The sequence below is a fragment of the Eumetopias jubatus genome, unplaced genomic scaffold, assembly GCF_037043125.1.
Source record: "Eumetopias jubatus isolate StellerSeaLion01/CBP00866 unplaced genomic scaffold, mEumJub1_p1.0 scaffold_3, whole genome shotgun sequence".
NCBI lineage: Eukaryota > Metazoa > Chordata > Mammalia > Carnivora > Otariidae > Eumetopias > Eumetopias jubatus.
The window spans coordinates 142546424-142690602 of record NW_028274809.1 but is presented as its reverse complement, the minus strand read 5'-3'; the positions used below and the strand labels follow the sequence as shown (position 1 = coordinate 142690602).

The following is a 144179-nucleotide window of genomic DNA, read 5'->3' as shown; positions in this document are numbered from 1 at the left end:
TGCCAAAATATTTTCCAAAGTGGTGGCTATACAGTTTCTGCATTCCCACCAGCAATTAATGCACATTCCTGTTGTTCCACATTCTTCCTAGCATTTGGTGTTGTCAGTGTTTTGAATTTTTGACCTTACAGATTTTAAACTTGCCTCTGGAAAAATTCTGAAGTATATGATAGTATTTTAAACATTCAGCAGTGTCGGCAGGGCTGTTAAATTTCAATCTCAAAGAGCAGTATATATGGATTATGTCAAATTATGTAAATCAGGAATATAAATAGATGCTTTGGTGGTCTCACAAAGTCATTATTTCATGTTCAGAAAGCAGTGAAGTATTTCCATTAACCCCTTAATGTAAATGCTTATAACTAGTCCAATATACCTCCTTACACTTCCACCCCCAAATCAATAGAAGCATATGGAATTCTACTTATTGAGGATAATTTTAAATAAAAATATTTCAACAGAGACCTTGTTCTACCCAGGATCCTTAGAGCTCAGCATCACACATACTCAAACATCCCTTGAATTAATCTAGTCTATGCTTTATCAAAAATGTTATATATTTGTATTTATCAACATTGTTTCAATATACAACCCTCAAATTGTGCTCAAGTCACTTTTTAACTTCTTCATATATGCCCTTAACAGCATTATTTGCTTTCAGTTGCATTTCACAAAATGCTAAGTATTAGACACTATGCTCTCAGGCCTACAGTAGTATTGTTCAAATAGAATTTTCTGTGATGATGAAAATGTTCTGTATCTACAAGCCAAAGAGAGAAGCCTAGAACAGATCCTTCCCTCACAGCCTTCAGAAGGAACTAACCCTGCTGACATCTTGATCTTGGACTTAGAAAGTAGGAGATGATAAATTTCTTTTGTTTAAGCCACCCAGTCTCAGCTACATAACAAAGTACCATGTCATCCCTAGAAAACTAACACAAACATCTTTTATTTTCCCACTAACCTCCTTTGGAGTGCATAAACCACCAGTGCAGTGGGACTAGATAATCTACCACATTACTTGCCTTTGTCTACATCTTCTCCACCGCACTAATACCTCTCACTATACAGCATGGCTTAGTGCTTTGTTCCACTGGCCCACTCATCTTTCTGGGAATAGATTTACTTCCCAATAGGAATATCAGAACATTTTGCCCCCCCCTCAAATGCCTCACCCTTGAAGCCCCTGACTCTGTTCCTATGTACCTTTGCATTTTTATGACTCATGGATCACCAGATTTTTTTTTCTCCTATAAAAACCCCCAAATATTTAAGTACAAACTGTTAACTATAATACCTGACTCCCTTTGGGCGGCTCACTCATCTGACATAGGCCAAGTCTGGGAGGCCAAACCTCTGGAAGCAGAAATCCTTTCATGCCACTCCTAAGATTACCAGGACATACTTAAAACTAGAAACTCTCCAAAATTTTCACCCTATGATTCAAGGCTTTGTTGACACATCTTGTAATAATTCAATTCCCTCAGTAAAGAATCCTAATGGTAAGGGATACTGACTAGTTTAACACTTGTGAGCAATAAACTAGCTAAACCCAGGTTCCTCTAGTTCCTAAACCCTAACCTGCCTTCTGGCCTATATGCAATCCAACACTACTTGCTTCACAGTTATCAACTTATGTTCTGCTTTTTTCCCCCTCCCCACTGCACCCCTTCACCCGGATTCAAATATCTTTTTGGCCATCACATGGAAAAAAAATCAACAATACACATGGACTGCCATGCCTCGGGGGTTTCTTGAAGCCAGTAATTATTTCTCTAGGACTCTCTGCAAACCTGAGAAATTTAACCTTTCCCTGTAATTCTCTCCTTATCCATCATGCAGATGACTGTCTTCTCTGCTCACCTGATTTTAACAACCTGTTTATTACAAGCTTTTGTCCACAACAGACATAAGGTTTCTAAAAACACAATGCAATTATTCAGCCCCCTCAAGAGCATTAGCTAGGACATGCTACCTCCCGTGAAGGGACGACTCTGTTCCCTGAATTTATTAACACCATCATTAATTCCCCTTTCCCTGAGACCAAAAGGCAACTCTGAGGATTTCTGGGATTAGTTGGTTAATCGCTGGAAATAGACCCCTAGCTTTTTTGCTTTTGCCTCTCCCTTGCATGCCATGACTAAGAAAACAACACCATTCTCCCTAATTGGGACTCTCCTTCCACGTCTGCATTTCAAAACCTGAATACCTCCCTATCTGTTTCTCCCACTTTTAGACTCTCCCATTGCTCATTACCCTTTTCCCTTCTTTTACAACAAAAGAAGGACATTCATATCCTTGTTTTCAGGATGGTGAGAAGCTTTCCTTTGCAAACAGGCTACTGCCACAACTGTAGCTAAGCTGCTACCAGAAAGAATTTTCCCCACTCTGGAATCCCTTTGTTCCTCTCTAGTGATAGAGAAATTCACTTCAATGGTAAGGTTATTCGGGATATTGGACAAGAACCCACACTGTTACAAAAATTTCACTATTCTCTATCTCCCTCAATCCTCTGGGAAAAACAAGACAAAGCAAAACAAATACAGTAATACTCCTAAATTCAAACAAATTTGTTTTTTTATTAATTCATTTGTTTGAAGGCGCCCTTAATTTGACCAATCCAATACCTATCCTTAAATACTGCTAACGTCTTATTAAATACACTCATTTATCATCAACAGGTCAGGTTTCCTTTCTCACCACAGTCCTTACATGATCTGCAAATTGGAGATTTCATCTTCTGCAAAGACACCACCAAAAGCCCAATTTTGATTCCAAGTGGAAGGGATCTAACACGGCGTCTTACACGCCAATACTGTGACAAAACTACAAGGGGTGGAACACGTCCTTTATATCTCACAATTAAAAAATGCAAAACAAGTCTGGTTTCACATATAAGGAGCTTGGAATTCACCACTCTGCCTAACAACAAGTAAAAAGCTTAACAGGCTGAAAATCAACACCTCTTCTTGGATTCATAAGCGAGAGGAAAACATAGGGCAAAGAGCCGCTCACGACTGAAGGGACAGGCAAATACAGGGAGTCGTGGCTCCCGGAGCCGACCCCCAGGAGCTGAAACTACAGCCGGAACCAGTGCCAAGGTGGACAAACCTGAAATATGACTGAGGAATTGCCGAGGGTTCAGTGTGGGTAACTCTAGAGTCAACAACTCCAGAGGACCCAGTCATGGGTGGGGGTTGGGCAGTGGGCACAATATTGTGAGATTTACCTCCAGGACCTTGACTAATCTTCACAGCAAACGGAGAGAAAAAGCCCCTCGTACTTCTGAAGGGAGAGAGGAAAGGCAACCATTTTTAAACACATCAGAGCCCTCTGTTCTTAACAAGGATTGTTTTCAGGAGAAACTAGTTAGTCAGAGCCTCACCTGCTGGGGTCTTATCAGAGCCTCACTGACCTAAATGAAGAGAAATACCCAAAGCCTGCTCATTCTATCCAAATCCTGTCTGACCCGAGGGGAAGGGAACCAACGTAAACATAAGAACTTTTAAAGCTCACAGTTCAGAGATATAAGCTCACTAAAAGACTGAAACCTAATCATAGATTGATTAATAGAACCCATTCCCTCCACCCACACCTCACCACCACATTACTACAGGTCTACTTACAACAGTTCCTTTTCCCAGGCACATCGTGTCTGGCTATGAAGAAAGAAAGGTAAAAATTTGAAGAGACAGACAAGTGTATTTTTTTTTTTAAGATTTTATTTGTTTATTTGAGAGAGAGAGAGTGTACAAGCAGGGGAGAGGGGCAGAGGGAGAAGCAGACTCCAGGCTGAGCAGGGACCCCGATGTGGGGCTCGATCCTAGGACCCTGGGATCATGACCTGAGCTGAATACAGAGGCTTAACCGACTGAGCCACCCGGGTGCTCAAAAGTATTTTTTTTTTTTATGTTGAATACTTTTTTTTTTTTTTTGCATTTGAGTGTAGTTTACACACAGGGTTACATTACTGTATTTTTTTAAATTGAAGTACTGTTGGCCCATAATGTTAGTTTCAGGTGTCTAGAGCAAGTGTATTTAATAAGATAATTTGAAAAGACAAGAGCAAGCACTGGAACCAGACATGGCAGGGATGTTGGAATCATCAGACTAAAGATTGAAAACAACTATGCTAAGTGCTCTAAGGATAGACAGCATCCCAAAGCTGGGCAATGTCAGCAGAGAAATGGAAATCCTAAGGAAAAAACAAAAAGAAATGATAGAAATTCCAGTTCAAGATGGTGATATTGGAAGATTCTGAACTCACCTTCTTCCCTGGACAGACTGAACATAGAGCTATATATGGAACAATTTCTTCTGGAAAATAACTGAAAACTGATGGACCGACCCCTCTATACTGGGCAAATGAGAGGGAAACCACATGGAACTGGGTAAGAAAGGCTGAGAACACTCTTGCCATAAACCCCTAGTGGGAGAACACACAACCACAAGGGAGCTCAGGAACCCAGAGCTTCTCCGTGGGGAGTGAAGTGTTCATACCCCACATTGGGCACCCCACCTTTTAAGACTACCAACTGAGAGATGAGCCCCCAAAACATCTGGCTTTGAAGACCATCAGGACTGCCATCCACAAGACCCAAAGGGCTGCAGCAACTGAGGGGTTTTTTTGTTTTGTTTTGTTTTAAAGATTGATTGATTGATTGATTGATTTAAGAGAGAGCGCAAGCACAAGCTTGCGCTTGAGGAGGGGGAGAAGCAGACTCCCCGCTGAGTAGGGAGCCTGGTCTGGGGTTCCATCCTAGGACCCTGAGATCATGACCTGAGCCGAAGGCAGACGCTTAAATGAGTGAGTCACCCAGGCGCCCAGAGGAATGGTTCTCAAAGAGCTCACATGCCATTCACTCCTCCCCGGGCCCAGGGCAGAAGCAGCCTTTTGGAAAGCACCTGGACTTTATAGGAAAGAGGGTCATTTGCTGATTTGAAAGCATTGGTCAGAGGGGCAGGGGCCTGATGGGATACTCTCCAGGGATGGAGGCTAGTGGGTGCTATCTTCCTGCTCTCCCTCTGCCTTGCTGGAGCCAGCAGGCACCATTTTCTCCCCCTTTCCAGCAGGTGCCATCTTTATGCTCCATTAGGTGGGCACTGTGAAAATTAATAAAAGGAAAACTCATTTAGAATGGAGTCAGGAGGCCAGCAGAAGAGGGATCAGCCCTACCACTCCTAGTCAATCCCAGAGGACACTACTTTATTTACTCTCCCAGCAGGAAGAAGGAAGGTTTCTTGGGGGGAAGAGAGGGGCGCTTCAACAGTCCCGGCAGTGAGAGACAGTCACAACTTAGCCAACGAAAATCCACTATACTTTCAGCTCTCAGTTTACACCAATGGACTTTTTGTTTATAACAGCCCCTCCCAACTCCTCCCTTTCCTCTATAGAAGAGCTTCCTCTCCCTTTGTTCTCCAGATTCGCCTATAGTTTTAAACTAGCCTGCTTGCCCTAGATTGCACTTCTCTGCCATTCCTGAAAACAAAACAAAACAAAGCAAAAAAACCCCGCTATCTTTAGCTGTTAATATAACTGGCAGTTTTATTTTCAAGGTTAATAGCACCATCTTCTGTGTTCTCACTCCGCCTTGCTAAAGCCAGCAGACGCCATCTTTTTCCCCCCACCTTTTCATTTTTTCCCTCTTCTTTTTTGTTTATTTGCTCGATGCCCTTGATCACCTGGCTGTGGAGGCCAGAGGGGCTTGCATTTCTGGGTCGCAGTCGCAAGGGACTGTAACAACCAGAAAGACAGTGGTTGGCCGCCTCTCTCTCCCAGGGCACTGCACAAAGAGCAGACTGAAACACACACCCAGGCTTTCTGAGAGAGAGACCCATTGACTTTGTCTAGGAGCTGTGGCCTAAGGACACAAGCAGGCTTCTGGTCTGGCACACTTAGAGGGACCTATGGAGCTACCCCCAGGGAACAGAGACTCGGGGATGCAGTGTTTGTGCTCTCCTGCCCCCCATCCAGCTCACTGGTATCTTCCAGAAAGAACTTTAAACACTTGTCTGGTGCCCTGATTTTTGCAGCTGCAGTCAGGGAACCCCCCCTACATTGCCTGGCTGTAGGGGCCAGCAGGGTTAAGACTGTGGATCCCACAGGACTGTAATCAACCAAGAAAGTTCTTAAACAGCTGTGATCCCCAGCAAGAGACAACAGACGGGGGAGCTCAAGTCTTTTTAGTGACAGAAGCCTTATCATAGCTGCAGCCTGAGGGCCAGGCTTCTAATTAAATGTACATCCAAGAGCTGACTATAAACCTTTCCTGAGACCGCAGAGAGCCGGCACTGTCTTTGCACACACACACACACACACACACACACACACACACACACACACACCCCGTCACACTCCAGAATGCCAGCATCTCAGAGAGGAGCTCTTACACGTTTCTGGTGTCCGGCTTTTACTTCAGGTACCTGGCTCTGGAGGCCAGGAGGGCTTGCGGTCCTGGTTTCCATGGGACTGTAAAAACTGGAGAGATGGTTTTTAGCAGACTACTACCTTCAGGGCACTGCACAGACAACAGTCTGAAACACTGAAAAAAAAATAGAAGTAAAATTGAGGGGGCACCTGGATGGCTCAGGCGGTAGAGCATGCAACTCTGGATCTCAGGGTCGTGTGTTCAAGCCCCACATTGGGTGTAGAGCCTACTTAAAAAAAAAAAAGAAGAAGAAGAAGTAAAATTGATATGCCAAGAGAGAAGAGAATATAAATTATATAAAATTCACCTCAATACCTATTAGTAATTGATAGGTCCAGCAGGCAGAAAATCAGTAAGGATATATATAGTAGTACTCCCTTATGCATGGGTTTGTTTTCCATGGTTTCTTTTTTTTTTTTTGACAGAGAGAGAGCACACGTAGGCAGAGCAACCGGCAGAGGGAGAGGGAGAAGCAGGCTCCCCGCCGAGCAGGGAGCCAGATGTGGGTCTCGATCCCAGGACCCCGGGATCGTGACCTGAGCTGAAGGCCGACGCTTAACCAACGGAGGCACCCAGGCGCCCCTTTCCATGGTTTCGGTTACCTGCAGTTAACTGTGGTCTGGAAGCACATGAGCCTCCTTCTGACTTACTGTCAGAAGCTCAGGAGTAACCTAGAGTGACACCATGGTGCCTATGTTACTCATCTCCCGTCTCATCACATACACGTTTTATCATCTCACATCCCAAGAGGAAGGATGAGCACACTACAGTAAGATATTTTGAAAGATCACATTCATATAGCTATCATTACAGTATGTTATAATTGTTCCAGTTTATTATTATTGCTATTACTCTCTTACTGTGCCTAATTTATGAGTTAAACTTTATCACTGGTATGTATGTATAGGAAAAAACAGAGTCACCATAGGGTTTGGTAGTATCTGCTTGTTCAGGCATCCACCAGGGATCTTGGAACATAGCCACCATGGATAAGGGAGGACTATTTTAGTTGAACTGAACGGCACCATCAATCGGCTGGATCTAAATTGACATTTGACATTTGAAGAATGCTTCATCTGCAACAGCAAAATATACATTCCTTTAAATTCACATGGAACATTCACCAAGATAGACCACATTCCAGGCCATAAAACACACCTTAACACATTTCAAAGAATAGAAATCATGTAAAGTATACTCTCAGACCACATGGAATTAAACTAGAAATCAGTAACAGAAAAATAACTGGAGAACCCCAAGGTGTGTCAGTAAGGGTTAAACAACATACATCTCTCCTCCCACCCCTCAGCTTTACTAAAGTATGATTCACAAATAAAAATTACATATATTAAGGTTATATAATATGATTTTTAAGGTGTATAACACAATGATTTAAGATATTTTGTGTAATGATCACCACAATTAAGTTAGTTAATACATCCATCACTTTACATTGTTACCCTTAAAAATTTTTTTGTCATGAGGACATTTAAGATCCACTCTTAGCAGATTTCAAGTATACAATATAGTATTATTAACTATAGTCACCATGCTATACATTAGACACCTGGGACTTATTCATCTTACAGCTGGGAAATTTCATACCCTTTGACCAACCTCTCCATATTTCCTCACCCCTAGTCACTTACAACCTCCATATATTCTCTGGTTTTATGAGTTTGAGATTTTTACATTCCACTATGTAATCCTGACTCTCTGTGCCTGGCTTATTTCACTTAGTATAATATCCTCCAGGTTCGTCCATGTTGTTGCAAATGGTAGAATTTCTGTCTTTTAATGGCTGAAAAATATTCCATTATACATGTATACCACATTTTCTTTATTCATCCATCAATGGATACTTAGGCTGTAACCATATCTTGGCTCTTGTGAATAATGCTGTACTGAACATGGGAGTGTGGATATCTCTTCAAGACATTTATTTCCTTTTCTTTTGATATATACCCAGAAGTGGGATTGCTGGATTATACAGTAGTTTCTATTTTTAATTTCTTGAGGAATCTCCATATAGTTTTACATATGGTGGCACCAACTTAAATTCCCACCAATAGTGCTGAAAGTTTCTCGTTTCTCCACATTCTTGTTATTACCAACACTTGTTGTCTCTTATTTGTGTGTGTGTGTGTGTGTGTGTGTTTGTGTGTGATTTATTTATTTATTTGAGAGGGAGAGAGCACAAGCAGGGGGAGCGGCAGGCAGAGGGAGAAGCAGGCTCCCCGCGGAGCAGGGAGCCCGATGTGGGGCTCAATCCCAGGACTCTGGGATCATGACCTGGGCCAAAGACAGATGCTTAACTGACTGAGCCACCCAGGTGCCCTGAGGAGGAGCATTTGTTCTATACTAAATTTGTGGAAAGCTTTTATCGTGAAAGGATCTTCAATTCTGTCAAATGTTTTTTAGCATCAAGATGGTCATGTGATTTTAATTCTTCATTTTGTTAATGTGATATATCACATTTATTGATTTGCTTATGTTAAGCCACCCTTGCCTCACAGGGATAAATCCCTCCTGATTATGGGGTGTTTTTCTAGTCTCTATTTATTTCTGCTGCAATTTTTCTTACTTCTTTTCTTCTATCACTGGATTTAGTTTATTCTTTTTTTTTTTAGTTCCTTGAGATGTAAAGTTTGGTTGTTTATTTGAGACTTTTTTTCTTAACTTAGACATTTATTGTTCTAAACTTCCCTGTTAGAAAGGCTTTTGCTGCATCTCACAAGTTTTGGTATGTTGTTTCTATTCTCGATTGTTTCAAAATATTTTGGGTTTTCCTTTGCTTTCTTCTTCAGAAGTATGTTGTTTAATTTTCACATATTTGTGGATTTTCCAAACTAACCTCCCATTATTGATTTCTAGTTTCATACTATTGTGGGAAGGATAAATAACTTGATAGCATTTCAATATTTTTGATTTTTAAGAGTTGCTTTGTGGCCTAATATATGCTCTGTCCTGGAGAATGTTGTATGTGCACTTGAAAAGAATGTATATTTTGCTGGTATTAGATGGAATATTTTTTGTCTGGTAGGTCCATTTGGTATAATATTGTTTACACTTGTTATTTTACTTATTTTCTGTCTGGGTGATCTATCCATTGTTGATAGTGGAGTATTAAAATCCTGTATAGTTATTTTATTGCTGTTCATTCTCCTTTTTGCTGTTAGTATTTGCTTGATATATTTAGGTGCTCCTATATTGGGTGTATATTTATAATTATTACACCCCCTTGATGAATTGACCCTTTTATCATTGTATAGTGACCTTATTTGTCTCTTGTTACCCTCTCTTACAGTGAGTCTATTTTGTCTGATATAAGTATAGTTATCTCTGCTCATGTTTGTCTGCCACTTTCTTGGAATATCTTTCTCCATACCATCAGTTTTCCACTATATGTGTCCGTGAAGCTAAAGTGAGTCTCTTGTAGGTAGCATATCATTGGAATTTATGTTTTACCCACTCAATCTTTCTATATTATTTGTTTGGAGCATTTATTTATGTTTAAGTAATTTTTAAAAAAGATTTATTTATTTACTTGAGAGAGAGAGTGGGTGTGTGTGAGCAGGGAGGGGGCAGACGGAGAGGGAGAATCTCAAGCAGACTCCCCGCCGAACGCAGAGCCCAATGTGGGGCTCGATCATGACCTGAGCCAAATCAAGAGTCTGACACTTAACCGACTGAGCCACCCAGGCACCCCTGTTTAAGTAGTTTTTGGTATGTAAGGACTTACTATTACTGTCTTATTGTTTTCTGACTTTTGTATTTCCTTTATTCTTCACTTCCTCTCTTGCTGTTTTTCTTTGTGATGTATGACTTTTTCTTAATCTTTTGTACTATCTACTACATGTTTTTCCTTTGTGGTTACCTATGAGCTTACATAAAATATTTTATAGTTATAACATCCTATTTTAAGCTGATAAAAGCTTCAACTGTATACAAAACTCTGTACATTTACCCATACCCCCTCATTTTAGGTTATTAATATTACAATATACATTTTTAAAATATTGTGTATCCACTATCAAATTATTATATACTTAACTTTAATACATTAATTTTTAAAACTTTTAAACTAGAGTTGAAAGTAATTTATGCACCACTATTACAACATTAGAAAATTCTGACTTGGACTATTTATCTTTACCATTGAGTTTTATATATTTAGATGCTTTTCATTGTTTTTCATTGTCAATTTCATTTCCATTTCACTATGAAGAACTCCCTTTACCATTTCTTGTAAGGCAGTTCAGGTGGTGATAAAATCCCTCAGCTTTTGTTTGTTTGGGAGTTCTGTGTTTCTCAGGACAGTTTTCTGGGTAGAGTATTCTTGTTTAGCAGGTTTTTTGCTTCCATATTTTGAATATATCATCAGACACTCTCATGGCCTGCAAGGTTTCCACTGAGAAATCTGCTAATTTTTATGGGACTTCTTGTATATAATGAATCAGTTGCTGCTTTCAAAATTCTCTCTTTATTTTTGACTTTTGACAATTTAATGTGTCTTGGTGACCTTTTCAGGGTCATACTATTTAAGGACATTTGGGACTCATGAATGCAGTCGTGCTGTGGCACTCCACATGCTGTGGACGCTGGATTCACCCTGAATTTGGGAAGTTTTCAGCCAATATTTTTTGAACCTTTTTATTAATATATTTTTATTAAATTTCTTTGTTATGTTTTCCTAGAAGACTTGGTGTTGGTGGCACTGTTGTAGTTTAACTTCAATCCCAAATTCCATGAAATAGAAATCAGCAGTAAAGGTTTAGAGGGGAGGGAGAAAGGCAGGCCAAGCAGTAAACAGAGTTTGACTAGAAAAAAAGAAGAGGGTATGTGTAGGGGCATTTCCCAGGCAAGGCCATTCCTTGAAAGATGGGGTTGGCAGGCCACTTGCCTTGTGAAGGGGAGGGAGGAAAGATCCCCTGTAGGGTCCCCCTCTTCCTAAAGCTTCCTGTCCCTAGGAGAAAGCTATTAGCAGGGATCAGCCACAACTTCAAACAGGGTTCTCCACCCACCTCTCACCCTGGTTTGACTCCCACCTCTACCCTGCCTGGAAAGTGTGTGAGAGATTGGCTTCCTTTGATTCCTCTTTCTGTTGAAGATTCTGATGTGATGGGGGAAGGGATATGACCCACTTAGAGACTACTAAACTTGTCACAGCTCCTGCTGCTCTGTGAGTTCCTGTTATCTAGGCTCAGTGTGTTTCCCAGAAATGCCTCCCCCCATCCCCATGCTCCAACTGCCAGAGTTTTGGAGAGCAGGGGTCCTGGCTCAAGTGCCTCTAACCCTCTGCAGTAGAAGTGTCTTCTTTAGGCCCCTTAGAAAGCCAATCAAAGGCTGTAAGTGAGTCCAGACCAACCAAATAAACTTTAGGAGGAGAGAGGAGGATGGGAGAGGTCAGTGGGTGGACAGGACTGCATTGGACTTTTTCTTTCCTTTACGCATTGCTGTTGACACCAGCCATTATTTTTTTAAATAGACTTTCTGTCCTTTGTCTCTCTCTCCATTTCTAGGATCCTCGTACTGAGGAATGCAGTGCCACAGCACGATCATTGCACTGGTTGCTGTGAGTTCTTCCCCTCTTCTTTGTTTCTAGTTGACCTCCTTTTGTGTAGCCCTGCCAATTCGCCCAGTGTTCCATGGGAGGTGGGATAGAAGTAAGCCTCTGGGAAGCATGACGGGTTGCTGGAGAAGCTGGTTATCAACCTCGGGCTCTCTTTTCTCCACTGGAGAAACCATGGGCCCAGGGGAACCCTGTCAGCATGGCACTGTGCCAGCCTGAGGGAAGGGCAAATTGGTCAAAGTGAAACTACCCCTCTTAGCCTTCTAATATGGCTTCTCTCAGTTTTTGTTATTCAAGGGGTGCTTCCTCCATACCCCTGGATTCTAGGATTTTCACATTGAGGTTATTTTCTGTGAATTGTTCTTGTTGGTCTCTTTGTAAGGGGGACTAAAACCCAGGCCTTCCTTTTCTGCCATCTTATTTCCACAGTGGAAGTACTGGCATTGGTTCAAATGCGATTTAATTATCTTTCAACTGAGGAAAAAAGGAGGAAAAATAAATGAATACTTTCTTTATGGAAGAATATCAGCTAATAAGCATAGGAAAAAAGATGGAGTTGGAAAGTCCCCATTTACAATGTCAATGTAAGAGTTGAGTCAGGCAATAATTGTTAGCAGATGCTAAAATCATAAGATAAAAGTTTGGGGTAATTATTGTTGGAAAACAAGTTACATTTAAATTCAGCATCTTAAAATAAGCAACATTTATTATCCTGCAGTTGCTGCAGATCAGAAACCCAGGAGGGATTTAGCTGGGTTGTTCTGGCTCAACTTTACTCATGACCTGTTGGCCAGGACTGCATTCATCTCAAAACTCTACTTGTGCTGTAAGGTCTGCTTCATTATCAGTCTTCAGTTCCTTAAGAATTGCTGGAATGAGGGCTTCAGATTCTCCCCATGCCACACTACCCCAGCATGAGTGATGAGACAGAGAGATAAGGAGAGAGGTGGAAGATACTTCAGTTTTTGTTTATAACCCAGTCATGGAGGAGACATCGCACCATTACTGTCATATCTTGTTGTTAGCGGAGAGGCTCTAAGTTCAGTCCACACTCAAGGGGAGGAGTTTACACAAGTACATAGCATGAGAAGAGATCATGCCCTGGGGTAGTCTCAGAAGCTGCTGATCACATCAAGGAACCAAATGTTTATACGATGCCACAGATTGCATACTAATTATTAATGGGAAAATGAACAATTACAATAAAGAGACGTGACACTTATCTTAGTGATTAAACTTAGTGTCACGAAGAGTGAGACTTCCTGGATTATGTTCTTACAGACATGATACAATAGGAACTTCACAACGTTATCTATGAAAATCTTGTAAAATGCTTTTAACCTGAATCTAATCATTAGGCCTAATTTAATTTATAATACACCAAGGGGATGGATGAAATTTACTGGATTATTTGGGATATACTAGAGAAATAAAACCAATAGGATATATATATTTATGAAGGAATTTATTAATAAGGAACTGGCTCATGCAAATGTGGGGGCTAGTAATTCTCAGGATCTGCTCTCTACAAGCCTGAAACCCAGGAAATCTGGTGGTGTAGTCCCAGCTGGACTCAAGGTATGAGAACAACCAGGAGCACCAAGGGGGCAAGTTCCATTAAGGGGACAGAAGACCAGTGTCCCAGTTTAGTCAGGGCAGAGTGAATTGTCCCTTCCTCTGCCTTTTTATTATATTCAGGCCCTCGATGGATTGGATAATTCCCACCCACAGTGAAAAAGGCAATCTGCTTTATTCAGTCTACCCACTCAAATGCTGATCTCCTCTGGAAACACCCTCACAGACACACGCAGAAATAATGTTTAACCAAATATCCATGTACCTTGTGACCCACTCAAGTTGACACATAAAATTAAACATCACAATTACCAACACCTAAGGAAGCAGCCAGACAAATCCAGAATGTAGACAATTCTATAAAACATTTTGCTGGATTGTTAAAAAAGTCAATGTCATGTGGAAAGAAAGGTAAAGGAACTAATCTAGAAAACACAAGCATGCAACCAAATGTAATGTATGAGTCCTAATTAGATTCTGGACTGGACAAAACGAATATATGTGTGTGTGTGTGTGTATATATATTATATATATGTATATAATATATATAGTAGACCCTTGAACAATGCAGGGCTTAGGGGTGCTGACTGCCCACACAGTAGAAAATCCACATTTAACTTTTGACTCCCCCCGCAAAAACATAAGTACTAATAGCCTACATTGTTTGGAAGCCTTATCAATAACATGGACAATCAATTAACACATATATTGTATGTTATATGTATTATATGCTGTATTATTACAATAAAGTAAGCTAGAGAAAAGAAAATGTTATTAAGAAAATCATAAGGAAAATATATTTACAGTAGTGTACTGTAAAAAATCCAGGCAGAAGTGGACCTGTGCTGTTCAAACCCGTGTTGTTCAAAGGTCAACTGTGTTTACACACACACATATGAAGAGGGAGGGAAAAAGGGAGGGAGTATAGGGAAAGAAGAAAAGTAAATGTGAGAAAAAAAATTTAATAGTCATTAAATCTATGTGTGGCATGTATAATGTTCATCAAGGTATTCTTTAAACTTTTCTGTATGCTTGAAATTTTTCAAAATAAAAATTTGGGGAAAACATCTCTCATCCAAATAATTCCACTGTGCTTAAAATAGTTTCAGCTAGTCTTTTCTGGCATTTACTTCCTCTCTGGGAAATGCCTAAAATAATAGTTTCTCTTACTTGCTCAGAATCATTCCTCAGAACAATTACTACATACATCATGCCACATTGTTGTGCAGTTATTTTTATAAGAACTGAATTGGAAGCTCCTGAACGAAAGGACTGTGTTTTATTTTCACTGCCATTTCTATAAACCTACATAGTAGACTACTCTTATTAGACCATCTGTTGCTGCTCATTCAATTAAGCCAAAGAAAAACAAGAGTTAGAAGCTAAGCACAGAAGTAGAGATAAACCAACACTTTAAATATGGTTTATTCGTTGCAGAACTCATTCAACTCTCAAAGAACCTTATAATCTGTATCCTTGTTATTACTGAGTGACTCAGATTCTTCATAATTTGTAATTTCCTCTTTTAAAATAAAAGTGGCACTTTCTTCCCAACTTGATCTATAGATTCAAGCGATTCCATCCAATTAGCCAGCAAGTTATTTTGTGAATAATGACAAACATTATACGGGGAGTGACATGAGCATCATGCCAGTGTAAGACATCCATCTTTTTGTCTCCCTTTTAAACAACAAAAGAGACATCCGTCCATAAACAAAAATGCCTCTGTGGGAGGCACTGTGGGATCCAGCACCATATGCCAAGGGATCTTGGAGTACTCTCGCCCACCTGTGCATGCAGTAATATCCAGACAGCCCTCCGAATGCGTTGCAGAAACAGTAAAAGCCAGCAAACCTGCCTCAGTGTCTCCAGGCTGCAGTTGGGGAAAAACCTGGAGAGCCCCGACTTGGGCAGAAACCCACAGATAATAGAGACTTTGTAGAAGTCCAGCCTTCCCAAGGGGAGATTTGAACACTCTGTTGCAGTATTAATTAATTAATTAGTTAATTAACTAATTAAATTATGAGTTTGGACACACTGGAGAGAATAAGAACATTTCCAGTGCCACCAGTCCCCCAAGGTAACACTGCATGGGATGGGACAAGTTGTCAGAGACCACCCCCGTGGGAAAAAAGAGAACAGTGAATAAATACCAGGCTTCTTTTGCTGTGAGGTATGCTGCCCAAGAAACCGGTTTCTCTCTAGCAGCACCCAGAGTATTGAGGGCAGGACCTCCATGACTCCGGGAAGGGAGATTGGGAAAGATGCAGATAAGAATATCTAAGGGCACTAAAGGAACACAATTCTTGTTGACTGCACTCAGGATTTCAGCAGGAATTCTACCCTCAAGCCTCTGGAAGAACCTCACCTAGGATCCCCTACTGGGCCCACAGGCACCACCAATGCCCTGTGTGCTAAACCCATACTTACCCCAAATCTGCAGCTGTCTCTTTACGTGTGCTCCTGAGTGTGATGGTGAGAGTGAGCTCTCCAGTAAACTGAATGTCTCAGACAAAATAGACCAAGGTCTGTGGGCAAGGGGAAAACACAATCTTGAGCTGTATGTTCACCCTCTGGAAGAAAAAAGAAAGATTTCTAGAAACTAGCCTGGTGAGTTTTAAGAACCAGAAAAGATGTAAAAGCTTAAGCCATATGTCGTAAGAGGGAGCAAGAAGTGTGGAGCAGTGGTACCCATACAAGGTCTGAGAAAAACCCAGATAGAACAGGACCAACAAATAGCATATCCCACCTGAAGGTAAGTCGTAAAGATTTGAGAATTTTCTGCTGCTTTGAATATGAAAGCAGCAATGCACAACTACAAGGAATATAAAGAATCAAGGAAACACATCATCAAAGTCAATCAAACAAACAAACAAACAAAAAAAACAGGCCTCTAATAACCGAACTCAAAGGCACAGAACTTCATGATCTAACTGTTAAAAGAATTCAAAATAGCCGTTCTGAGGAAACTTCAATGAGCTACAAGAAAACACAGAAACACAATTCAATAAAAGGAGTAAAATAATACATGAACAAAATGAGATATTTAACAGAGGTAAAAATACTTTTAGAAAGAACCAGACATTTTGGAGCTGAAAAAAAAATCAATGAATAAAATAAAAAATGCAATAGAGAGTATCTATAGCATAGCAGACCAAATGGGAGAGGGAAAAAATGATGTAGAAGATAAGAACTTTGAAGTAAGCTCATCAATGGAAAACAAAGAATAAACAACAAAAGAAATGAAGAAAGCTTCTGTGGTAAACAGGACACCATCAAACGTAGAACAATTAGAATAATCAAGAGTTCCAGAAGGAGAATAGTAGGGGACAGGGTGGAAAGAGGACTTCACTACCTCCAGTTGTTCTCAGTCTGTACTTTCTAATTGATTAAGTTCTTCTTTCCAGCTTATCTTTTAACTCAGGCAAAAGACCTGGCAGCCAAAGCATCCTGTGACAAGTAACAAAACTACCGCCTCAAGGATAATCCCCACGTGACTGACCCCAGGACAATGATCAACCTGACCTTTACTGCCCAGCTGCACGTCCCCACCAAACTTTATCCCACATTTTTCTTATATAAACCTGGAGGTATTTCCAGCATTCTGGAGACAGACTTTAAGATGCTAGTCTGCTATTTTCCCAGGGTTGGCCTCATCAAAGTAAATTCCTTTCTTTTTTCACCACCACTTGTCTTTCTGCCTTTGGATTTGTCAGTGGTGAATGGCTGAATGTAGTCTGTTGGGACCCCCAGAGCCAGGTGCTCTTGCACTCTTGGGCCCTGGTTACAGGGACAGAAAGTTTACTTAAAGAAATAACAGCTGAGAACTTTCCAATTCTGGGGAGAGAATGAGACATCCAAGTACATGATGATAATAGACCACCCTATTATCTTAATGCAAAACAAACTGTCCAAGACACACTATAATAAAGCTGTCAAAAATGAAAGATAGGAGGAGCCTGGGAAGATGACAGAGTAGGAGAGTCCTAAGCTCACCTTGTCCCACAGATACACCTAGGTAATAGTCACTTCAGTGCAACTAACCCAGACAACACCCCAAAGACTGGCAGAACAGACTCTCCGCAGTTAATTGTGAAGAGGCCACGTCAAAAAGAGTAGGAGTGGTGGAAGTAGAGATTAACCAAATTCTCCTGTGAGATCAACCACAAATAGGAGGGACACCACAAGCATGGAGCAGGGAGAGGAATAGACCCTACATCAGGCACCCCAGTAACAGGGGACCTGCACTGGGAAGATGAGTCCCAATAACATTTGGCTTTGAAATTCGGTAGGGCTTAACTTCAAGAGTTTGTACAATCAGTGAGGCTTAACTCTGGGTACTTTAGATATGAACAGGCTCAGCTCTGGGAGAGCCAGAAGGTAATAAGAAACTGAGTTCCTGCCCTTAAAGAGGCAACATAAAAAACAACCCCTCCTAGATACAACATAGAAACAGCAGTTTGAAAAGGGCCTGGGTTATACAGGAAGGAGATTTATTTACTAATCTTGGAGCATGTGCAGGACAGTCAGGGATCTTTAGGAGACTTCTCCCAGAACAAAAGAGCTGATGAGTGCCATCTCTTCCCCACTCCCACCACCTAGCCCAGATAGGCAGACACCTGCAGGAATCAGCTTGAACACTCTCCACCTAGCTTGCTAACCCCACGTGCCCCAACTCTCATGTTCTCTTGTAGATCTTCCCACTCCAACCTGCCCACTCAGCAGGAGTTCCTCTAAAGTGCTCCTGATATGCAAGCAGCCCTGATAGCAAACAGCACCACTCCAAAGGTGGGAAGATAGCCACACACACCAGGTCAACTGCAGCTCTAGCGGTGGGCTGGGGCAGACATCTGATCTTACTGCCAGCACTGCCCACCACCAAAACCTCCCAGGAGGCAGCACAAGGAGAGAGCCCTGTAGTGCGGGGTCATTGCAAGCCCGACAGATGGGACTGGGGGCAGACATCTGGTCTGACTACAGCCTCCACCCACCAACAAATGCCTCTCAGGGGACAACCCAGTGAGAGTGCCTGGTAGTTCAGTGCAGCTGCGGCCCTGGCACATGCACTGAGGGCAGACGCCAGTCTGATCCAACTACAAATACAAGTTAGCCCCAGCCTGGCCTCCGAACAGCATAGGGAATGAATTTTGCTCCCAACAGGCAAAGTGGGCCACTGCAGCCAACTGTACTGAAGGCAAACCTGACTTAGCCACAATAGTAGGACACACAAAACACACATAGGAAACACCCCTGAAGTGCCTGGTTCTGCTGAGCAGGGGACATTGCACCAAGGGCTCTATAGGACCTCTTCTTCATAAGGCCACTACTTTCAAGAGCAGGAGATATAGCTGACTTGCTGATACATAGAAATAAACAAAGAGAATTAAATAAAATGAGACAGAGAAATATGCCCTAAATTAAAGAGCAGGACAACATCACAGCAAAAGAACTAAATGAAACATAGATAAACAATATGCCTGATAGATAATTTAAAGTAATGGTCATGAAGGTACTCACTGGACTTGACAAAGGAGTGGAAGACCTCAGTGAGACCTTCAACAGCGAAAATATCAAAAAGAACCAGAGATGAAGAACCCAGTAGCTGAAATTAAAAATACACTGGAGGGAATCAGTAGTAGATTACAGGAAGAAGAAGACCAAATCAGCAAGCTGGAAAACAGAGTAATAGAAAAAGCAAATGAAGAGCAAAAAGAAAAAAGAGTAATAAAAATGAAAATAGGTTAAGGGAACTCAGCGACACCATCAAGTTTAATAACATTCACATTATAAGGATCCCAGAAGAAGAGAGAATAAAGGGGGCATACAATTTATCTGACAAAGTAATAGCTGAGGATTTGCCAAATCTGGAGAAGGAAACAGACATCCAGATCCAGGAGGCATAGAGATCCCCCAACAAAATCAACCCAAGGAGGTCCACACCAAGACACATGATAATTAAAATAGCAAAAATTAGTGATAAAAAGAGAATTTTATTTATTTTTTTAAAAGATATTATTTATTTATTTATTTGAGAGAAAGAGAGTGAGAGAGAGAGCATGAGCTGGGGGGAGGGGCAGTGGGAAAGGGAGAAGCAGACTCCCCACTGAGCAGAGCCCAACGTGGGACTCAATCCCAGGACCCTGGGATCATGACCTGATCCAAAGGCAGACACTTAACCGACTGAGCCGCCCAGGTGCCCCTAAAAAGAGAATTTTAAAAGCAAGAGAAAAGAAAACAGTTACATACAGGGAAATCTCATAAGGCTATCAGCTGATTTTACAACAGAACTTTTGCAGGCCAGAAAGGAGTGGCATGATATATTCGAAGTGCTAAAAGGAAAAAACCTATAACCAAGAATACTCTATCCATCAAAGCTATATCATTCAGAATAGAAGAGTTTCCCCCCACAAAGGTTAAAGGAGTTCATCACCACTAAACCAGCCTCAAAAGAAATGTTAAAGGGGATTCTCTGAATGTAAAGAAAAGGCCATAATCAGGAGTAAGGTAATTAGGAAAGGAAAAAATTTCACAGGCAAATACAAACATAACAAAAGTAGTAGATTAATCACTTATAAAACCATTATGGGGGTTAAAGCACACAAGCAGTAAAATCAATTACATCTATAAAAATCTGTCAGGGTAGGGGTGCCTGGGTGACTCAGTCGGTTAAATATCTGACTCTTGATCTCAGCTCAGGTCTTGATCTCAGGGTCATGAGTTCAAGCCCCACACTGGGCTCCACCCTGGGCATGGAGCACACTTAAAAAAAAAAATCTGTCAAAGGCAAGAAATAACCAATGTTGGAGAAGTTGTGGAGAAAGGGGAACCCTCTTACACTCTTGGTGGGAATGCAAGTTGGTACAGCCACTTTGGAAAACAGTGTGGAAGTTCCTCAAAAAATTAAAAATAGAGCTACCCTATGACCCAGCAATTACACTACTGGGTATTTACCCCAAAGACACAGATGTAGAGAAAAGAAGGGCCATATGCATCCCAATGTTCGTAGCAGCAATGTCTGCAATAGCCAAACTGTGGAAAAAGCCGAGATGCCCTTCAACAGACGAGTGGATAAAGATGTGGTCCACATATACAATGGAATATTACTCAGCCATCAGAAAGGATGAGTACTCAACTTTTATATCAACATGGATGGGACTGGAGGAGATTATGCTAAGTGAAATAAGTCAAGCAGAGAAAGTCAATTAGCATATGGTTTCACTTATTTGTGGAACATAAGGAATACCATGGAGGACATTAGGAGAAGGAAGGGAAAAATGAACGGGGGGGAGGGAATTGGAGGGGGAGATGAGCCATGAGAGACTATGGACTCTGAGAAACAAACTGAGAGTTTTAGAGGGGAGGGGGGTGAGGGGATGGGTTAGCCCAGTGATGGGTATTAAGGAGGGCACGTATTGCATGGAGCCCTGGGTGTTATACGAAAACAATGAATCATGGAATACTACATCAAAAACTAATGATGTATTGTATGGTGACTAACATAATATAATAAAATAAAATAAAGAGTCAAGGAATGAGGGGAAAAAAATCTGTCAGGTATTCACAAAATAAAACGGTGTAACATATGACATCACATATATAAAATATGGGGGGAGGAGTAGCAATTTAGTGCTTTTAGAATGGGTTCAAACTTAAGTAGCCATTAACTTAATATAGACTGCTATATACATAAGATGTTGTATATAAACCTAATGGTAATGACAAGTGAAAAACCTGTGATATATATGCAAAAAATAAAGAAAAAGGAATCTAAGCGAATCACTAAAGAGAGCTATCAAACAACAAGGGGAGAGAGCAAGAGAAAAAAGGAACAGAGAAGAATTACAAAAAACAACAACAACAACAAAAACCATGAAACAAGTAACAAAATGCCAGTAAGTACATAGTTATCAATAATTACTTTGAATGCAAATGGACTAAATGCTCCAATCAAAAGACACAGGGTGACTGAATGGATAAAAAAGCAAGACCCTGGATGCCTAGGAGGTTCAGTGGGTTAAGCATCTGCCTTCAGCTCAGATCATGAGCCCAAGTCCTGGGATCAAGGGTTCCAGGCTTGGCGGGAGCCTGCTTCTCCCTGACCCTTCGCCCTTCCCACCCCCCACCCTGCCCCAATTCGTGCTCTCTCTCTTTCATGCGTTCTCTGTCTCTCTCTCAAATAAAATCTTTAAAAAAAAAAGCAAGACCTATCCATATGCTGCCTTCAAGAGACTCATTTCAGACCTAAAGACACATCCAGATTGAAAGTAAAAGGATGGGAAAATATTTATCATGCAAATGGAAGTGAAAAGAAAGGTGGGGTAGCATTACTCTTAACTATAAGAAACAAACTGAGGGTTGCTGGAGGGGAGGTCGGTGGAGGGATGGGGTAACTGGATGATGGCCATTAAGGAAGGCACTTGATGTAGTGAGCACTGGGTGTTATATGCAACCGATGAATCACTAAATTTTACCTCTGAAACTAATAATACACTACAGTAGTTAATTAAATTGAATTTAAATAAAAAAATTTTAAAAAGTAATGGAAGCAGAAAAAAGAAAAAAATAGACTTTCAAACAAAGACTGTAACAAGAGATAAAGAATGGACACTACCTAGTGATAAAGGGAATGATTCAACCAGAAGATTTAACAACTATAGATATTTACCACCCAAATTGGGAGCACCCGGGCACATAAAGCAACTAATAACAAACATAAAGGTAGTAACTGATAGCAGTACAATAATAGCAGGGAACTTTAACATCCCACTTACATCAATGAATAGATCATCCAAATGGAAAATCAACAAGGAAGTAGTGGCTTTAAATGACACATTGGACCAGATAGTTCTAACAGACATATTCAGAACACTCCATCTAAACCAGTGGAATACACATTCTTCTCGAGAGCACATGGAATGTTCTCCAGAATAGATCACATGTTAGGACACAAAACAAGTCTCAACAAATTAAAAAATGTTGAAATCATATCATGCATTTTTCCAACCACAATGGTATGAAACTTGAAATCAATCACAAGAAAAAATCTGGAAAGAACACAGATACATGCAGGTTAAATAACATGATACTCAACAATGAATGGGTCAACCATGAAGTCAAACAGAAACAAAAAATACATGGAGATAAATGAAAATAAAAACACAACAGTCCCAAATCACTGGGATACAGCAAAAGCTTATAGCAATACAGTTGACCCCAAGATGCAAGAAAAATAAATAACCTAATCTTACTTCTAAAGGAGCTGGAAAAGGAGAAACAAAGCCCAACACCAGTAGAAGGAAGGAAATAATAAAGATTAGAGTAGAAATAAATGAAATAGAGACTAAAGAAACAATAGAACAGATCAATGAAACCAGGAGCTGGTTCTTTGAAAAGATCAACAAAATAGATAAATCTTTAGCTAGATCATCAAAATATACAGGGGGTAAAGAGGAAGGGATAGAGAGAGAGAGAGAGAGAGAGAGAACTCAAATAAAATCAGAAATGAAGGAGGACCGGGCCACCTCAGTGGTGCAGTCTCTTAAGCGTCTGACTCTCGGTTTCAGTTCAGGTCATGATCCCAGGGTCGTGAGATCCAGCCCTGCCTGGGGCTCTGCACTCAGGGTGGAGTCTGCTTCAGATTCTCTCTCCCTCTGCCCCTCCCACTCGTGTTCTCTCTCTTTCCCTCTAAAATAAACAAATAAATCTTTTTAAAAAAAGAAATGAAGGAGAAGTAACAACCAAGACTACAGAAATACAAAGAATTATAAGAGAATGTTATGAAAAATTTTATGTTAACAAATTGGACAACCTAGAAGAAATGGATAAAGTCCTGGAAATATATAACCTTTCAAAACTGACTCAGGAAGAAATAGAAAATTTGAACAGACTGATTACTAGCAATGAAACTGAATCACTAGGGGCGCCTGGGTGGCTCAGTCCTTAAGCGTCTGCCTTCGGCTCAGGTCATGATCCCAGGGTCCTGGGATCGAGCCCTGCATCGGTCTCCCTGCTCTGCGGGAAGTCTGCTTCTCCCTCTCCTACTCCCCCTGCTTGTGTTCCCTCTCTCACTGTCTCTCTCTCTGTCAAAATATAAATAAAAAAACTTAAAAAAAAAAAGAAATTGAATCACTAATCAAAAAACTCCCAACAAACAAAAGTCCAGGACTGGATGACTTCACAGGTGAATTCTACCAAACATTTATTTTTTTTTTTAAGATTTTATTTATTTATTTGACAGGGCGCCTGGGTGGCTCAGTCGTTAAGCGTCTGCCTTCGGCTCAGGTCATGATCCCAGGGTCCTGGGATTGAGCCCCACATCGGGCTCCCTGCTCAGCGGGAAGCCTGCTTCTCCCTCTCCCACTCCCCCTGCTAGTGTTCCTGCTCTCACTGTCTCTCTCTGTCAAATAAATAAATAAAATCTTTAAAAAAAAAGATTTTATTTATTTATTTGACAGAGAGAGACACAGCGAGAGAGGGAACACAAGCAGGGGGAGTGAGAGAGGGAGAAGCAGGCCTCCCACCGAGCAGGGAGCCCGATGCGGGGCTTGATCCCAGGACCCTGGGATCATGACCTGAGCCAAAGGCAGACAATTAACGACTGAGCCACCCAGGTGCCCCGCTACCAAACATTTAAAGAGGAGTTAGTATCTATTCTTACTCTTCTCAAACTATTCCCAATAATAGAAGAGAAAGGAAAGATTCCAAATTCATTCTATGAGATAAGTATTATCCTGATACCAAAACGAGATAAAGACACTACAAAAAAGGGGTGGGGCACTTGGGTGGCTCAGTTGGTTAAGTGTCCGACTCTTGATTTTGGCTCAGGTCATGATCTGAGGGTCTGGGATCAAGCTGGCATCAGGCTCTGTACTCAACAGGGAGTCTGCTTGAGGTTCTCTCCCTCCCTCTCCCTCTGCCCCTCACCACACTCGTGCACTCTCTCTCAAATAAATAAATAAATCTTTAGAAAAAAAAGACACAACAAAAAAAAAAAGAAGGAAAGCTACAGGTCAATATCTCTGATGAACGTAGATGCACAAATCTTCATCAAAATATTAACAAAAAGAATCCAATAGTACATTAAAAAATCATTCACCACGATCAAGTGGGATTTATTCCAGTGTTGCAAGGTAGTTCAATATTCACAAATCAATCGACGTGATACATCACATTAACAAGAGAAAGAATAAAAACCATGTGATCATTTTACTAGTTGCAGAGTTGCAGAAAAGCATTTGAAAAAGTACAACATTTATTCATGATGAAAACTCAGCAAAGTAGATTTAGAGGGAACATACCTCAACATAATAAAGGACATACATGAAAACCCACAGCTAAAATTAAGATCAATGGTAAAAAACCGAGAGCCTCTCTTCTAAGGTCAGAAATATGACAAGGATGTCCACTCTTACTACTTTTATTCAACATAGTACTGGAAGTCCGAGCCACAGCAATCAGACAACAATAAGAAATAAAAGGCATCCAAATTTATGAGGAAGAAGTAAAACTGCCACTATTTGCAGATGACATGATACTATATATAGAAATCCCTTAAGACTCCACCAAAACACTACTTAGAACTGGTAAATAAATTCACTAACGTTTCACGATACAAAATTAATATGCAGAAGTGTGTTGCATTTCTATACACTAAAAATAAAGTAGCAGAAAGAGAAATTAAGAGAACAATCCCATTTATAATTGTACCCAAAACAATAAAATACCTAGGAATAAACTTAACCAAGTGTGTGAAAGACCTGTACTCCAAAAACTATAAAACATTGACGAAAGAAATTGAAGATGACACAAAAAAATATGAAAATATTCCAGTGGTCATGGACTGGGAGAACCAATATTGTTAAAATGTCCATACTACCCAAAGCAATCTACAGATTTAATGCAACCCCTATCAAAATACCAACAGCATTTTTCACAGAACTAGAATAAATAATCTTAAAATTTGTACGGAACCACAAAAAGACCCTGAATAGCCAAAGCAATCTGAAAAAAGAGGAACAAAACTGAAGGTATCACAATCCCAGATTTCAAGGAATACTACAAATCTGTAGTAATCAAAACAGTATGGTACTGGCACAAAAATAGACACATAGATCAACAGAAAACTGAGTAAAGAATCCAGAAATAAACCCATACTTTTATGATCAATTAATCTGTGACAAAAGAAACAAGAATATACAATGGGAAAAATATAGTCTCTTCAACAAATGTTGTTGAGAAAACTGAACAGCTACATGCAGAAAGATGAAACTGGACACCATACACCATATTCCATTCTTACACCATACAAAAAAATAAACTCTCTCTCTCCCTCTCTCTCTCTCTCTCTCTATATATATATATATATATATATACATATATATATATTTAAGATTTTATTTATTTATTTGACAGAGAGAGACACAGCAAGAGAGGAAATACAAGCAGGGGGAGTGGAAGAGGGAGAAGCAGCCTTCCCACTTGAGCAGGGAGCCCGATGCCAGGCTCAATCCCCAGGACCCTGAGATCATGACCTGAGCTGAAGGCAGACATTTAATGACTAAGCCACTCAGGTGCCCCAAAAAACTCAAGATAGATTAAAGACCTAAATGTGAGACCTGAAACCATAAAATTCCTAGAAGAATGCATAGGCAGTAATTTCTTTGATATTAGCTGTAGAAAGATTTTTCTACATGTGTCTCTACTGCCAAGGGAAACAAAAAGGAAAATTAAACTTATTGGGACTACATCAAAAAGAAAAAAAAAAAGCTTTTGCACAGCAAAGGAAACCATCAAGAAAACAAAAAGGCAACCTACTGAATGGGAGAAGATAATTGCAAATGACATATCTGTTAAGGGGTTAATATCCAAAATACATAAAGAACTTATACAACTCAACACCAAAAAACCCAAACAATCCAATTGAAAAATGGGGAGAGGACCTGAATAGATATTTTCCCAAAGAAGACAGATGACCAACAGACGCATGAAAAGATGCTCAATATTATTAATATTAGGAAAATGCAAATCAAACAATAATGAGATATTACCTTACACCTGTCAGAATGGCTAAAATCAAAACACAAGAAACAACAAGTGTTGGTGAGGATGTGGAGCAAAAGGATCCCTCATGCATTGTTGGTGGGAATGCAAACTGGTACAGCCACTCTGGAGAACAGTATGGAGGTTCCTCAAATGTTAAAAATAGAGGGGCGCCAGGGTGGCTCAGTCGTTGAGCGTCTGGCTTCGGCTCAGATCCTGATCCCAGGGTCCTGGGATCAAGCCCCGTATCGGGCTCCCTGCTCCGTGGGAAGCCTGTTTCTCCCTCTCCCACACCCCCTGCTTGTGTTCCCTCTCTCACTGTGTCTCTCTCTGTCAAATAAATAAATAAAATCTTTTTTAAAAAAGTTAAAAATAGAAATACCATATGATCCAGTAATGCCAGTACTGGGTATTTACCCAAAGAAAACAAAAACACTAATTTAATCCCTATGTTTATTGCAGCATTATTTACAGTAGCCAAGATAGGGGAGCAATTCAAGTGTCCACCAATAGTTGAATGTATAAAGAAGAGGTGGTATCTATATATACAATGGAAGATTAGCCATATCAGCCATAAAAAGAATGAAATCTTGCCATATGCAAAAATGTGAATGGATCTAGATGGCATAATGCTAAGAAATGAAAAGATGCTAATTAGTGTCATGAAAACATATGAAAGTATCCAACACGGTGGTAAAGGTAAATATACAGTCAGATTTAAAAAACTAATTTTGTAATAGGATGGTGGGCTAACCAGTTAACTATAGTATAAAGGTTGAAGCAATAGAGTAAAATAAATAACTGTAGATACTACAATTTGTTAATAAGTACACATTTTATTTATTTATTTTTAAGATTTATTTATTTGAGAGAGCGAGAATGAGAGAGAGTACATGAGAGGGGAGAGGGTCAGAGGGAGAAGCAGACTCCCTGCCGAGCAGGGAGCCTGATGCGGGACTCGATCCTAGGACTCCGGGATCATGACCTGAGCCGAAGGCAGTCGCTTAACCAACTGAGCCACCCAGGTGTCCAATAAGTACACATTTTAAAGAGAGGTAAATTATAACGTCACAAATATAAAGGGAAGACAAATGGGTGGAGGTTTTTTTTGTGATCAAAGTTAACGTTGCAATCAGCTTAAAATGAACTATTTTACCTATAAGATGTTTTAGGTAAGCCTTATGGTAACCAGAAAACAAAAACTTAGAGCAGATGCACAGAAGATAAAGAGGAAACAGAGCATCCAACTATGGAAAACTACGATTTTACAAAACTAGGCAAAACAGAGAGAGAAACAATGAAGCAATAAAATCATCAGAAAGCAATTAATAAGATGGTATTAGTAAGTCCCTCCATACCAATAATTAAATATAAATGGACTGTTCACCAATCAAAAGACACAGAATGGGTGGATAAAAAATCCAAGGACCATCTATCTGCCACCTATAAAGGACTCATTTCAGAACATACATAAGCCATAAGCTTAAAGTGAAGAGATGGAAAAAGATATTCCATACAAGTGGAATCCAAAAGAGATCAGGGATATTTACCACAAGCCAAAAACAGTAACAAGAGATAAAGAAGATATTTATATAATGACATAGGAGTCAATTCATCAAGAACATATAATAATTGTAAATATGCACACCCAAAATTGGAACATCTAAATATACTAAGCAAATACTTAAATATCTAAGGGAAAAACTAAATACAATAATAGTAGGGGACTTCATTCCCACACTTTCAGCAATCGACAGATCATCCAGACAGAAAATCAATAAGGGAACATCGGACTTTAACCACTTTAGACAAAATGGATCTAACACATATTTATAGAACATTCTATCCAGGTAACAGAATACACATTCTTCCCAAGCACACATGGAACATTCTCCAGGACAAATCACAGTGATAGGCCAAAAAGTAATATTAGCAAATTTAAGAAGATTGAAATCGCACCAAATATCTTTTTTGACAACAATGGTATGAAACTAGAAATCAGCAATAAAAGGAAAGCTAGATATTTTCAAGCAAGGGGAAACTAAGTAACACACTCCTGAACAACAAATGGGTCAAAAAAAAAGAAAAAAGAAAAAAGAAATAAAAACGTATCTCAAAACAAATGAACATGGAAACACAACACACCATATGGGATCTGCAAGAACAGTTCTAACAAGGATATTTACATCATTAAATATATATTTTAAGAAAATAGCAGGATCTCAAGTACTACCTAACTTCACATCTCTAGGAACCAGAAAAAGAGGAACAAACTAAACCTAAAATTAGCAGAAGGAAGGAAATAACAATAATCTTAGTGGAAATAAATGAAATAGAGACCAAAAAAAAACAATAGAAAAAAAATCAATGAAAGTAAGAGCTGCTTTTTCAAAATGATAAACAGAGTTCAAAATGATAAATATAACAAAACTTTAGTTTAATTAAGAAAAAAACAGAAGACTCAAATAAATTTAGAAATGAAAGAGGAAGCATTACAACTAAGAAATTCACAGGATTGTTAAGAGACCACTATGAACAATTTTATGCCAATAAATGGGATCATCTAGAAGAATTGGATAAATTCCTTTTTTTTTTTAAGATTTTATTTATTTATTTGACAGAGAGAGAGCACAAGCAGGAAGAATGGCAGGCAGAGGGAGAAGCAGGCTCCCCACTGAGCAAGGAGCCCCATGCGGGACTCGATCCCAGGATCCTGGGATCATGACCTGGGCCGAAGGCAGATGCTTAACTGACTGAGCCACCCAGGTGTCCCAAGAATTGGATAAATTCCTAAAAACATAACCCACCAGACTGAATCAGGAAGAAGTACAAAATCTGAACAGATCAATATTGAGTAATGAGATCAAATCAGTAATCAAAAACATTCCAACACAGAAAAGACCAGACCATATGGCTTCACTGGTGAATTCTAGCAAACATTTAAAGAACAACTAATGCTAATCCTTCTCAAAGTTCCACAAAATTGAAGAGAAAGGAACACTTCCAAATTCATTTTATGAGACCAGTTTTATCCTAATATCAAAGCCAGATAAGTACACTACAAAAAAAGAGAACTACAGACCAATATTCCCAATCAATAAAAATGCAAGAATTATCAACAAAATATTAGCAAACTGAATTCAACAACACATTAAAAGAATCATACACCATGATCAAGTGGGATTTATCCCCAAATGCAAGGCATTGTTCAACATAAGCAAGTCAGTAAATGAGATACACTACATTAATAGAATGAAGGATACAAACTGTATGATCATATCAATAGATGCAGAAAGTGCATTTGACAAAGTACAACATCCTCTCATGATAAAAATGCTTAACAAATTGGTTATAGAAGGAACATACCTGGGGTGCCAGGGTGGCTCAGTTGCTTAGGCATCTGCCTTTGGCTCGGGTCATGATCCCAGAATCCTGGGATCGAGTCCCACATCAGGCTCCTTGCTCATCAGGGAGCCTGCTTCTCCCTCTGCCTATTGCTTTCCCTGCTTGTGTGTGCTCTCTCTCTCTGACAAATAAGTAAATAAAATCTTTAAAAAAAAAAGGAACATACTTCAACATAATAAATGCCATGTATGACAAACACACGGCTAACATCTGTCTCAACTGTGAAAGACTGAAAGCTTTACCTCCAAGATCAGAAACAACACAAGAATGCCCACTTTGACCGCTCTTAGTCAACACAGTACTGGAAGTCGTAGAGCAGTTAAAGAAGACAAAGAAATAAAAGCATTCAATAATAAAAGGCAATAAAGTAATTGCATGGGTCTTTAATACCTCACTGTCAATGGATAGACCATCCAGACAGAAAATAAATAGGGAATCAGTAAATTTGAACAATACCATAAACCAAACAGATGTAACAGACATGTACAAACATTCTATCCAATAGCAGCAGAATATACATTCTTCTCAAGGATAAACAGGATGTTAGTGAGCACAATAATATAAAACAAGAAATCAGTAATAGAAGGATAATTTGAGACCTCACAAATATGTGCACATTAAACAACACACTTCTGAAAAACTAATAGGCCAAAGAATATATCAAAAGGGGAATCCAAAAATACTTTGAGACAAACAAAAATGAAAACACACCAAAATTTATGGGATGCAGCACAAGAAGTTCCCACAGGGAAATTTATACAAATAAATGCCTACATTAAAAAAAGGAAAGATCTCAAATAAACAACCTAACTTTACATCTCAGGAACTAGAAAAAAACAAACTAACCCCAAGATAGCAAAGTAAGGAAACAACAATTATCAGAGCAGAAATAAATGAAATAGAGATGAGAAAAATAATAGAAAAGATCAGCAAAAGTAAGAGCTGGGTTTTTAAAAGAAATAGAATTGATGAACTTTTAGCTAGACTAAATAGGAAAAAAAAAAGAGAAGATTCAGGTAAATAAAATCAGAAATGAGGGGCTCCTGGGTGGTTCAGTCAGGTAAGCGTCTGCCTTCAGCTCAGGTCATGATCCCAGGGTCCTGGGATCTAGCCCCGCATGGGGGGGGGGTGTCCCTGCTCAGCGGGGAGCCTGCTTCTCCCTCTCCCCCTGCTTGTGCTCTCTCTCTGTGTCAAATAAATAAATAAATAAATTTATTTTTTAAAAAAATTTCTTTTTTAAAAAATCAGAAATTAAAAAGGAGACAATACAGCTAATAATACAGAAAAAACAAGGATCATCAGAAACTACCATGAACATGTATAAGTCAGCAGGGTGCCTGAGTGGCTCAGTTGTTAAGCATCTGCCTTCGGCTCAGGTCATGGTCCCAGGGTCCTGGGATTGAGCCCCGCATCGGGCTCTCAGCTTGGCGGGAAGCCGGCTTCTCCTCCCACTCCCTCTGCTTGTGTTCCCTCTCTCGCTGTCTCTCTCTGTCAAATAAATAAATAAAATCTTAAAAAAATAAAAAAAAAACAATTATAAGTCAGCAAATTAGACAACCTAGAAGAAATGGACACATTTCTAGAACATAAGACCTGTGACTGAAACTATGACACAGAACCTATGACTGAATCAGGAAGAAAAGGAATATCTGAACAGAATAAAAACAGGTAAGGAGACCGAGCAGTAATCAAAAACCTCCCAACAAAAAAAGCCTACACCCAGATGGCTTCATTGGTAAATTCTGTGAAACATTTAAGGAATTGATGCTAATCTTTCTTAAACTCTTCCAAGAATTGAAGAGGAGAGAACATTTCCAAACTCATTTTATGAGGTCATCTTTACTCTCATACCAAAGCCATATAAGGATACTATAAGAAAGGAAAATTATATCAATTTCCCTGACAGACCAATATCCCTGATGAACAGATTCAAAAATCCTCAACAAAATTTTAGCACATTCTAGCATAATATACTGAGTTGTGAAATCACTATGTTATATGCCTGAAAAGAATGTAACATTGTGTCAGCTATACTTAAAAAAATACTAGCACACGGTACTCAAAGCACATTAAATAGATGATACATTATAATTAACTGGGAATTATCCCTTGTATATAAGTCAGTTAAGGTTGGCTTATACACAAATCAATAAATGTGATACAACACATTAACAAAATGAAGGCTTAAAATGATATGATCATCTCAATCGATATTTTTTTGTCAAAAAAAATTTTGACAAAATCCAATATCCTTTCATGATAAAAACTTTCAACAAAGGAATGCTCCTGAACATAATAAAAGCCATATATGACAAGCCCACAGCTAACATCATATTCAATCATGAAAAGCTGAATGCTTTTTATTTACGATCAAGAACAGGACAAGAGTGCCCCCACTTATCACTTCTGTTCAAAATAGTACTGGAAGTCCTAGCCCGAGCAATTAGGCATCCACATCAGATAAATAAAAGGCATCCATATCAGAAAGAAAGATGTAAAACTGTCTTTGTTTTCAGATGACATGATCTTACATATAGAAAACCCTAAAGACTCTACCAAAAACTGTTAGAACTAACCAACAAATTCAATAAAGTTTCAAGATGCAAAATCAACATACAAAATCAGTTGTAAAAAAAAAACAGTTGTATTTCTGTATGCTAACAACAAGTTATTTTAAAATGCAATTAAGAGGGACGCCTGGGTGGCTCAGATGGTTGAGCATCTGCCTTTGGCTCCGGTCGTGATCCCGGGGTCTTGGGATCGAGCCCCGCATCGGGCTCCTGGCTCAGCTGGGAGCCTGCTTCTCCCTCTCCCTCTGCTTCTCCCGCTGCTCATGCTCTCTCTGTATCTCAAATGAATAAATAAAATCTTTAAAAAAATAAAAATAAAATGCAATTAAGAAAACAATCTCATTTAAACTAGCATCAAATGGGACACCTGGGTGGCTCAGTCAGTTAAGCCTTTGCCTTCAGCTCAGGTCATGATCTTAGTGTCCTGGGATCGAGCACCGCATCAGGCTCCCTGCTCAGCGGGGAGTCTGCTTCTCCCTCTCCCTCGGCCTGTCTCTCCCCCACCGACTTGTGTACTCTCTCTCTGAAATAAATAAATAAAATCTTTAAAAATAAAATAAAATAGCATCAAAAACAATAAAATACCTAGGAATAGATTTAAACAAGAAGGCAAAAGATCTGTACACTGAAGGGTATAAGATACAGATCAAAGAAATTCGAGTAGGCATAAGTAGGTGGAAAGATATTCTAAGTTCAGGGATTAGAAGCATTAATATTGTTAAAATGTCTATACCACCCAAAGCAATCTATACATTCAAAGCAATCTTTATCAAAATTCCAATGGCATTTTTCACAGAAATAGAAAAAACAATCAAAATTTGCATGGGACCACAAAAGACCCCAAATAGCCAAAGCAATCTTGAAGAAGAAGAACAAAGTCACAGGCATCACATTTCCTGATTTTAAACTACAGTTGGCCCTTGTACAACACGGAGGTTAGGAGTGCCATGCCTTGTGCAGTCAAAATCTGAGTATAACTTTTGCCTCCCCAAAAACTTAACTACTAATAGCCTACTGTCCACTGGAAGCCTTACCAATAACATAGTCAATTAACACATATTTTATATGTTACATATATTATATATTGTATTCTTACAATAAATTAAGCTAGAGAAAGGAAAATATTAGAAATCATAAGGATGAAAAAGTATATTTACAGTACTGTATTTATTTTAAAAATTCTGTGTGGGGCACCTGGGTGGCTCAGTCATTAAGCGTCCGCCTTCAGCTCAGGTCATGATCCCAGGGTCCTGGGATAGAGCCCTACATCGGGCTCCCTGCTCGGCGGGAAGCCTGCTTCTCCCTCTCCCCCTCCCCCTGTTTGTGTTCCTTCTCTCGCTGTGTCTCTCTCTGTCAGATAAGTAAATAAAATCTTAAAAAAAAAAATCTGTGTATAAGTGGACCTGTGAAGCTCAGACCTATGTTGTTCAAGGGTTAACTATATATTAAAAATGGTATGATACTGGCATAAAGACAGATAAACCAAGGGAACAGAATAGAGAGACCAGAAATGAACCCCTGCATATATGGCCAACTAATCTTTGACAATGGCAGAATACATAATGGCTAAAGAATAGTCTCTTCAATAATTCGTGTTGGAAAATGGATAACAACATGCAAAAGAATGAAATTGGACCCATACACAATTAACTTGAAAAGGATTACAAAACTAACAAAGCATTAAATCCATAATGTCTATGTTACACCTTTTGTATTTGTCCCACAGTCCTTGGATATTCTATTCCATTCTCCCCCTACTTTCACACCCCACCATCTTTTTCTCTTTGGTTTTCAGTTTTCAAAATTCTACTGATACATCTTCAAACTCAGAGATTCTTTCCTCAGCTGTGTCCAGTCTACTAAAAAGCCCATCAAAGGCATTCTTTATTTCTCCTACAGGTTTTTTGATCTCTAGCATTTCTTTTTGGGTCTTAGAATTTCCATCTCTTTACCTTTCAGTTCTTACATGCTGTCTACTTTATCCTTGGAGCACTTAGAATATTATTTATAGTTGTTTTCAATTCCTGGTCGATAATTTCAACATCCCTGCCATGTCTGTTTCTGATACATTGTCTCTTCAAATTGTGTTTTTTGCCTTCTAGTATGCCTTTTAATTTTTTCTTGGTAGCCAGACATGATATACTGGGTAAAGGAAACTGTTGTTAAATAGGTCTGTAGTAATATGGTGGTAAGGTGTGTGTGTGTGTGTGTCAGGGTAGAGGGGAGTATTCCATAGTCCTGTGATTAGGTCTCAATCTTTTGGTGAGCCTATGCTTCTGAAGATGATCTTCAAAAGTGTTTTTTATTGTTTCCCTTATTCCTAGGTGGAACAGAATGGCTAGAGTGGGCTGGAGTTGGGTATTTCCCTTCTCCCACATGGAAGGTGAGAGCTGAATGGAGTTTGGTATTTCTCTTCTGTTAGGTCAGTTAGGCTGTGGTTAACTAGTTTTTCCTGAGGGCAGACCCTTCACCATTAACAGAGCAATCTGGCATATTTCAAAATAATTATTTTTCACCTCCCTCTGCCAGAAGCACAAGGGAATTCTTCTCCATTATTTACTGGGAGAGCCTAGTCCAGTTCCTGGAGGTAAAACTCACAAAAGCGAGGGGTTCCCTTTATGACTGGGTCCCCTGAAGTTTTAAACTCTTGGGCTTGCCCATACCTAGCCTGCAGCAGTTCTTTTAGGTTTTCCTACCCCTGCACTGATTCCTATGGTGCTTTGTGCTCTAGTATTTGTGAATCTCTATATATTTGGGGGATAATAGTTTGCCCTGTGATCTCACTTCACTTACAGATCTAAGAAGAGTTGTTTATCAATCTGTTCATCTTTTTCCTTGTTGTTAGGAGGGAGTTGTGACTTTTAAGTTCCATACATGTGGAACCAGAAGACTGGAGGATCATTTTTCCCCTCCTTAAAGATATTTAATTGGTATAGCACCAGTTGGTTAAAAGACCATTATTCTTCCCTTCAGCTGCACACTTGTCAAAACCATTTGAGAATATTAGTGTGAATCTATTTCTATTCCATGGATCTTTATTCTATTTCATTGATCTATGTGTCTATTCTTTTGCCAATACCACACTGTCTTGATTACCATAGCTATGTAGTAAGCCTTAAAATCAGATAGAGTAGTTCCTCCCATTTTCTTCTTTGTCACAGCAGTTTTTTCTAGGCCATGCGACTTTCCATATAAATTTTATTTTATTTTTTCCATATAAATTTTAGAATAAGATTGTATCTAAAAAAAAGCCTTGCCAAGATTTTGATAGGAATTCCATTAAAATGATAGATTGATTAGGGAGAACTGACATCTTTACTATTTTGAATCTTCCAATCCATGAATACAGTATAGCTTTCTATTTATTTCAGCCTTAATTCTGTTCATCAACACTTTGCGATTTTCAACATACTTTACAGACTTTGTTTAGTGTATACCTAAACATTTCACTTTCTTTGGGGTAAATGTAAATGGCATTATGCTCCCTCTCAGGTTTATAAACGTAGAAGTGACAAACTTGTGAATATTTAAGGTGTACAATGTGATGATTGGATATACATATATATTGTGAGATGATTACAATCAAGTTAACACATCCATCACCTCACATATTTACCATTTAAAAAAACAATACTGTGTTTTTAAATTTTGGATCTGCATGTTCATTTTGGTATACAGAAATGCCACTGACTTTTTTTTTTTTTGAAGATTTTATTTATTTATTTGTCAGAGAGAGAGAGAGTACAAGCAGGGGGAGAAGCAGGCTCCCCGCTGAGCAGGGAGCCCGATGCGGGACTCAGTCCCAGGACCCTGGGATCATGACCTGAGCCGAAGGCAGATGCTTAACCAACTGAGCCACCCAGGCATCCCGATGCCATTAACTTTTGTGTGCAACATTGTTGAACTCATTAGTTCTAGGAAATATTTTTAGATTCCTTGGGATTTTCTTTTCTTTTTTTTTTAAAGATTTTATTTATTTTTTGACAGAGAGAGAGAGACAACGAGAGAGGGAACACAAGCAGGGGGAGTAGGAGAGGGAGAAGCAGGTTTCCTGCTGAGCAAGTAGCCAGATGTGGGGCTCGATCCCAGGACCCTGGGATCACAGCCTGAGCCAAAGGCAGACACCCAATGACTGAACCATCCAGGTGTCCCTCCTTTGCCTATTTTTAAAGTGGGTTATCTTTTTGTTATGGAGTTGAGTTATTTATATATTCTAAATACTAGACTTTTATTAGATGAATAATTACAAATATTTTCTCCCATTCTGTAGGTTGTCTTTTCACATTCTTGGTAATGGCCTTTGATGCACAAATGCTCTCTAACTTCGTTTTTCTTTTTTAATATTGTCTTGCCTATTCAGGCTGCTTCCAATTTCATATGAATTTAAAGACTCACCTTTTCATTTCTGTGAAAATGGCAACTGAACTTTTGATAGGGATTATATTGAATGCATAGATCTCATTGAGATAATTACCACCTTAACAGTATAAATTCTTCTAATGCATGAACATAAAATTTATCCATTTATTTAGGTCTTCTTTAAATTCCTTCAGTAATGTCTTATGGTTTTTCAGTGTAGAGGTATTTTATTTCTTTGATTAAATTTCATTCTTTTGGGGCGCCTGGGTGGCTCAGTCGTTGGGCGTCTGCCTTCGGCTCAGGTCATGATCCCAGGGTCCTGGGATCGAGCCCCGCATCGGGCTCCCTGCTCTGCAGGAAGCCTGCTTCTCCCTCTCCCGCTCCCCCTGCTTGTGTTCCCTCTCTCGCTGTGTCTCTCTCTGTCAAATAAATAAATAAAATCTTTTAAAAATAAATAAATAAACAAATAAATTTCATTCTTTTTATGCAATTATAAATGAAATTATTTTCTTAATTTCCTTTTTGGATTTTTATTCCCAGTGTACAGAAGTACAATTGATTTTTGTATGCTGATCTCCTATCCTGCAACTTTACTAAATTTATTTATTTGTGCTAGTAGTTTTTGGATTCTTTGGGTTTTTTTAAATATACAATCATTTAATATGCAAAAAGTTACTTATTCTTTCTAATTTGGATGCCTTTTCCCCCTGCCCAACAGTTCTAACTACAACTTCTAGTACAATGTTGAATTATAGTGGTAAAAGAGAGCATCTTCGTCTTGTTCCAGATTTTTCAGGGGAAAGCTTTTGGTTTTTTACCAATGACTTATAATAGCTGTATTAGTCTGCTTGACTGCTATAACAAAACACCATAGACTGGGCGGTTTAAACAGCAGACATTTATTTCTCACAGTTTTAGACGCTTGGAAGTCCAAGATCAAGGTGTCAGCTCACTCAGAGAGCTCTCTTGCTTGTGAGGCCCATAGCTGTGTCCTAACAATGTTCACTCACTCTCTCTGTTTTCCTCTTCTTATAAAGCCACTAATTCTATCAAGAGAGCCCACCCTCAAGACCTCACCTCGCCCTAATTACTTCTCCAAAGCTCCATATCCAAATACCATCACATTAAGAGTTAGTTCTTGATTTTATGAACTCTGGGTGACACAATTCTGTCCATAGTATAAGCCGCAAGGATATTCATAAATGCCTCTTATCATATTGAGAAAATTCTTCTTTTACTAGTTTGCTGAGTGTTTAGAACATAAAAGGGTGTTGAATTTTCTGAAGGTTTTTTTTCTTTCTGTTTCTATTAAGATGATAGTGTGGGGTTTTTTCTCCCTTTTGTTCTAGTAATGTGATGCATTACATTGACTTTCCTACAGTGAATCACCCTTGCATTCCTGAGATAAATCCCAATTGGTCATGGTGTATAATCCTTTTTAACATGCTGTTTGATTTGATTTATTAGTATGTTTTCTGAGGCTTTTCCCATCTATATTCATAAGGGAATTGATCTACAGTTTTCTCTTGTGGTGACTTTGGCTACAATATTAGGTAATGCCTGCCTCACAGAATGAGTTAGGAAGTGTTTCCATCTCTTCTATTATTTGAAAGAATTTGAGAAGGATTGGTGTTAATTCTTTAAATGTTTGATAGAATTCACCAGTGAAGCCATATGGTTCTAGATTTTTCTTTTTGGAGATTTTTTAAAATTACAGATTTAACCCCATTAGTTTTATAGGTCTGTTCAGGTTTTCTGTTTCTTCTTGGGTCAGTTTGGTCATTTGTTCATTTCATCCAGATTATCTAATATGTTGCTGTGAAATTGTTCATAGTATTCCCTTATAATCCTTCTTAATTCTGTAAGGTCAGTAGTGATGTTCTTGTTTTTATTTCCAGTTTTAGTTATTTGTGTCTTCTCCTTTTTTTCTTCGTCAGTCTACCAAAAAGGTTGTCAATTTTCCCGACCTTTTCAAGAACTAACGTTTGTTTTCTTTAATACTCTATATTGTTTTTCTACTCTCTATTTCATTTATCATCACTCTAATCTTTTTTATTTTCTTCATTATTTAATATTTTCTTTTTTCTTCCTAGTTCCCTAAATTGTAGAGTTAGGTTATTGCTTTGTGATCTTTCCTATTTTTTAATGTAGGCAGTATTAACTATAAATATCACTCTGAACACTGCTTTGCTGTATCCCATGTGTTTTAGTTTTTTTTTTTTAAGATTTTATTTATTTATTTGAGAGAGAGAGAATGAGAGAGAGAGAACACATGAGAGGGGGGAGGGTCAGAGGGAGAAGCAGACTCCCTGCCGAGTAGGGAGCCTGATGCCAGACTTGATCCCGGGACTCCAGGATCGTGACCTGAGCTGAAGGCAGTTGCTTAGCCAACTGAGCCACCCAGGTGCCCCCATGTGTTTTAGTTTTAACTCATGTCCAAGTATTTTCATATTAGCCTTGTTGATTTCTTCTCTGATCCATTGATTATTTAAAAGAGTGTTGTTTAATTTCCACACATTTACAAATATTCGTTTTCCTTCTGTATTTGATTTCTAGCTACATTCCATGGTGTTCAGAGAAAATGCTTTGTATAATTTGTGGCCTAAAATATCTATTCTGGAGAATGTTCCATGTATATTTGGTAACAATGTATGTTCTGCTATGGTGAGTGGAGTGTTTTATTATATGTATGTTAGGTCTAATTGATTTTTATTTTTATTTTATTTTAAGATTTTATTTATTTATTTGACAGAGGGAGAGACACAGTGAGAGAGGGAACACAAGCAGGGGGAGTGGGAGAGACAGAAGCAGACTCTCCGCCGAACCAGGAGCCTGATGTGGGGCTCGATCCCAGGACCCTGGGACCATGACCTGAGCCAAAGGCAGATGCTTAATGACTGAGCCACCCAGGCAGTTAGTGTTGTTCAAGACCTCTATTTATTTATTTACTTATTTACTTATTTACTTAAGATTTATTTATTTATTTTAGAGAGAGAGAGAGCATGAGCAGGGGGAGGGGTAGAGGGAGAGGAGAGAGAGACTCTCAAGCAGACTCCCTGCTGAGTGTGGAGTACAACTTGGGGTTCAATCCCATGACCATGAGATCATGACTTGAGCCAAAACCAAGAATCTCACTTAACTGACTGAGCCACCTAGGTGCCCCGAGACCTTTATTTATTTCTAGACCTTTTATCTAGATGCTTCATCCATTATTAAAAATGAGTTATTGAAGTCTCAAATGATTATGTAGAATTGACTATTTCTCCCTTTAAATTTCCCTTTTAATGTTTGCTTCATATATTATGGGCTTCTGCTAGTGGTGTGTATATTTTTTTAATTGTTGTATCTTCCTAATGAATTAACCCTTTCCTCAATATATAATATTCTTCTTTTTCTCTTGCATTAATTTTTGACTTAAAATGTATTTTGTTTGACATTAGTATTACCACTCCTGCTTGAATTTGGTTACTATTTGCATGGAATATTTTTTCCCACTCTTTCACTTTCAATGTATTAGTGTCTTTGTATCCAAAATGAGTCTCTTGTAAACATTATATAATTGAATTATTAATTTTTAAAATCTATTTGCAAATCTCTGAACTCTGTGAGTTCAGTCTCTTTACATTTAAAGTACTGGTAGGGAAGCACTTCCTTCCACCATTTTGCTATTTTCTATGAGCTTTTTTGTTGTTCATTTTATGTTCCTTAAATACAGCCCTCTTTTGTGTTTTAAGTTTTTTCGTATAACATTTTTATTTCTTCCTTAATTTCTTTTTTGTTTATTTTGTAGTTATTTTCCATATGTTTCTCCTACAATTAATGTGCTAAATTTATAACAATCAAGTCTGAATTCATACCAACTTGGTTTCTTTTTTTTTTAAGATTTTATTTATTTATTTGTCAGAGAGAGAGAGAGCACACAAGAGAGCAAGTGAGCACAAACAGGGGGAGTGGCAGGCAAAGGGAGAAGCAGACTCCCCGCTGAGCAGGGAGCCCAATGTGGGACTCTATCCCAGGACCTGGGATCATGACCTGAGCCGAAGGCAGACGCTTAACCAACTGAGCCCCCCAGGCATCCCAACCAATTTGGTTTCAATAGCATACAGAAACTCTGTTCCCATACTGCTTTGTCCTTTGTGTTGTTACAGTCCCAAATTGCATCTTTACATATTGCATGCCTATTAGCATAGATTTATAATTACTGTTTTTTGCATGTGCTTTAAATAATATAGGAGGAAAGAAAGTGTTACAAACAATTAACAGAATACAATAATACTGGCTTTATATTTACCTATATAACTATCTTTACCAGAGTCCTTTATTTTTTGGTATGACTTCAAGTTACCATCTAGTGTTTTTCAGTTCAGCCTGAAGGATTCCCTTTAGCATCTCTTGTAGGGCAGGTATACGAGCAACTAACTCCTTCAGCTTTTGTTGATCTGTGAATGTCTTAATTTCTCTCTCATTTTTTAAAAGATTTATTTATTTATTGTACAGAGGGAGAGTAGGGGAGGGAGGGGCAGAGGGAGAGAGAAACTCTAAGCAGACTCCACACTGAGCATGGACTGGACACGGGACTCAGTCACACCACTCAAGATCACCACCCCAGCAAAACCAAGAGTCAGTTGCTTAACCGACTACCCCCCCAGGTGCCCCTCTCTCTCATTTTTGAAAGTAAGTTTTGCCAGGCAAAGAATTATCAGGTGACAATTATTTTCCCCTTTCAGTACTTAAAATATGTTATCCTACTGCCTTCTGGCCTCCATGGTTTCTGATAATATATTGCATAGTAATTGTATTGAGGATCTCTTGTATGTGATAAGTTGCTTCTCTATTGTTACTTTCAAATTTCTCTTTGTCTTTGTCTTTCAAATTTTTGGCTGTGTCTCAGTGTCAGTCTCTTTGAGCTTATCCTGTATCAAGTCCATTAAGTTTCTTGGATGTGTAGATTCAATCTTTAATCAAAGTTGGAAACTTTTTGGCCATTATTTCCTCAAGTATTCTTTCTGTCCCCTTTTCTCTCTCTGTCTTATTTCTGTCTGGGACTCCCAAAGAATGTTGGTATTCTTTATGGTGTTGCAGAGATCATTTACGTTATGTTCATTTTTCTTCTCTTCAGAATATGTCATTTCTATAGTCCTATCTTCAAGTTTGCTGATTTTTTTTCTTCTGCCTTCTCAAATCTGCTGTTAACCCCCCCCCCCAGTGAATTTGTCATTTCAATTATTTTACTTGTCAACTCCAGAATTTCTATTTGGTTTCATCATATAATCCCTACATCTTTATTGATATTTTCATTTTATTCATACATTGTTTTCCAGGTTTCCTTTAACTCCCTGAACATAGTCAAGATAGTTCCTTAAAGTTTTTGTCTGCTATATCCAGTGTCTGGTTTCCTCAGGGATTGTTTATGTCCTTTTTTTTTCATGCAAATAGACCATATTTCCTGTTTCTTTTCATGTCTTGCATCTTTTGTTGAAAACCAAACATTTTGAATATTATAATGTGGTAACTCTGGAAATCAGAATCTCCTCTTCCATATTGTTTTCTGTTGTTGATCGTTGAGGTGAGCAGTTGTCTTTCTTGTTTAGTGACTTTTCCAATCTATTTTGCAAAGACTGTTAGGTGTCATGTGTGGTCGCTGAAGTCTCTTTTCTGTTATTTCAGCAGTCAGCCGAGAAGGCTGACAGATATCCTTAAACACCTGATGCCAAAAGAAAAAGAAAAACAATACTCAACTGATCTTTGTAGATTGAGTCTAAGCTAGGGCACTCCTTCAACACCATACCAACTTGCCTTAGCCTTTACCTCCTGTTTGTATGAAGCTCAAAAATCAGCCAGAGGTGTAAGATAATGGTCATCTCAAATCTTTTCTGACCAAACAGCTGGCCCTTGGCATGTGTGTTGAACTTTGTATTCCATGGTATACACAGTAGTCCTTCAAAACCCTTATTCCCCAAGAATCTTCCTCCACAGTCTCTTTTTTCAAGCTCTGTATCTTCCCAGGCCTTGCTACCTCTGCTTTCTCTTGACTCAGGAGTGGTATACACCTATAAATGTTTTTTTTGTCACATGTCTCCTGGATAGTTGCTCCCACCCAGTGGGGGTGAAACAAAGGTCAGCCTCTATGCTGATCACCAGGCAGACCAAAATGCATTACTACAAATTTTTTTTTTAACAAGGTCCAAATTGCCCCCATAGCACCAGCAAGGTGCACCTGGATTTCAAGCTGCCATTTCCATAGCCACCACTTAGCTGGGGAATGGGGATGATAGGTAGGTAAACAAGAACATAATGTTTTCTTACTGAAGTTTATCAATCTCTTTATTTATAAGCACTCTCCTGGTTGCTGTAAGATTTTGCTTAGATTCCAGAGTTCCAAAGAAATTGATTCTGTCAGTTTTTGTCAGCTTCTTGGTGGCTTCAGTGGAAAGATGGATTCTTAGATCTTCCCACTCTGCCATTTCCATGATATCATTCCTCAGATTTTTTTTTTTTTTAATCATTAATGGGTGGGTACCTGGGTGGCTCAGTCGTTAAGCGTCTGCCTTCGGCTCAGGTCATGATCCCAGGGCCCTGGGATCGAGCCCTGCATTGGGCTCCCTGCTCCGCGGGAAGCCTGCTTCTCCCTCTCCCACTCCCCCTGCTTGTGTTCCCTCTCTCGCTGTGTCTCTCTCTGTCAAATAAATAAAATCTTTAAAAAAAATCATTAATGGGTGTTGGAATTTGTCAAATACTTTTTCTGCATCAACTGATATGACCATATAATTTTTTCTTTTTAGCCATGTTGCTCTGGTGTACTACATAGATTTTTCAAATTTTGAACCAGGCTTGCAAACTTGGAATAAATCCCACATGGTCATAGTGCATAATGCTTTTTATACATTGTTATGCTCACTCTGCTAATATTTTGTTGAGAATTTTTGCATCTATGTTCATGAGAGATATTTGCCTGCAGTTTTCTTTTTTTGTATTTGTTTTGTCTGGTTTTGATATCAGGGTGTTATTGCCCTCACAAAATGAATTGGAAAATGTTCTCTCCTCTTCTGGAAGAGATTGTGTGAAATTAGTGTTAATTCTTTAAATGATTGGTAGAGGGGTGCCTGGGTGGCTCAGTTGTTAAGCGTCTGCCTTTGGCTCGGGTCATGATCCCAGAGTCCTGGGATCAAGCCCTGCATTGGCTCCCTGTTCCATGGGAAGACTGCTTCTCCCTCTCCCACTCCCCCTGCTTGTGTTCCCTCTCTGGCTGTGTCTCTATCAAATAAATAAATAAAATCTTTAAAAAAAATGATTGGTCGAATTCTCCAGTGAAACCATCTGGGACTGTAAATTTCTTTGTTGAGGAGCTATTTAAATAAATTCAATTTTTAACATTGGTATAAAGTTATTGATTTAATCTATTTCATCTCAGTTGAATTTGATAGTCTGTGGCTTTTGAAAAGAAGTCCATTACTTCTACATTGTCATATTTATGAATGTAATGTTTTCTGTAATATTCCTTTATTTCTTAGTGGCTACAGCATATGTAGTGACATCCCTTGTTTCAATACTTATATTGGTAATATGTGTTTTCTTCCTTTAGTTTTTGTTAGTCTTACTAAAGTTTATCAATTCTATTGATTTTAAAACAAACCAGTCTGTTATTTCATTGATTTGCTCTATTGTTTTATTATTTTTGATGTAATTAATTACTACTCTGATTTCTACATTAGTTCCTTCCTTATACTTATTCAGATTTATTTTCCTCTTCTATTGCTGGTGTCTTAAGTAAAAACTTATTTTATTTATTTAAGTAATCTCTATACCCAACATGGGGCTTGTACTAACAGCCCCAAGATCAAGAATCACAAGCTCCACCTACTGAGCCAGCCAGGCATCCCACCTTAAGTAAAAATTTACATTATCAAGTTGAGTCCTTTTGTCATATCTAATGTAAGCATTTAGTGCTACCGACTTCATTCTCAACAATGCTTTAGCTGCATCCAACAGATTTTGGTATGCTATATTTTTATGTTCAATCAATTCTATTTTAAAATATTCTTTGAGATTTCCTCTGAGGCATGGTTATTTTAAATTATGTTGCTTAATTTCTGTGTGTTTAGAGATCATCTTGTCATTCTATTATTGATTTTTAGTGTGAATCCAATATGGCCAGAAAATGTACACTGTATGATTTCAATTTTACATTTGTCAAGGTTTGTTTTATGGTACAATATATGATATATCTTGGTAAGTGTTCCCTGAGCAAACAAAAAGATATGTATTGTTATTATCTGGTGCGTTTAGTCCATAGGTCACTCCGTGAGTGGTTGTGTTGTTCAAATCTTCTCTACCCTTTTTGGTTTTCTACCTAGTAATTCTATCAGTTGCTGAGAGGTCATGTTGAATTCCCTACTGATAACTGTACAGTTGCCTACTTTTCCACTCAGTTCTATCATTTTTTGCTTCATGTATTTTAAAGTTCTGTTTTTTTGGTGCATACACATTTAAGATCATTATTTCTTCCTAATCTGTAGATATTTTTATTATATAATATTTCCTTCTATCATCTACATTCTACTTTAGTAATTTTGTTTGCTCTACCATCTACTATTTCAGATGTTAATGTAGCCACTTATGCTTTTTAAAAATTAATGTTTGTGTCATGTATGTTTTTACATGCTTTTATTTTAACCTAGCTATGTCCCTCAATTTGAAATGAGTTTCTTATCATGACATATCATGGCAAAACTTGCAAAATACACAGATAAAGAGAGAATTCCGAAAGTAGCTAGGGACAAAAGGTCCTTAACCTCAAAGGGTAGACACATAAGGTTAGCAGCAGACTTGCCGACTGAAACCTGGCAGTACAGGGGCGCCTGGGTGGCTCAGTTGGTTGAGCGACTGCCTTTGGCTGGGTCATGATCCTGGAGTCCCGGGATCAAGTCCCGCATCAGGTTCCCCACTTAGCGGGGAGTCTGCTTCTCCCTCTGACCCTTCCCTCTCTCATGCTCTCTCTCTCTCTCATTCTGTCTCTCAAATAAATAAATAAAATCTAAAAAGAAAAGAAAAGAAACCTGGCAGTCCTGAAAGGAGTAGAAGGAAATATTCAATGTGCTATTACTGGGTATTTACCCCAAAGATACAAATGTAGTGATCCAAAGGGGTACATGCACCCCAATGTTTATGGCAGCAATGTCCACAATAGCCAAACTATGGAAAGAGCCAAGATGTCCATCAACAGATGAGTGGATAAAGAAGATGTGGTGTATATATACAATGGAATATTATGCAGCCATCAAAAAAATGAAATCTTGCCATTTGCAATGATGTGGATTGAACTATAGGGTATAATGCTAAGCGAAATAAGTCAATCAGAGAAAGACAAGTATCATATGAGCTCACTGATATGAGGAATTCTTAGTCTCAGGAAACAAACTGAGGGTTGCTGGAGGGGTGGGGGTGGAAGGGATGGGGTGGCTGGGTGATAGACATTGGGGAGGGTATGTGCTATGGTGAGCGCTGTGAATCGTGTAAGACTGATGAATCACAGACCTGTACCTCTGAAACAAATAATACATTATATGTTAAAAAAAAAAAAAGAAGAAGAAAATGAAGGGAGGGAAATCAGAGGGGGAGATGAACCATGAGAAACTATGGACTCTGAGAAACAAACTGAGGGTTTTAGAGGGGAGGGGGTGAGGGGATGGGTTAGCCCGGTGATGGGTATTAAGGAGGGCACGTATTGCATGGAGCACTGGGTATTATACACAAACAATGAATCATGGAACACTACATCAAAAACTAATGATGTAATGTTTGATTACTAACATAACATAATAAAATTAAATTAAAAAAAGAATACTTTTTTTCTTCAAAATCACTTATAGACATTTTCACTTACGAATTTTAGCAAACACATTTCTCTGGTGAAGAGAAATATAGACGTTATTATTTTTTCTATTAGTATTAGGATCAGTATTATTGCTGATTGCAATCATTTTGGTGTCATCATTTCTACAAAATCTCAGAATACTAAGCTGTTACTAGCCTGCTTTATAAAATGTTATTTCCTATAAAAAAATATTCAGTGTGCTAAGTGGGAAAAATATGCAAACAAAAATACTTTATCCAGCAAAGCTGTCATTTAGAATAGAAGGAGAGGTAAAGAGTTTCCCAGACAAACAAAAACTAAACGAGTTCATGAACACTAAACCAGCCCTGCAAGAAATATTCAAGGGGACTCTTTGAGTGGGAAAGAGAGATTAAAAGTTACAAAGACTAGAAAGGAACAGAGAAAATCTACAGGAATAGCAACTGTACAGGTAATACAATGGTACTAAATTAATATCTTTCAATAATTACTCTGAATGTAAATGGAATAAATGTGCCAATCAAAAGACATAGGGTATAGGAATGCATTAAAAAAAACAAGACCCATTGAAATGCTGCTATAAGAGACTCATTTTCGACCCAAAGAAATGTCCAGATTGAAAGTGAGGGGGTGGAGAACCATCTATCATGCTAATATATATCAAAAGAAATCTGGAGTTCTTTATCATACTTACATCATAAGTATATCAAACACACCAGATTTTAAACCAAAGACTGTAACAAGAGCTGAAGGAGGGCACTATATCAATAAAGGGGTCTGTCCAACAAGAAGATCTAAAACTGTATATATTTATGCCCCCAACTTGCAAGCACCCAAATTTATAAATCAATTACTATCAAACATAAAGAAACTCACTGATAATCATACAATAATAGTAGGAGACTTTAACACCCTACTCACAGCAATGGACAGATCGTCTAAGCAGAAGATCAACAAGGAAACAAGGGCTTTGAATGACACACTGGACCAGATGGACTTAACAGATATATTCAGAACATTCCATCCTAAAGCAGCAGAATACACATTCTTTTTGAGTGCACAGGGAACATTCTCCAGGATAGATCACATACTGGGTCATAAATCAGGCCTCAACCAGTACAAAAAGATTGAGATCATACCATGCATAGTTTCTGACCACAGTGCTATGAAACTTGAAGTCAACCACAAGAAAAAAATTTGGACAGACCAAAAATACATGTAGGTTAAAGAACATCCTACTAAAGAATGAATGGGTTAACCAAGAAATTAAAGAAGAATTAAAAAATACATAGAAGCAAATGAAAATGAAAACATGACAGTCCAAAACCTTTGAGACAAAGCAAAGTTGGTCCTAAGAGGGAAGTATGTAACAACACAGGCCTACCTCAAGAAACAAGAAAAGTCTCAAATACACAACCTAAACTTACACCTAAAGGAGCTGGAAAAAAATCAGCAAATAAAGCCTAAAGGCAGCAGAAGAAGGGAAATAATAAAGATTAGAACAGAAATAAAGAATATAGAAATTAAAAAAAAAACCAGTAGAACAGATCAAAAAAAACCTAAGAGCTGGTTCTTAAATATATTAACAAAATTGATAAACCCCTAGCCAGACTTATCAAGAAGAAAAGAGAAAGGATCGAAATAAATAAAATCATGAATGAAAGAGGAGAAATCACAACCAACACCACAGAAATACAAACAGTTATAAGGGAATATTATGAGCTATTATATGTCAACAAATTAAGCAATCTGGAAGAAATGGACCAATTCTTGGAAACATATAAACTACCAAAACTGAAGCAGCAAGAAATAGAAAATGTGAACAGACCCATAACCAGCAAAGAAATTGAATGAGTAATCAAAAATCTCCCAATAGAGTCCAGGCCAGATGGCTTCCCAGGGGAATTCTACCAATATTTAAAGAAGAATTAATACCTATTCTTCTGAAAGTGTTCCAAAAAATAGAAATGGAAGGAAAACTTCCAAACTCATTCTATGAGGCCAGCATTACCTTGATCTCAAAACCAGACAAAGACCCCACTAAAAAGGAGAATTACAGACCAATATCCCTGATGAACATGGATGCAACAATTCTCAACAAGATACTAGCTAATCCAATCCAACAGTACATTAAAAGGATTATTCTCCACAACCAAGTGGGATTTATTCCTGGGCTGCAGGGGTGGTTCAACATCAGCAAATCAACCAAGGTGATACACCATATTAATAAAAGAAAGGATAAGAACCACATGATTCTCTCAATAGATGCAGAAAAAGCATTAGAAAAAATACAGCATCCATTATGATAAAAACCCTCAACAAAGTGGGGATAGAAGGAACATACCTCAACATCATAAAGGCCATATATGAAAGACCCATAGCTAATATCCTCAATGGGGAAAAACTGAGAATTTTTCCCCTAAGGTCAGAAACATGACAGTTGTTCATTCTCACCACTGTTGTTCAACATAGTACTGTAAGTCCTAACCACAGCAATCAGACAACAAAAATAAATAAAAGACATCTGAATCAGCAAGGAAGAAGTCAAACTTTCACTCTTCATAGATGACATGATACTCTATATAGAAAACCTGAAAGACTCCCTGCAAAAATTGCTAGAACTGATACAGGAATTCAGCAAAGTCACAGAATATGAAATTAATGCACAGAAGTCTGTTGCATTTCTATACACCAAAAATGAAGCAGCAGAAAAAGGAATTGATCCCATTTACAATTGCACAAAGAACCATAAGATACATAGGAATAAATCTAACCAAACAGGTAAAATATCTGTACTCTGAAAACTATAGAACATTCATGAAAGAAATTGAGGAAGACACAAGGAAGTGGAAAAACATTCCATGCTCATAAATTGGAAGGACAAATATTGTTAAAATGTCTATACTACCCAAAGCAATCTACACATTCCATGCAATCCCTATCAAAATAACACCAACAGTTTTTACAGAGCTGGAATAAACAATTCTAAAATTTGTATGGAACCAGAAAAGACCCCAGTAGACAAAGTAATGTTGAAAAAGAAAACCAAAGCTGGAGACATCACAATTCCAGATTTCAAACTGTATTACAAAGCTGTAATCATCAAGACAATATGGCATTGGCACAAAAACAGACACACAGATCAACGAACAGAATAGAGAACCCAGAAATGGACCCTCAACTCTACAGTCAACTAATCTTGAACAAAGCAGGAAAGAATATCCAATGGAAAAAGTCTCTTCAACAAATGGTGTTGCGAAAATTGGACAGCCACAGGCAGAACGAAATTGGACCACTTTCTTACACCATACACAAAAATGAATTCAAAATGGATGAATGACCTAAATGTGAGACAGGAATCCAGAAAAATACTAGAGGAGAACACAAGCAGCAACCTATTTTTTTAAGATTTTTATTTATTTATTTGACAGAGAGAGAGACACAGCGAGAGAGGCAACACAAGCAGGAGGAGTGGGAGAGGGAGAAGCAGGCTTCCTGCGGAGTAGGGAGCCCAACACAGGGCTTGATCCCAGGACGCTGGGACCATGACCTGAGCCGAAGGCAGACGCCCAACAACTGAGCCACCCAGGCGCCCCAGGCAGCAACCTTTTTTACCTTGGCTGCAGCAAGTTCTTACTAGATGTGTCTCTGGAGGCAAGGGAAACAAAAGCAAAAATGAACTCTTTGGAATTCATCAAGATAAAAAGCTTGTGCACAGCAAAGGAAACAATCAACAAAACCAAAAGGCAACCTAAAGATATTTGCAAATGACATATTGGATAAAGAGCTAGTATCCAAAATCTATAAAGAACTTATCAAACTCAACACCCCCCCAAAAAAACTTCAGTCACAAAATGGGCAGAGGACATGAACAGATATTCTTCCATAGAAGACAAAGAAATGGCTAGCACGCACATGGAAAAAAATGCTCAACATCACTTGGCATCAGGGAAATACAAATCAAAAGCACATTGAGATACCACCTCACACCAGTCAGAATGGCTAACATTAACAAGTCAGGAAACAACAGATGTTGGCGGGGATGCAGAGGAAGGGGAACACTCTTACACTGTTATTGGGAATGCAAACTGGTGCAGTAACTCTGCAAAACACACAAACACAATGGAATACTACTCAGCCATCAAAAAGGATGAAATCTTGCCATTTACAATGACATGGATGGAACTAGAGTTTATTATGCTAAGCAAAATATGTCAGTCAGAGAAAGACAAATACTATATAATTTCACTCATATGTGGAATTTAAGAAACAAAACAGATGAACAATGAACATAGGAGAAAGGAAGGAAAAGTAAGATAAAAACAGAGAGGGAGGCAAACCATAAGAGACTCTTAACTATAGGGAATAAACTGAGGTTTGCTGGAGGGGAGGGGGGGAGGGGGAAGGGGTAAATGTGTGATGGGCATTAGGGAGGACACTAGTGATGAGCACTGGTATTATATGTAAGTGATGAATCACTAAATTCTACCGCAGAAACTAATAATACATTATATGTTAACTTACTTGAAACTAAATAAAATCTAAAAAAAAGAAGAAAAATGAAATTAATTTTTTATGAACAATATATGATTATGTCATTTTTTTAATTCACTCTGCTTATCTGTCTCTTTTGATTGGTATATTTAGACCATTTGCATTTAAGGTGATTATTGATAGGTTAGCATTTAAGCCTCCCATTTTATTATTTATTTTCTCTGGTTCTTGTTCCTCTTTTTCTCTTTTCTTGCCTTCCTATGAGTTATTTGAACATTGTTGGGATTCATCTGTATTTATTTGTAGTATTTTTTAATGCATATATTTGTATGTTTTTTAGTGGTTGCTTTGGTATTAAAATATACATATGTATCGGGATGCCTGGGTGGCTCAGTTGGTTAAGCATCTGCCTTCGGCTTGGGTCATGATCCTAGGGTCCTAGGATCAAGTTCCGCACTGGGCTCCTTGCTCTCTCTCCCCGACAAATAAATAAATAAATAAATCTCAAAAAAAAAAAGACTAGGAACGAAATGAGAAAAGAAAGTATCTTTTATTATTAGTAAGGAAGAAGGAACAATAGAAAGACCAGAAATATGAATATATACAAAAGTATGTTATTAATTATACAATGGTATGTTTTATAAATCATAATGTTTATAAATCATATTTGATTATTGAAGTGAGAGCAAGCACAAGCAAGGGGAGTGGCAGGCAGAGGGAGAAGCAGACTCTCCACTGAGCAAGGAGGCCAATGTGGGACTCGATCCAGGACCTTGGGATCAGGGCCTGAGCTGAAGGCAGAAGCTTACCTGACTGAGCCACCCAAGCACCTTTCTTTTCTAGTCTTTTTTTTTTTTTTAAGGTTTTATTTGTTTATTCATGAGAGACAGAATGAGAGAGAGAGGCAGAGGGAGAAGCAGGCTCCCCACAGAGCAGGGAGCCTGATGTGGGATTCGATCCCAGGACCCTGGGATCATGACCTGAGCTGAAGACAGATGCTTAACCAACTGAGCCAACCAGGCACCCTCTTTTCTAGTCTTTAAGAATAGTAATCCTAGCAACAAATTCTTTTATTTTTCTTTCACCTGAGAATGTCTTTATTTCCCCTTCATTCCTAGAGGATGGTTTTGCTGGATGTGGGCTTTGCAGTTGATAGTTCTTTTCATATTTAAAAATTGCTGTGCCACTTTCTTGCATTCTCCATGATTTCAGATGAGAAATCCACTGATGGATTGATATTGTCCTATAGGGAATCTGTAATTTCTTTCTGGCTTCTTTTAAGAGTTTTTGTCTTCAGTTTTAAGAATTTTTTTAACAAGATTTATTTATTTTATTTGAGAGAGAGTGTGTGTGCAAGTGGTGGGGAGGGGTAGAGGGAGAGAATCTCAAGGAGACTCCCTGTTGAGCTAGGAACCCAAGGTGGGGCTCGATTTCACGGCCAATGAGATCTTGACCTGAGCCAAAACTTTAAGTGACCAATGCTCAACTTACTGAGCAATCCAGGTGACCCTAGTTTTAAGAATTTTAATTATGGTGTGTCATGGAATGGATTTATTTAGGTTTATCCCATTTGGGGCTTGCTCAGCTTCTAAATTTATAAGTTTGTATACAAATATGGGAATTTTTCAGCAATTATTTCTTCAAATTTTTTTGAAGTCTCTTCCTCCCCTCATGGGACTTTAATGATACAAAGGTTGGCTATTTTGTCATTGTCCCACAGGTCCCTGAAGCTCCATTCATTTTCTTCCTCTAGTTTATTTTCCTGTCTGTTTTTCAGATTGGGTGAATTCTATTGATCTCTCCTGAAAGACACTGATTCTATCTTCTGTTATCTCCACTGTAGTTTTGGGCCCATCCAGTAGAATAGTTATTTTGCATCACTCAGCATCAGGGAAATATAAATCAAAACCTCAATGAGATACCACCTCACACCAGTCAGAATGGCTAAAATTAACAAGTCAGGAAATGACAGATGTTGGCGGGGATGCGGAGAAAGGGGAACCCTCCTACACTGTTGGTGGGAATGCAAGCTGGTGCAGCCACTCTGGAACACAGTATGGAGGTTCCTCAAAAAGTTGAAAATAGAGCTACCCTACAACCCAGCAATTACACTACTGGGTATTTACCCCAAAGATGCAAATGTAGTGATCCAAAGGGGCACGTGCACCCCAATGTTTATAGCAGCAATGTCCACAATAGCCAAACTATGGAAAGAGCCTAGATGTCTATCAACAGATGAACAGATAAAGATGCGGTATATATATACAATGGAATATTACTCAGCCATCAAAAAAATGAAATCTTGCCATTTGCAACAATGTGGATGGAACTAGAGGGTGTTATGCTAAGCAAAATAAGTCAATCAGAGAAAGACAATATCATATAATCTCAGTGATATATGGAATTTGAGAAACAAGACAGAGGGTCATAGGGGAAGGGAGGGAAAAATGAAACAAGACGAAACCAGAGATGGAGACAAACTATGAGACTTTTAATCTCAGGAAACAAACTGAGGGTTGCTGGAGTGGAGGGGGTGGGAGGGAAGGGATGGCTGGGTGATGGACTTGGGGAGGGTATGTGCTATGGTGAGCACTGTGAATTGTGTAAAACTGATGAATCACAGATCTGTACCCCTGAAACAAATAATACATTATATGTTAATAAAAAAAGAATAGTTGTTTTGTTATTGTATTTTTCAATTTTATAATTTCTACTTGGTTCTTTTTTTATAACTTCAATCTCTTTGCTGAGATTTGCTATTTTTTCCAGTCATTTCAAGAGACTTTATAATAAGTTACTGGGGCAATTTAATTTCAACTTATGATTCATGTATGTTGATTTCAGTTGATTATCTTATTCAAGTTATGATATTCTTGGTTCTTAGTATGACTGACACCTGTTATGGTATGTTGAACATTTTGTCTATAATATTGTTAGATACTAATCTTTATTGATAATATACTTCATAGTAAATATTGTATTATATACTACATACATTATTTCATTTAAAAGGTTTTTTAAAAAGATTTTATTTCTTTATTTGAGAGAAGAGAGAGAGAGCAGGAGCAGGGAGGAAGGGCAGAAGGGAGAGGGAGAAGCAGACTCCCCGCTGAGCAAGGGAGCCTGATGTGGGGCTCAGTCCCAGGACCCTGGGGTCATGATCTGAGCTGAAGGCAGATGTTTAATTGGTAGAGCCACCCAGGTGCCCCCCATTATTTCATTTAATGAGACTAAGATATCTGAAGATAAGTTTTGCTGAAACTTTAACAATTTGGATAAAAAACACAACCAAATTCACAGATGCTTGTGGAAAGGTGGAGAACCTGGAGAAAATATGAAAAGGTTAGGAATGGAGATGAGGGTCATACTGTTATTTGTTTTTTGCCTAGCATATATTGGATTGAACAGATTTTTTTTTCCCCTTTCTAGCTCTCTGCCATCTCATAAAAGATAAAGAGAAAACCTCTCAATGCCTTTTTATAGTATGACAAATGTGATTTATAATAGTGTCATTATTTCAAAACCGAAAAAGCTGTTTCGTCTTCTGAGAAAATAAATATATCAGAATTAACTTGTAGCTCTGGAGGTCAGTGGGTTGCTATAACAACCAGAAAAAATGGTGCAATAATAGCTCTCTCCCTCAAAGGTAGGTAATTTACTAAAGGACGAGAACTGTAAATGCAGATGTTTGTTATATAAATGCAAACAAGCACCAAACACATACGTTTCTTCAATAATCAGCACCAACTCCATGCATGATGCAATGCCAGGAACAGGTGAAAAAAACAGACATGGCCTTGCTTATAATGGAGTGAATATTCTAGTGGAGGAGACAGAAAACAAAGAGCATATATATAAATCAATACACTAAATATTTCCAACATGTGAGAAAAGCCCTATAGGAAATAAAACAATGGACCCTGATACTGGACAAAGCAGAGAATTGCTGTTTTCTCTATATTCCTGTATAGAATATGGATATCATAAATAGTGACTCTAAGTGTATATGAGCTTTAGTAAAATGAAGAAATAGAGAATGGAGTCTTACAGGCTATTTATAAAAATTATTTAAGAAACAAAATTGCTGGGGCACCTGGGTGGCTCAGTAGGTTAAACATCTGCCATCGGCTCAGGTCATGATCCCAGGGTCCTGGGATTGAGCCCCTTGTGGGGGTCCCTGCTCAGGGGGGGAGTCTGCTTCTCCCTCTGCCTCTGTCCCTCCCCCCTGCTTGTGCTGTCTCTCTCTCTCTGTCAAATAAACAAATAAAATCTTAAAGAAAGAAAAAAGCTGCTAACTGAAGCATTATTATTATTTTGGCTCAAATTCCTGTCAAACTGAGTGGATTCAACATGAGAATAAGAGTTGTTTGTGGGGGCGCCTGGGTGGCTCAGTCAGTTAAGTGTCTGCCTTCGGTTCAGGTCATGATCCCAGGGTCCTGGGACTGAGCCCTGCATTGGGATCCCTGCTCAGTGGGGAGTCTGCTTCCCCCTCTCCTCCTGCCCCTCCCCCCTGCTCATTCTCTCTCTCAAATAAATAAAATCTTTAAAAAAAAGTGTTTGTGTATTTCAAAATGGGCATTTCTTCATACTAAGCAATCATTCCTTTATTAGTAATAGGCAAAAATTGGCAACAAATCTAAATGTCCTTCAGCGGGTGAATGGTTAAACAAACTGTGGTACATACATTCTATGAAATACTATTCAGCAATAAGAAGGGAATGAATAATTTTTTAAATTATAGCTTTATTGAGATATAAGTTCACATATCATAAAATTCATGGTATTTATTTATTTATTTAGTTAGTTAGTTTTAATTCTGTATGATGAGCACACAGTGTTGTATTAGTCTCAGGTATACAATATAGTGATTCAATAATTCTGTAGATCCCTCAGTGCTCACCGTATCATAATACCTGTACTCTTAATCCCCCTTCACCTGTTTCATCCATCCTCTATCCACTTCCCTTCTCATAACCATCTGTTTGTTTTCTTTCTTTTCTCTTTTTTTTAAAGAGTTTATTTATTTATTTGACAGAGAAAAAGAGAGAACACAAGCAGGGGGAGCGGCAGGCAGAGGGAGAGGCAGGCTCCCCGCGGAGCAGGGAGCCCGATGCGGGACTCGATCCCAGGACCCTGGGATCACGACCTGAGCCGAAGGCAGACACTTAACCAACTGAGCCACCCAGGTGCCCCCCATCTGTTTGTTTTCTATAGGTAAGAGTCTGTTTTTTGGTTTGTCTCTTTTTTTCCCCTTAAGTTCATGTGTTTTGTTTCTTAAATTCTACATATGAGTGAAATCATATGGTATTCGTCTTTCTCTGACTGACTTATTTCACTTAGCACTATACCCTCTAGACCCATCTAGGTTGTTGCAAAGACTTCATTCTTCTTTAGGGCCGAGTAATTGTTGTGTACACACACACACACACACATCCACACACACACACACATCCACCTCTTCTTTATCCATTCATCTGTTGATGGACACTTGAGTTGCTTCTATATTTGACTACTGTAAATAATGCTGCTATAAACATAGGGATGCATCTATCTTTTCAAACAGTGTTTTCATACTCTTCGAGTAAATACCCAGTAGTGGAATTACTGGATCATATGGTATTTCTATTTTTCATTTTCTGAGAAAACTTTATTCTGTTTTCCAGAGTGGGTGCACCAATTTTCATTCTCACCAACAGTGCATGAGGGTTCCTTGTCAACAGTTGTTATTTCTAGTGTTTTTTATTTTAGCCATTCTGACAGGTGTGAGGTGATATCTCATTTTGGTTTGGATTTGGATTTCTCCGATGAGTGATGTTGAGCATCTTTTCATGTGTCAGCCATCTGTATGTCTTCGTTGGAGACAAGTCTGTTCATGTCTTCTGCCTATTTTTAAATAGATTTTATTTATTTATTAGAGAGAGGGAGAGAGAGAATGAGTGGACAAAAGAGCAGAGGGAGGAGCAGGCTCTCCGCTGAGCAGGGAGCTTGATGTGGGGCTTGATCCCAGGACCCCGGGATCACAACCTGAGCTGAAGGCAGATGCTTAAACAACTGAGCCACCCAGGCACCCCAGTCTTCTGCCCATTTTTTAATTGGATTTCTCTTGCTTCTATGTCATTTAATTCTGCTCTAATCTTTATTATTTCTCTTCTTCTGCTAGCTTTAGGCTTTATTTGCTGTTCCTTTTCTAGGTCCTTTACGGGTAAGGTAAAGTTGTATATTTGAGAGTTTTCTTGCTGCTTGAGATACGCCTGTATTGCAATATACTTCCCTCTTAGGACCACTTTTGTTGCATCCCAAAGGTTTGGACTGTCATGTTTTTATATTCATTTGTTTCTGTGTATTTTTTAAATTTCTTCTTTAACTTCTTGGTTAACCCGTTCATTCTTTAGTAGGATGTTCTTTAACCCACATGTATTTGTGGTCTGTCCAAATTTTTTTCTTGTGGTTGACTTCAAGTTTCATAGCATTGTGGTCAGAAACTATTCATGGTATGATCTCAATCTTTTTGTACTGGTTGAGGCCTGATTCGTGACCCAGTATGTGATCTATCCTGGAGAATGTTCCATGTGGCCCTGAAAAGAATGTGTATTCTGCTGCTTTAGGATGGAATGTTCTGAATATATCTGTTAAGTCCATCTGGTCCAGTGTGTCATTCAAAGCCCTTGTTTCCTTGTTGATCTTCTGCTTAGACGATCTGTCCATTTCTGTGAGTGGGGTGTTAAAGTCTCCTACTAATATTGTATTATTATCAATGAGTTTCTTTATGTTTGATATTTATTGATTTATATATTTGGGTGCTTGCAAGTTGGGGGCATAAATATTTACAGTTGTTAGATCTTCTTGTTGGATAGACCCCTTTATTGATATAAGTGCCCTCCTTCAGCTCTTGTTACAGTCTTTGGTTTAAACTTTAGTTTGTACTCTGGCTTTCTTTTGATGTCCGTTAGCATGATAGATGGTTCTCCATCCCCTCACTTTCAATCTGCAGGTGTCTTTAGGTCTAAAATGAGTCTCTTGCAGGGAGCATATAGACCAGTCTTGTTTTTTAATGCATTCCTATACCCTATGTCTTTTGATTGGCACATTTATTCCATTTACATTCAGAGTAATTATTGATAGATATTTAGTGCCATTGTATTACCTGTAAAGTCGCTGTTCCTGCACTTGATCTTAGCCAAAAGGCTGAGAAGCGATAGGTCGCTGTTCCTGTAGATTGTCTCTGTTCCCTTCTAGTCTTTGTTGCTTTTCATATTTCTTTCCCACTCAAAGAGTCCCCTTGAACATTTCTTGCAGGGCTGGTTTAGTGTTCATGAACTCGTTTAGTTTTTATTTGAGAAACTCTTCATCTCTCCTTCAATTCTGAATGAGAGCTTTGCTGAATAAAGTATTCGTTGCTGCATATTCTTCCCATTCAGCAGGTTGAATATATCATGCCAGTCTCTTCTGGCCTGCCAGATTTCTGTGGATAGATCTAACCTTATTTGTCTTTCCTTCTTTTCCCTTGCTGCTTTCAGGATCTTTTCCTTATCTCTGTATTTTGCAAATTTTACTACAGTATGTCTTGGTGTTGGCTGTGCTTTTGTTGAATTTAATGGGAGTTTTCTGGGCCTCCTGGATTTGGATGTTTGTTTCTTTTTCCAGATTAGGGAAGTTTTCAGTAATTTGCTCAAATAAACCTTTTGCCCCCTTTTCTCTTTTCTTCTTCTTCTGGGACTCCTATAATATGAATGTTATTATGCTTTATGAAGTCGCTGAGTTCTCTAAGTCTACTCTCATGATCCAGTATTTTTCTTTGCCTCTTCTTTTCAGCTTCATTTTCCCCCACAATTTTGTGTTCTCTATCACTTATTCATTCCTCTGCTTCTTTCATCCTTGTCATCATTACATCCAGTTGTTTTTACATCTTGGTTATAGCATTTTTTATTTCAGCCTGACTAGTTTTTAGGTCTTTTATCTCTGTAGTAAGGGACTCCCTGGTGTCTTCTATGCTTTTCTCAAGCCTAGTTTGTATTCTTATGATTGTTGTTTTAAATTCTGGTCAGGCATATCACTCATATCTGTTTTGATTAGATCCCTGGCCATGATCTTTTCTTGTTCTTTCTTTTGGGATGAATCCCTCTGTCTTGGCATTTTGTCTGGGTCTCTGTCTCCTGTGCATAAGGAAAGCCTGTTATTTTTCTTGCTTCTGAGAGTAATGGCTATACTAAGAAGAGATCACATACTGTCCAGGGCCTGGAGCTTTGGGAAGTGTTTCTGGTATATGCTGTGTGTACTCTATTGTGTTTTGGCTGCTCCTTCCCTCAGGTCAGTCCTCTGCAGAGTTTCTCCTTGCCGATAGTGGGGAGTGTTTGGACCTTGTCCAGTGTGTGGTGAGTTTTATTTTTATTTTTTTTGAGGGGGCACCTGGACTTGAAGTATGGTGAGTTTTAAATAGGTGTGCTCTGGTCTGCTTGTTAAAGGAGGCTAGATCCTATTTCCACTAGAAAGCTTTGCATCACTCTATAGTTAGTAGACTTGGTGCATGCTTTGCCAATGACAGCTTTGCATCACTGAAGCTTTGCATCACTCTATAGTTAGTAGACTTGGTGCATGCGGGGTGTTTGTGCTGGTCTTTTGAGGGAGGGGCCCATTGCTGCTCTGGCTCTCAGGCACACATGTCCTAGTAAAAGAAGCACCTGCAGAGCACAGGGGGGCGGGGCTTGGGGTAAGCAGCTCAAGCCTCCATGTGGGTCCTGTGCTGCTCACTTAAGTCCCTCTGTGCTGCTGGACAGGGGGAAAATGACATCAGCCCGGCTCCTCATTCCGGAGAGGGGAGTTTGTGCCTGCCATTGTTCAGGAAGCCCTCACAGAAGAATGAACAATTTCCATTTGTGTGTCGCAGGCATCCCTCAGATCCCTGTCTTAACCCTGTCTGGGTCCAAGCTCTCTGCCCACCTGGCGGCGCAGTGCTCCTTTGTTCTACCTCAGGTACACAGGCTGAGTTTCAAAACTCCAAACTCCAGGCACCCAACTTGGCCTGGAGCCACACTAATCCTCTGGCGGAGGGTCTCCCTGCACTGTGGCTGGTGCTGGTTTGTCCCACAAGGGCAATTCCATGAACTCACAGGGGCTTGGAGTTTATGGTAAAGTGCAACAAAAAGCTGGCATCCAGGTTAGCTGTCCTCAGCAGGTGTCTCTGCTCGTATGCTAATGAATGGGGCAGTGCAGTGGCACCCGCTGGCTCTTTTGTCCCTTGAGAGGCAGGGTCACCTCTCCTAAATGTATTCCAAGAAGGGGAACAGTCTCTCCCAGTGTGACCCATCCTCAGACCACACTGTCCACTCCCAGGCCTCTGCCCTCCTTCTCCACAGAAGGACTGCTATGCCCTCTAGGCTCTGCCCAGCAATGGCTTCTAAAACTTCACTCTTTGACCCAATGCTTGCAAAACATAATCAGCCCTTCTTGTTTTCCCCATCAGTGGTTTTGGGGAAGTGTTTTTCTTGTGCAATCCCCTGCACACTGCTCTCTCTTTCTCTCTCTCATCTCTCTGTGATCAGGGCTCCCTCCCTTCTGCAGCATGTATGATTCTTTTGTCCCCTAAATCATGTCTCCACACCTCCTGCCTTCCACAATGTGGCCTCTTTTCTTCCTCTAGTTGTGCAGTTTGTTCTCTCAGTCCTCAGATGGATTTCTTGGGTATTCAGAATGATTTGATATTGATCTAGTTGTTTGAGGGACAAGGTAAGCATAGGGTCCTCCTACTACTCCACCATCTTAACTCCTCCCCCACATTGGATATTTCTTTGACGTTGAGTGGTATAAGTTCTTTTTTATTTGGATTTTAACCATTTATCGGCTATGTCATTGGCAAACATCTTCTCCGATTCATTAGGCTCTCTTTTAGTTTTGTTCGTTGTTTCCTTTGCTGTGTAGAAGTTTTTTATTTTGATATAGCCCCAATGGTTTATTTTTGCTTTTGTTTCCCTTGCCTCAGGAGATATATCTAGAAAAATGTTGCTAAGGTCGAGTCAGAGAAATTACTGCCTGTGCTCTCTTCTAGGATTTTTATGGTTTCAGGTTCTCACATTTAGGTATTTAATCCATTTTGAGTTTATTTTTGTGTGTGGTCTAAGAAAATAGTCCAGTTTCATTCTTTTGCATGTAGCTATCTAGTTTTCCCACACCATTTATTGAAGAGACTTTTTCCCATTGCATATTCTTGCCTCTTTAGTGAAATATTAACTGACCATAAAAGAGTGCGTTTATTTCTGAGCTCTGTATTCTGTTCCATTGATCTATGTCGATTTTTATGCCAGTACCATACTGTTTTGATTACTACAGCTTTGCAGTATATCTTGAAATATGGGATTGTGATGCCTTCATTTTTATTCTTCTTTTTTCAGATTGCTTTGGTTACTCAGGGTCTGAGTCTGGATGGGGGTGTTATTTAGGTGTATTCATGGGACAAGGTAAGTCTAGGATCCTCCATTCCACCATACGCCTCAGAAGTTTCCATAAAGTTCATCCTTTTAAAGTTTACAATTCACTCATTTTTACTATAGTCATGATATAAAAACTAGATATCTAGGGGTGCCTGGGTGGCTCAGTTGGCTAAGTGTTTGACTCTTGATTTCAGCTCAGGTCTTAATCTGGGCTGTGTGCTGGCCGTGGAGCCTACCTATGACAAAAACAACTAGTATCTAAACTATTTAGCTGTTATACACAATCACCACAAATTTAAAATATTTTCATTGCCCCCCTCCCAAAACTCCATACCTATTAGCAATGAATATCCATTTCCTCCTGACCCTCCATATCCCCAGTCCCCGAGTCCTCAGTAACCACCAATCTCCCTTCTGTCTCCATGGTTTTGCTTATTCTGGATATTTCATTTAAATGGAATCACACTGGGGCACCTGGGTGACTCAGTCAGTTAAGCATCTGCCTTTGGCTCAGGTCATGATCCTAGAGTCCTGGGATCAAGCCCCACATCAGGCTCCCCGCTCAGCAGGGAGTCTGCTTGTCCCTCTCCCTCTGCCCCTCCCCGCTGCTTGTGCTCTCTTTCGCTTTCTCTCCCTCTCAAATAAATAAAATCTTTTTAAAAAACAAAAGGAATCATACAATATTTGTCCTCTACGTTTGGCTTCTTTCGCTTAACATAATGTTTTCAAGGTTTATCCATGTCATAACATGTATCAGAACTCTATTTCTACTTACAGCCAAATGATATTCCATGGTGTTGATTTTGACATTTTTTCATCCATTAATCACTTAATGGGCATTTGATTTTTTTTCTACTTTTTGCCAGTTATGAATAATGCCTCTATGAACATTTGTGTACCAGTTTTTTCTAGATGTATGTTTTCAGTTCTCTTGGGTATATACCTAAAAGTGATATTGTTGGGTCATATGATAACTCTGTGTTTAACTTTTTGAGGAACTGCAAATGGTTTTTCAAAGCAACTGCACCATTTTTTTATTTTTTTAAATTTAAAAATTTTTATTTTTAAAAAGATTTTTATTTTAGAGAGAGAGAGAAAGAGAGAATATGAGCAGGGGGAGGGGCGGAGGGAGAAGGAGAGAATCTCAAGCAGACTCCACACTGAGCCTGACATAGGGCTTGATTTCACAATCCTGAGATCATGACCTGAGCCAGAATCAGGATTTGGAGGCTTAACCAAGTCACCCAGGCACCCCAGCAACTGCACCATTTTAGATTCCCACCAGCAGTTATGAGCATTTAATTTGTTCCATGTCCTTCCCAGCTCTTGTTATTTTCAAGTTTTTTGTTGTTGCTATTTATTTTGTTCTTTTTTATTTTAAGATCTTATTTTTAAGTAATCTTCACACTCAAAGTAGGGCTTGAACCCACAATCCTGATATCAAAAGTCACATGCCCCACAGACAGAGCCAGCCAAGTGCCCCTCATTTTGTTTTTGATTCTAGCAATCCATGTGGGTGTGAAGTGGTTTTGATTTGCATTTCCTTTAATGACTATTGATGTTGAGCATCTTTTCTTTGCTTGTTGGCACTTGTATAGTTTCTTTGCAGAGATGTCTATACAAATCCTTTCTCCAGTTTCAATTGGGTTGTTTGTATTTTTGTTACTAAATTGTATGACTTCTTTACATATAGTAGATATGAGTATCTTATCAGATATATAATTTGCCAATATTTTCTCCCTTTACATTGTCTTTTCATATTATTGATGGTATCATATGAAGCACAAAAGTTTAATTTTTATTAAGACCGATTTATCTATTTTTTCTTTTGTTTTGTCACTGATTTTTTTTTTTTTTTTTTACAAAAGCCCTGTATGTCAAGCTTTTTTCACAGAGTGTACTCTGAAATAGGTCAAATGAAGACAAGTCCTGATAATGGAGCTTTTAGGTGAGCCATGAGAGAAGCAAATCTCCGGGGATAGGGCTTTAGGGATCTCCAAATCCATTATGTCTCCTCCAGTGGCTGCTAAACTGCTATTTTTTACAGGCACTATAGTCGTGAAGCTGTTAAATTTTAAGGCTCCCATAAAGCTGAGGTGAGAAGGATGGGATTAGGGCCTGTTAAAATGTCACAAGGCTTACTGCTTTTACCAAGATTCATCTGTTTTTCTTGAATGAATACTTCCCGGCCGTTAGTTAATTTCCATAGTTCTAATAAATTTATTTTAAGCGTTTTTGCTAGTGTTTTCATTGCTTTTATGGAGGGGAAGATTTTGGGGGGATTGTTACCACACCATTTGGAATGTCTACATCTAGAAGTGAAGTACTGATACACAGAAAACTTGGACAAATCTCAAGAGAATTATACTGAGTGAAAACAAAATCTCAAAAGGTTACATACCATATGATGCCATTTATATGACATTCTTTAAATTAAAAAAACCCCACATATATGGATTACAGACTAGGGTTGGCAAGGATTAGGGAAGAGAGGAGGGAAAAGGCCTGTGGTTATAAAAGCATAGCAATTATGAAAGTCCTAGATGACATCTTCTTCCAATAGAAGGCTTTTTAATCTACACTGAAAATCTGTTGTTTAGTGTAGCTATCTTCATTAATGATCTTAGCCAGATCTACGCTTGATCTTAGCCAAAAGGCCGAGAAGCGATTAGCCAGATCTGGATTACTTGCTGAAGCTTCTATATCAGCACTTGTTGCCTCACCTTGCACTTTCATGTTATGGAGACGGCTTCTTTCCTTAAACCTCATGAACCAACTTCTGCTAGCTTCCAACTTTTCTGCAGCTTCCTCAGCCTTCCTAGATTGAAGAGAGTTAGAGCCTTGCTCTAGATTAGCCTTTGCCTTAAGGGAATGTTGTAGCTGGCTTGATCCTCTATCCAAACCACCCAACTTTCTCTATCTCAGCAATAAGGCTGTTTCACTTTCTTATCATTTGTATGTTCCCTGGGGTAACACTTTTAATATCCTTCAGGAACTTTTCCTTTGCATTCAAAACATAGCTGTTTGGTGCAAGATGCCTAGTTTTTGGTCTGTTTTGGCTCTTGACATGCCTTCTTTGTCGCACTTAATGATAATGAGCTCAAGCTTTTCATTTAAAGTGAGAGACATGCAACTCTTCCTTTCACTTGAACACCTAGGGGACACCAGAGGGTTATTCAGTGGCTTAATTTCAATATTGCTGTATCTCAGGGAATAGGTAGACCCAAGGAGAGGAAGAGAGACAGGGAAACAGCAGATCAGTGGAGCAGTGAGAACACATAAAACGTTTATTCCTTAAGCTTGCCATCTTTTTTTTTTTTTTTTGAAAGAGAGAGAGCACAAGGTAGGAGGGGCAGAGGGAGAGAGAGAATCTTAAACAGGCTGCATGCCCAGCACAGAGTCTGATGTGGGGCTTGATCCCATGACCCTGAGATCATGACCTGAGTTGAAATCAAGAGTTGGTGCTTAACTGACTGAGCCACCCAGGTGTCCTTAAGCTTGCCATCTTACAGGGTGTGGTTTGTGGTACCCCAGAACAATTACTATAGTAACTTAAAAGATCACTGATTACAGACCACCATAACAAATATAATCATGAAAATTTGGAAATATTGTGAGAATTACCAAAATGTGACACAGAAACACAAAGTAAGCAAATGCTGTTGGAAAAATGATGCCAATAGAATGGCTCAATGCAGGAGTGCCAAAAGCTTTCAATTTGTAAAAAACAAAACAAAACAAAACAAAAATGCAACACAATATCTGTGAAGTACAATAAAACAAAGCACAATAAATCAAGGTGTGCCTGTATTACACAACTATAATAATTGTAACAGTAATCACTGGCATAAAGAGAGACACATAGATCAATAGAACATAATAGAGAGCCCAGAAATAAACTCCTGCATATAAGGTCAATCAGTATTTGACAAGGGAGTCAAGAAGAGCCAATGAGGAAAGAACAGTCTCTAACAAATGATGCTGAGAAAACTGGACAACCACATAGAGAAACACAAATAGACCCGTAGCTTAACAGAGATCTTATTTTAAACACTTGGTTGTGCCTCACCTTTCTCCAAATGTTCTGAGTCTCATGACAAGCAATTCAGTTGGTTGATTCCAGCTCTCCATCTTGTCTCTTCCCTTGAACATTCACAGAGCCAGGAGACAGTCAACATGGGGGGGAAGAAGGACATGAGTTCCTAGAAAATCAGAAATTGACTATATTAAAAGTTCTTGACATTTCAGAGACCTCAAGCATTAAATCATATGGTTATTTTAATTTTGATTCCAGCTGTAATTCAAAATTTCATGATGAGAAATGTGTAGACTTTTTAAGATAAATTTATTGCATTTTGAAATAAAGTGACATAATCATATCTTTAAATCTGAACCTTGATACTGTGCAAATTGATTCAAATGTAGACTTTTATTGCTTCTCACACTTATATTCAAATGGTATTGAGTACACAGAAGTAGTATTTGAGAAAGTATACTTTATCATTACCTTGACATATTTAATATCATAACTGTGAATTTTACTAAAAAACTTTGAAATTTATTAAGTTAGCTCGATGCTCTGATTTGAGATTACTGAAGTATATCTGAACTGAAATGTCAAAATATAATACTAAATACTAATATAATACTAAAAATATAAATAGTATAAATACCAAATAATCTTAAAAATAAAAGCATAATGTAACACTACAAATAATACTGTGCATTTTATTTTTTTAAAGATTATTTATTTATTTATTTATTTTTGAGAGAGAGCAAGAGAGAGATTGAGAATGAGCAGGGGGTGGGGGGAGGGACCGAGGGAGAAGCAGACTTCCCACCGAGCAGGGAACCCAGATGCGGGACTCAATCCCAGGAATCTGGGATCATGACCTGAGCCAAAGGCAGAAGCTTAACCAATTGAGCCACCCAGGCACCTCTAAAGTTCTTTAGGTTTAAATAAGAAAAGTGGGCCCTAGTATTCTATGACTCTAATTAACAAAAAATCAAGAATCACCTAGTGATCAAGAACAATATACAGAAATTCAAGCTATTTAAGGATTATTCTTAAAATAAAAATTTTAGTAATATATCTTATATTGTTAAGATCTAGGATATGAGCAGTTCTATTTTACAGTAACACCTCCAGTCTTAAATTTTTTTTCAACTCTGCTCAAAGCACTTTGATTGGTGTTATGAGAGATGTAAAGATGAAGTAGACCCTATCCCTACAAGAAGGAACCTGTAAAGTTTAACTCATGAAGCTTACCAGTAAATAGGTACACTCTCTCCTCCAAGCCACTCCCTTTCTTTCAGCGGAAAACCTTGCATCTTAATTCAAAGAAAGAATTAAGAAATTCATCTCTATCTCTATGAGCCTCCTTTTCTCCCTCCAGGTTTGGAAGAAGAAGGGTCGTGTTCCAGTATGATCCTGACCCTTGGACTTTGGTCCATCTCCTCCCTTCCCCTGAGCTTCCGGGCCTAGGCTCCTCATTATTCTCTCAATGGATTTTGCCTGAGCCTTGTAAAGTGTTGAAGACTTAAAGCAACCAAAAACACAACCTGAGGTATTCTTTCCTTCACTAGGTCCTGTCTATTCCCTTCCAAAGAGTAGCCCACGCCTGCCCTTCCACTTCCTCACATCTTAACCATGTGAGGGCAGAGAGTACTGTTGACATTGTGTTAGTTGTCCTGCTGGATGCCCCACATTCTGGATTTGGCTGATTGCTTCTTCATAGTAGTTTTACTTCGTCCTTCTGGCCAGTCTCTCCTGTAAACTGGAAGTTTGTTCTAATGGCTTAATTAGATTCAGGCTGAACATTTTTGGCAGCACGTTTTTTATAAAAGCATGAAGTTTTCTATGTTACAGGAAGGGCTGTGAGGCTTGAACTCGCCTGTGCCCTTTCGCGGCTGGGTGGGTAAATCCGTATTTGGCACGTGGCTAATTAAATCTTCATCTCACTCATTCTAATTCATTCTTTCTAGGCTTCGTGCCCCCAAGCAAATCTTCAGATTGAAACTTCTTTGCAAAATACCACCAATGGCCAAATCGTTTCTGCGATGTGACCCGGTTGGCCATACCCTGAAAGTGACACAGGGAAGAGGTGTTGCTGAATTGATTACTGTGGTGGGAGACTGGGGTTCAATCCAGCAAGGGACCCTCTGAGGTTCCATACAGAATGCATTTCAGAGCTGTCTCTTTCTTAAAGTTGGGGTCCTGCAGCATGTATCTACCAAGTCCCATCCTTTGTTGCTTAAGGACTGCCCTCGAGGCATTAAGTTCCCCTTGAACTCCTGTGCTGTTGCAAGAGCATTGCCCAAGAGAATGATCTTTCAGAGAAAGCCTCAAGCCAGAAAAGTAAAGTGGACTGTTATCATGGTCTGGGAGTGTCTGCCATAGCTGCAGCTGAAATCAGAGGTTGTTGTGACATGGAACACCACATGCATCTACTAGTGTCTCCAAATCTGATCTGACACCTAGATTCTCAAACACATTGACAGCACTATCCACTTAGTCAACCGTGACAAGAGTCAGCTAATTGCCCCTCTTCAAACTTCTCTTTTTCCTCTTAGTAATAGTGAGAGCTGTTGGGGTGTGGGAAGAGTGAGGGGGCTCAGCAGTAGGTTCCCAGAGAAGAGGGGAGTGGAAAAGAGCTTAGGCCTTCAGGGAGAGAACTCTGACATTCTGAAGGCTTAATTTCTGCCATTTCTAGGAATACTTGTCTTGGCAGAGACAGAACTGAATAACAAGGATGTGACATGTGCATGTGTGTGTGTGTGTGTGTGTGTGTGAGAGAGAGAGAGAAAGAGAGAGAGAGAGAGGAGAGTGTGTGTGTTAAAGGCATCTCAGGGGCACATTTGTTTGTGAAAATTATTATTTGGGATTACATGGAATTTAACTTTTGGGTATGAATTTATTGTGGAAGGAGGATTAGGGAGATTTGAAATGATCATTGTGGCAATAAAGCCTGCATGGTGTTGTGAATTGTTTACATTCGAATACAGGAAGCCTGGACATGTCTCTATTAAACTATATTAGTTTATGAGTCTATTTGGTAATAAAACACTGAGTTTTGGCTGGGTACAGAGCTACCCCTCTAATGACTATTTCCCAGTCCACCTTGCAGCTGGATATGGTGGTATTATTAAATTCTCCCCAGTGGAAAAATGGCAAAATTATGTAAAAGCCCATTAAAAAAGGAATTTTTTTTGCATTTCCTCTCTTTCCCCTTTCCTGCAGGCTGCAACATAGATATAATTTTGGTGAGTGTGCTTTGCCTATGGGGATGAGGATGACTCACTAGGAGTTGGGGGGAAAATGATACAGGAACCTGGGCTCATGAAGAATCTTCCTGGGCAAAACCACCCTGCCAGCGTGTGACTACTCATTTCTGGACTCAACGGAGAGAAACAAGTTTCCATCCTTTATCTTAGGGCCTCTTTGGCACAGAAGTTTGGCTTATACACGAACACAATATCCAAGCAAGAATCTTGGGGAATAGCCTATAGTCCTTCCTTTCTCAGATCCCTACAGCTCCCTCATCCCCAAACATACAATTAGAGGTCCAGCTCAATCTCTGCAACCTCTCATGTCTGCTCCTTCCTCGTCAAGCCCACAACTACTGCCCCTACTAAGGACTGGATCACCTCGCTGGATTGCAACAGCATCCCTTTAACTGTTCTTGCCCCCACAGTCTTATGCTGTCAATATATTCAGAAGATGAATCTCAAGAAAACAAATCCAATTGTGTCAAGTCCCTACTTAAAAATTCTCAGTGAATTCACACCGTATGCAAAAACAGTCATCTCCCTGGCACAGCATATAAAGTTTCCAAGATCTAATGCTAACCAACATTGCCAGCTTGTTCCCATTCCAAACCTCCCCTCCTATCCTAGGATCCGATCAAAACAAAATACATGCCGTAACTTGAACATGCCATCATTGGAACTCTTACTGTCTCTGTAGGAACTATAACTCTTCATTGAGGTTATTTCCTTATCGGTCTTCCTCAACATTCCCATCCCCCAACTTTATCAATTACAAGTGACCATCTACAAGTGGATACCCAGAGTCCCAGGTCCTCTAGGAATTATCTACCAGAGATATCAGAAAATACTGCCTTTTTCCACTGGGGTTTCCAACCTGGTAGGATGTGGGTCTTGGGTGTCCTGGTAATCATTTTGGCTGCCATGTCATAAAACATAGCTTGACTGATGATATAGTAGAGATTGCTATTTATACAATATCTTTCCTCAGCATTCTACAAGAAGGAACCTGTAAAGTTTAACTTGATATATGTTGACCCAGAATAAGACTACCTCTCTCAGGCACTCTTGCAGTTAGGTGTGGCTACGTGGTTAAGACCCAGCCAGTGTCATGTGCCTGGAAGTGATGTACACACTTTCCCTTACAGGGAAGGGTCATGTCTACTTCCTCTCCTCTTCCTTATAGCTTCTTCCCCTTCCTTCCTTATATAGTCATGGACATGAGTGTGAACTCGCTTGGACCATGGGGACCAGAACACTCCAGGGATAGCAGAATGGGAAAGCAGAAAGCCTGTTCTCAGGTGACTTTCTAGATGAGGGGAGACATAACAGATTGTAGGATTTATATGAGAATCTTCTTATTAAAACAACTATAGGGTCTCCACATACATACAACCACAGATCATAACTAATATATAAGATGAGAGGAAAACATCACCCCTGATATCTTCTCTACACAAAGAAAGCCATAAGGACATGGAGACTCTGACCAGACTGTGCCTTGAAGTGAGGGCCATTGCTCTTTGCTAATTACCCCAGAATTAAGGAATAGTATTCTCCCCAACCCCCAATATTCCCAATATATGGTGGTTTCAAGCAGCTATAATTGCTCTGGGGGTGAGACTCTAAAAGGTTGGTTCCATTGGAGAGGTGGCTGTCCAGAGTAGGAATGGTTAGAGGAAGTATGTCCCAAAATGGGGGAAATGGTATGCAACAATGTCTGTCCCTCACTCTCCCTATGTCTTAGACCATGGTTAGGCCATTAAGGTTAAAGAAGCAAGGAACAGCAGCTGATGGAATAGATATGGGTGACAGAATGGCCCAGAGTCAGGGAAAGGGCGCAAACTCTATTGCCTATCTGGTACTGTAAGACTTGGCAGCTTCTGTGAATACTATTTTTATTTCTTCGTTAAATAAATTAAAAAAAAAAAACAAAACCCAAAACAAAAAACTGGTTTGTATATATTTAACCATCTTGATGGTTCTAAAAATAGCTTATCAATTCTCTTAGGATTGCTACTCACATTTTCTAGGAATAATTTTGCCTAATACTTCCCTGCTTTATCATATTTGCTATAATGAATATTCTTTTAAAATTAGTTGTAATGATGAAAAGGTGTTTAAGATGTGGGTGAGATCTGATGAGAGGACAGAGGCAAAGTAAAACACCTAAGAAGCATACAACATAAAATCATTCCAACAGTTCAAATGTAAGCAGACTAGGGATGTCTACATTCTGGTTACCACACTTCAGGATTTCAAAGACAAACTTTCTTTTAAAATTTAGTGGACTGATATAGAGATGCAAATTTTTTATATTTCCAACTTATGAACGTTAAAACAAATTCAATTAAATAATTTTAGTTTACGACTCATTTGTCATGCTTTATCTATTTTCCTTATATCAGCAAATTGACAAAATGACATCAGGCAAAGCACTGGTTCCTAGTTTAAAGAGCAGCGAGCAGCAAACTGATTATATTTTAAATAGAGTCCTTATGGTTAAATGTCCTTTTCCAACCACCTGTTAACCTGGTCATTATGAGATAAAGAACTCTTGCCACTTAGGTGTATGTCTAATAAACAGCTGCGATGTTGGCAGTTTGACACATCCAGAACCTATATTTTGCTTTGAATTCTCATTATACAATCTTCCTAGACAGTAATCATATACATAACATATATGCATAACTCTTCAAATCAAAGCTTTCAAATAGATTAGCTCATTTGATTAATTTCTTTTGATTATTTCTTTAAATCAAATTTAGTTATTTAACTATTCTTGTGTTAATCGATCATGGAGAAATTTGAACTGCAGAAATGTCAACTCTGTCTCAGTTCTGAGGTACCCCTTCATATTCACATCCCTTTCAGATGGTAAATGTATATAATTTCTTTAGCTCTATTTTAGGAATGACGTAATAATGCTCTTCTCCCTCTTACAAACATTTGAGCAATATGCCTTGTGAAAAAAGGTGAATTCTTTTTTGTAGAAGTGTTCTTGGGACTCTGTCACAAGTGTTCTTATCCTGGGTGTGGGGAAGATCTTCAGAAGTGTCATAACACCCTTGAAATTATAAAAACATGAACATATACAAGTGACAATCTTCAAGTGGAGTAAGTCAAAAGCTTTCATCACATTCTCAATAAGATCCAGGTACAAAACAGAAAAAACATTGCAACAACAGAAGGGAAGTATAATTTAAATTTAATCCTAAACCCAATTAAACAAGTTATTTGCTAACTTAGTTTTTTATCTTTCTGAAAATGCCAATGACATCATTTGAACTGTATAAGTATTTAAAATAATTTGGGTTCTCTGAGTTTTTCAGACTATAGGCATAAACATACAAAAAAACCAATTAAGATCTTTCTAAATCCTACACAGAATAGCTTTGCAAACAATATTATATTGAGCATTTGCTAACAGGTGTAATTGTAAAACTGAGACAAAGCTGCTTTCCTGTCAAGAAGAGATTTCACCACTGCTGGTTGTGTCACTCACTGCACAAGCAAGGGTTTTATACATTTAGCAGGAACACTAATTAAGAGGTCAGAAGGTCTGGGTTCCAGTGCCATTTTTATTTGTAACTAACCATATACAAATCACTTATCTATGAAATAATGGTTAACATCTATCCCCTAATTCACAAATATATCATGAAGCCAAAGTCTTCCCCAAAAAACTACTTTTTAAACCACATTACTGTTAATTAGCTTATACTTAACTCAAACGATGAAAATGATAAATTGCAGAATTTGTCTTTTATCAATCAGTTGCATACTTTAATTCTGCAGATGGATAATCTGACTGAGATCGGCACTGTCCTATTTCAACCTTACAAAACAAAAAGCTATCAACAAGAAGCTACTGGTGAAGAAAAGCTGGCCAAAATATAACACTCCTAATAAATATCTTTCTAAGTTGAAACCAGTGCTTTTAACATCCTGATACCAAATGGAAAAGTTAGCCTTAGGCCACTAAAGCATGTTTGCTGTTTTGAGAGAACACAGTCTTAAGAACACACTGCTAGAGCAAGAATCTTATTTCACTAGAAATAATGTTAAACAGGAATGTCTTATGAACTCTTCAGATGCCCAATCAAAATGGCTAAGAAAACATTTGTGTGCTTGGTTTTTTTTAATCCTTTTCTCTCTCCCTCTTTTTTTCATTCAAAATTCAGTTCCCTATCCTGGGGCACACTCCTCAGTACTCTGATGTGGTGTAAGCAATGTTAGCATTCGGTCACTAGAGAATAAACATATAAGAGGAATTAACATTTTGAACAAAGATGCAAAAAGAGGATCTAAGTCAGTACAGAAAAATTTATAGACTATAAGCATCTTATATGTACATCACTTATCATGGATATGTGTTGTGGCAGTCCTATGTACTCACAGACCCTCAAAAGGTAAGCACCTCTATTTCTCTGTATTTAACAATATCAATTTTGTGTGATTTAGTCTCTAGTTCTGGACTTTCCCTTACTTTATGGTGACACAAAAACAAAAAGACAAAAAACAAAGACTGGAGCATGGTTCACAGAGAAATACAGAACAGATACAAATACCCTAATAAAATAACCATGTATACCATTGCTAGGGAATATTTTAGAGGAAACATATGTTCACTATTAGCCCCAAATGCCATCATCCACTTATGTTCTTTAACTGTCAACTTTTAATACAAAAATAACTTTGAGATGATAATCATATACAGTGACTTACAAAACTTGACAGAACATTTCAATGCTACACAAAACAGCTCCATACACAGTTTGAAGTTTTAAAGTTCTCTGCTGGCACTTGATTTTATAGTTGGTAGATGCAGTAACTACTGATCTCAATGAAATACCCTTTTTAGCTTAAATGTATTTTCAAAACCAGTATCACCTCATAAAAACGGTAAAGAATAAATCACTTCCTGCTGAAGCATCCTCTAAGATGAACACCAAAACTATACAGCCAAAATATTTTAGGGAAGCATATAAACTTTTTAAGACTAGGTATGACCAATAGATTAAAATTTACATTACTCAATCATATGTCCAGTGAAAAAAAGGATTGTTCCTTTGATTCGATGAAGCATGTATCAGGTATAGATGAAATGTATGATCTTACAAAGCAAGTTACTTTTTTCTTTCTGGTTTAGAAGGGTGTTTAAATAATTGGTGACACTATTGGAATGGATGTTTTTTAAAATAGAAAAATGGTCACATTTAGCAACTACATGTTATATTCCAAAATTAAAAGTGAAATTTCTTTTAAAGCAGTGGAATCCTGATTTTTTTTTTTACTTTCTGTGAGCTCTTAAGACCATTCTGCACATTATCAAAATGAAATCCCATTTTATAACACACATATATATATTTACATATATATATCCAAATTTTTTTCCTTGCAGAAGGGGCGAAAACCAAACCAAATTTAACAAACTATACTAACAATAATACTAAAAACTGGCTAGCTCAAAATTTGGGAAATCTACTACTTTCATTATTCTGAAGGAAAAGATAAACCTTCAAAACCCTACCAACAATTTCTAATCCAATTTTCTACTTTTAAAAATTGAAAAAGTTAAATTCTTTGTGGCACTAAATAGAATTAAAAAGTTAAAAGACTAAAGTAGATAATCAAAATATAAAGAGTATAGCTAACCAAAACAATCCATTGGTGCAACAAATACTTGAACAATGAAAAAAACCACCATTCTAATCAATTATATAGTTCATTTTTGCATATTTTAATCTCGATTTTTAGCACAGTAAATTATTATATAGGTTGATTTCATGGACTATTTAAATTTTGTAACATTACATTAGTAATTCAAACATTACCCTTTCTAAACCAAATCTGCAGTCCTAATCAACACTTTTTTTTTCAAGAAAAGGAAATCTTTTAAAGATACATTCCATAGCAGTAGAAACATTTTAGTGCTTCAAAATATTTACAAAGAACCCTGCTGATCCTGTGCATTTCGCTGAGGTGCTACCTGCACCCAGACTTCATCATCAGAAAAAGAACTTGAACTTCCTGACTCTGAGTCCAGCTCACTGAATCCATCTAAGTCCCATTCAGTACTAGACTCACTCCGTGCATCATCTTCCTCAGTGATGAAACTCTGTCCAGGTTCCAGGCAGGAAGGATACACACGAGCACAGAGGCAAATAAAGCCAGAGTCAAACTGCAAAAGGCCTAGCATGGTCCCTATATTAATCCACTGGTCTTCCCTAGTATCGTATTCATAAACAGTCACCCGGTTTTTTTTCCATTGAGGGGTGGTAGAAGTGATGAGAAGCAACTTTTGGCCATGATTGACAATCTGGTAGTTGTGGGTCTCTGAGTCCAAGGGAATATTACTAATCCGCCTCCATTCTCCCCTGGCTGGGTTATAGACCTTCATGACTGGGATGTCACAGATACAATAGATCTCATCATTGAAGACACAGGCTTCCTGAAAGTCACTACGTTTAAGAGAAGCACAGTTCAGCCACGTATTGTGGCTAGGATCATAGTAGAGCATGCGCTTACTGTTCACAGCGTAAAGATAGTTTTGAACCACTATTAGTTCAAAGGAATAGAAGGAATGGGGTACAGGAGCCACAAATGCCCACTGGTTCCTCTGAACACTGTAGCATTCTACTTCCTTCAGTTTAACTCCAGTAATCGGGTCTCGCCCACCCAAAATGTAGATGTAGCCATTGAGGTAGGCCACGTCCATGCCCTCCCGACACAGCAGGCGGTCGGCAAGCTGCTGCCAGCTGTTCTGGGCTGGCTTGTACACCCACAGGTCCTTCCTGGGCTGAGCGGCCAGGTAGATGTCGTGGTCTGGAGAGACACAGACAGCTGAGGAGGTGATAGTCTTAGTGTGAGCCAAGCTGGTTAAAGGGGATGGCATTGTGTAAATGTCCCCTGAGTATGGGTCATAGCAGAGAAAGGGATCTCTAGGATGTCCAAAGAAGATCACCATCTCCTTGGCACACATACCCAGTCTCTGGGGGGGATTTTCTGCTGTGGGTACAACAGAGCTGTTGCTGCTATCTGGCTTCGGCACCAGCGACTTGCACAACTTGTCACCATATCGCATCTGCAGGGCCCCTTCAATAAGGTCCAGACAGTACTTCTTGACAATGGGCTTGGTTAACAGCCCTTCCAGGTAATCCTGATCTTCATCTCTGAAGTGCGTCCAGCGGACACATTTGAAGACTTCCGCAGCGCTGGGGCCCCGCTCCTTGGGAGCCGCCTCCAACCACTGCACCGCCACATGACACACGGTCCGCTCACTCTCGATATCTAGACTATCCAGACGCAGGACAGCCTGCAGCTGGGCCAAGCTCAGATCTGCCAGACTCTCCTCCCTTACTGAACCCATTCGGCTGAGCTGCTTAAAATTGTGAGCTATAAAGGACTGGGCCTGTGATCGCAGCTTGTGATGGTCAAAGGCGTCGGCAAACTTGAGGATGGCGGTGCAGTTGGCCAGGTCAAGGCGGCGGGCTAGGAAGGAGGCACAGGCTTCCCGTACGTACTCGAGCTGTAACATGTCAGAGGCCGCATAAAGGCGTTGCACGTTGGCCTCACTTAGCGACACGCGACCGGTGTAGCAGTAGTCGACCAGCACCTCGAAGGACTCGGCATCCACATCATGCATGGTCACACTCGCCTGCTGGCTCTCGTACATGCCACCGGTGAACATGCTCTTGAAGTAGGGACACGCAGCAGCCAGCACGTTCCGGTTGCAGGAAAAAAGGCGGCCGGTGCCAGGGCCGCTACCAGGCGTCACCACCTCGATGGTCACATCACATAACAGCCGCGCGTCGTAGAAGGACTTCAGCTGTGCCAGGAGGGCTGCAGAATGAGCCGTGTCCTTCAGCTCCTCCGGGCCCGTGAAAAAAGCTGAAACAGAAGGCTTGGAAATTCTCTTGGGTCGCCTCCCGCCGCGGGGACTGGCCAGGCGGCGAGAGCGCGGAGCTTCTTCCCGGGACTGCATGGTGGAGATGGCGGCGGGGTACGAGGGCGAGAATGGGTGCAAGGACCGGGCTCTGGCTCCTCCTCGCCCTCTTCTCGCGGGCGCTAGATCGCGGCGTCCCTGAATAGACTGCAGGGGCCGCACTTACTCAACTCAGCCCTGCGCCGCGGTGCCGCCTCCCTTTATCGCGTAGACAGTGCCTGACTCACCCTCTTCCAGTTCCGCGCCCTTTCTCCGCCTCAGCTCGTTTACAGCACCCGCTGGACGGAACCAAGAGAGCCGCCACTGCCGCGCTGGCAAGACCGGTAGGCGTCCAAGAGCACTACGGCTCCCAGACTGCCTTTCGCGCCTCGAGGCATGCCGGGGCCCTCCAGACTCAAGGGGATAAGCGGACGGACCCAGGCCGCTGTGCATGTTGGGAGTGGTAGTTTGAGTAATATCGCGAGGTTTCTTGGGGAGGACTGTTTTAGCTAACAGAATTTGAAATTGTTAGTTCTCCTGGATTTGTTGGTTTGGAGGATTGGCTTTGAAGTTCCAGGATAAAATCTCCGTTTTAGTATTCGTTAATTGTGTGACATCTCTTTGAGAACTTATCACTCTTTGTGAAGTGGGGATAATAGTTTTCATGGGATTGTGTGAGAGTGGAATGAGATAAATTGCATAGGACACAGGGCGCTTCAATAAATATTTGTTGGTTAGAATAATTACATGCTTACACCGGGCCTAGAATATAAAGATTCAATCTTTGTTAGCTTTTTTGGGGGGGAAGAGGGGAATTTATTTTAAAAAAATGAGGTACCTACAACATGTGAAACCATGAGCAATTTCCGCAAAAAAACTTAGTTTTTAATGTTGCTTCTTTTGAAGGGTTCTGAAGGTTATTACAATATTTTCAATACTAAACGATATCCATAAGTTCATTGGGATGTCTTAGACAGAGATGAGGTCCTAGAGAACAGCATTTATAGGTGGCCTCCAAAAAGCGTATCAGGCATATTACACAGGTGGGTCTTCACGTCTCACCAAATCAATACTTCCTCCAGGGGAGCAAGATTATTTTCATAAGCACTTAATATGAGTGTTTTCGTGTCATCTAACACTGCTCATTTGACTTCCTTTCCACAAATCAGTTGAAGATTATAGAGTTGTCTTTATCAAGGAGTTTAAACGGGAGTTTTAAATTAAAAACATTTAAACACACAGACCTTGTACAAAAGCACAAGATCCTCAAAGCTCCGTATTCATGCATGCCCTAATATTTTGAATTAATATAGTCAACCTATGCTTTACAAAACTGTTTATATATGTATTGATCAATATTCTTAGTTAAATCATCAAAATCAAGTGCTTAGAGATTGGGTTTTGTGTCGTTTTTTATTTTTTTTATTTTTAAAGATTTTATTTATGTATTTGAGAGAGAGAAGAGAGAGAAAGAGCACATGAGAAGGGGAAGGGTCAGAGGGAGAATCAGACTCCCTGCCAAGCAGGGAGCCTGATGCGAGACTCAATCCCGGGACTCCAGGATCATGACCTGAGCTGAAGGCAGTCGCTTAACCAACTGAGCCACCCAGGCGCCTCTTGTGTCGTTTTTAAAAAAGGGAACTTTTACTTAAAAAAGCAGGTTGCTCTTGCCACTAGCTTGTCATGCGTTACCATAGCTTAATGAAATCTTTGTTATTACATTGATGGGTGGATAACACATGGCAGGAGGATAACTCAAATTGTTTTGTTCTCTTGTCCTATTAGCTGAAGAGTTTCTATTGGGAATACTCCAGGATAGAGACATTAAGACATTAAGAGACATACTGGGCTCTAGTATCTCCTCTATAGGGTTGTTGGGTACCCCTTAGATACACTTAAGATAATTACTAGGTCATTAGTAACACTGATTGCTTTGTCACCTGCACTAAAACAGCTGGGGAAAAAGCAATTACAATTTTTTTTACATTGGTAAAATATACAGTAGTTACCATTTTGAACAATTCTTTAAGAGTACATTTATCTGGCATTAACTACATTCACTGGTTTTGCAACCATCACCACCACCCATCTCCAGAGCTCTTCATCTTGCAGAACTGAAGCTTTGTACCCATTCACAGTAACTCTCCTTTCCCCTTTCCCCCAACCCCCTACTAACCACCATTCTACTTTCTGTCTCTGAATTTGACCAATTCAGGTAATGCATATCAGTTCAGTGATTGATTTTTAACTTCCTGATATCTGCCCTTTGTTAGTTGGTTTAGATTACCTTTTACGCAATCCAAAGTATTTAGCAGGCACTGTGCCCTAAGGTCAAGAGCTGTGCGGAACTTTGTGATGCTGCGAACATTTTCTCTGTGCTGACTGATAAGGTAGCCGCAAGCCACAGGTAGCTCTTGAGTACTTCAAACGTGGCTAGTGCAACTGAGGAAGTGAATTTAACATTTTATTTTTTTAAAGATTTTTTAAAAAATTTATTTATTTGACAGAGAGAGAGACAGCGAGAGAGGGAACACAAGCAGGGGGAGTGGGAGAGGGAGAAGCAGGCCTCCCCGCCGAGCAGGGAGCCTGAAGTGGGCCTCCATCCCAGGACCCTGGGATCATGACCCGAGCCAAAGGCAGATGCCCAATGACTGAGCCACCCAGGCGCCCCTTATTTATTTATTTTAAAGATTTTATTTATTTGACAGAGAGACACAGCGAGAGAGGGAACACAAGCAAGGGGAGTGGGAGAGGAAGAAGCAGGCTTCCCGCTGAGCAGGGAGCCTGATGCGGGGCTCAGGACTTGATCCCAAAGGCAGACGCTTAACGACTGAGCCACCCAGGTGCCCCTGAATTTAACATTTTAGAAACCTAGCATTGGTATCACTGCAATTCAACGGGAAGAGGAAAGTCTGTTCAACAAATGGTGTTAAACAACCAGTTCACGATGTAAAAAAAAAAAGAGAAAAAGAACTTTGACCCTTAGCTTATTCCACACACACAAAATTCTAAATGGATCTTAACATTAAACAGAGAAGTGAAAACTCTAATACTTCTAAAAGAAAATACAGAAAGCTATCTCTGACTCTGAGGTAGGCAGACATTTCAGGACACAAAAAACATTAATCATAAAAAAATGATAAAGTGAACTTCAACAAAATTACAAGCTTTTGCCTTTCAAAAGGCAGTGAAAAAAATAAAAAGACAAGTCATAGTCTGCAATTTATTTATTTATTTATTTATTTATTTATTTATTTATATTTGTAGGGGTGCCTCGCTGACTCAGTCGGAAGGGCATGTGACTCTTGGAGTTGTGAGTTCAAGCCCCACACTGGGTGTAGAAATTACTTAAATAAATGAAACTTAAAAAAAAATATTTGTGATACATAAACTCAATAGTCACTAAAAACATGAGAAAGCTCCTCAATGTCATTCATCCTCAGATGAATGCAAATTAAATTCATGAGAAAACACTGTATATCTAAGAGAATGGCTAAATTTAAAAAGGTCAAAAATGCTAAATGTTGGTGATGATAGGGAGCCTTTGGAACCTTCATATACTAACAATAGGAATATAATTTGGTATATCTATTTTAGAAAACTGGTAGTTTCTTTGGATGTTAAACACTCAGTAATTTCCCCTAAGCATTTATTTGCCCAAAGGAAATTAAAACATATGTCCGCAAAAGACTTGTGCAGGAATGTTCACAGTACCTTCATCTATAATAGCCAAAAACTGGAAACAATCCACATGTGCATCAATAGGAGAATGAAAAAAATTAATTCTGGTATATCCATACAGTGTACTACTACTCAGAAATAAAAAGATACAACCTTTGATATGTGCCAGTGTGAGGTTTCAAAACTTTTATGTTGATCTAAAGAAGCGAGATATGCAAGAGTACACAGTGTATGTGAAGTTCCAGAATAGTGAAAATAAGTTATGGTGACTATAAATCATTTAAGAAAAAATCATATTAGAGGCTGCCACTGTTCGGGGAAGGGGTTTTGGCAGGTTGCTGGATCAACTGGAAAGGAATGCAAGGGAAGTTTCAGGGATGAGGTAAATGTCCTCTTCTTGCTTGGGCTGGTGGTTACACGGGTGTATGCCATTAACAAACTCAACTGTCTCTTAAGGTCTGTGCATTTAATTTACTATCAATTATACCTTCTCTTAGGAGCCACTTCATAATTGCTGGCACTAAAAGTTGCAGAATTCTTTGCCAGGAAATTGTGAAGATCATTCAGTCATTAAGAATCTCTTCTTTTAGAGTGTATAGATCAACACTGCTCCAGTTCTCAAGGTGGCACTCCATATAAATGGGACAAAGGTGATTCAGGGCAACCTTTGAGGAATTCACACACTGGGGTCTTTCAAATTTGTAGAGTAGCTGAGCGCCCAACATTACATTCCAATTTTTTAAAATTCCTGCCACAACCTCATTAACAGTATAGTCCTTATTTTCTGTGTTTCCTCAAGATTTCTTATAATTTGCATAATCCTTTACAATGGAATCCATATTCTTCTTGACAGGAAGATAGAACTGTTTTTGCCTGGTAATTACGCCTCAGTCATTAACAATCCATGGTTTTTTTTTAATTAAAAAAATTTTTATGAAAGATTTTTATTTGAGTGAGTGAGAGCGAGAGAGATCACAGAGGGAGAGGGAGATGCAGACTCAGCTGTTGAGCAGAGAGTCCAATGCAGGGCTCAATCCCAGGACCCTGAGATCATGACCTGAGCTGAAGGCAGACGCCTAACCTACCGAGCCACCCAGGCACCCCAACAATCCATGATTTTAGTTCTTCAGAAATCTTTAACTTCAGGGCGCCTGGGTGGCTCAGTCGTTAAGTGTCTGCCTTCGGCTCAGGTCATGATCCCAGGGTCCTGGGATGGAGCCCCGCATCGGGTTCCCTGCTCCGCAGGAAGCCTGCTTCTCCCTCTCTCACTCCCCTTGCTTGTGTTCCCTCTCTTGCTGTGTTTGTCAAATAAATAAATAAAATCATTAAAAAAAAAATCTTTAACTTCAACTCTGTTCATGTTTCCAGCAGCAGGATCTACTCTGGCCCTTTTCTTCTTCTGAGGCTGAGGCTCACTGGTACTGCCACCATTTCCATTTCTGGGTGACTTCAACGTTCTTACAGATCAGACATCCTCTTTCCTGGGGCAACGCCTCTCATCTTCCCCTCTGATTGTTGCTCCTTATTGACATTGTGTGTGTGTGTGTGTGTGTGTGTGTGTGTGTGTGTGTGTGTGTGTGTGTGTGTGTGTGTGTGTGTGTCTGACTTCTTCAAGTTCTGTTTCTGCAGATGGTTTCCCTGCATCTGAGTACTCGCTTTCTGGAACTCCTTCATCCCAACCACTGTAATGAATATAGTATTTCACTTGTTTGTTCTTTATGGCAATTTTTACACACTTTGTTTCATAAAGAAGCCCACGCAAGCACAGCACTCACTCACCTCCCCAGAATTTAGGCTTCATGCAATTTATAAGTCTCCATTGCCACCTCCTCCCACCCCGCGAAAGTTAGGCCCTTTCTCTCCACAACCTCTAATTCAGGCCTGTTGTGCACGCAGGGGCTGCTAGTTTGTCATCCTGGGCCCCATCTGTATTGTTTTTCACTCTCATTTCTATTTTTTTAAATTTTTTTTAAAGATTTTTATTTATTTATTAGACAGAGAAAGACACAGTGAGAGAGGGAACACAAGCAGAGGGAGTGGGAGAGGGAGAAGCAGGCTTCCCGCTGAGCAGGGAGCCTAATGTGGGGCTCTATCCCAGGACCCTGGGATCATGACCTGAGCCAAAGGCAGACGCCTAATGACTGAGCCACCCGGGCACCCCGAGATTAAGAGTTTCTTATGGTTTGTCTCCCTCTCTGGTTTCGTCTTGTTTCATTTTTCCCTCCCTTCCCCTATGATCCTCTGTCTTGTTTCTCAAATTCCTCGTATCAGTGAGATCATATAATACTTGTCTTTCTCTGATCGTCTTCTTTTGCTTAGCATAATATCCTCTAGTTCTATCCACGTCATTGCAAATGGCAAGATTTCCTTTTTTTGGATGGCTGCATAATATTCCATTGTATATATATATATACCACATCTTCTTTATCCATTGATCTGTTGATGGACATCTAGGCTCTTTCTATAGTTTGGCTATTGTGGACATTGCTGCTATAAACATTGGGGTGCATGTGCCCCTTTGGATCACTACATTTGTATCTTTGGGGTAAATACCCAGTAGTGCAATGCAAGAATTTTTTTAGAAAAGATTTTATTTACTTATTTGAGCTGAGCAGGGAGCCCGAAGTGGGGCTTGATCCCAGGACCCCAGGATCATGACATGAGCTGAAGGCAGATGCCCAACTGACTGAGCCACCCAGGCACCCCATAAATGCAATGAATTATCACAAAATGAATACACCTGTGTAACACCACTCAGGTTAAGAAAGTTAAGAAATAAGACATTACCAGCATCCCAGAAGCAGCCCCCTCCACATCCTCCTAATCACTATTGACCCCTAACACAAGAGTAAGATGTTTAATATTATTTTGTTAGTCATCATACATTACATCAATTTTTGATGTAGTGTTCCATGATTCACTGTTTGCGTATAACACCCAGTGCTCCATGCAGTACGTGCCCTCCTTAATACCCGTCACTAGGCTAACCCAACCCCCCCGCCCCTCTCCCCTCTAGAACCCTCAGTTTGTTTCTCAGAGTCCATAGTCTCTCATGGTTTATCTCCCCCTCTGACGTCCCCCCCCTTCATTTTTCCCTTCCTACTATCTTTTTTTTTTAAACATATAGTGTATTATTTGTTTCAGAGGTACAGGTCTGTGATTCATCAGTCTTACACAATTCACAGTGCTCACCATAGCACATACCCTCCCCAATTTCCATCACCCAACCACCCCATCCCTCCCACACCCCACCACTCCAGCAACCCTCAGTTTGTTTCCTGAGATTAAGAATTCCTCATATCAGTGAGGTCATATGATACGTCTTTCTCTGATTGACTTATTTTGCTCGGCATAATACCCTCCAGTTCCATCCATGTTGTTGCAAATGGCAAGATTTCACTTTTTTGATGGCTGCATAATATTCCGTTGTACATATATACCACATTGATGGACATCTTGGCTCTTTCCACAGTTTGGCTATTGTGGACATTGCTGCTATAAACATTGGGGTGCACGTACCCTTTCGGATCCCTACATTTGTATCTTTGTGGTAAATACCCAGTAGTGCAATTGCTGGATCATATGGTAGCTCTATTTTCAACTTTTTGAGGGACCTCCATACTGTTTTCCAGAGTAGCTGCACCAGCTTGCATTCCCACCAACAGTGTAGGAGGGTTCCCCCTCAAAGGCTTTTTAAAATACAGAACCTTCATCCCCAGAAATCCTGATTCAGCAGGTCTGGGATGGGTCCCAGGCACTGTAGTTCTAAAATCTTCCTACGAGATCTAGATGGTAGGTCAGCTCTGTGAACCACTAATATGTAACTCCTACTGTGTGCCAGTTGTTTGCAGGGGAGTTTCGTATCCTTGCTGAGGAGTCTGGCCCCTCAACAAGATGGCAGCCTCTTGGAGGCATAGGGTTATGACATATGTGGCCATATGTCGTTGTTATGAGTCTCACCAGCATGAGGCTGCCATAACTCATGATGCCAATCATCATGATGGCAGTAACCTCCTGGCATCCAAGAAATGTTGACCTCCACGTTGATATCCCTTGGGGATGCAAAGTCCAGTGAGATCATATGATATGTGTCTTTCTCTGATTGACTTATTTCGCTTAGCATAATACCTTCTAGTTCCATCCACGTTGTTGCAAATGGCAAGATTTAGTTTTTTTTTTGATGGCTGCATAATATTCCATTGTATATATACACCACATCTTCTTTATCCATTCATCTGTCAATGGACATCTTGGCTCTTTCCATAGTTTGGCTATTGTGGACATTGCTGCTATAAACATTGGGGTGCACATACCCCTTCGGATCACTACATTTGTATCTTTGGGGTACCCAGTAGTGCAATTGCTGGGTTATAGAGTAGCTCTATTTTCAACTTTTTGAGGAACCTCCATACTGTTTTCCAGAGTGGCTGCACCAGCTTGCATTCCCACCAGCAGTATAGGAGGGTTCCCCTTTCTCTGCATCCTTGCCAACATCTGTTGTTTCCTGACTTGTTAATTTTAGCCATTCTGACTGGTGTGAGGTGGTATCTCATTGAGGTTTTGATTTGGATTTCCCTGATGCCGAGTGATGTTGAGCACTTTTTCATGTGTCTGTTGGCCATTTGCATGACTTCTTTGGAAAAATGTCTGTTCATGTCTTCTGCCCATTTCTTGATTGGATTATTTGTTCTTTGGGTGTTGAGTTTGCAGAGTAATAAGATGCTTTTAAAGATAGTTTCTTTTAGTTTTTTGACTGTAGTAGTTTGTTGATCTTAGATTCCCTTACTAAATTTTAAAGTTAATTAAAAATATCTCGTTTATTTTCTAAATAAGGTTTGTTATTCTTTGGTATTCTAAAGGTGCTGTGCATATGAGGCAATAAACTTTGGCTTTTCAAATTTTTTATAAGAACCCTGATTTATCATTGGCTTATAGGTTGATTCCTAACATTTTTCTTTTTTTTTTTTAGATTTTATTTATTTGACAGAGAGAGATATAGTGAGAGAGGGAACACAAGCAGGGGGAGTGGGAGAGGGAGAAACGATGCGGGGCTCGATCCCAGGACCCTGGGATCATGACCTGAGCCCAAAATGACTGAGCCACCCAGGTGCCCCGATTCCTAACATTTTTCTACTAACAGTTAAAAGATGTCAACTTTATCTTCATAGTTTGGGACATAAATTCGTCTATGTGAATGACGTAGGATTTCAAGTTTAACTGAAACTCATTATACAAAAATAATATGTATAACAACTGAAAGTACTCACTGAATAATAGGTATCCTGTATCTTTGCTACTCCAAGTGCTGTTTGTGAGTCAGAAGTATCCATCTTTACCTGGGAGCTTGTGGAAATGAAATGAATTGTGGAAATGCCAAACAGGCCTCAGACCTTCTGAATTAAAATCTGCATTATGGTGAGATCCCCAAGTGATTTGTACATATACAGAGGTTTGAGAAAAAACACCACCCAAAATTTTTATAGGTTCATAGTTCCAACTTTTGATTTTTTTTCCTCCAAATAAAGTGTGTGCTTTAAGGGAAAGCCAGAGCCGGAAAACCAGGGAAGGGCAAAGACCTTGGTGGTGGTAGGAAGCTCTGGACTTCCTTCTGGGAAGGCGGAGCCTCTCTTTGGATGAAGAAGCACTTTTCCTTTTGTCCTCGTTCAGTCTTAGAGCCTGCCCTTCCTTGCTATGTATTGAATGTTAATGAATAAATGGAACACATCAATGCCCCTTTCTCTCGCTTTCCCTCTTAATTTTTCACTTTCTTAATGAATTTTTTGCAGACATCATATTTTGAGGTTTATGTATTTAGTGATTTTTTTTCTGCAAAAAATTTTTTAAATGACATGTCATCTCACATTTGACTCGTATAGCAAATTAGACTATCTTCATTTTGCCTTGATTCATGCAGTATTTTAATTTACATTTCCTTGGATAAATGTTTCTTTTAAAAAAATGTTTTTATTTTTTTTTAAGTAATCTCTATGCCCAATGTGGGGCTCAAACTCATGACCCCTAGATCAAGAGTCTCATGTTCTTCTGACTGTGCCAGCCAGTTGCCCCAGGATGTTTCTGTTATGTAAACTACCCGACAATAAAAATCAGTTTCTAATGTTTACCCTGAAACTCCCTATTTAATTGAATGTTATTTCAAATTAAATCAGATTCTCCAGAGACATCAATTATTTTAGAGGGCAATGTTTACCCCTGGGGAAATAATAATGATATTGATCCAAATAGGATTAAATTATCTCTCAACTTAGAGAAAGTGAGAGGAAAAACAAAGGAAAGCTTTCTTTAAAGAATGCCAGCTATTAACGTAGAAAGAACAAGAACATCACCATTTTTTAACTCCAGTGGAACAGGGCAAAGCAGGAATCATTAACTGACGTTAAAATCAATGAGATGAAAGGCCACTAGGTATATTCATTACATACAATTTGGTATAACAAATTACCCCCCAATTTGCAGCAAAAACCATTAATTTACTCAATTTCTTAGAGTCAGGTCCTAGAGCAGCTTAGTGGTGTGCCTCTGGCTCAAGGGCTCTCTCTCTTTTTTTTTTTTAAAGATTTTATTTATTTATTTGACAGAGAGAGAGACAGCGAGAGAGGGAACACAAGCAGGGGGAGTGGGAGAGGGAGAAGCAGCCTTCCCACGGAGCAGGGAGCCCGATGCGGGGCTCAATCCCAGGACCCTGGGATCATGACCTGAGCCGAAGGCAGACGCTTTAACGACTAAGCCACCCAGGCACCCTCAAGGGCTCTCTTGTGAAATTAAAGTTAAGCTGTTGTCCAGAACCACTGTCATTTCAAGACACCACTAGGGCTGAATGATCTGTTTCCAAGCTCATACATGTGCTAGTTGGCCGACTTTAATTCCTGGAGAGCTGTCAGGACAAGGGTCCCAGTTTTGTCACACAATGTGGGCTATTCCACAGAGCTGCTCACATCATCTTGCTTCCAACAGTGTTGTTAGAGTAGGAAGTTAGGTTTTAACAGGATGCCTGCAGGCCAGCAGAGTGGGAGTCAAGGCTATGTCCCAGGGATGGGGGGAGAATTAGAAACCAGGCAGCATTCCAAAAATAAAGCCACAAGAAGCTGGATCAAACCAGCCGGGCCCCAAGACAAAGGCCAGAAAACCTGACCGAGTAACGGAGAAAAGGCACGAAAACCTGCTCCCCCCAAAATCCCCTCCTCAGGTAATAAATACTCCACCAGCTTCCTTTGAGCTCACCTGCTCTCACATCTTGAGATTGTACTCACTTTAATAAACTTTCCTACTTGCACTGCTCAACCATTGTGTCTGGTCTGCCCTTGAATTCTTTCTTGTGACAAGACCAAGAGCTTCCCCAGTCCACCCAGCAACAGTGTAAGTGGCCAGAAAGAGAGGCAGAGCCAGAGTCAGGTCTTTTTATAACCTAATATTGGAAGTGACAATCCTACCCCTCCTATCACATTCTATTTGTTAGAAGATAGTCAAGAAATCCAGCTCCTGTTCAAGGGGAGGAGATTACACAGGCACATGAATGCCAGGGATGAGATCACTGGGGTCATCTGAGAAGCTGTCTAGCACTAACGAGGAATCAAATGTTCATCTAATGCCAAAGTATTACCCCATACATTACATACTAATTATTACAAAGAACATGTACCATTATAATGGAGCAATCTGACAGTTTCCAAACTCAGCATCACTAATAGTGGAACTTCCTGATACAATACACTATGAATTTCACATTACCTAGGAAGTAGTCTTGCCAAATGTGTTAACTGAATTTAATTAATTTTTAGATTTAATATTACTTTATAGTACATTGAACGGATGAATAAAAGTTACCAATACCTTGAGGAAGCAGCCAGACAAATGTGGATGTAGGTCATTCTATAAAAAACCTCTTCAAAAGGTCAACGTTATGTGGAAAAAAAGGCTGGGGGATTAATCCAAACACTAAAGACATACAACCAAATACAGTATATGAATCTTGGTTGGATCCTGGATTGCACAAAACTAACAAACAAAAACAGCTAAAAAGACATTTTAGGGATAACTGAAGAAATTTTAATATGTGATAGATATTAGATCATATTATATAATTATTATTTTACAATTAAATGTAATAATGGAGTTTTGATTTGTAGGAGAATGTCCCTATTCTTAGGACACGCTGAGATATTTTGGTGTGGAGTTACAACATCTGCAACTGACTTAAATGGTCCAATAACCACCACACATATGTGCATGTGTATGGAGAGAGCAAAAGACAACCGTAGCAAAAGGGTAATATATACTGTTCATTTGCACTATTTCTTTCCTTTTTTTTTTTTTTTTTTTGGTTTGGCTCTATTTCATTTTTTTTTCTTTTCAAATTTTTATTTAAATTCTAGTTAGTTAACATACAGTGAGATATTGGTTTCAGGAGTAGAATTCAGTGATTCATCACTTACATATAACACCCAGTGCTTATCATAACAAATGCCCTCCTTAATGCCCATAGCCCATCTAACCCATCACTCACCCACCTTCCCCTCCCTCCATCAACCCTCAGAATGTTCTCTATCATTAAGAGTCTCTTATGGTTTGTTTCCCTCTCTCTTCCCACCCCCGTATGTTCATCTGTTTTGTTTCTTAAATTTCACATATGAGTGAGATCATATGGTATTTGTCTTTCTCTGATTGATTTATTTTGCTTAGCATAATACTCTATCTCCATCCACATCTTTGCAAATGGCAGGATTTCATTTTTTGATGGCTGAGTAATATTCCATTATATATATTACCACATTTTCTTTCTCTATTCTTTGATCTCTTTCCATAGTTCGGCTATTGTTGATAATGTTGCTATAAACACTGGGGTGCATGTACCCTTTTGAATCTGTATTTTTGTATCCTTTGGGTAAATACCTAGTTGTTCACTGCACTATTTCTTAAAAATTATTTTAAAAACTTTTTCTATGTGCTTGAAGATTTTCAAAATAAAAAACTGGGGAAAAATAATTTCACTTCTCTGTTTACCTCCTAATTCCATTGGTCTTAAAACTCTATTTTAGCTAGTCTTTCCTGGGCACATATTTCCTTCTGAGGAATATCTAAAATAATAACCCCTTTCTTTTTTACTTAAGAAACTTTCTGAGAACAAGTACTAAATACACCACGTCACATGGTATTACAGTTCGTGGTTTATATTTTGGCTCTGTCATTCAACTGGAAGCTCTGTAAGGTAAGGACTGGGTCCTATGTATATCACTGCACAAAACCAGGCATAGAGAATTACTCATGTTACACCTCATCTGTTGATGCTCATATTAGGCCAAAGAAAAATGAGAAATAAAAGCCAAGCAGACAGTTCACTTTAAATACTGGCTTGTAGTTTATACTGTATAGAATTTGTTCCAGTCTCAAAGAGCTCTACAACTTGTATCCTGGACATGCTCACTGTTATTGACTCCTAGTCTTCACAATCTTTATTTATTTTTTATTTAAAAGTAGCAGTTTAAAACCTAATTTTAACATGATTAACAATACTTTTTCTTGAAATGGGTTTACAGTTTATAAACTTGTATCACATAGTCAATTCTCAATACTTTATTTCTCTTCAACGCATGCTTGTTTTCTGCTTGAAGAGTTGGATTGTACTTTATAAGCTCAGGTCAAGAAATGTGACTTATTCATTAAAAAATATATTTGTACATACTGTGTCATTTTAGCTGTACTTTATGAACAGCTTGCTTCTTGAGATAGGTCCATTTCATTTATATAATAATAATAAATCTGCATTTATTTTGCTGATTTAAGGTTTTCATCCAAAAATTCAGTAATGGCTTCTTCATCTGCTGAATGAAGCAGTCTCTGAATTAGCTGATCCAGACACTTCTCCCCACATAAAAATTCCTGGTAAAAGAGTTATTATAAAAACCTGATTACTAGAAATAAAGGAGAAACAAAGCAAAGAATTAAATGTGTATTTACTTTGCTTCTTTAGAGTCACTATTTAATACCAACAATGGATTACTAAGGTGGTTCTCTAATATAATGAACAATCTGCTAACTTGGGAGGATCCCCGGTTATATTGGCCTCTTATAAAGTGAATCCAAAAGAGTAAATGGAATTCTACTCTTTCTTTTAATTGTTTACATTAGCATTTTGTTTAAAAATCAAGCTTCTGGGAGTTGGATCTTTCCAACAACTCTGGAGACAACAACACAAAGGAGATCTGAATCTCTTTTTAAATTCCTTTGCTTGATGTTCCTGACAACAGGGTTCTAGGATCTCAAACCACCTTTGGGAGGATATGTTTGCTGAATCCCTTCTTTTGTTCCCGAGAAAAGATAAGGCTTTTTTACTCTAGTCCTGAAAATTCCACCCTTGTCATTCGTAACACATTATTTCCCCAGGGTAAAAAAGACTGAAATGCCTCAATCTTCACACCCCAGGCAGCTTGCTGCCACTTGAACCCGCACACCTGCCACTCCCTGCCAATCTCTGCTTGCCAAATCCTCTGGACGTCCCCAGGGCCATTCCTGCGCTCACACTTCTCACGCCAACCTTCAAATTTAGATTTTATTTCATCCAAAAGGGGCTTATGCTAGTTCTGGGTCTTCTTGAATTGGAAATATGGCGGTTTTAAAATCTAGAAAGCTCTGTGTGACCAAAAAAAAAAAAAAAAAGATTTATGCCAAAATATTTACGGGACAAGTGTTTTGAGGTCTGCAACTTGCTTTCAAATGGTTCATCAACACCGAAGGCGGCAGAAAAGGAAGAGAAGGCAAATGTTAACAACTGTGGCATCTAGGTAGAGGGTGTATACTGCACCAGTCTCAATATATACTTGAAAATTTCCAAATAAAAAGTTCAGAAAAATAAATGCTCTTATGGTTACCCCAAAATAAGTCCTTTGGGTGAAAAGTGTTGTTAGACTTCCCTGTAGTCTTCTCTACAGTTCTTCTCTATAAGTCACTAAAATAACTTTTAGTACCTGTGTTTTCTTCCTGTGTTATAGGAGTTCTGTGTAATAGAGTTGTTGGGCACAGTGAATTAGCACAGTCTCATATTTTAGAAATGTTCAAAATCTAGACATTGGCCTAATGGAAATATTTCTATGTCAACATCTGGAACACAGAACATTTTTAAAGTTTTGATGTCAGCATGATTGAGATTTTATTTACCTTAGAGAGAGAGAAAGAGAGAGCAGGGAGGAGGGGCACACCGAGAGGGACAAAAAGTCTTGAGCAGACTCTGTGCTGGGCTCGATCCCAGGACCCTAAGATCATGACCCAAGCCGAAACCAAGAGCCAGGAGCCCAACTGACTGTGCCACCCAGGTGTCCTGGTGTGAACTAAACTTGGGTTTGGTCTTTCTTGAATGATCTTAAAGTTGAATTTTTTTTAAAGATTTTATTTATTCATTTGACAGAGAGAGAGAACAAGCAGGGGGAGCAGCAGAGGGAGCAGCAGACTCCCCGCTGAGCAAGAAGCCTGACTTGGGGCTGGATCCCAGGACCCCAACCAAGACCATGACCTGAGTCAAAGGCAGAGGCTTAACCGACTGAGCCACCCAGGTGCCCCCTTAACGTTGAATTTTAGGTTAAGTAAATATGTTCATCTTTTAAGTTAAACTGGAGCAGAAAAAAATGCCTTAGTATCTTTGTATTCCACAAAACACCAGCATATATTAAAACCAATCAAAATTTAAAAGTAATGCAAAAGCCCTATGATGAAGTTTTGAAATTAAAATTTATATCATTTTGAGCATAATATGGGGAATTGTTTATAAAATCAGCAGGCCCAGAGTTCAAATTATCATGGTATTGCCAAGGTGATTTCATCATTTGGAAATTATGTTAAAAGGATTATCACCCTTAACTGATAATCACATCACATTTAGAGTTTGATTGGATTAATCAGAGTGCTAGAGACACAAAGACCAAAGTTGAAAGATTGGGATTCCTAATCTTCAGAAGCTCATAATCTAGTGACAGAGCGAGGCACCACCATCAGTGAAAGAAATTTAAAAAGAAGCAAGTGAGGGCTGTAAGGTTAATTTTCAGAAGAAGGTAGTATCAGGGAAGAGTTTAGGAAGGAAGAACAAGTTTGCATTAGATCTTATAAACAGAACAGTTATTTCTCCAAAGAGAGACAAGCAGAGCATTTCAGTCAAAAGAATGAGGGTGAAGAAAGGCACAGAAACAAAGTATAAAGGGCAAGGGGAAATTTCCCGTGCAAGAGGGATACAGGGCAGGAGATGGGCTGATGTGAAGGAATTTGCACAAGGACTTTAAGAAGCAGAATAAAAACGTAAAACAGCGTATTACAGGGTAGTCTGTGTGTATGATCTAGATGGATAAAAATAAAAATACAATTACCTACGGGAGAACTCATACTAAGAATACGAGGTGACCTCACAGAACCCAAGGATAGGAACGGAAAGGCTACTGCCACTGCCCTGAGAGTGAAGCTGGCCACAGGAACAGATGAATGTGGGGATTAGTATCATCCAGATTCTTTCCATCCAATTCTATTTTTGCTCCTTTCAATATCAGCTTCATCTCTTACTGAACATTGCCTTCCCCTCATGGTTTGGAAATGTGGCTTCTAACCTCTTATACATTTTACATATTTCAGTTTTATCCAAGAGAATGGCCCTCTTTGTCCAGTTTAAAAATGCTAGGAAGGAACTCATTGGTGGGGGCTTGTTCGGATTTCTTCCCCAAACAAACCAATTATTGTCTTGGGTCAGGACCATGATCCTGTAAGAACAGAGCAGCTAGGAACTAGAAATGGAGTAGGGAGAGTAGGGAGAGGGTAGGGAGTAGGGAGAGGGCCAGCCTCTAAAATAAAGGCGCAAAGCTGAGCTTAGCTGAGCTGGGTCCTGCAGACATCCACTTTCTTCCCTCTCCACTCCTTCCATTCTGTCCTGTGGCCATTGTCCCCGGGGTTAAGGCCCATATCACTCTTCCTGCCTCATCTACAACTATTCTCTTCCCAAGTTACTCACTCCTACTAGTCTCTTTACTGTCCTTCATACAGATTTTAATGTTTTACTACATTTTTTTCATCACATTTCCAAACTTTATCCTTTCACTAATATGGGATGCTTTTTTTTCTTTCCAATGGGCTGGTTAGTCATTATGAGAGCACACAAGTATAATTTCCCTAATTATTTCTGAATCTGGCATGTTAGTTTAGTTAATAATAACATGTTAGCATTCAGGCCAAAGCCAGATATTTTATAACTATAAAAGCCACTTAACCTACCTCTGTTTCAACACTGAATACTAACTCAGGACCTAAGGGCTATTCTAAAAAATATTACTGGTCATAAGAATGCAGCCGCCTCAGGGAAAACCATCACCACTACCAGAAAAACAACTGAAAGAATATGGTGTAATCAGAACAATATGGCCAAACATGTCTGGTTATTATTGTGTGTTTCCTGAGGAAGGGGAAGTTAGCAAATATCTTCTCCTTTTTGACAAGGCTATTATGTTCCTATTCGAGACAGTCTTAAATTGCTAGGAAGACAGGGGAAGTGACATAAGATACACAGAAATTTCTAAATATTTTAAAAACACAGACATTTCCCTTGTAAAATTAGGACTTTAATTTTGAGTATAGAATGGGACAGAATCAAGTGAAAGAAGCCCTAGGTATCTCATGACATCAAGGAAAAAAATCAAAACCTTCTACCTCTTGCCTTTTGTACATAGTCCTTTATGAGAACCAATTCATTTTCCCCTTCAGGGGAAACAAAAGGGGAATTTTCTTGTGCTTCATCATTAATGTATTAATGCCAATGGTCTGGCCAAATGGGATTTAGTTAGGTTAATGTTCAAACCATGCTGACAGGGTCTTTACCCAACAGCATAATTATAACTCCTGAATCTCATGAATAATTCATCGTGGTAGGCAGAACTCTAAGACGCCCCCTGGTGTACACACCTTGCAGAACTCCCTCCCTTACGGGGAGGCAGAAGCTGTGAATATGACAGAATATCACTCCAGTAATATTATTCAGTTGATGTTGAGTCATTCAAAAGGAACATTACCAGGGTGGGCCTGACCTAAACAGGTGAGCCCTTAAAAAGGCTTGAGCCATTCCTGCCAGATTCAAAGTGGGAGAGGGTATACGGAAATGCCACTTAGCAAGCAACTTGTGGTTGCTTTAGGTCTTTAGGACCTGAGGGAAGAGAACCCAGCTCTGCTGCGCCCAGATTTCTAACCTACTGTAACCATAAGATAACAAATATTATTTTAAGCCAAGAGGTTTGTGGTAATTTGTTACACAGCAACAGGAATCTGATACAGTGTATATATGTATATTGAATATACCTTAATAAACTGTGATTGCACAGCAAAGAATTTGGACTTCAAAGAGAACTGTTTCAAACTGGCACTAAGACCCCATTTCTTACCAAGAAACTAATATGAATGTTTGCCTATTTGGGGATACTACCTTAAACAGGCTTAATGATTTTAAATTACTTGGTAATATTTTAGATATAACTCTCTAAAATTTGAGTATACTTTCTTTGAAAAGCAAAGGTACATAAAGCATATTAAGTTACATTACCTTAATATCACGAACTTCATATGCTATCCTGTGGTCAGTGACTCTATCCTGGGTGAAATTATATGTCCGAATTCTCTCTGACTGGGCTCTTGTTCCCACCTGTGCCATAACAAAAAGGTAATTCATATTTTAACTTTATAATTACCTTTGCTACAATGGAAAACATACTTATAAATGACTTTTCTATTATAACAGTTTCAGTTTTTTTAAAAGATTTTATTTATTTACTAGAGAGAGTGAGACAGCGTGAGAGGGAGGCGGGGCAGTGGGAGAGGGAGAAGCAGGCTCTTGCTGAGCAGGGAGCCTGATGTAGGACTCGATCCCAGAACCCTGGGATCATGACCTGAGACGAAGGCATATGCATAAACGACTGAGACACCCAGACGTCCCTCACTTTCACTTTTTAAGACTAAAAAGACATTTCTGTAACTTATTTTCTTAACCTCTCAGGCAAATGATATGAAACTAAATTAAATATGGCTGACCATCAGGAGAATGTTTTAAAATTAAAGATTTTAAAGTCTAATCTCGGATATACCAAATCAGGGATCATGGATTTTTAGAACATTCCTCAAGCCATCCATTCTGCAACCAGCCAGGTATGGAAACTACTATCCCAAAGCACCATATTAATGCCCAGGCTCCCACCCAAATCAATTATGTCAGACTCCTGGGGGCTGGGGCCTGAGGCATATACAAAGCTCTTTAGGAGATAAATGGACCCAGGGTTGAGAACCTGGCATAATGCCTTCCTTATAAAAGCTACTCTATGTATTAGTTGAAGCAAAAACTTCTCTAAGCATTAGAAATACCTACTAAAAAGTTTCACACAGATGGACAAGTTAATTGGGAGGCATGGAGGTCTTTTCTGGCGCTTGAAACCAGAAATTTCTGAAGAGGACACACACACACACACACACACACACACACACAAATTTGCACCAGGCCAATCTTGAATTACTTACTTTAAAAATTACTATGTGAAACATCTGGTACTAAAATGCCAAACAGCAAGTAAATCCCAATGTCTTTTTTTTTTTTTTAAGATTTTTATTTATTTATGTATTTGAGAGAGAGAGCACAGAGGAAGAGGGAGAAGCCGACTCCCTGCCGAGCAAGGAGCCCGACATGGGGCTCAATGCCAGGAGCCTGAGATCATGACCTGAGCTGAAGGCAGACGCTTAACCGACCGAGCCACCCAGGCGCCCCAAATCCCAAAGTCTTATTAATTCAAATGTCACTGAGTTCTTAGTGTTTATGTCATCACTTATGTGCCAAGAAGCAATGGTTTGTTAATGAGCATTCCTATCTGCAAATGTATATACTGATGCTGGACAACAATGTAGGATTACCACAGAGTATTAAGATTCCATTAATCCTGTCACTTTTACTACTTGGAAGTTAGAATGTGGGTAAGGAGAGCTAGAAGGGCAAAAGTGTCAGAATATCAGGACATCTAGGCAAAAAGAATAATTAATGGTTAAGTTTATATAATTCATTATCCTAAAAGGCCACAAAGCTTTCCAAATTTAGTGTAGCATACCCCTCTGCAAATAACACAAAAGCATAGTAATTCTACTTTCTCTTCCAACCTCTCTCAAAGACCAACTTTACATTTCTTAGGACTTAAAATCCTATAATTTGTTTACTTAAAACAATGACATTTATTCATTTTGCTTAGCATTTATCTACATATTTGAATAAATAATACTAGACATTTATATAGTACAAAATTCAGGAAGTACAGAAGGTATATATAGTGGAAATAAATCTCTCTTCTACCCCCTGCCCCCACATCCCATCAGTAACAATCATCATTACCAGTTTTTGGCAGTGCCATTTACTTTTGACCCCAGAGTTTTAATAAAAAAGCATAGGTTTTTTAAATAAAAAATCTGCAAATCCCTTAATTTCCAGAGAATTATTTTATTTTAACCTAATCTCCTCTCAAAACAGTCATGATACAAACACTGGAGGGAAACAACTGGGAAATAATTCTGAGTTTACGCATATCTCATCTATTCATTTGCAAACTGGCACATCCAAATTTAGCCATAATCAGTTAGTCCATGTGCATGAAATTATTGCTTATTTACAAATAAGCCTTTTTCCCTATAAGATATTCCCATTTGATCAAGAACAAATGCTACATTTTCTACATAAAATGATGACTTTTGTGCAAAGGTATTATTATTATTTTTTATTTTAAGCAATCTCTACACCCAACATGGGACTCAAACTCATGACCCTGAGATCAAGAGTCACATGCTCTTCTGACTGAATCAGCCAGGGCCCCACAGAAGTATTATTATACTATATAAATCTTACCTGCAGTTTTCTAGTACTTTGTTGCTGACACCTGTCTTTCTCAATAATCTGCTGGTAGAGTCTAGCTCTCAACACACGCAAAGCTATTTCTTTATTTTTAATCTGTGATCGTTCTTGTTGGCATTCTACCACAAGCCCTGAAAAATAACAAGGATCAGAGGTAAACTGTAGCCTCCAGAAGCCAAATTAAGATAGAACTGAGATCTCAATGATATATCAACAAAACTGGAAAAAAAAAGATAGACCTCAGGAACATTTGAAAGGGGGAAAGGATAATCAGGAAAAGATCACAAAGGATTAAACACAATTCAGACTTAGCATACTTTAGAAACTATACCTGAATCATGCTAATAAAAGCAGTAGATGGCTATTTCGATTCTGAGATCTGAAGGGGATATTTCAGATGAGAAGACTGGAAGCAGTAGCATCTGCAAATGGTCACACATACTTTCACACCCACAGCTCTGCCTCTCCCTCCCAACTATTTCGGACAGACAGCCCAACAGAGTCCCACCACACGCAGTGCTGCTCCATTCTCTGTTTTAGTCAAGGAGCACTCAGCTTTCCACCCAAATTCGCACAGAACTGATGTTTTAAAAATGACTTGATACAACCCTACTGTCCATCAACAGATGAATGGATAGGGCCGCCTGGGGGGGCTCAGTCGGTGAAGCAGCTGCCTTCGACTCAGGCATGATCCCGGGGGCATCAGGCTCCCTGCTCAGCGGGGAGTCTGCCTCGCTTTCTATCACTCTCTCTCGCTCTCTCTCTAGTAAATAAATAAAATCTTAAAAAAAAATAGATGAATGGATAAAGAAGATATGCGGAGTGTGTATGTGTATAGATATATTTATAAATGTATATATTTAGGAGTTGAGTTAAGATGGCGGAGGAGTAGGGGGACCCTAAGCTTGCCTAATTCCTTGATCACAGCTTCATAAATATCAAATCATTCTGAACACCCAAGAACACCCAAGAAATTGATCTGAGGACTGAGAGCACAAACTGCACATCTACAGGTAGAAAAACAGCCATCTCATGGAAGGTAGGAGCTGTGGAGAGTTGATTTGGGGGGCAGAAAAGCTGGGGGTGCTGCGGAAGGGAGGGAGCCCTGATCATGGGGAGAGGAGTGGGAGGGGGAGAGAAGGGGGAGAGAGGGAGAGAGAGAGAGAGAGAAAAGCAGCAGGCAGGGGATTGCACAAAAACAAAACAAAAACCTATTCCCCAAAACCAGTGACTGGGAAAAGGAGAGGGGCTGACTACTGCTAGTTTTTATAAGCAGCAAAGCCCGAAGTCTTAAGTTTTAGAAGCTCGTGCCATCGATGGGGTTGTGCCTGGCGGGCTTAGTGCTGCTCTGGTGGGAAAGGAGGGTGGAGACTTGGAAGTGGGCGGTGTGGTCTAAGGATTCCCCTGGTCCCCTTTTTGGAGTGCATCTGGGAGCGGTGGCATGGCCTTTCTGGGGACAGAAGAAGTAGTGGCGCCGATGTGCATCCCTGTTCCCTACATAGGAACAGAGACACCGGCTGAGGGCAACAAACCTCGGTGCTGGCTTTTAGCTGCGCTTTACCAGAAACCGTCGTGCGGTTGTGCAACTGCTTTTCTGGGACAAACCAGAAGCAGCCAGCGTGGCGAGACCTTCCCCGAGAGGATCAGCGTGGGTCTGTGCCATGTGGATCCCTAAAATTTGGAGTTCTGAAACACAGCCATGTGCCTGAGATAAAACACAGGAGTATTGTGCTGCCTAGTATGCAGACAGCTCAGATACAAACAGGGTGACAGCAGGGATCTGACGGAAGCTGGGGACACCAGAGGGTGATGGTTTGCTCATCTGTGAGGACTTCTGAAGAGTGCTGGCGTGAACTCCCTGCTCCAGGAGAGCGAGCAGGGCAAGGCCATTTTCTCCCTTGCTCATCAGCACTGATGGACTTCAGAGAGCAACACAGTGCCACCCAGTGGAGGCTGAAGCCACTTACACCAAGCTCACCAAGCTCACCAAGGTCCTGCCCCACCAAACCCTGGAGGTACATCTTCACTAGGGCAAATGGGCCTGTAGCACAGCAGGCCCCATCCCAGACCAGCACAGATCCCTTACAGGCACCAAGTCTACAGATCACATAGTGCTGCAAAACTTCAGCTCTAGGAGAAATAGGATCTACCTTTTTTTTTTTTTAAGATTTTATTTATTTCACAGAGAGAGCACAAGCAGGGGGAGAGAGTGAGGGACAGCAAGAAACAGGCTCCCCGCTGAGCAGGGAGCCCGACATGGGGCCCGATCCCAGGACCTGGGATCATGACCTGAGCCAAAGGCAGACGCTTAACCGACTGAGCCACCCAGGTGCCCCTGGATCTAGCTTCTTATAACAAGCAGGCCAAAACACAGCTAGATAAAACTTGCCACACACTGGACAACGTCCAAACACCTCTCACTGCAGGCAAGGAGAAACTGCAGAGGACTGACCTGAGGGAAGGAGCACACAAAACACAACAGCAGAGTGCACACTCTGAAACACCTCCTGAATCTCTAGGCCCAAGACAGTATAGGACCTCTTTTGGCGGGGGGGGGCACCTCTTCTCAATATAGCCATTACTCTCAGGAGCAGGAATATAACAGGCTTTCCTAACAATCACAAAAAAACAGTGACCTAGACAAAATGACAAAACGGAAGAATTCACCCCAACAGAAAGAACAAGAAGAAGTAACAGCCGGGATTTACTCAAACAGAAGTAAGATGCCTGAATGAGAATTTAAAACAACAATTATAAGGACACTAGCAGGGATTGAGAAAATCATAGAAGGTACTACAGAATCCCTTACTGCAGAGAAAAAAGAACTAAAAAACTAGTCAGGCCAAAGTAAAAAAATGCCATAATCAAGATGGAAAACTGACTAGATGTAATAACAAGGATGGATGAGCACAGGATATAGATGTAGAAGATAAAATTATGGAAAATAATGAAGCTGAAAAGAAGAGGGAAAATAAAGTATTGGATAATGAATGTAGACTTAGGGAAATCAGTGACTCTTCACAGCATAACATTCATAACATAGGAGTCCCAGAGAAGAAGAAAGAGAAAAAGGGGCAGGTTTATTTGAGCAAATTATAGCTGAAAACTTCCCTAATGTGGGGAAGGAAACAGCAAAATCCAAGCAGCACAGAAAACTCCTATTGAATTCAACAAAAGCTGGCCATCACCAAGACATATCACAGTCAAATGCACAAAATACACAGACAAGGAAAGAATCCTGAAAGCAGCAAGGGAAAAATGTCCTCAACCTACAAGGGAAGACATTTTAGGTTCCCAGCAGATCTATCCAGAGAAACCTGGCAGGCCGGAAAGGACTGGCATGATATATTTAATGTGCTAAATGGGAAAAATATGCAGCCAAGAATACTTTATCCAGCAAGGCTGTCATTCAGAATAGAAGGAGAGATAAAGAGTTTCCAAGACAAGCAAAAACTAAAGGAGTTTGTGACCACTAAGCCAGCCCTGCAAGAAATATTAAAGGTGATTCTTTGAGTGGGAAAAAAGAAGACCAAAAGCAACAAAGACTAGAAAGGAAGACAGAACATCACCAGAAACACCAACTTTACAGGTAACACAATGGGCACTAAATTCATATGCATCAATAATCACTCTGAATATAAATGGACTAAATGCTCCAATCAAAAGACACGGGGTATTAGAATGGATAAAAAAAATAAGACCCATCTATATGCTGCCTATAAGAGACTCATTTAATTTATTTATTTATATATTTTTTAAAGATTTTATTTTATTTGAGAAAGAGAGAGCAAGTGCAAGAGAGACCACAAGCAGGGAGGAGGGGCAGAGGGAGAGGAGAAGCAGACTCCCCGCTGAGCAGGGAACCCAATGTGGGACTCATCCCAGGACCCTGGGATAATGACCTGAGCTGAAGGTAGATGCTTAACCAACTAAGCCACCCAGGCACCCTTTTTAAAAAAAAATTATTTTATTTACTCGTTTGAGAGAAAGAGCGAGAGAGAGAAGGAACTCATTTTAGACCTAAAGACACCTGCAGATTGAAAGTGAGGGAATGGAGAACCATCTATCATGCTAACGGACATCAAAAGAAAGCCAGAGTACAAACTAAAGTTTAAACCAAAGACTGTAACAAGAGCTGAAGGAGGGCACTTATATCAATAAAGGGGTCTATCCAACAAGAAAATCTAACAATTGTAAATATTTATGCTCCCAACTTGCAAGTACCCAAATAAAAATCAGTGAATAACATAAAGAAACTCACTAACAATAATACAATAATAGTACTTTAACACCCCACTCACAGCAATGGACAGATCATCTAGGCAGAAGATCAACAAGGAAACAAGGGCTTTGAATGACACACTGGACCAGATGGACTTAACAGATATTTTCAGAACATTCCATCCTAAAGCAGCAGAATACACATTCTTTTTGAGTGTACATGGAACATTCTCCAGGATAGACCACATACTGGGTCACAAATCAGTCCTCAACAAGTACAAAGAGACTAAGACACACCATGCATAGTTTCTGACCACAATGCTATGAAACTTGAAGTCAACCACAAGAAAAAATTTGGACAGACCACAAATACATGTAGATTAAAGAAACTCTTACATGAATGGGTTAACTAGGAAATTAAAGAACACATTAAAAAAATACATGGAAGCAAATCAACATGAAAACATGAACATGACAGTCCAAAACCTTTGGGATACAGCAAAAGTGGTCCTAAGAGGGAAGTATATTGCAATACAGGCCTATCTCAAGAAGCAAGAAAAGTTTCAAATACACAACCTAACATTACACCTAAAGGAGCTACAAAAGGAACAGCAAATAAAGCCTAAAGCTAGCAGAAGAAGGGAAATAATAAAACTTAGAGCAGAAATAATCCATATTGAAGCAAACAAACAAACAAAGAACAGTAGAACAGATCAACGAAACCAAGAGTTGGTTCTTTGTTTTTTTTTTAAGATTTTTTATTTATTTAGACAGAGAGAGACACAGTGAGAGAGGGAACACAAGCAGGGGGAATGGGAAAGGGAGAAGCAGGCTTCCTGAGGAGCAGGGAGCCCGATGCAGGGCTCGATCCCAGGACCCTGGGATCATGACCTGAGCTGAAGGCAGATGCTTAACGACTGAGCCACCCAGGCTCCCCAAGAGCTGGTTCTTTGAAAGAATTAATAAAATTGATAAGCCCCCACCTAGACGAAAGGAGAAAGGAGCCAAATAAATAAAATCATGAATGAAAGAGGAGAGATCACAAGCAACACCACAGAAATACAAAGAATTACAAGAGAATATTATGAAAAATTATATGCCAACGAACTGGGCAATCTGGAAGAAATGGAAAAATTCCTAGAAACATACAAACTACCAAAACTGAAACAAGAAGCAGAAAATCTGAACAGACCTATAACCAGTAACAAAACTGAATCAGTAATCAAAACTCTCCCAACAAGGGGCGCCTGGGTGGCTTAAGTCAGTTAAGTATCTGCCTTCAGCTCAGGTTGTGATCCTGGGGTCCTGGGATCGAGCCCCACGTTGGGCTCCTTACTTGGCAGGGAGCCTGCTTCTCCCTCTCCTTCTGCCCGTCTTCCCACTCATGCTCTCTCTCTCTCTCAAATAAATAAAAATCTTAAAAAAAAAAAAATCTCCCAACAAACAAGAGTCCAGGGCCAGATTTTTTCCCAGGGGAATCCTACCAGGCATTTAAAGAATTAATACCTATTCTTCTGAAAGTGTTCCAAAAAATAGAAATGGAAGAAAAACTTCCAAACTCATTCTATGAGGCCAGCATCAACTTGATCCCAAAACCAGACAAAGACCCCACTAAAAAGGACAATTACAGGTCAATATACCTGATGAACATGGATGCAAAAATTCTCTACAAGATACTAGCAAATTGATTCCAATAGTACATCAAAAGGATTATTCTCCACAACCAAGTGGGATTTATTCCTGGGCTTCAGGGGTAGTTCAATCTCCACAAATCAATTAGGGTGATACACCACATTAATAAAAGAAAGGATAAGAACAATATGATCCTCTCAATAGATGCAGGAAAAAAAGCATTTGACAAAATACAGCATCCATTCTTGATAAAAACCCTCAACAAAGTAGGTATAGAGTGAACATACCTCAATAACCCAAAAGCCATATATGAAAGACCCACAGCTAGTATCATCTTCGATGGGGAAAAACTGAGGTTTTCATCTATGGTCAGGAATAAGACAGGGATGTCCACTCTCACCATTAGCCTCAGCTCTGAACTTGAGGAAGTCCCAACAGTTCATATATGAACTATTTAGCCTCAGCAGTCAGACAACAAAAAAAATAAAAGGTATCCAAATAGCAAGGAAGAAGTTAAACTTTCACTATTTGCAGACAATGTTATACTCTTATATAGAAAACCTGAAAGACTCTACCCAAAAATTGCTAGAACTGATACAGGAAAATTCAGCAAAGTCACAGGATATAAAATCAATAATGCACAGAGGGCGCCTGGGTGGCTCAGTTGGTTAAGTGACTGCCTTTGGCTCAGGTCATGATCCTGGAGTCCCAGGGTCGAGTCCCACATCAGGGAGCCTGCTTCTCCCTCTGACCCTCTTCCCTCTCGTGCTCTCTATCTCTCATTCTCTCTCTCTCAAATAAATAAATAAAATCTTAAAAAAAATAATGCACAGAAATCTGTTTCATTTCTATACACCAATAATGAAGCAGGAGAAAAAGAAATCAAGGAAGATTTCAAAAGAAATCAATCAAAAGAAATCAAAAATAAATTTACAATTGCACCAAAAAAATACCTAGGAATAAACCTAACCAGAGAGGTAAAAGATCTGTACTCTGAAAGCTATAGAACACTTATGAAAGGACACAAAGAAATGGAAAAACATTCCATGCTCATGGATTGGAAGAACAAAAATTGTTAAAATGTCTGTATTACCCAAAGCAATCTACACATTCAATGCAATCCCCATCAAAATAACACCAACATTTTTTTACAGAGCTAGAATAATCCTAAAATTTGTATGGAACCAGAAAAGACCCCAAATAGCCAAAGCAATCCTGAAAAAGAAAAGCAAAGCTGGAGGCCTCACGATTCTAGACTTCAAGCTCTATTACAAAGCTGTCATCATGAAGACAGTTAAGATACTGGCACAAAGGAGACGAACCATGAGAGACAATGGACTCTGAGAAACAAACTGAGGGTTCTAGAGAGGAGGGGTGGGGGGATGGGTCAGCCTGGTGATGGGTATTATTAGAAAGAAAGAAAGAAAAAAAAAAGATACTGGCACAAAAACAGACACATAGATCAATGGAACAGAACAGGAAACCCAGAAATGGACCCTCATCTCTATGATCAACTAATCTTCAACAAAGCAGTAAAGAATATCCAATGGAAAAAAGAGTCTCTTCAACAAATGGTGTTGTGAAAACTGGACAGCCACATAGAGAAGAATGAAACTGGATCACTTTCTTACACCATACAGAAAAATAAACTCAAAATGGATGAAAGACCTAAATGTGAGACAGAAAACCATCAAAATCCTAGAGAAGAACACAGGCAGCATCCTCTTTGACTTCAGCCATAGCAACTTCTTACTAGACACATCTCCAAAGGCAAGGGAAACAAAAGCATATATGAACTATTGGGACTTCATCAAGATAAAAAAGCTTCTGTACAGCAAAGGAAATAGTCAACAGAACTAAAAGGCAGTCTATGGAATGGGAGAGGGTATTTGCAAATAACTTATCTGATAAAAGGTTAGTACCCAAAATCTATAAAGAACTTATCAAACTCAACACCCAAAAACCAAATAATCCAGTTAAGAAATGGGCAGAAGACATGAATAGATATTTTTCCAAAGAAGACATCCAAATGGCGAAAAGATACATGAGAAAATGCTAAAAATCACTCACCATCAGGGAAATACAAATAAAAACCATTAGATACCATCTTACGCCTGTGAGAGTGGCTAAAATTAACAACAGAGGAAACAACAAATGTTGGCAGGGATGCGGAGAAAGGGAAACCCTCTGACACTGTTGGTTGGAATGCAAGCTGGTGCAGCCACTCTGGAAAACAGTATGGAAGTTCCTCAAAAAAGTTAAAAACAGAACTACCCTATGACCCAGAAATTGTACTACTAGGTATTTACCCAAAGGATACAAAAATACAGTGAAAGGGGTACATGCACCCCAATGTTTACAGCAGCAGTGTCCACAATAGGCAAACTATGGAAATAGCTCAGATGTCCATCGACAGATGAATGGATAAAAAACATGTGGTGTGTATATATATACATATATATATATCTATATATATATATCTATATGGTGTGTACACACACACACACACACACACACACACACACACACTGGAATATTATGCAGCCATCAAAAAGAATGAAATCTTGCCATTTGCAACAACGTGGATGGAGCTAGAGTACTATGCTAAGCAAAATAAGTCAATCAGAGAAAGACAAATACCAGATGATTTCACTCTTGTGTTGAATTTAAGAAACAAAAGAGATGAACATACGGGAAGGGAAAAAAAAAAGAGGGATGCAAAGCATAAGAGACTCTTAATGATAGAGAACAAACTGAAGGTTGATGGGGGGAGGTGGGTGGGGGATGGGCTAAATGTGTGATGGGCATTAAGGAAGGCACTTGTGATGAGCACTAGGTGTTATATGTAAGTGATGAATTACTAAATTGTACTCCTGAAACCAATATTACACTATATCTTAACTAGAATTTAAATAAAAATTTGAAAAAGAAAAAATATATTTATATATATATAATATATCTGTACTGGCACATTACGCAGCCATAAAAAAAATTAAAAAAAGAATGAAATCTTGCCATTTGCAATAACATGGAATGTAGAGGGTATGCCCACTTATATGTGGCAAGTGAAATGGCAGCTAGAGAAAGACAAATACCAATGATTTCATTCATATGTGGAATTTAAGAAACAAAACAAACACACAAAGAAAAATGGAGATGAAAAAACAGACTCTTGGGTCGCCTGGGTGGCTCAGTCGTTAAGCGTCTGCCTTGGGCTCAGGTCATGATCCCGGGGTCCTGGGATCGAGCCCCACCCCTGCTCGGCGGGAAGCCTGCTTCTCCCTCTCCCACTCGCCCTGCTTGTGTTCCCTCTCTCCCTGTGTCTCTCTCTGTCAAATAAATAAATAAAATCTTAAAAAACAAAACAAAACAAAAACAGACTCTTAAATATACAGAATGAAATGGTGGTTACCAGAGGGGAGGTAGGTGATGGGGATTAAGAGTACAGTTATTGTGATAATAACAGGTGCCTCCTTCCTTTTGATTTTCTTAATAACATTTTCTTCTCTCTAGCTTAATTTATTATAAGAATGTAGTATATAGGGACGCCTGGGTGGCTCAGTCAGTTAAGCATCTGCCTTTGGCTCAGGTCATGATGCCAGAGTCCTGGGATTGAGTCCCGCATCGGGCTCCTTGCTCAGCGGGGAGCCTACTTCTCCCTCTGCCTGCCTCTCTAACAAATAAATCAAATTTTTAAAAAATCTTTAAAAAAAAGAATGCAGTATATAATACATACAGCACAAAATCTATGTTAATCACTGTTTATGATACTAGCAAGGCTTCTTTCTGGTCAATGGTAGGCTATTAGTAGTTAAGTTTTGACGTAATCAAAAGTTATGTGTATTTTTGACTGCAAGGGGTTGGGGGGGTCAGCACCCCTAATTTCCATGTTGTTCAAGGGTCAATATATAGATGTTGTATATATTGCTGTTGTGTATAGAAACCAATGAAAAGAAACTAAACTCTTTATAAGGAGGAGTTTAGAGTGAATGTTTCTCAGTTGTCCTGGCTCTAAATTCAGCTAATCCCACATCTAATCATACATGTTTTCATTAGCCAACCTCTGGATTTGGGTGGGTTTTGCCCACTGTGTAGCCCAGTTACTAGCCCAAATCTAGACCTGACATAGGGACCCTTGAAACTTCAGGCTGTGCTGTTCTTAACTTTGCAGCTACCACTCTAAAGGTCTGTGTCCAGTCCTGCTCTCAGGTACATTACAGGTGAAAAGTACTTTTCTTTCTGAACCACAAAACCCAAAAACCTTATTAGCTTAGGCCAGCTGAACTGATATAGTGGCAACTATTTTGGTGGAGATTTTAAAAATTCCTATAAAATTCTACTGTCCCAAAACAAAATTCTACTTTCCAAATTATGTTTTCACCCTGTCTAAATAAGCTAGTCTACACCTAATACTTTTAGTTAGGAACACCTGGGTTTCACCTCTATTAGTTTATTCTTTTTTTTAGTTTTAATGATATCTTTTTATTTTAACCATCCAAGATATTATTATTGCTGTTTTATATAGTTTTTTATATAATTATTAATATATAATGTATTATTTGTTTCAGGAGTACACATCTGTGATTCATCAGTCTATTAGTTTATTCTTTTTTTTTTAAAGATTTTATTTATTTATTTGACAGAGACACAGCGAGAGAGGGAACACAAGCAGGGGGAGTGGGAGAGGGAGAAGCAGGCTTCCCACTGAGCAGGGAGCCAGATGCGGGGCTCGATCCCAGGACCCCGGGATCATGACCTGAGCTGAAGGCAGATGCTTAATGGCTGAGCCACCCAGGCGCCCCATTAATTTATTCTTGACTGCTTTATTGCAGCCACGTGGGCTGGGGCACCAACTTGCTTTCATCTTCAGGCATTTGCCTGGAGCTGTCTTGGATCTGCTATTCTTTTTTCACCATCCAAAAGGATATGAAAATACTCATTTCAAGATGGCTAGACATTCATAAGCTTTCCTCCAAATTCCTCTTCTCAGCTGACCGGCAGTAAGCTTGGCTTATACATTGGCACTATTCCTATCCAGTGGCTCAGGTCAGAATTTTTAGCTTAAAACTCTTACTTACCAGCTCAGTAATTCCCAAGAGAATCACTTAATCATATATTTTAATATACTTTCTATAGAGGAGTATTTAATCATAAGTATTCCCTTAGGAATAGAGGATTAGGGTAGAGGGAAGTAATCTGAATAATAGAAGAGCTGTTGAAATAAGATGCTAGGGTTGTTAAAAAAACTCTAAAAGAGCTTTAAAAAAAAAACAAACTTTTCTCAGTGTTGTTTCAATACTCTATGGGAGATTCCAAAATTCCAGATAAGCAACTGGGCCAAGTGGGTATTTAATATATATTTGCTAAATAACTACATTTACTATTTAAAAGATTATCAATTATAAATGAAAACAAATATACATATTTTATTCTAAATAGCCCATTTAAAAAAATGAACATCTCTGAACTTGAGAGGCATCCTACCCTCACTGGCATATGATAGCTTAATTGGTAGTGTTTTTTATATTTCTTCATAGTAACAAAATAGTGATGTGTCTTTCAGTTAATGAGTTCTTAGACTAGATGAAATAAATTATACCTAATCATAGGTTTAATAAAAATCCTGTAATCTTAAAAGTACAAAATGAAGTAAAAAATTAAATCTGATTTGGAAGAATTAGGTATTATCCATAGTCTATGATGATGAAGTAAGACAGTGTAAGAATTACAGAGGCCCACTTTCACTAACTCGTAAGAAACTAAAAAGCTTGCTTTAAAGCACAAAATATTAATGTCTTCATCTTGATTTGATAAATTTTACAAAAAAAAGTAACTTTTCCCTGAACAAACATTTAACCATACCCCTGTGGTACCACTCTTCCAATGGTTGAAAAATGGAGTTCTATAGAAGCAGTGGGTAGAAAAAAATGTGAGTCTTCAGAATCCATGTGCAAGAGGGTAATGGAAGAATGACCTATAGCTCTCACTTTCAAGTCTAGCAGGGACACAGTTCCCATTCTAAGGGTCGTGGAATGGACAGATTAGAAGAAAGGCTGAGTTTTCTTTGCAATAGATGCTGAAATCACGGTAAACCTCAAAGTACACAGTTGACTCAAGAAATCACTTGCTCATAATAACATGGATTCATAAAAGTCAGTAGGCCTTGTAATGCATTGCCTAAGGAAAGGTTTGAGGGTAAGTCCTAAGGCTTTTAAATCAAAGAACTAGATCTATATGGCTAAAAACTAATTTGGCACAAGGTAAGCTTGACAACAAAAGCATCGGTCATTTTTTGTAAAGTCAGTAATTTATGGCTGCACAAGGGTTTATGTTTTAAAATATTTGGGTTCATTTTTGTCAGAATTTTTATCACTTTTACCTGACTTTTTCTCATTTTAGTTTTTAATTCAGCTTCAGCTCATTATTACTATTCTGGACAGTTTATAACAGAGAACAGTATCCCGCAATACAAGGTTGAGGTAAAACACACTAAGTATCCAAAAATTTGTGGATTTCTTAGGTAAATTATGGTAAGTTACAAAAATTATCACCTCATTTTTGGTGAAAAAGGATATTATGAGAGCCTAATCTTCATCTACTACATTAAGAAGTCAGTATGTATGTAATCTTATAACTAATTGATCAGAAGAGCACGATCTGCCCAATATGAGGTAATTACCAGAAAAAATAGCTAAGAGTTTAAACTGGCTGCCTGTGGGTAATAGGGCTTTAGGGTCAGGGAAGGAGGGAGAGGGAGGAAAGAGAGGGGCAAGGAGTTGCTGGTTTTTGTTACAGGACTTTCCCACTGGCCTTTAAAACCATTTAATATTTAATAGCATAAAAAATAATTTTAAAAGGGAAAGAAATTTTAAAAGCTTAAAATTTAGTTTAAAATCTGAAAAATCGGGGCGCCTGGGTGGCTCAGTCGGTTAAGCATCTGCCTTCAGCTTGGGTCGTGATCCCAGGGTCCTGGGATCGAGCCCCATGTCGGGCTCCCTGCTCAGCAGGGAGTCTGCTTCTTTCTCTCCCTCTGCCTCTCCTCCTTGCTCTTGCTCTCTCTATCTCTCTCAAATAAATAAATAAAATTTAAAAGAATAAATAAAATCTGAAGAATGACAGAAGTATTTAAAATCACAGTAAGGGCTGCAAAACTACCTCAGAGTATACCAAAATTACCAATATTCAAAATAACAGCATTAATTTTGCAACATGGAACAGTGGATCTAGTGGTCAGTCTGTAAGAGGACAGAAGCTCCATTGCAAGGGCATCTCCAGGACTGTTTTCGTGTTTGTTTTTAGGCTGGGGAACCTCTGGTTGCTCACTGCACTACTGTCCAGTATACCTGGGCAGCTTCTCTGAATAGGTCCACTCAGTGTCTGCATCCTTTAAGAGAGGTGCCTTTTCCAAACAGAAGTGGAATATGAACACATTGGGGACCGCAGACCCACGACTCCAGTGTCACCTTTTAAAGGGTTTGTGCAAGAAACGAGACACTAACATAAAACTATTTTCTTCTCAATGTTGAATAGTGTTTTTTTTTTTTAAGATTTTATTTATTTGACAGAGAGAGACACAGCGAGAGAGGGAACACAAGCAGGGGGAGTGGGAGAGGGAGAAGCAGGCCTCCCGCTGAGCAGGGAGCCCGATGCGGGGCTCAATCCCAGGACTCTGAGATCATGACCTGAGCCGAAGGCAGACGCTTAACCGACTGAGCCACCCAGGCGCCCTCGATGTTGAATAGTTTCATAAGACGTAAAAACAGGTCCAAAGTACAAAACCAAACAGACTTGATTACCTGTGGGGATGTGGACAAGTCTGACAGCGCTATCGGTTGTATTAACATGCTGCCCTCCTGCTCCTTTGGCTCGAAATGTATCTATTCGCAAATCCTTGGGGTCCACCTTCACATCTACCTAGAACAAAAGGGACAATGGAAGTCAATTGTACATTCAACAAACACTTTTTTTTAAAAAAGATTTTTAAAATTTATTTGTGAGAGAGAGCGAGAGAGAGCACAAGCAGGGGGAGTGGCAGGCAGAGGGAGAAGCAGGCTCCCCACTGAGCAGGGAGCAATGTGGGATGCGATCCCAGGACCCTGGGATCATGACCTGAGCCGAAGGCAGACGCTTAACCGACTGAGCCACCCAGGCGTCCCAACAAATACTTCAATACTATATTTATTTCAAGATTTTTCAAATAAACTGTGCTGTTTTGTTCGAAGTCATAGCCATTAGACTAAGAAATAGCTTCTACCAATGAAAGAACCGTAAACTCCCTATTTCAATGGATGCTATTTTTTGATGCTATAAGATCATTGAGTTATGCAATCTTTCAGGTTTCATCATCCATCATCCCACAAAGCCACAGGATAGAAAATATACTCTCTTTATATATATGAATGTGTGTGTGTGTGTGTGTGTGTGTATAATGTATACATTATTCCCCGATTCTGTATTTGCAAATTCACCTACTTTATTTGTTCCCCAAAATCAATTATTGCGGCATTTTCACAATCACTAGCGAACAGGTGCAGGGCAGCAAAAAATCCAAGGTGCACATTCCCAGCTGACATCCAACAAGGTGACAGTTTGCTTTCTTTTTTCAGTCTGACCAGAGAATGAAGACAAGAGGGGGCAGAGCAGTATAGTACAAGAAGCTCTGGCTCTTGGGTCAGCTGGATCGGGTGTGAACCCCAATTCTGGCATCTGATAGTGAAGTGGCCTCAGGTAAGTCACCTAAACACTTACGAACCTCATTTTCTCTTTGTAAAATAAAGAAAAGAGAATCTATTCTAAGTAACTAGGATGGGTTACGTTTTTTGGTTTTTAAATTTTATTTATTTGGATAGGTCACTTTTAAGATTATAATCTACCTGAGATACATAGATACAGAAATATATATAGGTATATAAACATATGTATACGTGAGTGTGTACACACACATATATTTCCCCTAGGGGAAATGATAGTTCAGTATTTGCTAAATCAGTGTTCGCTGAGTCTTTACAGAACATAACCACTGTGAACAATGAGAACCAACTGTGTGTGCATGCACACTAATTAGTGGACTGAATGGAGGCATCCAAAAAGATACGTTCACGTTCTAACCACTAGAACATTATTTGGAAAAAGAGTTGTTAACAGCTGTAACTGAGTTCAGATGAGATCATCCTGGATTATTCACATAGGCCCTAAATCCAATGAGAAGTGTCCTTAGACAGCCAGAGGAGAGATAAGAGGAGATGAAAATGTGCATTCAGAGTAATACAGCTTCAAGCCAACGGACACCTGGAGACACCAGAAACTGGGAGAGTCAAGGGAGCATTCCCCTCCAGAAGCTTTGAGGGAGCCCAGCCCTGGCGATACCTTGAGTTTGGACTCCTGGCCTCTAGAACTGTGAGACAATAAATTTTTACTGTTTTAAGCCCCTATGTTTATGGTAATTTGTTACACACACATACACACACACACACAGTTACAAAATACACTGTTTTTCAGGGGAGAACTAACAGATTATTTCACATTTATCATTCATTCCTATGAACGACAGATAGCAAGTGTGACTCTTCTCTTTGTAAAGTACAGTAATAACAGTGTCAGCTTTAGAATCCAATATACAACGTGGTTATTCTTTTGTTTCCTCTAAAATGAGCACTATACTGTGAAGAAAAAGATTATGCAGTTTTTGTTAAAATATGCTAGTGTCGGCTACCTTAAAATTTCTATAGACACTAAAGAGATCAGGAGAAATTTCCCATTTTACAGTATATTAAAGTTATATAGCAAATACGTGTACATTATGTCATATTCTCCCAAATGTTATAGAAACTATCTAATGACTGTTGGGAAATTCTCAACAAAGAAACAGTGATTATTATATACAAAGAATTTTAAATGTCAATTAAGAGAATAATAAGACTTTGCTCTTTTGTGAAAATCAAATTTCACCACATGGGCTTAATTTTCAAGAACATGAAGAGAATAAGGGGATGGGTGAGAACAGTGGAAGGAATAAGGAGGGAAGCAAGACAACTCAATAGCTTTGATTTCTAAATGACACAAATGCTTCCATACACCAGAAATGAAATTAGATAAAAGAGGAAGGAAAATTCAAATCCTAATATTCAATAGGAAAAGAAACCTATGAATCAAAATATTTACCATAATATCATAATCACATAGAAAAACACTATTTCAGATGGTCTTTGACCTTCGTGTTCTGACTATGCTTTCTTGGTGGACTATATTCTAAGGACAGAAATCAATCTTAAACATTACTCAGTAGTTTACGAAGTAATTTTATTATTTTTTTACTAAGTAATTTTAAAACAGTTTTTATATGTGCTATATAATAAGGGAAAAAGTAAATATATTAATGTGATTAAGAAATAAAATTTTTACTCTCAGTGGAAAGAGATATAAATACAAAATGCAAGATGGTGAGGGGGGGAAAAAACTCCCTGTAATGTTAAATTTGAGTTGGTAATAATAATTTGAACCAGTGATTTAAAACGGTATGTATCTCCTAGCTCTGTCCACCGAAGAATCTAAATATAAGCACACTTTAGTAATAATGAGCACACGTAGGACCTAGATCTTGATTTCTGGGTACATTTCTCACCAAAAGAAATGAGATCTGACTCCAAGTCGGAGGCAGAAAAGCAGAAGGTGGGCTTAGGATATCTAATTATACCAGAAAGCAAGGATGTGCTCAAAAATTGATGGGGTCATTGCAAAAGGGATTGCCCTCAAAAGGCTACAACTGGCCAAATCAGGGACAAGGTTGAACATCAAAAACAGTAGTGATTCTAACTCACAGAATTTAAAAAACAAATGTGTAAGTCTACAACAGATGGAACAATATTGAGTTTATGATGAGGTAAAATAAAAGAGAAAGCAAGCAAGAAGGAAGGAGGAGAGAAGGTAGTAGGGAGGAAAGTTCTTGACAGAAAAGAATGCCAGTTAATAAACAGAGAAGAAATGACAGAATTACAAAATCACCATCTTCCACCCCCAACGAAATAACTGATTCAGGCAAAAAAAGATCACTAATGGATGTTTAGATCATGGAAACAGGTTATATGTGGAAACAGGCTATATATACCCTAGACATTACACAGTAACTACAAAGACAAAAATATACTTTTACAATGGAGATAGTTTTTTGGTCACCATGTTTAAACTAATCTTCACTAAATCTGATATTATGTGCCTTCTGATAAGATGCAACTTGAATATGACTACACCTATAAAGTATTCTTGCTCAAAATGTGTGACCTGAATGCAATAAAGGAACAAGTTAAAGAGTACCAAGAGGAAACAAATGAATCCAGAATGTGGGATCACCTTACAAGACAAAGGCTCCAGACTCTTCAAATAATTGTCATTTTTAAAAAAAAGGTTGGGGGCACCTGGGTGGCTCTGCCGGTTGAGGATCCAACTCCTGATTTTGGCTCAGGTCATGATCTCAGGGTCATGGGAGCGAGCCCTGCATCAGGCTCCTTGCTCAGGGGGCAGTCTGAGTTCTATAATCCAGCTTTAGTAAATTATTGATCCCAAGAAGGGGGTTGTGGAAACCTCTCAATTCATAGCCACTTGGTCGGAAACACAGGTGAGAACCTGGACTTGTGACTGGCTCTGAGGGTGGGAGGGGAGGAAGTCTTGTAAGGCTGAGCTCTTAGCCTGTGGGGTCTGATGCTATTCCCCAGTAGATGGTGTCAGAATTGAGTTGAATTGTAGGACACCTACTTGGTGTCCACACAGAACTGAAGAAATTGCTTGGTGAGAGAAAAAAACTTGATACATTTAGAGTGGAGAAGTATTCTTTGAGTAGACAGAAGCACAGGAGTTTTTCCTAGACAACAATATTACAGACTTATGGTTGATTTTCACAGATAATGGTTGTTTTTTTCCAAATAACTTTTCAATCTTATTATTGATATTATAACAAAGGTCTCCAACCTATTGGTTCCTGGGGATAAGCACATAACCCTTAGTGTCTCACTTAAATCCTATAGAAAAATTATGGGGTTGGGGCACTTGGGTGGCTCAGCTGGTTAAGTGTCCAACTCTTGATTTCAGCTCAGGTCATGATCTCAGCATTGTGAGATCAAGCCTTGCGCTGGGTTCTGCACTGGGCATAGAGTCTGCTTAAGATTCTCTCTCTCTCTCCCTCTCCCTCTGCTCTTACCCACCCCCTAAAAAAAAAAAAAAGAAAAATTATGGGGTTGGAGGTATTATACCCATTTTACTTATTTATTTTTTTAAGTTTTTATTTAAGTTCCAGTTAAGATATAGGGTAGTATTAGTTTCAGTAGAATTTTGTGACTCATCACTTACATACAACACCCACTGCTCATCATACAAGTGCCCTCCTTAATGCTCATCACCCACTTAGCCCACTCCCCATCTACCTCCTCTCCAGCAACCCTCAGTTTGTTCTCTGTAGTTAATAGTCTCTTTTATGGTTTGCCTCTTTCTCTCTTTCTCACTATGTTCATGTGTTGTTTCTTAAACTCTACATATGAATGAAGTCATATGGTATTTGTCTTTCTCTGACTGACTTCTTTCACTTAGCATAATACTCTCTAGCTCCATCTACGTCGTTGCAAATGGCAAAATTTCATTCTTTTTGATGGCTGAGTAATATTCCATTGTGTATATACACCACGACTTCTTTACCTGTTCATCAGTCGATGGACAGATAATGGTACTGTTTAGGTAGAAGAATGTCCTATTCTTAGGAGATGTGAAGTTGAAGATTTGAGGGATAAAGTCTCACAGTGTCTGCTATAGTCTTTAGTTATTTAAACAAATGTATATATACACACACACATACAGGAATCCAGCAAATGTGGCAAAATGTAAACAGGTGTTGACTCCAGGTGAAGGTTATATAAGTTTTTAGTGTGGCATTCTATTTTCTGTATGTTTAAAATAAAATTTTAAAAAGTTAAGAAAAAAAATATAGGCAATATGGCTGTATTCAATAAGATACAGACCCCATATAGATATTCTATCACTGACCTCAACATATTATCTGTGGAAATCATATTTTTCTTAAGATAAAACTTAAGCAACATCATTTTAAAAGCTTTGTGAATTCTTTTTTTTTTTAAAGATTTTATTTATTTATTCATGAGAGAGGGAGAGAGAGGGAGAGAGAGAGAAACAGAGGGAGAAGCAGGCTCCCAAGGAGCAGGGAGCCCGATGCGGAACTCGATCCCAGGACCCTGGGATCATGACCTGAGCCGAAGGCAGACGCTTAACCATCTGAGCCACCCAGGCGCCCCAAAGCTTTGGGAATTCTATTTTATAAAGAGAATAGATTTCTATTTAAACAAACAAAACAAAATATCTTGGTCAGGCATAAGAAGGGCAACTTTACCTGCAGAAGAGTTAAGAATTTCTTAGTAGAGGGGCAAGGGCGCAGGGTGTGAAACATGGCAGACAACGTGGACCAGGAACAAACTACCAACACTGTAGAAGAGCCCCTGGATCTCATCAGGCTCAGCCTGGATGAGCGAATTTATGTGAAAATGAGAAATGACAGAGAGCTTCAAGGCAGATTACATGCTTATGATCAGTACTGAAATATGATACTGGGAGATGTGGAAGAAACTGTGACTACTATAGAAATTGATGAGGAAACATACGAAGAGATATATAAATCAACAAAACGGAATATTCCAATGCTTTTTGTCCGGGGAGATGGTGTTGTACTAGTTGCCCCTCCATTAAGAGTGGGCTGAAACAAAGAATTTATCATGTATGGAATATAGGAGGTTTTGTATGATTGCCTCTTTAAATGTAGAAGACGTTCACAAAAGAGAAACCTGCATAAATTTTGGTATTAAGAAACAACCAAGGATTCTTCCACTCATGAAATGACTTGATTTGCAGATAACTCAAAAATTTTTTTTTTTTTAACTCAAAAATTCTTAAGCTAAAGGGCATTTTAATTTTTTTCCAACCCTTTCAATAAATGTGATCGCCAAGATGCGAACTCTTTTTTTCAGGAATTGATTTGTTCTGTTGTTTTCTCAATTTCTGATTTTTTTCCTTTAAATTAAATTTGATGTTTCCTTTTTTGAAAAAAAAAAAAAAAAAGAATTTCCTAGTAGAGACTGCAAAGTTCAATGGGGAACCCCGAAAATCAGTTTGCTAGAAGCTAAGCTTTCTCAGCACAACCTCCATTAAGTCAGAGTAAGTTTTCAATGCCTCTGGGTGAGGTTACCTCATCTGGTTGAGGGAGGACAATAACGGACATGGTTCCTGTGTGAATGCGCTGCATCCTTGACGACAGGCCCACCTCAGGGATTCGCTGAACTCGGTGAATCCCACCTTCATATTTCAGATGCTTATAAACACTGTCACCAGAAATTCGGGCAGCTGCATGATGCAGCCCACCTAGGAAGATAAAATCCTAAAATGTTAATGAATTAATTTGAAAGGGATCTGGATTTTAAATACCTTTAATCTCAGGCCTGAATGCAATATAGAGCCAAAGATGAGAACATAAAGTAGGTACAAAACTGTATTTTCCCAATGTCAATGTATTCATATGTAAAAGGAAATATACCAAAATATTATTTATGCTTATCTCTGGGGAAGAGAATAACAGTGTATTTTTTGTTTTATTTTGTATACTTTTTTTGTTCCTAAATTTTCTGTAAACAAATTTTTTTTTTTTATAAAAAAACTACTAGAAGAAAAATACTGGGACAGTTTCTGCATTGAATTGCCCTCTGTAATCTTAGGCTAATATGGTGCCTATATAAAAGAATGCTCAATAATGTAACAATTTAATAATGATGGATAACTCTGTAAGTCCTCCCAAGTTTTCAAGAATCTATTGAAATTTAGCTCTTGCTTATCTGTGGAGTGTGAAGATAAGCCCCCAAAAATCTTAATGCCTAGGCTAGTCTCTTCTTATTGGACATATTTTTTTAAAAATGTTTTATTATAAAATAACATACAGACATAAAAAAACCCCACATGAATCAAATGGTTTAATGACCACAAGATCAAGAAAAAGAACTTTGCCAGTCACCCAAAAGCTCTCCCATATGCCCCTTCCAGGTTACAATCCTCTCCCTTTCAAACAAGTAACTATGCTTTTATTTCTTTGTTATAATTTTATTCCCTAAATGTGCTACAGTTTAGTCTTGTCCATTTAAAAAAGTTTGATGCCCTCATTTTTTAAGTTTATTTACTTATTTATTTTAAGTAATATCTACATCCAGTGTGGGGCTCAAACTCATGACCCCAATATCAAGAGTCACATGAGCTTCCAAATGAGTCAGCCCGGTGCCCCCTAAAGTCTGATGTCTTTTAAATCTCTTAATCTATACGTTCATCACCCATTTCTTTTGTTGCCTACAAATTATCTCTTGAGGAACCTGGATGTTGACCTGTAAAATTTCCCACAGTATGAATTTGCTGACTGCATACTCTTGGTGCAATTAATTGAACCTGTTCTGCCCTCTGTACCAGCTACGATTTAGCAGATGGATCCAGAGACCAGATCAGACACCAGCTTGAGCTCCTTGGCAAGACTACAGCAGGCACATAATGACTGTTTTCTTTCCTTTTATGGTCTTGGCAGTCTTTGATGTTTAATGTATCATGGGTTATAAAACAGTAATAGTCTAATTCTGTAATTTCTTTGTCACGTATTATTAGCTAAAATACATTTATAAAGAGACATTTCCCCTTGTCTACTAGTTGATTACCCTGTGCTAGAGTTACACATGAAAGGCAGAATAAATGTTTGATTCTGTTCCTTTACCTGTTTTACCAATATATGCATTTTACAATATAATGAATTAGGGTTATTTAATCATCTGAAGATGACTAATTATTTTTAAAATATCATTATAAATTCAAGGATTTGAATACATCTAGCCCATGTTTAAACCAATTGCAATTATTATGATCGAAGCTCAACTTATCCATCTTTGGCCAGCAGGCGCCTCTTCAAGTTAATTTCTGAGTTCTTTTTGACACGCCTCTTATGATGGTATAACAAAATATTCCAGGATTATCCTGAACTTTTCTTGCCCCAGACCTGAAATCAGTGATCTCTCCAAGAAGTCTTGGTTCCTTTCAGAGAGAAATAATGGTTCAATTTTTTTGCCCCTCCCCTACTCATGTGCTCTCTTTCTTTAAAATAAATCTAAAAAAAAATAAAAATTCAAGATCCCTAAGCTCAGAGTTCCTCTCATATAATGAAACCTACTGCATAGGCAGATATCGTTTGGCCTCTGAGTTGCCTTGTAGGACCTAGGGCTCATGGACCCAGCACAAAAATGTTGATATTCTGGTTACTATTTCTATGAGGAATAAACTGTTCTCCATCTCTGACGCATGAAACTGTGGCACGCTAACTTGTTAGCTTGTAGGCAGGGTAAAATCTCAGACCATTTGCAGTTCTTGACAATTGATACTTCCGGTATAAATTCAAGATGATGGGGCGCCTGGGTGGTTCAGTTGGTTAAGCGTCTGCCTTCGGCTCAGGTCATGATCCCGGGTCCTGGGATCGAGCCCCGTATCAGGCTCCCCGCTCAGCGGGAAGTCTGCTTCTCCCTCTCCCACTCCCCCTGCTTGTGTTTCCCCTCATGCTGTATCTCTCTCTCTCTGTCAATTAAATAAATAAAATCTTTAAAAAAAAAAATAAATAAATTCAAGATGACAGCTTGTTCTCTATCACTCTTGTCTTCTATACCAAGAATCTTGGTTCTCAGCGACAGGAAAGATACTACAATTAGAATATCTCATAACTACTTATCTACTTTACTCCCTAGTACACATACAAAAGTCTCTGAATAACAATACGAGTTCTGCCACAACATGATCACTAAAAACTTTAAAACTTTTTTGCATACGCTTTTCCTGTTCTTCCCCCGTTTTTCAAATGGCTGTACTCTATACTGCCGAGCTTATAGTTGTTACATACTGTATTCTTCCCTCTTACTACCTTGTTCTACAGGTAGCCACATATTTCATGCTCTCCCCTACTCCTTATGTCAATACTTCATATTTTAGCTGTCTAACATCCTGTTTTCTAGTAGATTCCTCAGAAAGGGACCATGGGAAAAGTGTGTCCTGAATTCTTGCATATTGGTAAGTTTGTACCCTTATACTCGTAAGTCAGTTTTGTTGCTTATAAAACCCTTAACTCAGATTTCCTTTCCTTAACTATGCTGCTACTACCACTGCCATGTTCCTAATGTGCTTCTAATGAAGACTCAGTGCTGTGATGTCAGGGCTAATCCACTTGGTTTCTAAAGTCAGCATGGTGCGGCCCTGTGGGCTCAGTCGGTGCAGTGTCTGACTCTTGGTTTCGACTCAGGTCGTGATCTCATAGGTCATGAGATCGAGCTCTGCGTCGGGCCCTGAGTTCAGCAGGGAGTCTGCTTCTCTCCCTCTCCTCTGCCCCTCCTCCCACTCACACATACTTGCTTTCTCTCCCTTTCTTGAATAAATCAATCTTTGAGGAAAAAAAAATAAAGTCAGCATGGTGGATAAAAACTGGGCATAGTTTTAAATTACCCTAGAAAATGCCTTAGGAAAGTACCTTATCAGAGATTGACCTACTGTCTCTTAAAAAGTCCAACCCAGGGACGCCTGGCTGGCTCAGTCAGTTGTGTCTGCCTTCGGCTCAGGTCATGATCCCAGGGTACTGGGATTGAGCCCCACGTTGGGCTCCCTGCTCAGTGGGGAGCCTGCTTCTTCCTCTCTCTCTGCTGCTCCCCCTGCTTGTGCTCTCTCTTTCTCTGTCAAATAAATAAAATCTTTAAAAAAAAATAAGTCCAACACAGCTGGTCTTCCTCCAGTGGTGGAAGAGATTAGTTTAATCATCTTCTTCTTTTTTTTAAAGATTTTATTTATTTGAGAGACAGAATGAGATAGAGAGAGAGCATGAGAGGGGGGAGGGTCAGAGGGAGAAGCAGACTCCCCACCGAGCAGGGAGCCTGATGCAGGACTCGATCCCGGGACTCCAGGATCATGACCTGAGCTGAAGGCAGTTGCCTAACCAACTGAGCCACCCAGGCGCCCCTGTTTATCTCCTTGAATACCAGATAAAGAAGCTGACAAGCATTTAGGGTCAGATGACATGAAAAATATAATTGTTTATCATTCATACTCAGTATAGTAAGATGGGTCAATTCTGAAAAATACCCAGAAACTGAGACAGAGTGAGGCCAACAACAATTAAAATTTTCCATCTCTCAATCATTCTGTACTTTTTAAAATGATTCCCCTCACACCCTTCACCTACTTCATGTGGAGGACACATATTTGAATTTATATGACCTGAAAGGAGAAGGCTGCAGCTTTACTGTAGAGATTACTAGAGCCAATCTTAGGCTGCCTGGGTTCAAATTTAAGCTCTTCTTCCTAGCTGTGTATCCACAGGCAAGTTACTTCATTTGTTCATGCCTTGGTTTCCTTTTCTGTAAATGGTAATCATAACTAGGGCTACAGCACTGCACATCTGAATGAGAAGCCATTCATACTGCAGATCATGTGAGTAGTGCTTCAAGGCATGTGTAAGCACACGACATAGCCCTGAATTCAACCTCATTCCTCCAGGGGTTGCTGTGAGGAATAACTGAGATAAACACTCGTATTTAGCAGTGTTGACATTCACCATCAGTAAGTATCAGTAGTAACTGGAACTATATCATTGGCTCTCCTGGACCAGTTTGATATCAGGTAGAAGAGGATGACGATCAAGATCCCTGTAAATTAAATTACGACGTACGGCAGGAGAGCTGATAGACCTCTGAAGCAGAGGACAGTGAGGTGCACTGCTGGCCTTGCCAGCTGAAAGAAAACTGCCTTTGGTGGTCCTGACAGGTATGGAGAAAAAAAGCATTTGTCAGATCAACAGCTGCATACCAGGTGCCAGGGGGTGTGAATTGCTCAAGCAATGAAACCACATCCGGTACAGCAGCTGTACCAGTTGAATGGGGATGTGGTAGGAATCACTAACTTCGCATCTTTCAAGTCCTCGATGGTGGCATTTATCTCTGCAATCTCTCCAGGAAGGCAGTATTGCTTTTGGTTTCTATTTTCCTGGGTAGAGGCAGTTCTTGTGCTATTTGGCCTTTCCCACCATAATAGTCATCACTCCACAGGTCAGAGGAAGAACATGGGGACTCTGCCCGCTGCTGATTGTATCTGTTCCAATTATGTACCCAGAACTGGGGAAAACACCACAGGATGGGTTTGGGAGCCCGCTGGGCCCACTGTGAGTGGGACCTGAGCTAAAACTCTATTCATTACCTGACCTCCACAAGCCCCTTCTCCAACGGATGGCCACAGAGATGTTCTGGATCTCCTGGAATTAGTATCAGTTCAGAGCCAGCATCCAGCTGTCCCTGCAAAGTCTGGTTATTTCCATTTCTCCAAGGTACAGTTACCCTGGGAAAAAGCCACAGATCCCTTCTCAGAGGAAGCTGGGAGAAAGGTTAACAGTATAAATATTTGCAAAATATTGGGGTCCTTCCTCACGGGGACCCAGCAGCCAGCCCCTTTTTATTCAAGGGATTTGGGCCCATAAACCGGCTCAAGTCTGAGAACTGATTGAAAGGCCATGATTTGTTTCTATGATTAAAGTTACATTTCTGTTCATTTGATCTAGAACTTTTCTGCTCATACAGGTAAGTAAGAATTTACTAGGTTTCCTATCTATTTTACTTCTAGGGACAGCAGGATCAACTAGCCAATGGCACAGGGCTGCACAAGTCAGACCACTCTGATTGCTGTTTTGGCTCTGCCATCCGTGACAGTGACCAAACCCACCTGGCCTCTGCCTGTTGAGTGCTACTCCTTGACCCCTGCCACCCTGAAATCCAATGACTCCCAGTGCATTTAGGTTTCCCTGTTTAGTTACCCAGAGTTCCTACTGTCAAGTCTGGCCCACAGAAGAGCCAGCACAGAGCTCTTCAAGGATGCCAGGGCTCCCCTTACAAATTTTTTTCTCACACTTGTGGACACATAAAATTAACCATCACATTACTCGAAGTGACCTCTCCCTGAATTTAACTAGCAAGCAGAAAATAACAAAACATAATTATAAATATCAATCTGTTGGGAGGGAAGAGGTAACTTTTCATAGAATCCCTTTAACTTGGAAGATATTTCAATTTATCAGATGCCAGGTATACAGAATAACAAAGTGTCAGACCTACACTACATATCCAGAGCTATCGCCCTCCCCTGCTGCCACAACAACTATCTTGTAATCATTTAGCTTGGAATGCTTGAGTACTGTCCCTATCTGTACCTCCAATCACAAAGGTACAAGGCTTTAAGTCACCTGATGTATGAATTTTTGCCTGAAAGTATGTTTCTTTTCAACCTTAGCTTTTAGTGCTGTATGAATCTGTGAGTTCCTCTCCATTTCAAGTAAACATTAAAATATATACACATATTATTTAGTATGCATATTTTATGATAGGTGTTTTTCACCCCTTCTGTATGTTAGTCGTCCTAGTCATATCTTTTTCTTCTCCTGATTATAAATAAATCAATTTTTAAATATTATTTTCTAATTTTAATGAGTAGAGGTTTATTCCTAGTCTTTAATTTTTTTTTAAAGATTTTATTTATTTATTTGTCAGAGAGAGAGAGCACGAGCACAAACAGGGGGAGTGGCAGGTAGAGGGAGAAGCAGGCTCCCCGCTGAGCAGCGAGCTGACGCGGGACTTGAACTCAGGACCCTGGGATCATGACTGAGCTAAAGCCTGTGCTGAAGGCAGACGCTTAACCGACTGAGCCACCCAGGCATCCCTCCTGGTCTTTAATTTTAAAAGTATAGAGTAAAATATTTAAATTTTTCCTTCCTTAAAAAAAGTCCTTTTGATTTTTTTTTTAATTAGAAAAATTTTTTTTTTTTTTTTTTTTTAAGTAGGCTCCATGCCCAGTGTGTAGAGCCCAATGTGGGGCTTGAACTCACAACCCTGAGATCAAGACCTGAGCTGAGATTGAGAGTCAGATGCTGAACCAACCGAGCCACCCGGGTGCCCCTGTCCTTTTTACTTTTTTAAACTATCATTATTTTATTTTGCAAGTAAGCCAGTCTATCTAAAAGAAAGGTTTCCCAACCATTGTCTAGGGATTGTTTAGGCTGCTCTACGTCCCTGGCACAGAATCTCTCTTACTGTTACTACTGAGTTCATCTTTCATTCTTAAAAACTGGATTCAAAATATCTGAGAGAGGTCACTGCTGACATTTGCCACTACTCTCTCTTTTATAATGTTGCTGTTTCTAAAGATTTTATTGTTTTTTCAAGTAAGCTCTACACCCAACGTGGGGCTCGAACCTATAACCCTGAGATGAAGAGTCACGTTCTCCACCAACTGAGCCAGCAAGATGCCCCAAAATGCTGCTGTTCCTGGTTTTTTTAAATTTTATTTTATTATGTTATGTTAGTCACCATACATTACATCATTATGCTGTTCCTGATTATATTTCCCTTACAACTCTCTCATCTCTAGCTTCCACAATATTATACTGTAGTCATCCCTTTCCTGCTTATCTTTCATTTGCCAACGAGTCAATCTTTCTCAGTGTGGCCATTTCCTAAGGTTTGGCGCCCTGAATGTTCCCTCTCCCTAGACTCTCCCTCACATATCCTCTCAGCGTCAGGTATCACCTCTGTGCTAACGGCTACCGAATCTCTCTCCTTGATTCTGTTCTCTCACCAAAGCTCTGCTGACACAACTTCAGCATTTACTGGATATTTCTAAATGGGTGTTCGCAATAACCACAGAGTTAATAATTCAAAAACAACTTATCATTATTCTTCCCGAATGGGCTCTGCTCTCCAACTTGAATGAATATCACAGTCTTTCTGGCTAGGAAGATTAGAATCCCTGTGGCTCATCTTGTTTGTGTCAGAACAGACTACTGGGGTGTAGTGTGGCTCTGGATCTGACAAATGTAAGTTCAATCCCAGGACCACCATTACTTACTGTGTGATCTTGGATTAGTCACTTACTCTTTGAGCCCAGCTCCTCATCTGTAAAACGGGCTTAATATTATCTATCTCACAGGGCTGTGAGGATCAGATCGCCTACAATGTATGCAGGACACAGGGGCAAGTACTGGCTCCTCTTTTGTCTGTTCTTCCTCTGAAGGTCTGCCACAGGTCAATGCCAGGTCTAAGTCTTAGTCACACCTGGATTGCTCTAGTAACCTCTCTGCAGTTTGCCTTAAATCGAGCCTCTTGATCCATCCTGCACACTGCTGTCTAAATAATCGCCCTAAGATATGTATTTATCAAATCATGTGCTTATTTTTTTAAAGATTTATTTATTTATTTGAGAGAGAGAGCAAGCGAGCGGGGGACGGGGAGGCAGAGGGAGAGAGAGAGAGTCTGAAGCAGACTCCTCACTGAGCACAAAGCCGGATGCAGAGCTCAATCTTACAACCCTAAATAACCTGGGCTGAAACCAAGAGTTGGACGCTTAACCAACTGCAGCAACAAGGTGCCCCCAAATCATATGCTTACTGATAAAATCTTCAACAGGTCTCTACTCTCCAACAATCAAGGCCCGTTCTGCTTTTAAGGCTGTTCAAACTCTACCCCCTTGAACTCATTTCCTATGTCTTCCCATCACATACTCCGGTTTCTCTTCCAATCATATAAATCTTTTACCTTTTACTATGTCTTCCTACCACAAATATGCTCTGGGTAGACTGGCTTCCTCATTGAACTACACACACCAAGATCTTTCCCACCACCACGTGGCTATTCTGGTTGTGTCTTCCCTCTGCTCTCAATCCCCCTTCCCTGACCACTGGCCGAATTTAAAACCTGTACCAAGGGGCGCCTGCGTGGCTCAGTCAGTTAAGCATCTGCCTTCAGCTCAGGTCATGATCTCAGGGTCCTGGGATCGAGCCCCGAATTGGGCTCCCTGCTCAGTGGGGAGCCTGCTTCTTCTTCTCCCTCTGCCTGCTGCTCCCCCTGATTGTACTCTCTCTGTCAAATAAATAAATAAAATCTTTAAAAAAATAAAACCTGTACCAAGCACAACGTCCTTATTCTAGATACTGGCTTTCATTTTTCTCTATTGTTTAACTTACTTTAATCCTCTTTCCCCACTTCCCCTACTTTATTATGGGGTATCAATGTATAAACAAGAAGAAAAAACTTTCATATGGCTTAAAAGAATGAGGAAAAAAAGAATTACTACCAGATGTTCTGATTTAACATAATTGAGTATTTAAAAGTTTAAGGACTTAGGGTGCCTGGGTGGCTCAGTCAGTTTAGTGTCCAACTCTTGGTTTCGGCTCAGGGCATGATCCTGATCAGGATCTTGGGACCGAGCCCCGCATTGGGCTCTGTGCTCAGTAGGGAATCTGCTTGGGATTCTCCCTCTCTCTCTGTCCCTCCCCTTGCTCATTCTCTCTCTCTCTCTAAAATAAATAAATCTTAAAAAAAAAAAATAAAAGTTTAAGGACTTGTATTGTTTGCTATTGTTTAGATCATGTAAGTTTTTATCAGCCCAACTTAAAAATAAAGACAAATGATTAACTTTTTCTGCATTTCCATAAAAATCGAATACATCAAAAAAAAGGAGAGTAGATGCAAGTCAAGAAACTCACACATGATGCTAAAAGGGAAGATAGAAAAAATGCTAATAAGGACAATGAATAAAGAAGTTGAGAGAATAAAAATGTGAGAAAAATTTTTATGAGAGAATATGAAATAGGGAGTTTTTTTTTTTTAAGATTTATTTTTTTATTTTAGAGAGAGAGAGCACAAGTTGGGGAGGGGCAGAGGGAGAGGGAGAAGTAGACTCCCCGCTGAGTGTGGAGCCCGACTCGGCGCCACTGGGACTTGATCTCAAGACCCTGAGATCATGACCTGAGCCAAAATCAAGAGTCGGCTGCTTAACCGACTGAGCCACCCAGGGGCCCCGGGAGAAGATTATTTTTAACTTCAACATTTCAATGATAAGAATATAAGACAGATGGAATATATTCAAAAGAGAGCTTTAAAAAAGTTCATAAAATCCTTTATGAAGAATGATTTCAGTGGATTTGGCAGAGTGATGAGGAGAGGCATAAGGCTGGAACACTGGCAAACCAGATCCTTGGAAAAATGATTCTGTTATGTGCACTTTGAGATTTTAAAAATTTAAGAAGTTAGGGGCTCCTGGGTGGTTAAACATCCAACTCTTGATTTCAGCTCAGGTCATGATCTCAAAGTCGTGAGATTGAGCCCTGCATCAAGCTCTGCGCTGATTGTGGGGCCTGCTTGAGATTCTCTCTCTCCCTCTTCCTCTGCCCCTCCCCTCCCCATCCCTCTCTCTCTCTCTAAAAAAAAAATTTAAGAAGTTTAAAAAAAAATCTAATATATCATTGGCCACTTAGTCTAAATGATAATACTTTCAGATTGTTATCACATAAATGATAAAGTTCTTTAGAGTAAAAAATCTTAATATATCTTTCTCTGAATACAGAGAACAATGATTTTCAAGGCAAGGTACCTATCTATCCTCCCCAGGGAAATTTTCTCTAATTCAGACATTCCTTCCTTCACTACCTCCCACTTTCTTCTCGCAGTTAAGACCTCTACTTTGGTAAAGCTGCTGAGATTGATGAGCCTGCATTACAGCATTTGGTAGATATAGATAAAACGTTTTAAAAAATGGAACAACAGGGGGCTCCTGCCTTCGGCTCAGATCATGATCCCAGGGTCCTGGGATCAAGTCCCACATCAGGCTCCCTGCACAGCGGGGAGTCTGCTTCTCCCTCTGCCCCTCCCCAAACTCATGCGTGCTCTCTCTCTTGCAAAAATAAATAAAAGCTTTAAAAAAATGGGATAACACGGTTCTAATCAAGATCAGAGGTAAAATAATTTTCAGCATCATCTATGGACAAAATCCTCAAATATGCCTACCATAATCAGCTGGTGTGTAATTCAGGAGTTCAAATTTCCAGTTTTTATAGCTTGAATAATTCTGGTACATATCAAATATTTCCCGAGTAAACTGCTGGCAGATATCACCTAAAAAATACAAAAAATATTCAGTCAGCACAGATTTTTTAAGAGAGCCATTCTTAGGTACACACCCTTTGGGAAATAGGGAGTAACGGTTTCCACAGTGAAACACATTTAGTGGACTTTTAAAGTTATAGTGTGTCAAACCAAGGTAAAACTTAAGTGTGTTTTTTTAGATCATTTGTAATAAAATTATTTAACTGACCTCCAGTAGTTCTTCCAGATGTCACCTCTAAAATAACATCATTTTTGTCATATTTCTCCTTTGGCACTAGACTCTGGAAAAGCTGAAAATAGAAAAAAAAATCAGCATTTGTGTGTATATTTTCCATGATATACTATTGCTTCATTTTAGACAAAAGACCTCCAAACATTAAAAAAAAATCAGTAATTAACAAAATCATATAGCATCCCAATGAGGTCTAGTCATTAAATGCTATAATAAGTAGACTGCATTAGACCTAAAATAAGTGATCAATTCATGCTAACAATGGAGTTACTTGTCAGGGTATTCTCCACAGTGCTATCAGATTATCTTAATTTTCTAAAAGTGCCCAAGTTTGGATCAAAGTCTGGAGTGTTCCATTCAATTTTTTTCAGATTTTGCCTCTTAATAGTTCTGAACAGTAGCTTCTTTCATCTAATGAATGAAGTAAAGCTTTGAAAGTGTTCACTTGGAGAAAATGAGGACTCTTTACATATGATTGTGTATTCTCTCCTGCCACAGATGACAGTGGGCCCCAGGTCGTGCCCTGTGTTCTCAGTAACGCTGTTCTGCTTAAAGGACATATTGAGGACTCCCGGGATAAGACCTAAATAGTTTCTGAGCTGTGACAAGAAAACAAAGGGCTTCCTGAAAAAGTAACTAGCTTCCCTCTAAAGAAGAAAAGGGATGCAATTTTATTTTTTATTACTAAAAAGTTTTTCAAATCAAACAACCTACATGTCATGACTCTCCCTACTGCCAATTTTTTAAATACTCCATCTCTGTTAGAAATGGTAGTCTGTGGGAGGGAACATCAGACCAAGAGTGACACCACCCTTCTGCCTTTGACTTGCTAGTTAAATCAGTGATAACAGTAACTGAGACCTCTACCTCCTTCTCCTCACCAAGCCCCTGTATGGAGTCCCAGAGTAGGGGGCGGAAGACAGGACAATGGCAAACAGGACAGAAGGGAAGAAGCTCTAGAGGCTATATGGCGCTGCGGTTTTCACTGGTCTTTTAGACAAATCATCCATCGAACTACAAGGAGCTAAAGACTTGCGTGAACCAACTACGTCTATACCTTCGGATTCATTCCACTCTATCCAGAAAGCAAATTTTCAATCCTTAATTAACACAATCACTGTGAACCACTCCCCCTTTCTAAGGCAAACCCCTGATTCTTCCTCTTGGTGAACTAAATTTCTTTACCAGCATCTGTCTCCTCACCTGGCAAGTTAACAGCTTTGGAATACAGTTACTCATGGAGGTGAGGGGGAAAGTGATGTTTTATTCTTTGGCATCCCAATGGCTTCAATCTCATTCTGTAGCAAATTACAGTACTAAACCCAGCTTAATCATTTATCATAAAAGAAGATCTAATAAACTGGTGTTTAGAAAGTACTTTGAACACTACAGTATAGCCCAGTAAAACAGTATTCTTTTATATCAACACAATTGAGTAGTTTACCTCCTAAAACATACCTCACTGTATAATATATCGATTTTTTGAGCAATGGTTTGCCTCTCTTCCAATGCGAGTTCTTGTAACTGCTTTTCATCTTGTTTATTTAGACCTAGAAACCAAAAACAAAAATTATAAATATTTTTAAATACTTACAAGGAAACTCTTAAATAGCTACCTAATTCTGTCTATAAATTTTATTTCAGTTGTGAAGGAGGGTTTACACAAAAGAACAGTTAGAATAGTTAAAGAATATTAATAAGTACTTGTCGGGGCGCCTGGGTGGCTCAGTCGTTAAGCGTCTGCCTTCGGCTCAAGTCATGATCCCAGGGCCCTGGGATCGAGCCCCGCATCGGGCTCCCTGCTCGGCAGGAAGCCTGCTTCTCCCTCTCCCACTCCCCCTGCTTGTGTTCCCTCTGTCGCTGTGTCTCTGTCTGTCAAATAAATAAATAAAATCTTTAAAAAAAAAAAGAATATTAGTAAGTACTTGTGAAGCATATCTAAAAAAATTCATTGTGTAAAGAAGTATGATCATTGCCCCAAAGAGTTTATGATTTGAACGTCTAAAACTAATTACAGAAATCAATGATTAATAAAACAAGCTTGAAAAAGGACTGGTTAATTAAATATAAACTCAAATAAGGTAAGTTTCAGAGTAAATGGGAGTGACCACTTCTTGTCTTAAAGGTAGCAGCCATTACTCAGCACACTGTGGGTAATCCAGGAGGGCTGGAGCCTCCATTTTTTTTTTTCAAAGTCAGAAATAAGAACTCTTAGAATTTTGAAATCTCTTGAAATACTTATACCTAGTAAACAGTTTTTAGAAACACCATGTAAGTCAAACAAAACATCTCTGTAACCTCTGCTTTATGGAAACAATGATCCTTTCCACATCATTTCAAAAGCAGAAAGTTAAATCCTAGAACTCCAAACAAAAAAGCTAACAATGAGAGATAGTAGATCTCATAACCTTTGACTCCATTGTTCTAGATACCTAAACTCCATTTGTTAGTGGTGATGCTTGCAAGTTGATATAGAAATGTTTGCTTCTTAATAGCAAAGAAGAAAACAGAAATGAAAAATCATAATTATAAAACAGAGAAGGCTCTTTGAAATTTCTTTCCTGGTCACGGAAGTCATTAAGGTCTGGTGGGATTCTATGCCTCTTTCATACTTTCAACATCTAACACTTACTATGCACCAGATACTCTGCTAGTTGTTGGGGACACAGGGATGAATAAAACATGGTTCCAGGCCTTAAGGGCTCAGTCTGGTAGGAAAGATCGACATGTACACACAATTACAGTATGTGACAGGGCAGTGCCATGGAGGCATAAAGGAGTAGGTCTAACCCAGACCTTAGCACTTGAGAGAGGCTTCCCGGATAGATGCCATCTGAACTAAATTCTAATGGATCTAGTTGCAGAATTGTAATATCACTAGTGGCCCCACATTATACACTTATGCCACAAATGGAAACTAGGCTGACATTACTTCATACAGGTACCTGCTGGGTCAAAGACATCAGAAAAACCTGACTTGCAGTCGCATAAAATTATTTTTGTGCCCTCTTATTATTTACTGATGTGTGAAATCTAACCTAATTCAATTTCATTACATCAAGAAAGGTTTGAGAGTCTATTATATCCTACGTTTGGTGCTGCAGGAAATATAAAAATGAGTAAGACACAGGCTCTGTCTTTGAGGAACACATAATGAAAGAAGGGGTAGAAATTAAGACAATTATTTAAAGGATCAAAATTCAAAACAGAGAAAGGTAACGTTTTTGTTTTGCAGAGGGGATTGAAGCCAAAGTGTGACATCCAAGCCATACTTTATAAGTGAAATGAATTTTAACAAGGTAAAATTGGTGGGCAACAATGTGTGCAAAGACAGATACGGGATGACATGGCTATGTATATTCAGGGAACGGCAAGTTATCTATTTTTCTTGGGAGGTAGTATATGCAAAGGGAATTAATATACTATACAGAGAGGCTGGTGTCACTTTGCAGAAGCTCTTTTTTTTTAAAGATTTTATTTATTTATGAGAGAGAGGGAGAGAGAGCACAAGTGGGGGGCGGGGAGAGGGAGATAGAGAAGCAGACTCAATCCCAGGACCCTGGGATCACGACCTGATCTGAAGGCAGATGCTTAACTGATTGAGCCGCCCAGGGGCCCTTCTGCAGAGACTCCTAAATACCAAATCGAGAAATCTGTATTTATAGGCAATGGGAGCCACTGAAAATTTTGAGCAGGGGAGTAATCTGATTACAGTTGTACGTGGACTGGGAAAGCCTGGAAGTGGCATGACAAGTTAGGAATGTATTGTAATTATCCAGGATGAGATATAATAAGGATATAAGAAGGGGACTCACGAAAGGTACACTACAGAGGCAGACTCTACTGGAATTGGACTCATTGTGCAGTGGCTAATAGAGGCTGTGGAATCTCACTGACTGGGGTCAAATCCTTGCTCCTTGCCTGATGGGCTGAGTGACCTTTGGCATTTTAAGCTCTCAGTTTCTTCGTTGATAAAACAGGGACGTTAATAATAATTCCTACCTCATTAGATTATTGTGAATATTCAAATGAGATAATATTTGTAAAATACTTAGCTTAGTGCCTGGCACATGGTAGGGCTGTAAATGTTGCTTTTATCACTGTTATTACAGAAGAGCACTTTTAGACCTAGAAGAGACTTCAGAAACAATCCAATCCAATCTCAATTATACTGGTGATACAATGTCTACACCACTGTATACTGGTGATACGACCAAGGTTGAAAGAGATTATGTCAATTTAATTTAGAAAGCATTTAGTAAGTGCCTATTATATGCAAAGAACCTTCCCCAAACTAATTAATTACAAATTTGAGTGGCATAATGCAGAGTTAAAAAAAAAAAAATCCTCATTAAACATAGTGAGAAACTCATGGTACCACCAATAGAATAGGAAATCCAGGACTTTACAGGTATAACTGTGACTGGCCTTGACATTGCTTAACATCTCTAACACTTAACGGAACAGGATGGAGCACAGAAGAAAGTTTAGAAACTGAAAGCCTATAGCACTATCTGGATAAATGTTGAATCCCAGGTTAGTCCGTTGTGCTTTTCTCTCAACTTCTGTACATTTTGGAAAATCGTCATATGAGGAAAAAATGTTAAGGCAATAGCAATATTAAGAAGTATCAAAACTAAAAATAAACACCTCTCACACAGATCAAAGAATTAAATGTAAGGTTAAAAAATTTAACTCTCGGGACACCTGGGTGGCTCAGTTGGTTAAGTGTTTGCCTTCGGCTCAGGTCATGATCCCGGGGTCCTGGGACTGAGTCCTATATTGGGCTCCTTGCTCAGCAGGAAGGAGCTTCTCCCTCTGCCCCTCCCCCTGCTCGTGGTCTCTCTCTCTCTCAAAAAAATAAATAAAATCTTAAAAAAAAAAATTTTAACCTCAGAAGAAAACACAGATGTACCCTTTGTAACCGTGGGTTACACAACAGTTTCTTAGATGTAACACCAAAAACACAAACAGCAGCAGAAAAAAAGATAAATTTGACATCATCAAAACTAAAAAATTATGGTGCTTCAAAAGATAACCCATAGGAGAAAAGTTCTGCATATCATATATCTGATAAGGAATTTGTGGTTATAATATAAAGAACCGTCACAACTCATTAACAGGACAAATAACTCATTTTAGAAATGAGCAAGGGATCTGAACAGTCATGTATGCAAAGATGAGATACAAATGGCCAACAGGCACATGAAGAGATACACAAAATCATTAACCAGGGAAATGCAAATCCAAGCCACACTCAGGTACCATTTGATACCCACTAGGATAGCTAGAATCAGAAGCGCAGAGTAACAATGGTACAGCCACTTTGGAAAACAGTCTGGCAACTCCTCAAAAGGTCAAGTGTAGAGTTAGGATAGGCAATTGTAGCACTATGGTTCATAACAACCAAAAAAACGGAAACAACGCAATATCCATTAAGTGATAAATGGATAAATAAAAATAAAATGTGGTAGATCCATACGATGGAATATAGTCCCACAATAAAAAGACGTAAAGTACAAATACATGCTACAACAGAGATGAAACTTGAAAATATTATGCTAAATGAAAGAAGCCAGTCACAAAGCACAAATTACATGACTCCACTTATATACGATGTCTGAAATAAGTAAATCTAGAAAGTAGATTAACAGTTGCCTCGGGTTGGTAGGGAAGGGGGAATTGGGGCAAGTGGCTACAAGGTGCAGGATTCTTTCTGGGATGATGAAATAATACCTGGATGAAATAATACCCTTTGATGGGGTAGGAACTGTATTTTTGTGTCTCTGCTCTGTACATAGGAGAGTGCTCAGTAAAGGCCTGCTCAGTAAATTAAAGCTTCAGTAAAGGTCAATATTCAGTCTCCTAGACCCTAAAAACTTCTTGGCAAGCACCACGAGGAGCTTGGTCTCTTAGCAGTTGATCTTTAGTAGCCAAAATACATCAAACACCCAGGGGAGAATCCTGTCTTCTCTGAGTATAGAGTGTATTCATTCTAAGCTTTTTAAAAGACCGCACTCAAGAAAGCTTTAACCTATAAAATCAATTACATCCTTTACACACACATCTTTTACGTACTTTTACACATTGAATCTAATTCTTCAATTGCTTGCTCAGCCTCCTGAATTTCTTGGTAAATGGCTGCAAGTGGTGCCAACTCAGCATGCCTTCGATTCAAGGACTTCTGGTCCCCTTCATTCACAGACATACGCTGCAAACACTCATCAAGAGTCCGGTACTCCTTATTCAGGTCCTCCATATATTTCTGTAGTGCTTTATTCTTCCACAGCATCTTGGACTGATGACAATATCTCCTGGGACAATTCTTATTTAGCAGATGATGGAGAATGCGATTCCTGTTTTGTCTAAAAATCCACAGCCTTGTATCAAGATGGATCTGTGTAAATTGATGAGACTGGCGCTGGAGGTGGTACTGGCGGGGACCATTAAGAGATGAACATCTAAAAAGCCAAGCACACAGGGGACGATTCATCTCAGCATCTGAAATATAATAAACACAATCTGAAGAAAAAAATCAACTCTACAAATACAAATGCTGGAAGGAGCCTCAACAAATCTTGTTCCGTTCATGGGCACAGGCAGCTCCAAACACAGTCTGAAAATTCAGTAATCCATAAAAGGAAAATAATTCTTCATACCTCTGAATCTAACATATTAAAATAAATGAAGATAGCACGGTTTTCTATTCACTCAATGTATATAATTAACGATGGGAAATGAGTAGGAGCATAATTAGTAAATACATCAATAGGGGCACCTGGGTGGCTCAGTCGTTAAGCGACTGCCTTCGGCTCAGGTCATGATCCCAGGGTCCTGGGACCAAGCCCCGCGTCGGGCTCCCTGCTCCGTGGGAAGCTTGCTTCTCCCTCTCCCACTCCCTGCTTGTGTTCCCTCTCTCGCTGTGTCTCTCTCTGTCAAATAAAAAATAAATAAATAAATAAATAAATAAATACATCAATAGACGGGGTCCAATCAGCTACTTCCTAGAAAGTATCCAGGATCTAGAATTGAGTATGTGAACAAGCACTTGAAAGGTATGAAATAATCATGCAAGTTTTAGGTGGTTCACATATACACAGATTTCTAAAGTTTGAAGGAAATATTAACTGTTTTCTTGTCTAATTCTTTAATTTTAGGTATCCAGATGTCCAAGGAAGTCAAGTAACTTAATCATGATTATTTACTCAGCCAGCCAGAGGCAGAGCTCATGCTAGAATACAGTTTGCCTGTTCAGAGCTCAGCACTTTCCATTCTCAATTCTCCAATCAGGTGCTTACCTTTCAGCTAAAATCCTAAAGGAGGAAAACTTCAGATATTAACAGACTAAGAAAGTAGGCAGGTAAAAAGGGAGGGTGGCATTGCTTGTATTAAGTGAAAAAAGCAGAATGCAAAACAATATAATCTCAATGAGGTTTTCAAGATTTTCTATGATATATGATATATAAGTAAAAAAGGTAAACAGAATATTTTTTTGGGGAAAAAAAAAACAACCTAAAAAAGAAACATACCGAAACGTTAATAAGATGATTTCTAGTTGTGGGATTGTGGATACCTTTTGCTTGCTTTCTGTTTTTTCTACCTTTCGGTGTTTTAAATTTTTCTATACCCACAGCACGTATTACTGCCACAATCAGGAAAAAATAGTTACTTTAAAAAATTACAAGTTAGGTGAAACTGGCTGTGTACATGAATTTCCTGTTCTTCACCCCTCTAAAAGACATAATCAAAAGCTAACAAAAGCACAGAACAGTTTTATTAAGAAAGGGAAAAGATAAAGCATTTTAGGAAAAACACTTTGCTCCTAAAATTCTGAGGTTCAAAGTTGAAATAAGGGTCAAAATTTTATGAGAATCAACTTTGTTTCCCGTGTTCCTACTACACTAGGCGGTGCATTCATTTATTAACTCATTTGATCATTGTAAGTCAGCTAACTTGAATATCATAATATCCTAGAAAATAACATATTCAGAATGGTCTCCAAAACATTCAGATTTTGCAGGATTCTGCCAACGAACTTTAACATCTGAAGCCCATTTGGAAAAAGACTGTGGAAGAATGCACCAATGCCCAGCAGCCACACACGTTACAGTCCTTCAGCACAAGTTCCCGTGTCTTTACATCTAGTTTTTTTTCTTTTTTTTTAAGATTTTTATTCATTTATTTGAGAGAGAATGAGAGAGAGAGAGCATGAGGGGGGGTTGGGTCAGAGGGAGAAGCAGGACTCCCCGCTCAGCGGGGAGCCCGATGCGGGACTCGATCCCAGGACTCCAGGATCATTACCTGAGCCGAAGGCAGCCGCTTAACCAACTGAGCCACCCAGGCGCCCTAGTTTCAAGCACATCAGAGAAGTGTGTCCATTTGAAAAAACGGACAACAGGATGACAAATTTTTGTTACAACACTTCTAGCTAAAATTTCCATCCTAGAAACAGTAGTAGAATGAGTAATTCTTAAGGTCTTGAACCTCAATGTTAAGAGAACAAAACAAAACAAAACACCACAACACACCAACTCGCTAGGGTTACCTATGCCTGAGCACGGCCAGTCTTCTCCATCACGCACCGCAGCAGCAGCGTTACTCTGATACTCTAGTAACAATTCTCAGAGTCGGCAGGTCAGAAGTGACACTAAGCCTGCGCTAGAGCAACACGTGTAAGCCATATTTTGTAACTAAGTATACGGAGTGATCCTGCCGAGGCAACATGGAAAAAAAAAATGGGGGTGGAAAAATACTTTTTAAGATGAAAAAAAGAGAAAGAAATAATTGTGAGTACCTAAGAAAAAGAAGAAAGGACGACGGCTTTCCTTTCTGAAGCCGGAACCTTCTGTGACCTGCTACATTTCAGTCCGACAGACACTGTATCATTTTCACTTCCGGGTTCACTCCTTCCGGGTTAACGCTTGCTCTCAGCTTCTCCTCAGCAGTCGTCCTTGGGTGTGCGTAACAGCTAACAGGGGAAACACAACAGAAGAATGACAAATCGAGAAAGAAAAAAAAATGACAAAGCAATAATGAAAATTCTAGGAGATGACCATGGGCGGTACTCATCCGGAGCCGGAGCCCAGGGCACAGGTTGCGACAGAATAGGTAGGGTGGGCGGTAGCGGAATGCGGAATGAAATACAACTTCCGGAAGCTCCCGCCCAGGAATCCTGGGAGTTGTAGTTTACGCTCAGGCTGGCCTCCAAGCCCTGGGCTAAAAGTGGACCTTTGGTTTCATAGTTACAGGCAAACACAGGAAAGAGATTCTCTACAATTCTGATTAGGAGATCAAGATTTACAATATATTAAATGAAATTACAAGAATTTCCTCATATATGGAAATTATATAATGAAGCCACTAAAGAAGTGGGTTTTTTTTTGTTTGCTTTTTAAGCAGTGGTTCTTTAATTTTTATTTTATTTATTTATTTTTTTGAGATCTCCCTTTTCATCATCCCCAGATTTAGGAATTCTGCATGTTTTTTTGTTTTTGTTTTTGTTTTTATTTCTTTTTCCCATTTTTCCCCCCTGTGGGATTCTGCATGTTAATAGTTGTACTTTCAGCTTCCACTGCTTGAGAAAATACCTGATAACTAAAGGAGGATATAAATTTGTATTTTTAAAAATCATAACAGGGTCCAAAAGATAGGAGACTATATAAATCCACAAATTAATGACTTTATAGATGTTGCATGCATATACAGAATTTAGGGGCTCAAACTAGGTTTCAGAGCTTGTAAACTAGTGATTAAATAATTATAAAAATCCAACTAATAAACAATTCCAGGAAAATGCAAATATACTGCCTTACTTTAAATATCACAAGTCACATAACCGCTATGTCTCAATATTTCTTTTTTTTAAATTTTTTATTGTTATGTTAATCACCATATATTACATCATTAGTTTTTGATGTAGTGTTCCACGATTCATCGTTTGTGCATAACACCCAGTGCTCCACGCAGAACGTGCCCTCTTTAATACCCATCCCCCCACCCCGCTCCCCTCTAGAACCCCCAGTTTGTTTTTCAGAGTCCATCGTCTCTCATGGTTCGTCTCCCCCTCCGACTTACTCCCCTTCATTCTTCCCCTCCTGCTATCTTCTTCTTTTTTTTTTCTTAACATATATTGCATTCTTTGTTTCAGAAGTACAGATCTGTGATTCCACAGTCTTGCACAATTCACAGCGCTCTATGTCTCAATATTTCTTCATCAAAAGTCAAGGCAAACATCATCCCATACAACTGACTTCACAGGATATTTTCTTAAGTTGTGACTGCATATAAAAAAGAACAATTAACCCTAAATGCAAATATCTAACATTACCTACTTCAAGGTATTTACTTCTACCTAGTATATATTAAATCCTATACTAAATGGTTTAAACCTATTAATTAATTTAATCCTTACCACAACAACCCTGAAATACCCATTTTGCAGAAGAGAAAACTAAGGCACAGAGAGCTTAAGTAACTTGTCCAAGGTAAAAGAACTGGTAAGTAATGGAACTGAGATTCCATCAAGGTAGTCTGTCTTAGGGTTCTGTGACTCCTAAGCTCTGATACTGCCTCCCTCCTCCAAAAAAAAAAGAAAGAAAAAAGAAAACATTCTATTGTTCATTCAATAAATAATGAGCACCAGTTATATGCTACTCACTGTGTTCTGGACATGAGAATTTACCAATGAAGAGAAAAGACACAAATCTTTGCCCACATGGAGTTTACGTTCCAGTAGGGAGCAAATTCCAAAGGATCCACAAAAATTATTCTCCTAAATTATCCAATAAAATCATTTTTTGTTTGACTTGTGTTTGCAGATATATAACTTAAGTTAGTACAGAAAGCTTTATTCTCCTTAGAAAATAACCTTACTGCTATGGACTGAATTGTGTGCCCCCCCAATTTAACGTGTTGAGGGTAACCCACAGTGTGACCCTCCAGTGAGTGTGACACTGGAGACAGGGCCTTTAAGGTTAAGTGAGTCATAAAGGTGAAGGCCTGATCTAGTAATATTTGTGCCCTTCTAAGAAGAGACATCAGAGAGCTTGTGAGTGCAAGTTCTCTCTTCTCTCTTTTTCTCCAAGACAAAGATGCCTCAGGATGAAACCCACCTTGCCAGCACCTTGATCTGGGACTTCCCAGCCTCCCAAAGTGTGAGAAATAAATTTCTGTTGTTTAAGGCACTCAGTCTATGGTATTTTGTTATGGCAGCCCAAGCAAACTAACACATTTAAGTGTGTAAAAATTTATTGGGATATACATGAAACTTTATGCGCTTTATGTATTTCTCAATTTAAAAAAAGTCCCTAAAGGGACGTCTGGGTGGCTCAGATGGTTAAGCATCTGCCTTCGGCTCAGCTCATAATCCCAAGGTCTGGGATCAAGTCCTGCATCGGGCTCCCTGCTTCTCCCTCTGCCTGCTGCTTCCCCTGCTTGTGCTCTCTCTTTCTCTCTGACAAATAAATAAATAAAATCTTAAAAAAAATCCCTAAAGAATTTATGCTTGGTACTATAAATACTGCTTCCTCCTCCGTGCTTTTTAAACAAGAATATAATGTGGTATATCTATATTTATGAATATGCAATGATGTCCACAATCCATCACTAAATGAAAGACATTGTTAAAAAAAACTCAGCAAACAAACAAAAAAAATAAGAAGGGGGGCGGCGGGGGATGGGGGGTTGTACAAAAAAACACAACTCAGCAAACTGAGTTCCATTTAAAAACATGATGCATGGAGCACCTGGATGGCTCAGTTGGCTAAGCATTTGACTCTTGTTCTCAGCTTAGGTCTTGATTTCAGTGTCATGAGTCAAAGCTTCATGTTGGGCTCCATGCTGGGCGTGGAGACTACTTAAAAAAAATATATGTGATGCATATATATTTAAAAGTCCAGTGGAATTATAGGTAATCCTTATTTTCTTCTTTGTTGTATTCTGGATTTTCTGAAGTTTTGTGATGAGTATTGTAAACAAGACAGGTGTAAAAAAAAGATTTTAGTTATTTCAGAGCGTGAGCACGAGTAGGGGGAGGAGCAGAGGGAGGACAAGCAGACTCCCCGCTGAGCATGAGCCCAACACAGGGCTCAATTTCACTGACCCTGAGATCCTGACCTGAGCCAAAATCAAGAGTCAGATGCTCAACTGACTGAGCTACCCAGGTGCTCCAAAAAGGACATTGTTTAACGTTTGATTGAAAAAGCCTTATGGGAGTTATTATTGAATCATTTTATGAAGTTAAGTTCTACTTCAAAGAGTCTGATACATTACAGGAAACATTTTTCTAGAGGTAGTAATAAAAAGGTTGATTCAGTGAAAAATAATAGCATTTGATTAAATTAGCACTAAGAGCTCCTCTCTATTTCTCACAATAAAGTTGATCTCCTAAGTTTCTATTATGAACATATGTGTAATGGGCACTGACAATTGGGTATTCCTTTAGAAATGAAATGACCTATGTCCCTTTCCTCTGCCGTGGAGCAAACAACAAAATACTTGCAGCTATTTTTCAGATTGATTTACAGCAAACTTAGCCCAAAGTCAAAGGGGTAGAGAATGGAGATTTTCACTTCGCTTCTTTTCAGAGGCCTCCGGATCGTTCCAAAGATCCTGAGGACACGCTTATGTCTATCATATGCACAGAAGGTTGATTTGTGTCCTGCTGCGGGGCTTCTACATGAGAAAGCATCCACTTAGGGCTTTCCCTGAGAGAAACAGGGCACCACGACTTCCTCAGCCCTGGACATTTTTCAGGGAGCTGGACCAGGGTGGGTGGAGAGATTGTTCCAGGCTACGTTGAAACCTTCGGTCCCACCTGGGAAACTTTCAGAAGCACTGAAAGCAACATAAAATCCCAGGACACAAGCCATAAAGCATGATGGGTCAGAGCACCCTGTGAAATGCACTTTGGCTTTCTGGTTCACTGGAGTTGACAGGGTCTTGACCACGTCCTGAGGCATCCCACAGTGTGAAGATTGGCAGGCACTTGAGATTTTAATCAGCTATGTTTTATTACAGAAAAAGTGAAACGAGGAATTATTTGACAATTTAATACAAAATCCAAGCCTTCGCTGAGGTGGAAAAGAAACAGCAAAACAAAGATTATTCTACTTTTATTCTTGTGAAGTATTTACCCTGAGAGAAACAGAATATGAAGAATGAAAAGGCAGCATTTCTTCTTTTCATATATTCATACTGGTTCTCAAATTTTTCTTAGCTTGGGGGAAGAAAAAGCCAAAAAATGCGCCACCTGCTGGCATTATGGAAACTAGATCACTCATTATTTTCAGAATCAGTGTAAGAGGTCAACCTACTCTTTTCCTTTTACTACTACTAAAAAAAAATAAATAAAAGCAAAGGCAGGTCAAAGACAAACTAATTCTGGAAACTCCCTTTATTCCACCCTAAACTGGTACCGAAGTCGGCTTTGACAAGCTCTCCTAAAACTCCTTGGTGATTTCATCTCTTCCATATATCATCTTAAATTTCAGGCTAAATATTTTTCTTAAATCATTTACATCGGATTCGAGTTGTATATTTTAAAATCTTTGTTTCAGTAAATTTTATTTTCCCATCTTTTTCTCCTAACAGTAGTATTCAAATACCCCTTATAAGCATTAAAGTCTTTTTTTCGAGTTGTATATTTTAAAATCTTTGTTTCAGTAAATTTTATTTTCCCATCTTTTTCTCCTAACAGTAGTATTCAAATACCCCTTATAAGCATTAAAGTCTTTTTTAAGATTTTTATTTATTTATTTGAGAAAGTGAGTGAGGGGAGGGAGAGAGAGAGAACATGTGCTGGGGGGGGAGGCAGACTCCCCGCTGAGCAGGGAGCCTGACAAGGACATGGCGCTCGATCCCTAAACTCCAGGATCATGACCTGAGCCGAAGGCAGACACTTAACCAACTGAGCCACCCAGGTGCCCCTAAAGTTTTTTCCAAATTAGATCCAAAGTTGTCCACGTGGAGGAAATCTATACTATGTGTATGTGTAGATATATATCTTTCCATTTCTTCCCTTTTTATTACAACAATTTTCAAACATGTTCAAAAATAGAGAGAACCATGTAATGAACCGCCATGCTCCAGTCACAAATTCTGAAGTTATCAATGCAGGGTTTCACCTACCCTCCTCCCTCTGCCTGCCATTCTCACTGGATTACTTTGAAGCAAATACAAAACATCATATCTTTTCATCTATAAATATTTTAGTATGTAGCTCTAGAAGATAAAGACTTTTAAGAAATATAATCACCTCCCGAAACTAAAAATAGCTTCCTACTATTACCAAATACCTAGTTCATGTTCAAATTTCTTTCACTGTAGCAGATTTTTGTCTTGTTCTCTTTGGCAGTTTGTTTGTTCATATTGGTATTCAAATAAGGTCCATATAAATTATAGGAGACTCTTAATCTCAGGAAACAAACTGAGGGTTGCTGGAGGGGAGTGGGGTGGGGGGATGGGGTGGCTGGGTGATGGACACTGGGGAGGGTATGTATTGTGGTGAGCGCTGTGTATTGTGTAAGACTGATGAATCACTGACCTGTACCCCTGAAACAAATAATACATTATATGTTAATAAAATACAAAATAAAATAAAATTTTCAGGAAAAAACCCAAATAAGGTCCGTATATTGCAGTTTCTTTTTTAAAAAAGATTTTATTTATTTATTTGAGAGAGAGAGCTAGAGAGAGAGCACACACGAGGGAGAGGGAGAGGGAGAGGGAGAGAGAGAAGTAGACACCACCTCCCGTGCTGAGCAGGGGCCCAGTGCAGGGGCTCCATCCCAGGATCCTGGGATCATGACCTGAGCGGAAGGCAGATGCTTAACTGACTGAGCCACCCAGGCGCCCCCATATATTGCAATTTCTTGCTATATTTTTGGTTTGTTTTAATCTGTAGGTCCTCAGCCCCCTTTTTCCCCCTTGCAATATATTTGTTGAAGAAACCGGATCTTTTGCCTTGAGAAGTGTCACACAGTCTGGATTTTCCCAGCATTGTGTTGCAATGTTACCATGTTCCTTTGTTACCTGTATTTCCTATAGACTGGCTTGATCAGATTCAGATTCAAATTTGGGGGGCAAAAGTACTTTATAGGTGGGTTAGATACTTCCAAAGGGAGATGCAAAATATTTAGTTGTGTTTTTAAAATGCTACTAGAAACTCTTCATTGCCTAGACCCATTATTTCACTAGAGGTTGCAAAATGGTGATATTTTATCATCCCTTCTTCATTTATTATAAAGAGAAAATGTTAGCTAGGATGCAATGGGATGTACTCAAAGCTGGAGGTTGAAAGCCAAAAGCAGAAGGGAGGAGGAGGATGGGACAAAGGCAGGGATGGAATGTGTTTTGTTTTGCAGAACCAACAGTTTCAGCCAACGAACGAGATACCCAAGTAGGTGTTTAACCTGCCCTTACGTGAGCTTGTTAGAGCCGGATTGGGGCTGAGGACCTGCTCAGATGACCTCGAGCTGTCCTGAGGTTGCCTTTAGCTCATTATAATATTAAGATCTCCCATCAGTGGAGTTTTCTGCCATATTTTGAACAGAAAAGTGTATGCCTAGTGTGTTGA

The 144179-nt window shown here is 39.2% G+C and overlaps 2 protein-coding genes and 2 pseudogenes across 3 annotated transcripts; 1 reads left to right on the top strand and 3 right to left on the bottom strand.

Annotated features, from left to right (window-relative positions):
* Window positions 1-74703: 74703 nt before the first annotated feature.
* LOC114211449 (kelch repeat and BTB domain-containing protein 7) lies at window positions 74704-77273 on the bottom strand. Its single transcript, XM_028106053.2, has one exon. It carries the CDS (start codon window positions 76969-76971, stop codon window positions 74932-74934), a length of 2040 nt encoding a protein of 679 aa, XP_027961854.1. The 5' UTR covers window positions 76972-77273; the 3' UTR covers window positions 74704-74931.
* A 3478-nt stretch (window positions 77274-80751) lies between these two features.
* Window positions 80752-82393, bottom strand: LOC114210303 (mortality factor 4-like protein 1 pseudogene; annotated as a pseudogene).
* Window positions 82394-88633: 6240 nt separating this feature from the next.
* Window positions 88634-137698, bottom strand: MTRF1 (mitochondrial translation release factor 1). 2 transcript variants are annotated; one of them, XM_028106056.2, is made up of 10 exons: window positions 137400-137698; window positions 134684-135106; window positions 130064-130155; window positions 128582-128663; window positions 128275-128382; window positions 117588-117760; window positions 111148-111265; window positions 97493-97629; window positions 95165-95263; window positions 88634-90486 (listed from the first exon to the last, which is right to left on the bottom strand). In XM_028106056.2, the coding sequence occupies exons 2-10, from the start codon at window positions 135096-135098 to the stop codon at window positions 90373-90375; spliced, it is 1338 nt and encodes a 445-aa protein (XP_027961857.1). In that variant the 5' UTR covers window positions 135099-135106; window positions 137400-137698; the 3' UTR covers window positions 88634-90372. The 2 variants fall into 2 exon arrangements, with proteins under 2 accessions (XP_027961857.1, XP_027961859.1); XM_028106058.2 differs by lacking the exon at window positions 137400-137698 and adding an exon at window positions 137151-137384.
* On the top strand, window positions 116794-117102 carry LOC114211484 (U6 snRNA-associated Sm-like protein LSm3 pseudogene; annotated as a pseudogene).
* Window positions 137699-144179: the final 6481 nt, after the last annotated feature.

What these genes read in the sequence shown, in the direction of transcription:
- LOC114211449 (XM_028106053.2), bottom strand. Translation starts at nt 76,971, where the DNA reads ATGCAGTCCCGGGAAGAAGCTCCGCGCTCTCGCCGCCTGGCCAGTCCC.
- MTRF1 (XM_028106056.2), bottom strand. Translation starts at nt 135,098, where the DNA reads ATGAATCGTCCCCTGTGTGCTTGGCTTTTTAGATGTTCATCTCTTAAT. An exon ending in AAAGTACTAGAAAACTGCAG is followed by an intron (nt 95,264 to 97,492) that starts GTAAGATTTATA and finishes GTTATGGCACAG; the next exon opens with GTGGGAACAAGAGCCCAGTC. An exon ending in ATGAAGTTCGTGATATTAAG is followed by an intron (nt 90,487 to 95,164) that starts GTAATGTAACTT and finishes CTCTTTTACCAG; the next exon opens with GAATTTTTATGTGGGGAGAA.